Raw genomic sequence first — 144,179 nt, 5'->3', positions numbered from 1 at the left:
AAGTTATGTGATACTCTCATGATGATGTTGATATCATGTTCATGCATTTTATCATGGCTCAACATATTTGCATTCAAGTTAACCGGATTAAATTGAACTTGAACAACTATTGGCTGAGTCATGGTGCCGCTGAATCGATGATGACCAGTGCAACCACGCTTACCGGTATGGGACGGTCCTAACTAGGACTATTGATGTGCCTCTTGCCGGTGCCTCCAACACTGGAAGGTTATGGGCACGCGCTACCCCGATCAGGTAGGCGGACATAAGCCTTGTGTGCCCATTGTTGAGTTAGTTTTTGGATCCTTGTACCAGAATGGGACGGGCCACGACGCTGGTCGTTGTGTCTGGAGGTAGGCACGGGGCCACCCATGAACTAGCTCAGTGAGGAGTGAGTCGGAGTGTCCGGGAGATTGTCATGGTAGTAGGACGGTTTTGTCGGAACGTCGTTGGTCCACCCGAATGGGAGTGCGAGGCCATGGGTTCCGTAGTGTGGGTACAATGTACTAACCTCTGCAGAGTGTATATTAAATCTATCGATAGCCGCGCCCGCAGATAAGGGCCTAGTCGAAAGTAGGTCACACCATGAGTCAACAGTAATAAGAATAATGTTCTTAGTAACAATGAGATGAGTTGGTTGTGATCGCTCTAAGGATCACGGGCCATGTATTGGTCGGGTTGTGATTGCCGTAAGGATCACGGGCCATTTATTGGTCGGGTTGTGATCGCCGTAAGGATCACGGTTTGGGGCCAAGTGTTGGTCGTGGTTGTGATCGCCGTAAGGATCACGATGGTATCGGGGATACGAGTTATTGTATATTCGTGATGTAGTACAAGAATCATGGGTAAAGGTAAAGCTCCTTGTGGTCAGTTAATGATTACTATGGTATTGTTTATACCAAGCTTGATTTGATCCTGAGGTGATCATGTGATGTCCGAGGTTGGTAAGTGATGCATGTGACGGTTACAAGGTAACCCGAGCAGAATAAGTAGTGCATGATATTGTCATCATGTTGCATGCTAGTATTGTTGGATTAATATCTTCATGTTGAGATAGCCGTATCATGTTTATGTTGGTCATGCCATGTTGCTATGATGGTCTCATGTTAATTCATGTTTAACCTGTAATTGCCATGTTGTTGTTTGTCTTGAATGCTTCTGGATTATTGTGAGCTTGCAAGTACATTCAATGTACTGACCTGGCGTGTCATGCCAGTTTGCAGGTCATGCCGTATTTGATTGCTTGCTTGTCATGGTTTCCGTTCGTGCGAGCTAGGATAAGCGTTCCAGCCAGAGTCCCTGCGGAGTGGAGTTCACCATCGTCGTTGTTGTTCCGCTGCTAGAGTTATTCCGCTGCTTCGAGTTGTTCTGCTACTTGCATAGAGCAACTGAGGATGGCGTAGTGTCGCTGTATCGATGTTATTCATTGTAATGTCAGAGACCTTGTATTCATATTCATGTAATAATAGAAAGCTGGTTCATTCTATGCTAAGCAGTGCCGTATTCCAGAAGACTTCTCCACGATCTCTGGGCTGGAATATGGAGCCGGGGTGCCACATCGCTTGGTATCAGAGCAGGTCTGGTTATAGGACGCCCTAGACCGCGCGAACATTAGAAAGCGGTAGTATAAACCCCAGTTGGTTTGTTGCACTTGATTGCTGCATTTGTTTGTCGCATAGCATGCATATAGATTATTATTTAGTCGCTAACGGTTTATCTGGTGAGTGTAGATGGCATCAGTTCGGATCCAGTATAGCTCAACCTTTGCATTTCTCCAGTTCCTTTTTCTTTCGGTGTTTGGTGTCATTTCTGTCCCAGCAGAGTGACGCCAAGTGATCCCGACACTATTTGCAAAAATGGTGCTCAGGTATCGCACCGATGTCTTTCCTTCAGCCCCGCCTATCAATATGGTGATGGACATGCGTCTATCCCGGATCGTTCTTTTATTTTGTCGCGTTGACAACCCTTAATGATCTTAGTTATCAAGAAAGGACAATGTCAGCAACCTCAGTTTTTCCCTGCAATCCTATTTCTTGGACGAGTACGGATCTTTTTTTGTCCGCTTGATAATAATGTGGTTGCGACCTTCGTGTCTCACTACATGATTACCAGTACGTCCTCACCTCCGAGCTAGTTTAGGTTGCCACCTGGCTATGCTAGCACTTGGTGTAGCGCTGTTTATACCAATTCTTCCACACATTTATTCGTCCTCGTGCACATCATCACAGCATGCTAGATTGTAGAACCGGAGATCCCATGAAATTTGTGTGCTTAAGTAGGCATGCATATTATTGTGTGAGTAGCAGTAATATGTGATGATTGCTTGATTAGTTATATTAGTAGAATGCTTGTGTGCTTTTGTTTTAGTTGTTTCTGTTATTCCTTTCTTTGGGCCTTCAGTGTTACAATTTCTTCCCCTATTAAAGTTGCTCGGCAGCCGACACTGGACCCGAAGAGTCAGCAAGAAATGCATATATTTGGAAACTCAGCTAAACAAAACAGAATTATCAGCTGACTGCAGTGAAATTGGGAATATCTTGTCTGGATGCAAAAGAAATCCTGGATGGACTGTCAGTATCAAGTTCGCATTAGCGTGCACTCATCACAACAAAATGATTAAATCAGCAAGAAGGTAAATTGTGTGCAAGGTTGACAGAATATTATCAAAGGTATGGCTCAAATACAAGTTTAATTTTTCATTGAGGATGATTTTGGAACTCAATGTACCTAGAAGCAAGCAAAAATATGGCATATACTCAGAAAGGAGGATAGTCCAGTAAGACCCTGTTTCATACAAGAAATCAACATAAGAAATATTAAGATGGTATGTATATGTGGAAATCGGTCCGCATATCACAATAAGAAGTTTCTGGTGTAAGCAACCCACTTTTCCCTTGCAAGATACCTGAGCAGCTTCCAAGGCAAGATTCATCTATCTTCCTCAGTACGATACGTGGATGATTTCCCGTGCAAGGTACTCTGCCTTCTTCAGTAAGCAACCGCAAAAGCTTCAGGCATAAGGTACCGAGTATTTCCCCAACAAAGTCTTTAAGGGGGTAAGCTTCTGAAGCACGATACCCAGTCTTCTTAAGCAAGCTGTCCGATGAAAGTTTTGAGCTCAAGCTGAGCGATCTTCCTGAGTAAGAAATTGGTACAAGGTAGTACGCTGTGAATTGACAGCATATGGCAGTGAATCCCAAGAATCAGATCCGCATCATTTTGGTCAGAATCAAGAATCAGTCAAAATGCACGTCTGACTCGGAATCAGGTCCTCATATATATGCAATGAGCGTGCCATCAAGATCTTACAAGTCACTCAGATGAGGATCTGATAACCAAGTGAGGATGATTAAGAGAAGAAAGCCAATATACACCGCAGTGTGACAAAGGATTATGAGGATTGACGACATCAATGAGCTCAATACAAGTACCCGTGAACCTGGAAAATGATCCTAATGAGCCCTTGTCCCCTTTTTCGCCAATGACGGCACCAGCCTGTGATCTGAGCTGTTTCTAGCTATCCGGGGTGGATGCTAATTTTTGTTTCTCTCTTCAACAATTGTCACGAGTTTGGGCTGCTTTTGGGCCGTCTCATATAGCTGTTGAGTTTCTTTTTGTGACAGTAGCCCTATAGCTGCTTTTTGGCTATTTTAGGGAGCTGCCACCTTCTTCTTATTGACTCGGTCTCATGCTCTGAGCTCCTTTTTTATCCTGGGCCGTGGTGGAGTTATTTCAGTAATGTCCCAAATCTGAGTTGTAAAGACCGTTCTGGAGGCTACTGATTTATTTGCCGATTTCTTGCAAGGGTTTCGGATGAACATTTCCCAACAATCAGAACTTGAGAGGTGTTGAACCTGCCATTTAATGGGTTACCTTATCAGAAAAATGAGGATAAGCTATGATTGCCGAAAAATTGCACCGACAGTACCTTTGGTCATACGAAGAAACCATATGACCCAGCTCTTTCAGCCAAAGATCCAGACCAAGAAAACAATAATGAAGGAGCAAGACCCATGATGCAGGTATGAAAATTGTACACGACCCCGACCCCATGGTGCAGATACCCCGGACAGTCTAAGTCAGTATTGATCCACATGGATATGCCTACAGCATGAGTAGTCGGCATGAGGAATAACAATCAGGAAGCCTGAGTCCTCACTTCTATGAATCATCATGGATAGCCTGTCGTGAACAAAATTTTTCCGTCAGAACCACCGTCAGCCAAGTCTGCAGATATTATCATATAGGCCAAACCCTTTATGCTGGCCGTTTCAGGAGACAATCAAATATTTGGTACAAATCCGATACTCACGACAATGGAACCAGTGAAGATGATAAAGAAACTTCTGCGATGAGTCAGAATCTGTCAGGAAACGGTTAAGTTTTAACTCACTGTTTGGAACCCAAAGGACCTGCATTTAGTGGAAAAACCCAATGCAATGAGTCAGAGCTTGAGTTTTCATCAGAAAATTTTGATCATCATTACATGAAAGGTTGTCAGTGCCGCGTGGCACATCCAGCGGAAATCACTTTTGGATTTGTGGGACGGACATATATTTTAGTCATGATAATCAAATCACAGTCAACTAGTCAGCAGATCTAAAAAGAAATTGGAGCCTATATAAGCATGAACAAGCAAGTTAAGATCTGTCAGAATATGGATACAGTGAATCAAACCACCCCAGGGCCGGTCAGATAAAGATTTAATGGGAACAACAATAAAGGGAAAAGGATACCCGAGTTGGAAACAATTTCCTTAAGTCAGAATATTCATACTAGTTCCCTGAGCAACCAAATCTCGAGGACGAGATTTCTTTAAGGGGGTAATGTTTGTGATAGCCTGATTTTTGGCCTTTCTATTTCTTTTTGTTTTCCGAGGTTTTTGCCTGAGTTTTCTTTTTATGTGGCTTTGTGGTCTGGAAACTGAAGAAGATGACCTCTTCTTTGCTTCCAGAGTGGCTTGTCATTCCCAAATCTTTCCCTAGACCCAGTCATTTCCATCCTAGCCCAAATCCCAATATTCTTTTTATTGGGAATATTCCTTTTCTATTAAAGGAATAACTCAAATTGCCCTAGGTTGTGAAGCAAACTATATTTCCCTCACTCCTAAAATCCCCAAATAATTCTCAGAAATTGTTTGGGTCATATATTGATAAAATATGGCAAAACGTTTCATTGCCAGTTTCAAAAATAATTCCCCAATATTCCTTTTCCTATTCTGCCCTGAATGGCACTTTGTGAACGAAGTGTCATTTATATTTCTCCTATTGCCTCCCAACCTTTTTGGGCATGTTTACATGTCAAAATAATTTCCTCATGCACAAGTTCAACTTTATTAGCCTAGCCAATCTTCCTCAATGAATTTTCAAAGTTTTTGTCAGACAGAAAGCTTTGTGAAGGAAGTACTAGCTAGGAGTACCCAAATGAGTTGAACTTTTGCACACTCCTTAATGTGCTCATATTAGACCCTTCCACCCATTTGCAGCCCCATCCAATCATCTATGTGAGCACAGGAGCAAATCTTTGATTCTGGCAATATTTTCAGGTTGTGAAGCAAGTATATTTTATATTGCTTCCAAAATCCTGATAAATTACCAGATCATTATTATACCCATAAAACATCTCTCCACCAATTTTGGCATCATTTCATTGATCCATTTGACCACCATAATTATTCCAAATTTCTGGCCAGCAGAGGTGTTTGTGAAGCAAGTGCCATTTTGGTTTGTCCATTTGGCATGAGCTTTTTACATCATCTTCATATGTCCAAGTGACTAAGCTTTGCCCAATTTGAGCTCAAGTGGACACTCCATGTGAGAGCATCATCATGATCTTCATTTCTGGACCATTTTGGCAGTTGCAAAGCAACTATGATTAATCTTTGTCCATTTCCCCTCAAAACTCCCCGGGACTGTAGTCCTTCCTATCCTAAACATCCCAGACAACTTGTTTGACCTCAAGCAATTCCCTGTTGATCACACTGAGCTGGTAAAGTTTACTGCAGTAAACTTCAGAGCTCACTAACTATTTAACCCTAGATGTTTTCACCTAGTTACCACCACAGATCAAACCTACCTTGGAAGGACTATCAGCAAGACAATGTTTTGGGTGGATCATTTAATGCCCATGTTCACGTGGTGACCATGCAGCTGGCATGCCTGTTGGCACGCTCTGTGTGCAGTCGCCGCGTCCAGAGCAATGTTTGTGCTGGACCCCCCCCCCCTCCTCGCGTCATCTTAGAGCCCGTGAGCATGTCCGTTGGCTTCCTTACATCGTCGCCGTTCTTCTGGACCCCTCTCCCCCTCCGTCCTCTTCCTCACCAACGCTCGCCGCCGCGCGAACACGAGAGAACAGTGCACCGACCGTCGTCTTCCTCCTCGGCCGCATCCTCCCTGCATCCCCCGACCGCTTCTACCCCGTGAGCGCCTCCCTGTGCGTTGTCGTCGCCTTCCCCCGAGCCCATGCACGAGCACACACGTCCGCGGTGCCGTCCACGTGTCCGCGGCGGTGCCAGCTCGACCACCTCACCCTGCGGCTATTTAAGCCATCCCCGGCATCGTCCGAGCTCACCTCGAGCCTTGCCTCGCCCCTCTGGTCCCTCCTAGATACTCACCGAGCCGGAGAAGCTCTCTTGCCCTCCCTTTGGCGCCATGGCCGCTGCCTCGGCCAGACAAGATTAGCTGGAAGCCGGCTACTACCTCTTGAGCATTGCGTTGGATTTCCCCGAAGAGGAGAGGGTGATGCGGCAAAGTAGCGTAAGTATTTCCCTTAGTTTTTGAGAACCAAGGTATCAATCCAGTAGGAGACCACGCACAAGTCCCTCGTACCTACACAAAATAATAGCTCCTCGCAACCAACGTGATTAGGGGTTGTCAATCCCTTCACGGTCACTTACGAGAGTGAGATCTGATAGAGATGATAAATAATATTTTTGGTATTTTTGATATATAGATGCAAAGTGAAAAGTAAAAGGCAAAGTAAAAAAAAGCAAGTAAATAGAGTAATGGAGATTGATATGATGAGAATAGACCCGGGGGCCATAGGTTTCACTAGTGGCTTCTCTCAAGAGCATAAGTATTCTACGGTGGGTGAAGAAATTACTGTTGAGCAATTGACAGAATTGAGCATAATTATGAGTATATCTAGAGAATGATCATGTATATAGGCATCACGTCCGAGACAGTATATCAAAATGATTCTGCATCTACTACTATTACTCCACTCATCGACCGCTATCCAGCATGCATCTAGAGTATTAAGTTAAAAACGGAGTAACACCTTAAGCAAGATGACATGATGTAGAGGGATAAATTCATGCAATATGATAAAAACCCCATCTTGTTATCCTCGATGGCAACAATACAATACGTGCCTTGCTGCCCCTGCTGTCACTGGGAAAGGACACCGCAAGATTGAACCCAAAGCTAAGCACTTCTCCCATTGCAAGAACTACCAATCTAGTTGGCCAAACCAAAAGGATAATTTGAAGAGACTTGCAAAGATCACTCAATCATACATAAAAGAATTCAGAGAAGATTCAAATATTGTTTATAGATAATACTGGATCATAAACCCACAATTCATTGGTCTCAACAAACAAACCGCAAAAAGAAGAAGATTACATCGAATAGATCTCCACGAGAGAGGGGGAGAACATTGTATTGAGATCCAAAAAGAGAGAAGAAGCCATCTAGCTACTATCTATGGACCCGAAGGTCTGCAGTAAACTACTCACACATCATCAAAGGTGCTATGGCGTTGATGTAGAAGCCCTCCGTGGTGGATGCCCCCTCCGGCGGAGCTTCGGAACATGCCCCAAGATGGGATCTCGTGGATACAGAAGGTTGCGGCGGTGGAATTAGGTTGTTGGCTCCTGTTCTGATCCTTTGGGGATACATAGGTATATATAGGAGGAAGTAGTATGTCGGTGGAGCAACAGGGGGGCCACGAGGTAGGGGGCGCGCCCAGGGGGGGCGCCCCCCACCCTCGTGACCGCCTCTTTTGTTCCTTGGATCAGGGTCCAAGTCTCCTGGATCACGTTCGGTGAGAAAATCACGTTCCCGAAGGTTTCATTCCGTTTGGACTCCATTTGATATTCTGTTTCTTAGAAACACTGAAATAGGCAAAAAACAACAATTATGGGCTGGGCCTCCGGTTAATAGGTTAGTCGCAAAAATAATATAAAAGTGGAAAATAAAGACCAATATAGTCCAAAACAGTAGATAAAGTAGCATGGAGAAATCAAAAGTTATAGATACGTTGGAGACGTATCAGGCATCCCCAAGCTTAATTCCTGCTCGTCCTCGAGTATGTAAATGATAAAAAAAAGAATTTTTGATGCGCAGTGATACTTTGGCATAATTTCAATGTAAATCTTCTTAATTGTGATATGAATATTCAGATCTGAAAGATTCAAGACAAAAGTTCATATTGACATAAAAATAATAATACTTCAAGCATACTAATCAAAGCAATCATGTCTTCTCAAAATAACATGGCTAAAGAAAGTTATCCCTACAAAATCATATAGTCTGGCTATGCTCCATCTTCCTCACACAAAATATTTAAATCATGCACAACCCCGATGACAAGCCAAGCAATTGTTTCATACTTATGACATTCTCAAAACTTTTTCAATCTTCACGGAATACATGAGCGTGAGCCATGGATATAGCACTATGGGTGGAATAGAGTGGTGGTTGTGGAGAAGACAAAAAGAGGGAAGATAGTCTCACATCAACTAGGCGTATCAAGAGGCTATGGAGATGCCCATCAATAGATATCAATGTGAGTGAGTAGGGATTGCCATGCAACGGATGCAAAGCTATAAGTATATGAAAGCTCTACAAAAGAAACTAAGTGGGTGTGCATCCAACTTGCTTGCTCACGAAGACCTAGGGCATTTTGAGGAAGCCCATCATTGGAATATACAAGCCAAGTTTTATAATGAAAAATTCCCACTAGTATATGAAAGTGACAAAATGAGAGACTCTCTATCATGAAGATCTTGGTGCTACTTTGAAGCACAAGTGTGGTAAAAGTATAGTAGCATTGTCCCTTCTCTCTTTTCCTCTCATTTTTTTACTTGGGCCTTTCTCTTATTTTTTGGCCTCTTTTTTTTTATTTTTCGTCTGGAGTCTCATCCCGACTTGTGGGGGAACCATAGTCTCCATCATCCTTTCCTCACTTGGGACAATGCTCTAATAATGATGATCATCACAATTTTATTTTTCTTACAAATCAACAATTACAACTCGATACTTAGAACAAAGTATGACTCTATATGAATGCCTCCGGTGGTATACCGGGATATGCAATGAATCATGAATGACATGTATGAAAGAATTATGAATGGTGGCTTTGCCACAAATACGATGTCAACTACATGATCATGCTAGCAATATGATAATGATGGAGTGTGTCATAATAAACGGAACGGTGGAAAGTTGCATGGCAATATATCTCGGAATGGCTATGGAAACGCCATGATAGGTAGGTATGGTGGCTGTTTTGAGGAAGGTATATGGTAGGTGTATGATACCGGCGAAAAGTGTGCGGTATTAGAGAGGCTAGCAAAGGTGGAAGAATGGGGAAAAGTGTGTATAATCCATGGACTCAACATTAGTCATAAAGAACTCATATACTTATTGCAAAAATATAGAAGTTATCAAAGCAAAGTATTACCCGCATGCTCCTAGGGGGGTAGATTGGTAGGAAAAGGCCATCGTTCGTCCCCGATCGCCACTCATAAGGAAGACAATCAATAAACAAATCATGCTCCGAGTTCATCACATAATGGTTCACCATACGTGCATTCTACGGGAATCACAAACTTCAACACAAGTATTCTTTAAATTCACAACTACTTAACTAGCATGACTCTAATATCACCATCTTCATATCTCAAAACAATTATCAAGCATCAAACTTATCTTAGTATTCAACGCACTCAAAAGAAAGTTTCACATATCTTGAATACCAAGTATATTATCATTAAGCAAATTACCATGCTATTAATGACTATCAAAATAATCTAAGTGAAGCATGAGAGATCAATAGTTTCTTTAAAACAAATCCACCACCGTGCTCTAAAACATCTAAGTGAAGCACTAGAGCAAAAATTATCACGCTCAAAAGATATAAGTGAAGCACATAGAGTATTCTAACAAATTCCAATTCATGTATGGATCTCTCAAAAGGTGTGTAAAGCAAGGATGATTGTGGTAAACTAACAAGCAAAGACGCAAATGATACAAGACGCTCCAAGCAAAACACATATCATGTGGTGAATAAAAATATAGCTCCAAGTAAATTACCGATGGAAGTGGACGAAAGAGGGGATGCCTTCCGGGGCATCCCCAAGCTTTGAATTTTTGGTGTCCTTGGATTATATGGGGGTGCCATGGGCATCCCCAAGCTTATACTCTTGCCACTCCTTGTTCCATAATCCATCAAAATAATTCACCAAAACTTGAAAACTTCACAACACAAAACTCAACAGAAATCTCGCGAGCTTCGTTAGAGAAAGAAAATAATAGACTAATTCAAAGTACTTTAATGAACCCATTCTTTATTTATATTGGTGCTAAACCTACTGTATTCCAACTACTCTAAGGATTATAAACTATTTTACTAGCCATAGATTCATCAAAATAAGCAAACAACACCCACAAAATAGAATCTATCAAAAACAAAACAGTCTGTAGTAATATGTAACTAACGCAGACTTATGGAACTCTAAAAATTCTACCAAAATAGGAAGTCCTAGACAATTTGATTATTGAACAGTAGCAAGAGGAATCAACGCAAAAACACGTTTCTGTGATTTAACAAAATTATATTCGTGTGTGCAAAGTTTATGTTTTTCAGCAGAATCAAATCAACTATCATCGTAGGTTATCCTATAGGTTCTACTTGGCACAAACACTAATTAAAACACAAAACCACATCCAAATAGAGGCTAGATGGATTATATATTCCTAAACAGAAGCAAAAACAAAAAACACAAAATAAAATTGGGTTGCCTCCCAACAAGCGCTATCATTTAACGCCCCTAGCTAGGCATAAAAGCAATGATAGATCTAGGTATTGCCATCTTTGGTAGGAAATTCTTCGACGAGGTATCTACCCCTTTTAAAATTTTCTTTGTCTCTAGCAATTATCAAATTTTCAGGCAAAAGATCAAAATATTCATTTATAGCAAATGGTTCCTTAATGATGGTAAAAAGTATGGGATGAACACTTATAGATTTAAGATCTGCAGTTTCCTTACGAGATGATTCTCCCTTATTCTTAGGAACATAAATAAGCTTAGTATTTTTATTATAAGAACTTGGAGTGTTTTGAATGGAAGAAAAAGCGGTTCCCAAGTTGGTAATGATACCCTCAAGTTTATCGATTCTTGTGGAATCTAGATTTATTTTCTCATTAACTATCGGTTCTTTTTCTTTAATAATTTTCAAAGTCATTCCTACCTTAGATCCATATTGGGTAATTTGATTGTGGATCTTTTTATCAAGATTTTCAATTGATTCAATGGTAGCAACTTTATTCTCAATAGTTTCAAGCTTTGCATAACATGCTCCAAAGTTAACGTAGTTCCATTAATCAAAAGGGGTGGTGATCCAAATAAATCTATTAAAGAATTATAAGAATCAAAAGTATGGCTACCCAAGAAATTCCCTCTGGTAATGGTATCAAGGATATATCTATACCAAGGATTAGCACCTATGTAAAAATTACGAAGAAGAACTAAAGTAGATTGCTTCCTGGTAGATCTATTTTGAACATTGCAAATTCTATACCAAGCATCTTTTAGATTTTCTCCGTCCCTTTGCTTAAAATTTAGAACTTCATTCTTGGGAGATAACGGAGAAGATATAAGACTAGTCATGATGACAAGCAAGCAAACTAATACACGACCAAACAGAAAGGCAACGGAAAAGGGCAAACGGGAAAGAGAGGAGGAGATTGGGAAAGAGAGGGCGAATAAAACGGCAAGGGTGAAGTGGGGGAGAGGAAAATGAGAGGCAAATGGCAAATAATGTAATGCGGGAGATAGGAATTGTGATGGGTACTTGGTTTTGTTGACTTGCTTGCGTGAGCCTCCCCGGAAACGGCGCCAAAAATTCTTCTTGCTACCTCTTGAGCACTGCGTTGGACTTCCCCGAAGAGGAGAGGATGATGCAGCAAAGTACCGTAAGTATTTCCCTTAGTTTTTGAGAACCAAGGTATCAATCCAGTAGGAGACCACGCACAAGTCCCTCGTACCTACACAAAACGATAGCTCCTTGCAACCAACGCGATTAGGGGTTGTCAATCCCTTCCCGGTCACTTACGAGAGTGAGATCTGATAGAAATGATAAATAATATTTTTGGTATTTTTGATAGATAGATGCAAAGTGAAAAGTAAAAGGCAAAGTAAAAACAAAGCAAGTCAATAGAGTCACGGAGATTGATATGATGAGAATAGACCCCGGGGACATAGGTTTCACTAGTGGCTTCTCTCAAGAGCATATGTATTCTATGGTGGGTGAACAAATTACTGTTGAGCAATTGACAGAATTGAGCATAGTTATGAGTATATCTAGAGAATGATCATGTATAGAGGCATTACGTCCGAGACAAGTAGATCAAAACGATTCAACATCTACTACTATTACTCCACTCATCGACCGCTATCCAACATGCATATAGAGTATTAAGTTAAAAACAGAGTAACGCCTTAAGCAAGATGACATGATGTAGAGGGATAAATTCATGCAATATGATAAAAAACCATCTTGTTATCCTTGATGGCAACAATACAATACATGCCTTGCTACCCCTACTGTCACTGGGAAAGTGCACCGCAAGATTGAACCCAAATCTAAGCACTTCTCCCATTGCAAGAACTACCAATCTAGTTGGCCAAACCAAAAGGATAATTCTAAGAGACTTGCAAAGATAACTCAATCATACATAAAAGAATTCAGAGAAGATTCAAATATTGTTCATAGATAATACTGGATCATAAACCCACAATTCATCGGTCTCAACAAACACACTGCAAAAAGAAGAAGATTACATCGAATAGATCTCCACGAGAGAGGGGGAGAACATTGTATTGAGATCCAAAAAGAGAGAAGAAGCCATCTAGCTACTAGCTATGGACCCGAAGGTCTGAAGTAAACTACTCACACTTCATGGGAGGGGCTATGGTGTTGATGTAGAAGCCCTCCATGGTGGATGCCCCCTCCGGCGGAGCTCCAGAACAGGCCCCAAGATGGGATCTCATGGATACAGAAGGTTGCGGCGGTGGAATTATGTTTTTGTCTCCTGTTCTGATCGTTTGGGGATACGTAGGTATATATAGGAGGAAGGAGTACATCGGTGGAGCAACAGGGGGCCCACGAGGCAGGGGGCGCGCACAGGGGGGGCGCACTCCCCACCCTCGTCACCACCTCTTTTGTTCCTTGGAGCAGGGTCCAAGTCTCCTGGATCACGTTCGGTGAGAAAATCACGTTCCCGAAGGTTTCATTCTGTTTGGACTCCCTTTTGATATTCCGTTTCTTCGAAACACTGAAATAGGCAAAAAACAGCAATTCTGGGCTGGGCCTCCGGTTAATAGGTTAGTACCAAAAATAATATAAAAGTGGAAAATAAAGCCCAATATAGTCCAAAACAGTAGATAAAGTAGCATGGAGCAATCAAAAATTATAGATACATTGGAGACGTATCACCGGCCCACTCCCTCCCTCATTCCTTCACTAGAGAACTCCCCTCGGCCTCCTGATCCTCCCGACCTACCAGCCCCTTGCCGGAGTGCCCCGCAGCCTCGTAGCCAAATCCCACCCGAAGCATCTCCGCCGAAGTCTGCTCCCTCGTTGCTCCGGTCCTTCTCGACGTCCGTGCCCAGGCGGGATGGATGCGGCGCCTCTCCCCGATCTCTCCGGTGCCCGTAGCCTCGCCGAAGGCGGTCTGTGGCGCCGGAGCTCGTCACTGGAGCATGCTAGTCCTCCTCTGCCTCGCGGGCAGGCACGAGGTGGACGACGACCTCGGGCCAGGTGGGCCCCATCTCCATGCAGCCCCACCCGTCGGCGAGCGGGCGTTGACCCGGTTTGCCCACGTGGAAAAGTGTCGGGCCCAACCCGTGGGACCCGCACGCATCAGCCCCGCCACTGTTCCTTTGGATAAGGTGAAAGCGTATTTTCCCAGAATGCATTTTCACTTTTTCTGTTGAGGCCCCTGGCTGAAAATATTTTCATTATAGATGGGTCCCTTGCAGTCAAACCTCCATAACTTTTTATCCATAACTCCAAATGAGGTGAAACCAATGCTCACTTCTTCGTTTCGCCGAGCCCGTTATGTCGGTCGCACTTTAAGTATGGTTTGACACTGTGAAAATGACCTTTATGCCCGTGCCTTATTCAGCCCCTCCGTGTGAGTACGTTCCCCGACGATTCGTTCTGCAGGTTTCTCGCACTTCTCCCAGAGGCGCTCCTGAGATGCGGCACGGTTGAGCCCTGGGACATTGATGCAGACGTGCAGCCCACCATCCTCGCCTGGATGGGGAGCTACACTAGGAATACGGTGGTTGCCGTGTATGACTCTTGCTTCCTGAAGCTCCTGAGTGGCCTTGGTGATGAACTCCTGAGAGTTGGGATTTCCTTGCCCCATGCCTTCATGAGGAAAACGTGCTGCAAAGCACGCCTACAAGTGGTGCCCGAGCGCCTCCCTCATGGAAAAGTATGAGGCCCTCCAGAAGAGAGCCCCTGAGCTTTGCCCGAGGAGGGCGCCGGGCGCGCCTTCCTATGCGATGGAAGGAGGCTCCCCTTGCATGTGCGCGGCTCCTGATGCGACACCTCCTGAGATGTGAACCTCCTGAGGCCTTGAGCTGGAGATGTCTTCTTCTTCTTGGGGACTTCCTGAGGAGGGTTCTCGCCCTTGCCGTCCGGGTCCTCGATTGATGCAGCTTGGAAGGTGCGCTCGAGGGAGCACACCGCATCCTTCTTTTCGCAGGGGACTATGATGATTCCGTCGCTTCCTGGCATCTTGAGGATGTTGTAGCCATGGTGGGTTACTGCCATGAACTTTGCCAAGGCTGGATACCCGAGGATGGCATTGTATGGCAGGCGGATGTGGGCGACATCGAAGTCGATGAGCTCGGTGTGGTAGTTGTTGCGCTGCCCGAAAGTGACAGGGCGGCAGACATGCCCCATCGGGGTAGTGGAGCCATTAGTAACTCCTGAGAATGGCTTGGTAGGCTGAAGTTGATCATATGGAACTTGGAGGTTGTTAAACATCTCAATGGACAGAATTTTGAGCCCTGCGCCGCCATCGATGACGGTCTTGGTGACTTGCACGTTGCTGATGATTGGGAAACAAAGCATTAGGAGGACGTTAGCAGTAGCCGCACACTTGAGTTGATCTACTGAGCTGAAAGTGATGGCGCACTTGGAACACCTGAGCGGGCGCATGGCCTCGAGCTTGGGGAGGACTGCATTCACCTCGCGAGCAAACTGCTTGAACATGCGCTGAGAAGCTGGGGCCTGGGCACCGCCCAAGATGCAAGGGATGGCATGTGGCTCCTGGAAGCCCCCAACCCCCTCATCATGGTGGTGGTCATCATTCCTTCTTGGCGGTGGCGGCAGAGGAGGAAGGCCTGCGTTGCCCTACAGACTGTCCTCGCGAGGCTGATCCCTCCAGGCTCCCTCGCGAGGCTAGTCCTGCCAGGGATCCTCACAAGGTCGGTCACACCACTCCTGGCGACGGCCACGGTCGTCCCATCGTCCTCCGCCTCATTGTCCTCCTCGGCCATAGACCCACTGGTTGCGCTCGGGGCATCGACCGAAGCATCATTCTCGAATGGCCCTGAGCTCCTGGAACTCGTTGGTGTTGTGGGTGTGGAGGTTGTGGTAGGCGCAGAATGGTCGGCTGCCCTTGGACGACTCCGGCTGGTCCTTGCCGCGCTTCGTGTCTGGCTCTGCTGTGAGCACGGCTGCTCCTTTGCGCTTCATGTCCTTGGCCTTGGATTTCTTCTCTTCTGGGTCAGCAGCTGGAAGCTCGAGGAGGGAGAGGTGTCCTTCCTCAGCTCTTGCGCACTTGGTTGCCAGGTTGAACAGCTCTAGAGATGTGCACAGATCCTCATGGATGGCGAGCTCCTCCTTCATCTTGATGTCGCGTATGCCATCAGAGAACGCTGAGATGATGGCCTCGTCCGTCACCTTGGGGATCTTGAGGCGGATGTCGTTGAAGCGCTGGATGTATTTCTGTAGGGTCTCTCCAGGTTGCTGCTTGATGTCGGCAGGTCACTCGTGGCCGGGGGGCGGTCACAAGTGCCCTGAAGTTGGCGATGAAGCGGCTACGCATCTTGTTCGAGGAGATCAACCGGGAGGCAGGTTCAGGAGCCAGGTGCGGGCACCATCCTTGAGCGCCATGGGAAACTAGTTCGCCATGACCTTCTCATCTCCGCTGGCTGCCTCGATGCCCAACTCGTAGAGCTGCAGGAACTCCGCGGGTCGGCTGCACCGTCGTAGTGAGGATGCAGATCCGGCTTGAGCTTGCCTAGCTAGGCGACGCTACGTAGCTCGATGCTGAAGGCACAACAACCTGGTGTGGCTACCGGAGCCCTTTGTTGACGTGTGGCTTGCTATTGACGGTTCCCACGCACCGCCACCAGGGGCAGCACGGGGTCTTGGCGTACTGGCGCAGGGACGCGGTCTTGTCGTGCTGGCGCAGGGAGAATGCGAGTGCCTTCTTGAGGGCGAGGGATTTCTTTGCAGCTTCTTTCTTGCCGTGCGGGCGCTGGACGCGGTTGGTTACGTCCAGGGGCCACGCGCCTTGGAGCCAGGGAGCCGTCTTGGGGCGGAGGTGGCGGAGGCGCTCCCTGGGCCGCGTCGCCCATGCATGACGGAGGGCGAGGCAATGAGAGGGATGACGCGGTAGAGCCCCCTGCGGCTCTAATGAGATCGGTATGCGAGCGAGCCATTCTTCGTAGAGGTCGTCGATGGGGCGGTAATGCAGGAGCTCACGTGCCAGGAGCAATGCGGCATGCGCGTCCACAGGGGCGCGGCGAGCGTGAGACGACGAACCAGCTGGGGTCAGCGACGGAGTGGCGGTGCGGCCTTCCCGCTGCACTGAGGGGTGCCGCGAAGATGCTTGCTGCTTGTTCCCTACCGGGCCGATGGCAGCGTTTGCGGTAGGTGACGGAGAATGATGAGGAGGCCCACCGACGGGAGCCGTCTGGGCAACGTGGGCGGCAAGGGCAGCCTGGCGCTCGGCGAGGGCAGCCTGGCGCTCGGTGCGGGCTCGGCAAGCATCTGCTATGGATGCGACGAAGCGACGAGATGCAGATCAGCGGAAAGAAGATTTCGGTGCACCCTACCCGGCGCGCCAAATGTCAGATATCGGGTACCGGCAAAACCCTTAAGGTTCAAACTCTGGGGTGCACACGAAGATCTTCTCCCTACCGAAACACGCCCTCAGCCTCACCGCGATTTCTAAGCTAGCACGATGAACAACACAAGAGACACGAGGTTTGTACTGGTTCGGGCCACCGTTGTGGTGTAATACCCTAATCCAGTGTGTGGTGTGGTGGATTGCCTCTTGGGCTAATGATGAAAAGTACATAGGAAGAACAACCTCGCGAGGACAGATGTTCTTGTGGTGGTGTGTTTGGAGAGGAGTCGATCCATCTCTCCTGGCTCTAGATGAGATGCTTTCTACTGTGGTGACTAGCCCTATTTATAGAGGCCCTGGTACTCTTCCCAAATATTGAGCGGGAAGGGAGCCATCAACGGCCATTTTGAAAGGGGACAGCTAGTACAAGCTATCCTGACTAAAGGTGGTCTTCGACTGCAAAAGGCACTAGTGATGACACCGTCTTGGGCTCCACAGCGACCTTCGTCCTGCTGTCCTCCTGGCCTTGGTCTCGTAGCACCGATATGGAAACCTTTGCCTGATGCCTCGGTACTCCGCGCCTGCACTTGCCCCCTTTGCACCAAAGAGGAAATGAGGACACAACGCAGGCTGGCGCCTGCCTGGCGCCCGCTTGGTCTTGATCATTAGGGCTTGTGTCATGGGCACCTCGCGAGGTACCCCTTGCCTTGATCTCTCCGCCTCCTCGCGAGCCTCCCTGGTGAGGCTGCTCCTGAGGGGTCCTTGCGTAGTCCGCCCCGCGAGGCTTGGCCCCTCGCGAGGGTCTTGAGCTTGGGTTGATGAAGACAGGTTGTACTAGGCCACTGGTTGAGCCACGCTGCAGGCAGGCAAGTCTGGGGACCCCCGTTCCGAGAACACTGACACCAGCGCCTGTGCCCACCACCTCCTCCTCCGAGCGCATGGGCTCGTCAGAGGTGCCCTTGACGAGGACGCCCTTCTGGTCAGCGTAGTTGATGGGGGCAGCACGTCAGGGGTGGCTCTTTGGGGATCATCCTGCTGCTGCTCCCTTCCTGCAGTCCCGACAAGGTCACCAGTAAGAACACGCGCTCCAACGCCCGCCGACAAGATATAAGTGGCAAACTTACGCTGGGGGCTAGAATGGGGGCTGCACCGAGGGCTGGACTCCGGGCTGATGAAGATCATCCCCGACGCACGAGGAGTGCTTGCCGGGGGCTCAACACTTGTCGAGGCCTTGGCCCTTTTCACCCTCTTGGCCAACATCTCTGAGTCGCTGCAACAATGAAGCCAGATCAAGATAAAGTAATTCAAGTATGGAGTCAGAGAATAGATGGGGGAAACAGAGTGCATACTCATACTCCTCTTCTTCTGCCCTCCTCTTCTTCCTTAGGCTGAACGACCCAAGGTCATATTTGGCCACCGGGACGGAGCCCGCTGGGGAAGGAGACGGAGTACTTACGCGCTCGGCCGTGGGGGAAGCAGCAGCGCGTCTGCTCGAGGAGGAAGAAGCGGCAACACGTTTGGTCGAGGAGGAAGCAGCAGCTGCGGCCCTCTTCGCTATTATGTCCGCCTCCAGCGCCTCAGCGGCTGCGTGCCTCGTCTTCTGCATGGGCTCCTCCTGAGACCCTTGCCTCTGCGTAGCCTTGTCGAGGCGGACTGGCTCGTTGGAGCGGGCCCGCCGCAAGACACGCCTCTTCTTCGGGGCCGAGGGCTCATCCGCCTCGGGCGCCTCCCTGATACGTCTCCAACGTATATATAATTTTTGATTGTTCCATGCTATTATATTACCCCTTTTGGATGTTTATGGGCTTTATTTTACACATTTATATCATTTTGGGGACTAACCTACTAATTGGAGGCCCAGCCCATATTGCTGTTTTTTTGCCTATTTCAGTATTTCGAAGAAAAGGGATATCAAACGGAGTCCAAACGGAATGAAACCTTCGGGAGCGTGATTTTTGGAACTAACGTGATCCAGAGGACTTGGAGTGCAAGTCAAGAAGCAATCGAGGCGGCCAGGAGATAGGAGGGCGCGCCCACCCCTCCTGGGAGCGCCCCTGTCTCTGGGCCCTCAGGCGGCCACTGACGTACTTCTTCCTCCTATATATACCTACGTACCCCGAAAACAACTAGGGAGCCAACGAAAAATAATTTCCACCGCCGTAACCTTCTGTATCCGCGAGATCCCATCTTGGATCCTTCGCCGGTGCTCCGTCAGAGGGGGAATCAACCACGGAGGGCTTCTACATCAACACCATAGCCCCTCCGATGAGTTGTTAGTAGTTTACAACAGACCTTCGGGTCCATAGTTATTAGCTAGATGGTTTCTTCTCCCTTTCTAGATCTCAATACCATGTTCTCCCCCTCTCTTGTGGAGATCTATTTGATGTAAACTCTTTTTGCGGTGTGTTTGTCGAGATCCGATGAATTGTGGGTTTATGATCAAGTTTATCTATGAGAAATATTTGAATCTTCTCTGAATTCTTTTATGTATGATTGAGTTATTTTTGCAAGTCTCTTCGAATTATCAGTTTGTTTGGCCTACTAGATGAATCTTTCTTGCCATGGGAGAAGTGCTTAGCTTTGGGTTCAATCTAGCGGTGTCCTTACCCAGTGACAGAAAGGGTTGCAAGGCACGTATTGTATTGTTGCCATCGAGGATAAAAAGATGGGGTTTATATCATATTGCTTGAGTTTATCCCTCTACATCATGTCATCTTTCTTAATGCGTTACTCCGTTCTTATCAACTTAATACTCTAGATGCATGCTGGATAGAGGTCGATGTGTGGAGTAATAGTAGTAGATGCAGGCAGGAGTCGGTCTACTTGTCACTGACGTGATGCCTATATACATGATCATGCCTAGATAATCTCATAATTATTTGGTTTTCTATCAATTGCTCGACAGTAATTTGTTCACCCACCGTAATACTTATGCTATCCTGAAAGAAGCCACTAGTGAAACTTATGGCCCCCGGGTCGATCTATCTCTTATCATATAAGCATTCAATCTACTTTTATTTGCATCTTTACTTTTTGCATCTATATTATAAAATACCAAAAAGTTATTTATCTTATCATACTATCTCTATCAGATCTCACTTTTGCAAGTGGCCGTGAAGGGATTGACAACCCCTTTATTGCGTTGGTATGTCTTGACTTTTGAGGAGCCTCCTACTAGATTGATACCTTGGTTCTCAAAAACTGAGGGAAATACTTACGCTACTATTGCTGCATCACCCTTTCCTCTTCAAGGAAAACCAACGCAAGATCAAGACGTAGCAAGAAGGATTTCTGGCGTCATTGCGGGGGAGGTCTTCGCTCAAGTCAAGACATACCAAGTACCCATCACAAACTCATCTCCCTCGCATTCACATTATTTGCCATTTGCCTCTCATTTTCTTCTCCCCCACTTCACCCTTGATATTTTATTCGCCCTCTCTTTCCCAATCTCCTCCTCTCTTTTCCGTTTGCCTTCCTATTGCCATGGCCGAATCAAGAAGAACTAAGGGTCCTCTCCTAGGTTCTAGTACCTTGGATAACCCCTCTATCCTCTCTAAGCTCATAAATAATGATGCTACGGAAAGACCCATCGGGGTCACCAATGAGAGCTTAAATAATTTTGATGAAGATGACTACGGAATTTTTCGCTATTTGCTTGATGAGTCTTTAAAAGATGCTTGGGATAGGTTATTAAGGGTTCGGGCTAGCTATGTGCCACAATATCAAATTGAAGTTTACTTAAGAAGTTTCTATGTTGGCTTGCCCGCTTCTTTCAAATAATTTCTAGATTCTATTTTTGAAAAAGGTTTTCTTGAAGGGGATGCATAGATACCTATGAAAAAATAAAACCATATTTGGGCACCCTATGAATGATAAGGTTGAATCAACTACTCTCTTGTGCTTTTTATCAAAATGAAATTATCAAAGAGATGAAGTCTAGCCTAGATGCAAATTTCCGTAACGTGCTTAATCTTACTTCATCCATTAATGGCAATGTGCATACCCTAAACAGAAGAATAAATTCCATAGAAAGGAGATCCTATTTTTCCTCTCGGAGTGCCAAAGATGGCACTATTTAGATCTATCATCGCTTTTATGCCTAGCTAGGGGCGTTAAACGATAGCGCTAGTCAGGAGGCAACCCAATTTTATTTGTGTTTTTTTGTTTTTGTTTCTGTTTAGTAATAAATTTTGCATCTACCTTCTGTTTAGATGTGTTTTTATGTTTTAATTAGTGTTTGTGCCAAGTAGAACCTATAGGATAACCTATGGTGATAGTTAATTTGATTCTGCTGAAAAACAGAAACTTTGCACGCACGAATTTAGTTTTGGTAAATCACAAAAACGTGATTTTGTGTTGATTAGTTTTGCCTCTGATCAATAGATAAATTGTCCAGGACTTCCTATTTTGGTAGGATTTTTAGAGTTCCAGAAGTTTGCGTTAGTTACAGATGGCTACAGACTGTTCTGTTTTTGACAGATTCTGTTTTTCGTGTGTTGTTTGCTTATTTTGATGCATCTATGGCTAGTATTAAGTGGTATGAACCATAGAGAACTTGGAATACAATAGTTTAACACCAAACTAAATAAAGAATGAGTTCATTACAGTACCTTATGTGGTGTTTTTGTTTTCTTTCACCAACGGAGCTTATGAGATTTCCTGTTGAGTTTTGTGTTGTGAAGTTTTCAAGTTTTGGGTAAAGATTTGATGGACTATGGAATAAGGAGTGGAAAAAGCCTAAGCTTGGGGATTCCCATGGCATCCCCTATTTCGTCTATGTTCATTGGTAACTTTACTTGGAGCTATATTTTTATTCGCCACATGATATGTGTTTTGCTTGGAGCGTCGTGTATTATATTAGTCTTTGCTTTTTAGTTTTCCACAGTCATCCTTTCTGTACACACCTTTTGGGAGAAGCCTACTTGAATAGAATTTATTAGAATATGCTATGTTCTTCACTTATATCTTTTGAGCTAGATAGTTTTTGCTCTAGTACTTCACTTATATCTTTTAGAGCACGGCGATGGCTTAATTTTGTAGAAATTGCTAGTATCTCATGCTTCACTTATATTATTTAGAGATTCTTTTAGAACAGCATGGTATTTGCTATGGTTATAAAATTGGTCCTAAAATGGTAGGCATCCAAGTTGGGTATAATAAAAGCTGTCATAGGAAGTGAATTGGATGCTATGATCAATTTGATACATGATAATTGTTTTGAGATATGGACGTAGTGATATTAAAGTCATGCTAGTTGGGTGATTATGAATTTAAAGAATGCTTGTGTTGAAGTTAGCAAGTGTCGTAGCATGCATGTATGGTTAAAGTTGTGTAACAAATTTGAAACATGAAGTGTACTTGGATTGTGCATCCTTATGAGTGGCGGTCGGGGACGAGCGATGGTCTTTTCCTACCAATCTATCCCTCTAGGAGCATGCGCGTAGTGCTTGATTTTTGATGACTTCTAAATTTTTGCAATAAGTATATGAGTTCTTTTGACTAATGTTGAGTCTGTGGATTATACGCACTTTTACCTTTCCATCATTGCTAGCCTCTTCGGTACCGTGCATTGCCCTTTCTCACCTTGAGAGTTGGTGCAAACTTCGCCGGTGCATCCAAACCCCGTGATATGATACACTCTATCACACATAAACCTCCTTATATCTTCCTCAAAACAGCCACCATACCTACCTATTATGGCATTTCCATAGCCATTCCGAGATATATTGCCATGCAACTTTCCACCGTTCCGTTCATCATCATGACATACATTACTTTTGTCATATTGCCATTGCATGATCATGTAGTTGACATCGTATTTGTGGCAAAGCCACCATGCATAATTTTTCATACATGACACTCTTGATTCATTGCACCATCCCGGTACACCGCCGGAGTCATTCATATAGAGTCATATCTTGTTCTACTTTTGAGTTGTAATTCATATGTTGTAATCAATAAAAGTGTGATGATCATCATTATTAGAGCATTGTCCCCAAAAGAAAAAAAAGAAAAAAAGAAAAAAATAGAAAGGCCAAAAGAAAAAAAAGAAAGGCCAAAGAAAAAAGAAAAAAAGAAAAAAAAAGAAAAATGAAGAAAATATACTATCTCTTTTTCCACACTTGTGCTTCAAAGTAGCACCATGTCCTTCATATAGTGAGTCTCATATCTTGTGCTTCAAAGTAGCACCATGTTTTTCATCTAGTGAGTCTCATACGTTGTCACTTTCATATACTAGTGGGAATTTTTCATTATAGAACTTAGCTTGTATATTCCTACGATGGGCTTCCTCAAATGCCCTAGGTCTTCGTGAGCAAGCAAGTTGGATGCACACCCACTACTTTTCTTTTGTTGAGCTTTTCATTCATTTATAGCTCTAGTGCATCCGTTGCATGGCAATCCCTACTCCTCATGTTGACATCAATTGATGGGCATCTCCATAGCCCGTTGATTATCCTCGTCAATGTGAGACTTTCTCTTTTTTGTCTTCTCCACAGAATCCCCATCATCATATTCTATTCCATCCATAGTGCTATATCCATGGCTCACGCTCATGTATTGCATGATAGTGGAAAAAGTTTGAGATTATTTAAGTATGAAACAATTACTTGGCTTGTCATCGGGGGTGTAGAATTTGGGAACATCTTTGTGTAACGAAAATGAAGCATAGCCTAACTATATGATTTTGTAGGGATGAACTTTCTTTAGCCATGTTATTTTGAGAAGACATGGTTGCTTTGATTAGTATGCTTGAAGTGTTACTATTTCTTATGTCAATATGAACTTTTATTTTGAATCATTTCGATATGAACATTCATGCCACAATAAAGAAAATTACATTGAGAATTATGCAAGGTAGCATTCCACATCAAAAATTCTGTTTTTATCATTTACATACTGGAGGACGAGCAGGAATTAAGCTTGGGGATGCTTGATACGTCTCCAACGTATCTATAATTTTTGATTGTTCCATGCTAGTATATTACCCATGTTGGATGTTTATGGGCTTTATTTTACACATTTATATCATTTTTGGGACTAACCTACTAACCGGAGGCCCATCCCGTATTGCTGTTTTTTTGCCTATTTCAGTATTTCTTAGAAAAGGAATATCAAAAGGAGTACAAACGGAATGAAACCTTCGGGAGCGTGATTTTTGGAACGAACGTGATCCAGAGGACTTGGAGTGCAAGTCAAGAAGCAATCGAGGCGGCCAGGAGATAGGAGGGCGCGCTCACCCCTCTTGGGCGTGCCCTTGTCTCCTGGGCCCCTCAGGCGGCCACCGACGTACTTATTCCTGCTATATATACCTACATACCCCAAAAACATGCAGGGAGCCAATGAAAAACAATTTCCACCACCGTAACCTTCTGTATCTGTGAGATCCCATCTTGGAGCCTTCGTCGGTGCTCCGACGGAGGGGGAATAGACCACAGAGGGCTTCTACATCAACACCATAGCCCCTCCGATGTGTTGTGAGTATTTTACCACAGACCTTCGGGTCCATAGTTATTAGCTAGATGGCTTCTTCTCTCTTTTTGGATCTCAATACCATGTTCTCCCCTTCTCTTGTGGAGATCTATTCGAAGTAAACTCTTTTCGCGGTGTGTTTGTCGAGATACGATGAATTGTGGGTTTATGGTCAAGTTTATCTTTGAGAAATATTTGAATCTTCTCTGAATTATTTTTTGTATGACTGAGTTATCTTTGCAAGTCTCTTCGAATTATCCGTTTGTTTGGCCTACTAGATTGATCTTTCTTGCCATGGGAGAAGTGCTTAGCTTTGGGTTCAATCTTGTGGTGTCCTTACCCAGTGACAGAAAGGGTTGCAAGGCACGTATTGTATTGTTGCCATCGAGGATAAAAAGATGGGGTTTATATCATATTGCTTGAGTTTATCCCTCTACATCATGTCATCTTTCTTAATGCGTTACTCTGTTCTTATGAACTTAATACTCTAGATGCATGCTGGATAGTGGTCGATGTGTGGAGTAATAGTAGTAGATGCAGGCAGGAGTCGGTCTACTTGTCACGGACGTGATGCCTATATACATGATCATGCCTAGATAATCTCATAATTATTCGGTTTTCTATCAATTGCTCGACAGGAATTTGTTCACCCACCGTAATACTTATGCTATCTTGAGAGAAGCCACTAGTGAAACCTATGGCCCCCGGGTCTATCTTTTATCATATAAGCTTTCAATCTACTTTTATTTGCATCTTTATTTTTTGCATCTATATTAGAAAATACCAAAAATATATTTATCTTATCATACTATCTCTATCAGATCTCACTTACGCAAGTGGCCGTGAAGGGATTGACAACCCCTTTATTGCATTGGTTGCGAGTTCTTTGTTTGTTTGTGTAGTTGCTTGGGACTTTTGAGGAGCCTCCTACTGGATTGATACCTTGGTTCTCAAAAACTGAGGGAAATACTTACGCTACTATTGCTGCAAAACCCTTTCCTCTTCAAGGAAAACCAACACAAGCTCATGACGTTGCACTCCTCAGCCGATTCTTCGGCCGCCTCCTTGGCAGAAGGAGCCCCGGCACTAGCACCACTGGTCTCCCCGGCACGCTCCACCCACTTGAGGAACCTTTGCTCCTCTTCAGCCGCTTTGGCCTTGTCCTCCATGGTGCCGCAGCTGCCGGCTTCGTGGCAAGATCTGCCTCCTTCGCCCTGGCGGCAATGTACGCCACCTCTTCGTTTGTGGTGGCGCGGATGAGCTCTGGCTCGTCGCGGACGGTGCCCTCCGACAAATTGTCAAAGAACTGCTGCACCAACTGTAACGCCCCGGATTCGTTGCGCCATGTGTCTCCTAGTTATTCGCCGTAGTTTCCATGTCTTTTTCTTGCATGTTGCATGTTGCCATGTCATCATCTGCATTTCATCTGCATGTTTTTCAAAACTTGCATCTGTTCGGGTTCCGCCGGTTCTCTCCGTTGTCCGTTCGGAGTCCAGACCTCTCGCGCGAGCCCATCGCCTCTATCAGAACTTGTTTCGTGAGAGGGAGAAAAACATTCTCTAAATGGACCGAGATTTGCCGAGTGGCCTTGGTATAGCACCCCGTCAAATTTCGTTCCATTTGGAGGTCATTTGATGCCCCAACGTTTAACCGCGTAGGACGAAACCCCTATCTCTTTGCAGCCCAGAACCCCTTCAAACAGCCCACCTAGCCCATCGAAATCCCCTCCATGCTCTCGGTCGTTCAATCACTATCGTGTGGGCGAAAACCGCACCTCATTTGGACTCTCCTAGCTCCCTCTACCTATAAATATGTGCCCCCCTTCTCAAATCGCAGATCAAACCCTAGCCAACATCCCCCGCCACCACTGGACATGTCCGGCCTCACCGGATGGGAATCCGTCGCCGCCCACGGCCAATCGGGGCACGCCACGCGTCATCCCACCGCCGTCCCCACGCCGCGGCCTGCCGGGGTCCGGATTGGGCCCTTCCGGCCCGTGCGCCCGACCCCGCCGCCTGGATCCCACGCCGCCCGTCTCCTTCCTCGTTTGCCGTCGCCGCCGGCCACCGAAGGCCTCGCGGCCCCGGCGGCCGCCGCTCGCCGCCGCCGGCCACCGAAGGCCTCGCGGCCCCGGCGGCCGCCGCTCGCCGCCGCCCGCGCCCAGCGCCTCCGCCGCCGCGGCCGCCGGTGCCCGTCGGTGCCGCCTCCTCCGGCGACCCCGACGTCGCCGCCCCGGTCGCCCCTCGGTCCCGCCGCCGGTGAGCTCCAGTTCGTCCCTCGCCGGAGTCCGCCTCAGATCCGGCGAGATCCGCCGCTGCCTCAGAATCCACGCCCGGAAGCCCTAGATCTGCGAGGTTGACCCCGTTTTTCTTCGAAGTCTCTGATATTTTACATTCTATGCCATGTTCATCATGCCATAATTTCATGTGTGCTGCTCCATTTTGTCCGTGTAATATATCAAAATGTTCGGTGAGGGATGCTCTTCATTTTGTTCCATTGTGCCATGGTTGTTTGGGTTCATCTTGGTTCCTGAATGATCGTTGCAAGAGTGTTATATGATGTTAACTGTTGTCTGTTAACAGAACTTGCTATTTTGTCTTTTTCATTGCATTTTGTTTGTGCATCTTATGAGCTTGATGTCTACATGAGTTTTGAGCTACATCATGCCATCTTTACTATTGTGCAATCCATGTATTTTTGTGAGTCTTGTAGTGAGTGCATCGAGCTCGTTAAATAGGGTACTTGCTGTTACTGTTTTGCTAGGCTGAATCTGCTATATCATGATGCTATGTAAACCTGCTACTACAAGTCATTCTATGAATAATCTGGAGATATTCACTAAGGATGTTCTGTTATACATTTCATTCTATATCCATCCATGCCCCAGGTTTCATTTATAGCGTGCTGTAGCTTGTTGTAATCTTGCTCTCACATTGCAAAATAATGTTGTTGTCAGCCTGTTAACATTAAGTTCAGTTTTGCCATGAGCTTTGCTAGTGATCCATGTACCCTATGAACTTTCTCTTGCAATTCTTAGCTTCGTATATGTGTCTTCTTACTATTGGTCGCCTTTTCATGCCATGTATTGTTCTTTGGTGAGTTTTACAAGCTCACCAACATGCCTAATCGTTGTTCCTGCCATGTCTGAATCTGTCATATCACTTGCCATGTTTGCATGGATGCTACCATCTTTTATGTTGATCTTTGGAATTAGTTCAGTAAGGGAGTTTTGTTCTTTGTCTTTAGTGCTAACATTCCATGCCTTTTTTTGCCATGTTAAGTTCATGTAGCATGTTGTTTGATAGCTCGGAACATTGCAACCTGATGTTATTTCTGCTAAGTCTGAAACTGTTATTATTTGCAATCTTGCCATGTCCCTTTTGAGCATGTTATAGTGTTTTCTGGAGATAGCTCAGTGTTCATGTTTTGTCATGCTTTACCAGTAAATCATGACCATGTATTTTGTTTTCATGTTGAGGTGTTGTAGCATATTGTTTTGGTGCTTGCTAGATGCGTATTTGCTGTTTTGGACAGCTTGTCCTTTAAACTTGTTTCATGTGTATGTGTTGAACCGTTGCTCCCTTTTGAGAGTGCTCTATATGAAACTTGCTTAGAATTGCATCTAGTTTCATATTATCATGTTGCATCCTTGTTTTGAGGTGTTTGCTTGATGTTCGTATCCATTTTGCGTCAAAGCCATGTTTAACTTGTCTTGCTCATATCTTCTAGGCCGTAGCTCCGAATCAAATGAACTTTATATGTAACTTGACTAGAATTTCGTGTAGATCATCTTGGTGCATCTTAACTTGCTGGTTAACAACTTGAACATAAGGTTTATTCAGATCTGGACCAATTTCGAAATATGCATATGGGGATTTTTCCAGAATTGTTGTATGTTGTTTCCGGCCTCATTTAAACTTGCCTTGATGTGTTGCTCTTGTTTGCATCATCTCTTGCCATGAATAGCTTCATGTAGCCTTTGTAATGCATCATACTTGGTTGAGCATCATGTCATGTATATGTGTGGTGTCTTTACCATGTTGTGCGCTTCTTCTCAATAGTTCCTGTTTGGTTGCGATCGGGAGGATTCGTTCGTCTACGCTTGGTTCGTCTTCGTGGCTTTATCTTCTTCATGGACTCGTTCTTCTTCCTAGCGGGATTTCAGGCAAGATGACCATCACCTTAGATCTCACTACTATCAATGCTATGCTAGTTGCTTCGTTCTATCGCTATGCTGCGCTACCTATCACTTGTTCTTCAAGCCTCCTAACTTGCCATGTCAGCCTCTAACCTGTTTCACCCTTCCTAGCAAACCGTTTCTTGGCTATGTTACCGCTTTGCTCAGCCCTATTATAGCATTGTTAGTTGCAGGTGAAGTTGAAAATTGCTCCAAGATGGATAGGATTATGTTGGGATATCACAATATCTCTTATTTAATTAATGCATCTATATACTTGGTAAAGGGTGGAAGGCTCGGCCTTATGCCTAGTGTTTTGTTCCACTCTTGTCGCCCTAGTTTTCGTCATACCGGTGTTATGTTCCTTGATTTTGCGTTCCTTACGCGGTTGGGTGATTTATGGGACCCCCTTGACAGTTCGCTTTGAATAAAACTTCTCCAACAAGGCCAACCTTGGTTTTACCATTTGCCTCACGACCACCTATACCTTTCCCTTGGGTCGGCCAACCCGAGGGTCATCTTTATTTTAGCCCCCCCGGGCCAGGGCTTCTCTAAGTGCTGGTCCGAACCGAGTAGACTGCGGGGCCACCTCGGGGAAACTTGAGGGCTGGTTTTGCTTGTAGGATGTCTCATCTGGTGTTGCCCTAAGAACGAGATATGTGCAGCTCCTATTGGGATTGTCGGCACATCGGGCGGCTTTGCTGGTCTTGTTTTACCATTGTCGAAATGTCTTGTAAACCGGGATTCCGAGACTGATCAGGTCTTCCTGGGAGAAGGAATATCCTTCGTTGACCGCGAGAGCTTATAATGGGCTAAGTTGGGACACCCCTGCAGGGTATAAACTTTCGAGAGCCGTGCCCACGGTTATGTGGCAGATGGGAATTTGTTAACGTCCGGTTGTAGAGAACTTGACACTTGACTTAATTAAAACGCATCAACCACGTGTGTAGCCATGATGGTATCTTTTCGCCGGAGTCTGGGAATTGACCATGGTTTTGGGTTATGTTTGACGTAACTAGGAGTTCAGGATCACTTCTTGACCATTGCTAGCTTCACGACCGTTCCGTTTGCTTCTCTACTCACTCTTATTTGCGTATGTTAGCCACCATATATGCTTAGTCGCTGCTGCAACCTCACCACTTTACCCCTTCCTTACCCTTTAAGCTTTGCTAGTCTTGATACCCATGGTAATGGGATTGCTGAGTCCTCGTGGCTCATAGATTACTACAACACCAGTTGCCGGTGCAGGTTTTGCGATGACATGACGCGAGAGTGATGTTACCTATTTTTGGAGTCCTTCTTCTGCTTCTTCTTCGATCAGGGGATAGGTTCCAGGTCGGCAACTTGGTCTAGCAGGGTGGATGTTGTTCTAGCTTTTGTTTGTGCTTCATCTGTAGTCGGATGTTGCTCTTACGTTTTGTGATGTTGTATTCATGTGGCATTGTATGCCTTTTGTATGTATCCCCACCTATTATGTAATGTTGATGTAATGATATCCACGTTGCAAAAGCGGATCAATATGCGGTTCTATCCTTGCTGGGACCTTTGAGTCTCTTTAGGATAGTATCACATATTGGTCATGACAAGTTGGTATTAGAGCCTCGACCGACCATAGGAGCCCCCTTGATTGATCGTGTAGTTTGGCCGTTGTTGAGTCTAGAAGAAAACTGTTTTCGGAGTCTAGTTATATCAGAGAGTAGGAATTCTTTTTACTCCTCAGCCCCCTTCGTCGCTCTTGTGAGGAATCTTGACGTAGGTGTTTTGAATTACTCCTCTTCCCATTCAAAATTTTCTTTAGGATCACGCAGTTGGTTTCCCGATCGTTGTTCCTCAGCTCTTTTCATCAGGTGCATTTCTCGTCAACTTTACTCGAGCCTCTTCATCTTTGCCAAGTTCAATCCTCAGTTGTTTTCTTTTTCCCACCCGCCCACCCTTTTTCTTCTCGGATCCGGAGTCTATAATCGAGTATCCATTCTACTCGTGCAAAGTCTTTTCTTTCTTTCCTCAATGATTTCAACCGGTGTTTTCTCTTCAAGATATTCGTCGGTTCCCCCTTCCAAGTTGCCTTTGTTTTCCCGCCCTCCCACCCTTTTTCTTCCCAGAGATTGAGTCTCTTTCAACCATCAATTTCATTCGTGTGGAGCCTCTTCAGTATTCCCTCAATTGTTTCAAACAGTGAATTCTCTTTTGTTTGACATTCTTCATCTCTTTTCCGATGGACTCAATTCATGTTTTTTCGGGTTGATTACATTCTTTTCCTTTGATCAAGTGTTCTCCTTGCTTGTTTGCCTCTGGCCATTCAATCATTCCGGAGTTCGGAAGACATCCCAGGACATTTGTCTATGTTCCAATTAATTCGAGGTTGTCACCTCATTCAAATATTTCAATTGTTCCAGTGCATCACCTATCTGTTCAACATCCGTTTCCAATGGTGTTTTTCTCTTTAGTGGGCCCTAACCCACAGCTCTTTTCCCGGGATCTTACCTGACTCTTCTAATTTCCCGGAGCTATTCTCAAATTCTTTTTGGAGTTTGACGTAAGTATGAATTTCATCAGTCAGATCTTTTCCAAGATCAATTTCGAATCATTTTCATTGTTGCCTCAACCTCTCCTCTTTTTTGTTCCCCTGGAGTGCCTTAACAAATTTTGGTGGTGTTTTTCGTCATCATTTGAAAACTGAAGAAGAATTTTTCATCTAATTCTTGGCCGTTCTCTCGAAGATTCGCGGTTCTAGCTGCATGTTATCATCTCGAATTATTCCATTTGTCAGATATTCTTTCCTTACCCATCCGGAGTATGTCAGGAGTTGTTTTTCCAATTCTTTTCACCAGAGGCCAGCATTCCAGAAGAATTCTTTGTCCTCACATTTCAGCTACCGTTATCCAATTATCCCGGTGCTTTGTTCAAGTGTTCTTTAGTCAGCTCATGATCTCTTTGTTCTTTTGCGTCTAAATCCCCTCTATCACATTGGTTCTTCTAATTCTTCCTGGTGATTCATCCTCTTTCATCAGTCATCTTAGAATTCTTACGGTGGTTCATTCAGATTCTTTTTGCTTTGTCATTATATTATCATTCGTTCTTCCCAAATCGCAACGGTGGTTCATTGAAGACCTTCCTAAAGGTGGCACTATGTCACTTCTCAATCCTTTTCAAGAAGAATAAGTAGTATGCAAAATACATTGCTTGTCACCAATTTAATTTGATGAAGGATAAGCATACAATAAATCTTATTCTTATTTTCCTCCAAGTGAGTAATCCCTTCCTTCGGAGTTTTTCATGATGAATAAACTCTAGTTCCAAGTGTTTTCATATTTTCTTTTCCGGAGTTCAATTTCCTTGGCCACTTCGTCGGAACCTCCATCTAAATCACCGCAAGGCTCATCTTATTCTTTCATCCTCCATTCCATCTCATCATTCTTTTTGTCACCAGAGTTCTTCATGGTGGTTCTTCATGATTTAATTCATTCTTCAAGAGTTTATCAAGACTTTGTTGGAGGAATTCAAGTATCTGTTCTTCTTACGTCTCGAAGTGCAATTAATTCTTCGTATTCTTTTCAAGTGGAGTTTTGATTTTCTTCGTTCTTAACAGATATTCAAGCATTTGGTTGTGCTCTAATTTCACCTCAAGTTTTCAGTTGTTTTTGATAAGTCCACAACAAGCTTATTCTTTCGTTGTTGATTTTCTCAACAACTCCCTTCAACCCTTCCTTCTAAGTTCTTGTCATTCCATTCTTTCAATTCTTCCGGAGGCATTATGTTGTTCATCTCGTCAAGGGTCATCCCATCTTGTGAAGTTCAGGTCCCTTTTCCTTCCATTTTCAGCTGGAGTGCTGCCTAAATTATTTCATTCTTATTCCTTTTCTATCTTGTTCTAACCGGAGTGGTTTCAGAGTCTATCTTGTTTCCATGAGCAGTTGATTCTCGTCATATTCGCTGTTCATCTTTTCTAACCGAGTGCTCTTGACTTTGTTCATCCTTTCTCTTGCGTTCTTACTTCACCTCTTCCTCTTTCTCTTCCGTCTCATTCCTAAGATCTCGAGACGAGATCTCTTGTTAGTGGAGGAGAGTTGTAACACCCCCGATTCGTTGCGCCAGGTGTCTCCTAGTTATTTGTCGTAGTTGCCATGTCTTTTGCTTGCGTGTTGCATTTTTCCATGTCATCATGTGCATTTCATCTGCATGTTTTTCAAAACTTCCATCCGTTCGGGTTCCGCCGGTTCTCTCCATTGTTCGTTCGGAGTCCAGACCTCTCGCGCGCGCCCGTCGCCCCTCTCAGACCTTGTTTCGTGAGCGGGAGAAAAACATTCTCGAAATGGACCGAGATTTGCCAAGTGGCCTTGGTATAGCACCGGTAGACCGCCCGTCAAATTTCGTTCCATTTGGAGGTTGTTTGATGCCCCGACGTTTAACCGCGTAACCCGAAACCCCTCTCTCTTTGCAGCCCAGCACCCCTTCACACAACCCACCTAGCATATCCAAACCCCCTCCATGCTCTCGTTCGTTCGATGACGATCGTGTGGGCGAAAACCGCACCTCATTTGGACTCTCCTAGCTCCCTCTACCTATAAATATGTGCCCCCCCTTTTCAAATCGCAGATCAAACCCTAGCCAACATCCCCCACCGCCACCGGACATGCTGGCCTCACCGGACGGGAATCCGTCAGCGCCCGCGGCCAATCGGGGCGTGCCACGCATCCTCCCGCCGCCGTCCCCGCGTCGCGGCCCGCTGGGGCTCGGGTCGGGCCCTCCCGGCCCGCGCGCCCGACCCCGCCGCCTGGATCCCGCGCCGCCCGTCTCCTTCCTCGTTTGCCGTCGCCGCCGGCCATCGAAGGCCTCGTCGCCCCGCCGGCCGCTGCTCGCGCCCAGCACCTCTGCCGCCCCGCTGCCGCGGCCCCGCGCCGGTGCCCGCGTGTGCCGCCTCCTCCGACGACCCCGACCTGACCGCCCCGGTCGCCCCTCGGCTCCGCCGCCGCGCGCCTCCTGCGCCGCCGACGAGCTCCAGCTCGTCCCTCGCCAGAGTCCGCCTCAGATCCTGCGACATCCGCCATGGCCTCGGAATCCGCGCCCGGAAGCCCTAGATCTGCGAGGTTGACCCCGTTTTTCTTCCAAGTCCCTGATATTTTACGTTCTGTGCCATGTTCATCATGCCATAACTTCATCTGTGCTGCTCCATTTTGTTCGTGTAATATATCAAAATGTTTGTTCAGATATGGTCTTCATTTTGTTCCATTGTGCCATGGTTGTTTGACTTCATCTTGATGCCTGAATTATCATTGCAAGAGTGCTATATGATGTTAACTGCTGTCTGTTAACAGAACTAGCTGTTTTGTCTTTTTCATTGCATTTTGTGTGTGCATCTTATGAGCTTGATGTCTACATGAGTTTTAAGCTACATCATGCCATCTTTACTTTTGTGCAATCCGTGTATTTTTGTAAGTCTTGTAGTGAGTGCATCGAGCTTGTGAAGTAGGGTACTTGTTGTTACTGTTTTACAAGGCTGAATTTGCTATATCATGATGCTATGTTAACCTGCTACTACATGTCATTCTATGCATAATCTGGAGATGTTCACTAAGGATGTTCTATTATAAATGTCATTCTATATCCATCCATGACCCTCGTTGAATTTATAGCCTGTTGTAGCTTGTTGTAATCTTGCTCTCAAGTTTCTACATAATGTTGTTGTCAGCCTATTAACATTAAGTTAAGTTTTGCCATGAGCTTTGCTAGTGATCCATGTACCCTATGAACTTGATCTTGCCATTCTTAGCTTCATATATGTGTCTTCTTACTGTTGGTCACCTTTTCATGCCAAGTATTGCTCTGTGATGAGTTGTAAAAGCTCACCAACATGCCTACTTATCGTTGTTCCTGCCATGTCTGAATCTGTCATATCACTTGCCATTATTGCATGGATGCTACCATCTTTTCTGTTGATCTTTGGAATTAGTTAAGTAAGGGCGTTTGGTTCTTTGTATTTAGTACTAACATGCCATGCCTTTGTTTGCCATGTTAAGTTCCTGTAGCATGTTGTTTGATAGCTCTAAACATTGCAACCTGATGTTATTTCTGCTAAGTCAAACTGTTATTATTTGCAATCTTGCCATGTCCCTTTTGAGCATGTTATAGTGTTTTCTGGAGATAGCTCAGTGTTCATGTTTTGTCATGATTTACCTATACATCATGACCATATATTTTGTTTTCATGTTGAGGTGCTGTAGCATATTGTTTTGGTGCTTGCTAGATGCCTAGTTGCTGTTTTGGACAGCTTGTCCTTTAAACTTGTTTCATGTGTATGTGTTGAACCGTTGCTTCGTTTTGAGAGTGCTCTATATGAAACTTGCTTAGAATTGCATGTAGTTTCATATTATCATGTTGCATCCTTGTTTTGAGGTGTTTGCTTGATGTTTGTATGCATTTTGCGTCAAAGCCATGTTTAACTTGTTTTGCTCATATCTTCTAGGTCGTAGCTCCGAATCAAATGAACTTTATATGTAACTTGATTAGAATTTCATGTAGATTATCTTGGTGCATCTTAACTTGCTGGTTAACAACTTGAACATAAGGTTTATTCAGATCTGGACCAATTTCGAAATATGCATATGGGGATTTTCCGGAATTGTTGTATGTTGTTTCCGGCCTCATTTAAACTTGCCTTGATGTGTTGCTCTTGTTTGCATCATCTCTTGCCATGAGTAGCTTCATGTAGCCTTTGTCATGCATCATACTTTGTTGAGCATCATGTCATGTATATGTGTGGTGTGTTTACCATGTTGTGTGCTTCTTCTCGATAGTTCCCGTTTCGTTGCGATCGGGAGGATTCGTTCGTCTACGCTTGGTTCGTCTTCATGGCTTCATCTTCTTCATGGACTCGTTCTTCTTCCTAGCGCGATTTCAAGCAAGATGACCATCACCTTGGATCTCACTACTATCATTGCTATGCTAGTTGCTTCGTTCTATCGCTATTTTGCGCTACCTATCACTTGTTCTTCAAGCCTCCCAATTTGCCATGTCAGCCTCTAACCTTTTTCACCCTTCCTAGCAAACCGTTTCTTGGCTATGTTACCACTTTGCTCAGCCCTCTTATAGCGTTGTTAGTTGTAGGTGAAGTTGAAGATTGCTCCAGGATGGACAGGATTATGTTGGGATATCACAATATCTCTTATTTAATTAATGCATTTATATACTTGGTAAAGGGTGGAAGGCTCGGCCTTATGCCTGGTGTTTTGTTCCACTCTTGCCGCCCTAGTTTCCGTCATACCAGTGTTATGTTCCTTGATTTTGCGTTCCTTACGCGGTTGGGTGATTTATGGACCCCCTTGACAGTTTGCTTTGAATAAAACTTTTCCAGCAAGGCCCAACCTTGGTTTCACCATTTGCCTCACCACCACCTAGACCTTTCCCTTGGGTCGGCCAACCTGAGGGTCATCTTTATTTTAGCCCCCCCCCCCCCTCAGGCCAGTGCTTCTCTAAGTGCTGGTCCGAACCGAGTAGACTGCGGGGCCACCTCGGGGAAACTTGAGGGCTGGTTTTACTCGTAGGATGTCTCATCCGGTGTTGCCCTGAGAATGAGATATGTGTAGCTCCTATCGGCATAGTCGGAATGTCTTGTAAACCGGGATTCCGAGACTGATCGGTTCCTCCTAAGAGAAGGAATATCCTTCATTGACCATGAGAGCTTATAATGGGCTAAGTTGGGACACTCCTGCAGGGTATAAACATTCGAGAGCCGTGCCGCGGTTATGTGGCAGATGGGTATTTGTTAACGTCCATTTGTTGAGAACTTGACACTTGACTTAACTAAAACGCATCAACCGCGTGTGTATCCGTGATGGTCTCTTTTCAGCGGAGTCCAGGATGTGAACACGGTTTTGGGTTATGTTTGACGTAAGTAGGAGTTCAGGATCACTTCTTGATCATTGCTAGATTCACGACCGTTCCATTTGCTTCTCTTCTCGCTCTTATTTGCGTATGTTAGCCACCATATATGCTTAGTCGCCGTTGCAACCTCACCACTTTACCCCTTCCTTAGCCTTTAAGCTTTGCTAGTCTTGATACCCATGGTAATGGGATTGCTGAGTCCTCGTGGCTCATAGATTACTACAACACCAGTTGCAGGTGCAGGTTTTGCGATGACATGACGCGAGAGCGATGTTACCTGTTTTTGGAGTCCTTCTGCCACTTCTTCGATCAGGGGATAGGTTCCAGGTCGGCATCCTAGGCTAGCAGGGTGGATGTCGTTTGAGCTTCTATTTGTGTTTCATCCGTAGTCGGATGTTGCTCTTATGTTTTGTGATGTTGTATTAGTGTGGCATTGTATGCCTTTTGTATGTATCCCCACGTATTATGTAATGTTGATGTAATGATATCCACGTTGCAAAAGTGTATCAATATGCGGTTCTATCCTTGGTGGGACCTTTGAGCCTCTTTAGGATAGTATCGCATATTGGGCGTGACACCAACTCCGCCTCTGGGATCGGCCCAGGTTGGATCTGGGACGTGGGCTTTGAAGGCGAGCATCTTAGCGATAATCTCGGTCTAGCGGGAGTTATTGCTCATTGGATCCACCCCTGCCGGCAACCTAAACGGGTGGCCTGTCTTGCCGGCCTTTGCAGCCTTGCCGATCCACTCAGTGTTGCCGTGCTTATCCATCTTGAGCTGAAAAAGCCTCTGGCAGACGGATGCGTGCTGCATCACCGTGAAGTTGTGCTTCAAGCCAGGGCGGAGCCTCATGATATCCGCCGCATTCCTGAAATCCCAAGCTGGCTTCTCCTTCTGATGCAAGGGAGCAATACGGAGATGGACGAAGTCGGCCTCGACCATCTCCGGCATGAGGCCAGCAGAGACGAGGCAGAGGATCCTGGTGGTGGCAACCATGAGCTTCGCATTGTTGGGGTCGAAAGCGCTCCAGTCATCGCCGCGGACCGGCGGACTCTGACTGACCTCGCATAAGTGTCGTGGCCCCTTCTCCACAATCCAGCACCACCGGCCCCGCCATTCCTCCCACCGCTCCTTTTGGAAGCCTTCCGGGTATGCACCCTTGCACAGCGGCCTCGGGATCCAAGCGACGGAGCCAGAGATGGTGTCCCCTTGCTGAACCTGAGGGAAGAAATAGTGGCGAAAGAGCGCCTGCTGGGGTAGAATCTGACGAAGTCCTCACAAAGATGGGCAAAAAGGGCCATGCATGCAAATGCGTTCGGCATGAAATCCCGGAGATGGAAGTCGTATGTGTGCATGATGTCATTGAAGAAATCAGAGAAGGGGGGGCAGAGGCTGCAGGCGAAATAGTAGACGAATAAAGGATAAATATTTGGGCCGACCTTGGCGAAGGGAGCAAGGATGACCTTGGTGGCGGGATGGCCCATCGTCTCCTTCCCCCACAAGCACAAGAACTGGTCCTTGAGCGTGAGAACGTCAATCACCGGAGGGAAGAGGGCGTGCTCCTTCCGCATCTTCACCAGCTCACTTTCCGGCACCTCCTTCCCCACGACGGCCTTGGCCGCTTTCTTGCCCTTGCTAGCTTTGGGCACCATGGCAGCTACACACGAGCAAGGGATTGAGATAGAATGGAGGCGTGGCGGAGGCGAGCAGAGGCACGGAGCTCTGGTCCGGATTTGGAGAAGAAGAGGGGAACGGCGGTTCCGAGATTGGGAGAAGCAAAGAAGGTTAATGAGCAGTGCCCCGACGTTTTTCCTTTTTATGGGGAAGGCACGGTTCAGCTCTTTACCATTTACTGCGAGGTGACGCATGCGTGCCATGCCCATCCCGTGCATGACCCCCACGTCACGCACTCGAAGGAGGTTGTGGGGAAGCGCAACTGACGGAAAGATTGTGGCGGTTCGCCTCTGCCATGCCCGCCCACGTACTGCTTTGGGCCTGGCCCAACTATGCCTTGCGCTTATGTGTGGCCCAGGCCCGGGGCTCCAGTCGGTGTACAAAAGTGTGGGTACTTCTCTACCCCTTACTTGTGCACGGACGGTCGCAGCCACACCTACAACAGTGCTTGGCAAAGTAGAGGAGGATGGCAGGAGGCAAGGCAGGAACAAGGAATGTCAAAACAGATGCCTAGAGTAGGGAGCAGCAGGAGACTGGCAGGGTGCAAGCCTGGCAACAAGCCTTGCCAAGGTGACCTGGGAGGCAACCGGCAAGCTCCTTGATGCGGCAGCTTGCGAAGAGATCAACAGGGCCACCACCCTTGGGGTTGAGAGCTCTGACACCATCGACAACGTTAAACACCAAGATTTTGGGAGCAAATGCCTGGTGGCATGCAGCTCCTCATGAAGATTGGCGACTCACGAATCCACATGGGATCAGAGATTAAGACCCCCGGCAAGACCCTTTCCGGGGACAACTCCAAAGCTCCCAGCAAGCCTTGCCGGGGACGATCGCTCGGCCACGGCCAGACCCGCGTTCGGCAAGGTTTCACCACTTCACCACCACTCCAACGCGACGATAGGCATGTCGGCTAAGCAGGAACATGCGTGGCGGCATGCAGATCTTCGTGGAAGCCTACCATTTCGCCAACACAGTAGCTGGTTGGCCAGCGTGGCGCTGCATGCCTCGTCAGCCCGGACGCGTGGTGAGGCGAGGAGGAGCGGCGAAGGACAAGATGGGCTCTGTTGCTGTCCCCAATAAAGCGAGAGGACACGTGGGCAACGCATTAAATGCGCTTGTCCTACGTTGATCGAGCGATAAGCTTGTACCACTGTAGCTTGCTGCCTCCTGTGGGGCACTGTGGCAACCCCTTTGTGTACAAAAGGAGTCCCAAGGCGCACAGAGAGAGGATTCAGACTTTTGGACAAAGCTTGCATCATAGCTAGTTCAAAATCTCAAGAACACACATATAACCAGATAAAGCAGGACTAGGGTATTACGCATCCTTGCGGCCCGAACCTAGATAAAAATCCGCTGTGAGCTAATGGCTCGACCTGCTCTTCGTGCAACTAATCCCCCACCGAACGTAAAAGGGATCCTTGTGACCCCATAGGTGATCTGTTTCCCCGACAAGCAGTGGTAGCCTTCCCGGCGCCGGCTACTAGCGCTCCATGTAACTTGACATACACACATCCAATAGAACAAAGCAAAAATAGAGTTTTATGCTTCACAGCGGCCCGAACCTGGGTAAAACCGTTGTGTTGATTGTTAGATCTCCTCTTTTTGCTTTTTGATCTCCGCACTCAAACCGCAAAGGAGCCTTTGCTGGTCCCATAGATTGTTGTACGCATGACATCTTCAGAAGAAAGTAAACAAAGATTATCAGAGCCCATTGATGGAAGCATATGTTGATGAAGTGAGGAAATTGGAACAATACAATTACAGATTACAAACAGAGCACATTCCTTGTGCGGAGAACAACATAGTTGATGATCTGTCAAAGTGTGCCACCCTTAAGTTACCTGTGGAACCAAGAACTTTTGTGCTCCATTTGACTCAGCCATATGTGACACCACCAACAAGTCTGAACAAGAGAAGACAGTTGAACACTGGCAAGTACTTTCCAGCAGATCTCGCAGAAGCTACCGGCCAAGATGTTACCGGAGATAACACCAAGCTTGCAAGTGAGCTGCAAGCTCCGGCAGGACCCCATGTCCTTGCCATTGAGACCAGCGTTCCTGCAGCTGAAGATATGCCATTAGTCCTTGTGGTTAAGCCACAAGCTCCATCATGGGCATAGTAGATTGCTCAATTCCTCCAGATAGAAAACTTCCTGAAGAGGAAGAAGAAGCTAAAAGAATAGCATGTCAATCTTGTATGTACCAAATGGGGTGAAGGTTAAGTGGATTGGCCGGGAAGATGGACAGAAGCTGTTGGCGGAGATACATTGAGGCATATGTGGCTCTCACATAGGATCAAGAGCCCTTGTCGGGAAAGAATTCCGGCAAGGTCTCTATTGGACCACTGCCCTCCAAGATGCAACTGCGTTAGTGACCAAGTGTGAAGCATGCCAGTTTGATTCGAAGAAATCACATAAGCCTGCTAAAGCTCTTCAGGCAATCCCTCTCGCCTGGCCCATCTCGATCTGGGGGCTCGACATATTGGGCCCCTTTCCCCGTGTTGTTGGGGGCTTTGAGTACTTGTACATTGCAGTCGAAAAGTTCACAAAGTGGCCTGAGGTGGAACCAGTGAGGAAGGTGACAACACAGCCAGCCGTCAAGTTCTTCAAAGGACTTGTATACTGCTTTGAGGTTCCCAACAGTTTACAATAGAGTCATCACCGATAACGACACACAGTTCACGTGCTGCACCTTCATTTAGTACATCCAAAACCATGGCATCAAGATTTGTTTTGCATAAGTTGCTCATCCAAGGAGCAATGGACATGAAAAGAGGGCAAATGCTGAAGTGTTGCGAGGCCTCAAAATAATAACTTTCAACAAGATGCACAAATACGAAAGGCGCTGGTTTGATGAGTTGCTGGGATTCTTTTGTCACTCAGGATGACAACAACTTGAGCCACTAGTCAGACGCCCTTCTCCCCAGTTTATGGTGCACCCCACGGAACTCATATACACATAATCTTGAGTGCCCGATTATGATGAGCTTGAGCAAGAGTAGAAGTGTCAAGATGATGCCCCCTCCTTGAGGAAGATGTTCTTCGGGCTACTGTGCCTGCTGGACATTACGAGTAAGCTTTGCATCACTATCGTAGCCACAAAGTTCATGCTTGAAGTCTCGAGGAAGGCGACATTGTTCTTCAGTGAGTTCAGTCCACCATGAATTCAAACAAGTTGACGCCATAGTGGGAAGGCCCTTATCGGGTAGTACGAGTGTCATGCGTACGACCATCTACGGGATCATGGCAATCCCTTTGCGGTTTGACTCGAGGGATCGGCAATCACAGATAGCAGAATTAGCAGAGAACATACGGGGTTTACCCAGGTTCGGGCCACTATGAAGCGTAAAACCCTACTCCTGCTTTATGTATTGTATGTGTACATGACTAGTTACAAGGAGCGTACTTCCAGCAAGGTGCTTAGAAAGTGCTGCTACGCGTCCAAATGGACAGGGTTTCGACCTTTGTTGAGGTAGACATGGGCCTCCTTTTATAGACTAAGGGGTCACCATAGTGGTAAAATGCTAAATAAACTCTGCAAATAGTGGCTAAAATGCCAAATACCAAACTCTGACGGGTTAGGACAAATGCATTAAATGCACCATGCGGTGTCTTGTGGATGGAGCTCCCCGACTAGGTATCTCCTTCTGTACAGTTCACCCATCTACCTTTTATTTCTTTGACACATCATTTGGACGGTTGTCATCAAAGTTGTATCTTCAGAGGCGAGCTGCCACGTGCCCAAACAAAGCTCACCTAGCTACCTGCAAACTCGACACCTAAACAACAAGTGACAACCTAATTGATGAGGTGGAGCGGTGGCAACGTAGTGGGGTTCTCCCCGACAAGGATATTTTTGGGTCCTCGAGTTGTATCTTCAGTATTTTTGATCTCTAGCTTCAGAGATCTTCTTCGTGTGCTTGTAATCTGATCTTGAGCTTTGGCTTTAGTTATCCTCCAACAAATCTTGCCGTCGGGAAGGCCGCCACTGCCTGTGCATAAGTCTGGGGTTATTAAAGACCCAATTCTTAATACACCGACAACGAGTCACCAGGCCTGCCGCAGTCCACCTGGAGACCGTAGATGGCACCCGTATGCATAACTCATGGAATATTGAGCATCTGCACAAGTACTTTGCTTCAAGGGCTAATAAATTTTGGCAATAAGTATGCCAGTTCTTTATTACTAATGTTGAGCCCATGGAATATACACACTCTCACCCTTCCACCTTTGTTAGCCACTCTAGTACCGTGCATCTTTCTCAAGTGCATTAAACAACCTTTATACCTTTCCTCAAAACAGCCACCATACACTGGTACACGTTGGTGCTATACAAACAGTTTTTAACCCCTTCCGGTGACGTTGTTCAGAACCATCACCAAGTGAGTGACTGTGATAGGGGGGGGGGTCCTTCCCACGCGACCCAGAAACCTTCGGGGATAGGGGGGTCCATCCTGGCATAGACGCTCGGCAAAATGAGGTCGTGTGTGACCAGCGAGCGCTCAAATACGGTTATTCATACAGTAGTGCTAAAAAATACAATTATACAGGTGAAATCATTTCCAGTCGTAAGTACATCCCACACAGTCAGGCCCTGCTAAATGTTTCCGTTCGTATGTATATTCCACACAGTCCATCCAGGGAATACTTTTTCATTCGTATGTACATCCCACATAGTTAATTCAAGATGTGCCCATCGCACGCGTTCTTCTATGACCAAACATTTGCGATGCGCACAACATCACAAACAGTCCATAATTTCGAAGTGTGTGTGATAAGGTGACTATCGCAAACATTTAATAAGAAAGAACTGTGTGCAATGCTGTTGTTAATCGCACACGTTTTTTCTTCGCTGATCGTGTGTGCAGTGGAGATTGACCGCAAACGTTTTTTCTTGGCTGATCGTGTGTGCAGTGGATATTGATTGCACACGTAGTGGATCCTAGAAACATGTCTGATCTCCACATCTGTCGCAGACATTTCACTTTCGCAAACCGTGTGCAGTGTAATCCCTAAATAATCTTTAAAAATCACATGTTTTGAATTTCGAAGTAGGCAATCACTTATTTCATATCCAACCATGTTTAGTACAAATATAGGTTCAACCACGAATGCATAATTCGATGCACAGGTACATATACCGAAGAACTACACAAGAAGCAAGTAAAGGATGATGAACCACAGTTGTACTAAAGACTGTAAAGAGAGAGGCGAAAGACATTTTGGTTGCTAGAGAAGGTGAAGCGCAATGCCCATATTGTGCCCTCCTCCATGCATAATGCACGCACGACTCTTGGCCAACCCCTTGTGATGGCTGCCCATCCATACTTCACTGTCTTCATTACGACTTCCCGATGCTCATTGTAGTCTGGATGAAATACTTTAACCTTCATTGCGTGTCCACCAATCATTTACTTTGTGAGGTAATCTTCAGTGAACTTCTTCGGGAAGAACGAAAAATATTCAGATATTGTTGTATCACAACTCATTATGGGTAGTAAAAAGAGAAGGCTGCAGAGTTTGTAGTTACCATCCTACAACTCACTGTTGTGTTGGATAGAGCATAAACAAATAATTTGCTTGCCACCATTCTTATCGTTTTCCTAATAATCCTTATCAGTTTCCTCACTTGATGCTTGTTCATGAATATCTCATTGCCCCATACGCAAAAAGGGTCGATGCATGGATCCTTGCCAAGGGCATATGTACCTACAAGCAACAAGTCAATATTAGAAGCTAACAAGTGTCCAGGTCTAGATCTATATGCCCTACATTATGGAACCATGGGGGGAGTACAACCCGAGGGATGAAGCTAACCTCGGCGGAAAATCGTGGCCACTCCCGTTGTTGTCCTGCATAAGTAGTGGAAAGGTATGATAAGTACAACAACCTTAACATTAAACAAATGTAACGAAGGTAAACAACATCATCTCCAAATGATAGCTTGAATGTGTTGGTTTCATCATGTTGTTAAAGCATATATAAAATGGAAGGCTGTGTTACCGACAGCAGGCTTAACAGCCATCAAATATTGCAATTCAAACTGGTGTTGAAAATGAATAGAACGTAGGTAATGCTTAAACATCACACTGGATAAATCTGTAAAACTGAAATAAAGGGCATGTGTTAACTACACCAGGAATAACTGGAACCAAATATAGCCATTCAAACTGGTATTGATGCAGTCGAGCGGCACAATTCTGACTTGCACATAATGAACAGAATATTGTGAATGACTGAAATAAACAAGGCATAAATGATCAGTATAACAACCAAATATAGCCATTGCAAACTGGACAGAGTCTCACTACAACCAACCTAACAAGCAAATACAGATAAACATGTCATATGCTTGAAAACTGAACAAATGCTCACTGCAACCAACCTAACAAGCAAATACAGATAAACAAGGCATCTGCTTGAAAACTAGACAAATGCTAAAAAATGCAACCTAACAACCAAATACAAATAAATAAGGCATCTGCTTGATAACTGGACAAATCCTCACTTCAACCAAACTAAGAACCAAATACATATAAACAGGGCATCAGCTCGATAACTGGAAAAATGCTAACTGCAACCAATCTAACAACCAAATAAAGATAAACAAGGCATCTACTCACTATAAACAACCAAATATAGCCATTCATGAAACTAAAGTGGAAAAATCATATTTAAACATCCATAGCCCTATTGAACAATACATTTTTGCATAACTGAAATAATTATTCATTACACAGTTATAGCACCACATGAGAAATGCTACTACAAAAAAGTGTACGAGTTGGCAAGCTAGAAAACGTAGGATTTGCTGATAGGATGTTGCCTCACATTTCATGGACGGGATCCTTCCAGTTGGAAGTGCACAGACCCATGGTGCGCTCTCTGATGTCACAGATGGGTTGTTTCACCTTGGAAGAACCTTTTTGGGTGCCCTCCTGATGGTCGATGAGATCTGACTTGGCAATTGAGGATCCTAAGCCGCCGCTGTAGAACGTGTCCTTTGGAAATGACAAAATAGGCTCAATGGCGAATAAGGATCGCAAATCCTTAACCGCTTGGTGGAGGAGATCAGCGGCAAGGCCGTCAAAGAGATCGACGACGGTTGAACTAGAGGGTTTGGCGATGGACCACTTAACCTGTGACATGGCATGCGTGAAGCCGTCGCTGTCGACAAGCTTCATGCCGTAGCCAGCTTTCCTGAGATATAGTAACGTAGTCAGTGTCTTTGGCATGGCAACGTAGTCAGTGTCTTCACCGGCTTCCGCGGCGACATGTTGCTCCGGGATCGACAGGTCGGGGTGAATGGCGGCCACCTCACCAACGTCCGCTGGAGAGGCCATGATAAACCTCTTGATAGAGGCGGAGTGTCCCGATCTTTCGATGAGATGATAACTATCGATTTGGTGGAGACGACTTTGACGATCCGACTACAAACGTGCACGACATTGCGCCTTAGCAATCGCTAAACCAACTCCGAGAGGTTATTGACCACGCCGGAGCACGATCAACCTGACCACGAAGGTCTATTCCTGCAAGCAATCGAAGAACAGGCAAGAATATGATAAAGCAATCTGAATATTGTGAATATATATGCAGTATTGATAATGGTGGGGATCCGTAAGCGGTCTTGGTCTGGTCATTGGACACAAACGAAGTACACGAAGTTGCAATGGCTAACTTTTAACTAAACAAATCCCAAGCAAAAAGCTACTAGATGGATCTACTTATATAGGAGCAAGGGGTGGTGGACAAGGAGGTGGGAGAACGTCCCAAGGCAGCCTGAAACCAACCCTAGGTGGTACAAGGCTCATGGGCCCAAGTGGAGGTGATGCAACCCCTTTGGACTTGTTGTTTGACTCGGATTCTGTTGTAGAGTCTGAATGTTTCGTTGATATCTCAACGCTCCTGATGAATTTGAAGGTGAATCCAATTGGGCTGGAAAGATCACTATATCTACTTTCCAACAAAAAAAGAATCACCCAATTCGGAGTCCATATGAAAAAGTTGGTGGTGTTTTGACTCAGGTATGTCTGTGCAGTCTGAATCTGAATCCAAAACGTGAAAGACTTGGACTCTATCTTCTCTTGGCCCAAAAGTGACGTGAGAAGACTTTTTGAATAGAACCTAAACTTCTCCTTTTCCCTTATATTCATATGTGGATTATACAAATGTCCCATACATCTGCAATTAGAGAAAACACAAAAGTGTCTGAAGTATTTTTGTTCTGGATAACATAAATAGGTTATTGAATAGTTTGCACTAGAAATCACCTGAAAAGTATGCATGTATGCAATATTTTTGGTCGTATCGAAGGTAGTCATGTCCTCATCATCCTCCCCTTCTTGAAAACAAAGCCGTCCTCGGCGTTGCTTAATCTGAAATGTGGCTAAAAAAAGAGACAATGTGTACATGTTGTACATGAATATGTCATCCATTTTTACTTCCGTTTGTTTTTGCACATATGACACATGTATGCATGAGTAACTTTCATAGTTCATAAAATATAAAGCCAAAATATTATCACAAGAAGTAGAAGTCACGAAAATATTGCAACTCAGTTTGCACATACAAGTGAAGCTCTTATTCATTTCAAAAGATTGACAATGTTCATCATTAAACCATCCCAACATTGGTGAATAAACCTTACTTGCATCAAATTTACATGCTACAACATGCTTAAATAAGAAAACATGTAATAAGTCATTTGACACAGAATGATCTCCAATATTAGAGGTCATATCAAAATGATTAAACATTGGCACAATTATTTTAAAATGTATTTGATCCAAATCTAATTTATTTCCTGATTCACATGGTTCTTTGACATCAACAGTTAATTCAACGGGCGCACTCAAAATTGTTGGTATTTCAGTTGTTTGATCACATGATGCATTCATGATAGTAACATGATTCTCTAAACTAGGTGGCGTGCTCAAATCAATAGGTAACTCAACACATGATGTATTCAAGTTAACTAGGGATGCATCATTCTCATGTGAAGTTATTTCATCAATACCTTTACCGTTACCTTGCCACAAAGACATAGCTGATGTAGGTACGGACATTGACAATGCACCATACTCTTGAGATGATGTCGTGCTCACAATCCGAGGTGGGGTTGCTCTAGTAGGTGCAACGGTGGAGGAACCAACCGGCGGTGGTGAGCATGAACTGGAATAATAGTTGTTGTAGTCACCCAATGCATCCTCCTGCAACTGTCTCTCGAAGGTACAAGCACGAACATACATACCAGTAATGCAATGAGGAATATACTGAAATCTTGCCTGAATATCATGGTTCATACCACTAAAAAATCTATTCATTGTATCATCCTCAGATTCTTCGATGTCACAATGATGCATATAAGATTTGAACTCTTGGTAGTAAGCATGAACAGTGTTGTTGCCTTGTTTAAATTGTTCAAATTTGCGAAGCAATTCACGACGATAGTAAGGAGGGAAAAATTGTTGTCTCATTACATCTGTCAAATCTTTCCAAGTTGTGGGTTGGTTATCAATGTTTTTCTTACAATGCACACTCCACCAAACAGAAGCAAAACCAGTACATGCTCTAGTGGCAGCTCGTACTCACTCAAGTTCATAAAAGTCATGGTGACTAAAAACTTGTTCTACTTCAAGCTCCCAAGCTAGATAAATAGCAGGATTAAATCTACCCTCAAATGACGGTAAAGAGATAACCTGACCATGTGCTTGTTTCTGTTGTCCCAACTCTCATGATGGTGAAGATGTGTCCATCATCCAAGAACATCTATCTCCGGAACCTGTCATGATTAGTAGAAAAAAGAAATAAAATTCAAGAATAATGTTCCTATGAACTACTAGGATGTGGTTGTGAAGTGCTCACAGTAAAGCAAATATCAATATCTTACAAGTTCTTACCATGCGGCAGGTGGTGACAGGCAACCAGCGGTGTCAAGTAACTCTGAAGATTGTGTAAAGCGATTGCCAGGGGAACGTATGTATACATAGTGTATAAAAATATGTGGAGCTGGGTTGGCTATATATGGTAGCAAAAAAATTAGCAATAATCAATCAAAGATGCAATGTTGAATAAACGCTCAACGACGATATTGTGCTGGTCCTAGGCTAGACCGGACTAGAGACGCGAGCCTAGAACACTACTGAGGTCACGGCGTAGCACAACTAGCATCAATGAAGGATACTAAGTAGCTCTGGACAGCAAGATATAAGTGAAGATCACAACGGCAGTGAACACAATGATGAAAAACAACTGTCAAGCAGGATATACAACAACTCTCTCCAACTTCCCTCTTGAAAAGTTTGAGCCAATTTTATGATAATGTTTCAAAGAATGCTACTAACTCAAGCTTTCCAATGCAAAAAAATCACTCAATTCCGAATTGATATGAGGAGTCAAAGAATTCTAAAACCGGCCTGAAAAATTGGAACAAGCTGAGTTCACGAACTTCGGAGGGTAAAAAGACCTATTTAGAAGCCGATTTTGAGGTGTCAAATATTAAACTAGCTTGTACAACCATTTATATGCAGCTTGTCGCTAGCTATAATTTGAGTACTCATGGAGCCAAAACGGACTTCGTATGAGGAAGATACACCTGTTTTACTGAACAGTGCGCAAAACAGATTCCAATCTGAATTCAGGTACGAGATTGATTCTAGATAGATCTGAATTTTTTTGCTTCTCTTTTTTTTCTCACACTTTTTTCTTTTTCTTCTCTCCTTTTCTTTTTCTTCTTTCCTTTTCTTTCTTTTTTTTCTCTATCTTTTTTTTCTCCCTCTTTCCAAGACAAACTAGATAAGATGCAGATTGGATCAAGTGAAGATGTGAATGACCTCAACTATGATTATGACAATGAACAGTGCGTGGCACATGGAGAAAATTGATGGATGGGATGGTGGACAGAGAAAGGGATAATGATGCAGCGGTGGTGTGACTAATGTGAATAGAGCTCGAAACTCTAAAGGAACTAGACACTAAGACCAGCAAGTTGACACGACGATGCAACCGATAATTCAATAATGCAAACAATGAAAAGAAAATTGCAAAGACTTGGACTGGCTAGGACAAAGGATGAATAGATCTAACTTTTTTGTGGCTTTTTCTTGGACAATAGGTAAGAAAATAAATCGAATCTAGGGATAACTGGAAAATCTCAACGAGCAACCTGAAAACTGATACCACTTGATAGAGGCGGGGTGTCCCGATCTTTTGATTAGATGATAATTATCGATTTGGTGGAGAAGACTTTGACGATCCAACTACAAACATGCACGACGTTGCGCCTTAGCAATCGCTAAACCAACTCCGAGAGGTTATTGACCATGCCGGAGCACGATCAACCTGACCACGAAGGTCTATTCCTGCAAGCAATCGAAGAACGGGCAAGAATATGATAAAGAAATCTGAATATTGTGAATATATATGAAGTATTGATAATGGTGGGGATCCGTAAGCGGTAATGGTCTGGTCGTTGGACACAAACGAAGTACACAAAGTTGCAATGCTAACTTTTAACTGAACAAATCCCAAGCAAAAAGCTACTAGATGGATCTACTTATATAGGAGCAAGGGGTGGCGGCCAAGGAGGTGGGAGAATGTCCCAAGGCATCCTAAAACCAACCCTAGGTCGTACAAGGCTCATGGGCCCAAGTGGAGGTGATGCAACACCTTTGGACTTGTTGTTTGACTCGGATTCTATTGCAGCGTCTGATTGTTTCGTTGATATCTCAACGCTCCGTACAAATTTAAAGGTGAATCCAATTGGGATGGAAAGAGCACGAAATCTACTTTCCAACAAAAAAAGAATCACCCAATTCGGAGTCCGTATGAAAAAGTTGATGGCGTTTTGACTCAGGTATGTTTGTGCAGTCCGAATCTGAATCCAGAACGTGAAAGACTTGGACTCTATCTTCTCTTGGCCCAAAAGTGATGTGAGAAGACCTTTTGAATAGAACCTAAACTTCTCCTTTTCCCTTATCTTCATATGTGGATTATACAAATGTCCCATACATCTGCAATTAGACAAAACACAAAAGTGTGTTAAGTATTTTTGTTCTGGATAACATAAATAGGTTATTGAATAGTTTGCACTAGAAATCACCTGACAAATATGCATGTATGCAATATTTTTGGTCGTATCCAAGGTAGTCATGTCCTCATCACCTCTTCTTGGCCGAACGCTCCCCGGGATACATAGTCGAGCTCAAGTTGCGCCATTCTGGAGAAAGGGATGTGGATCTGGCGGGGAGGGACACCGCAAGCCTCATCTAGAAACTCAGGGGAGTGGGGCGACAGTATGGGAATCACTGGGTAACCTAAATTTTATTATCTAAGCTAGGAGGAACGGGCAGACCGACATGGGTTGGCGTCGGAGCCGCCGGCGGCCGCGAGCTAGGGTTCGAGGGGGGAGGGGGCCAGGTGAGGGTACTATGGAGGGGGTGGTGGTGTTTGAGGATACGCCATGGCTATTGAAAATTTTAGTAATGGTGGGTGGATATGGTGGTGGACCAGGGAGGGCGAAGGTTCAAATGCCTCAGCTACTGCAATTTTACTATAATGTCAGTGCTAGAGGAGCGTGGGCGACGGTTGAAGTATGGCGGCTACTAAAATTTGGGTAAAGGAATTGATGAGGGGCGGGAGTGCCCAAGATCGCGCACGGTCCAATAAGAATATGCGTGTATGATAATAAGGAAAAGTGGCGGAACCATTGCAATGCTCATGGGGGGTTGTTTATTTTTATATTTCTACTTAGCTGGTCTATCGCATATGGTTCGTCCTAATTTCTAAATAAACTTACTTGCCTTTAGCTTGCACAGTCATGGTGATTTTATAGCACACTTGCATCGCACACGGTGAAGCCAGTACCTCCACCCTTTGCTCGTGCTTGCGCAGTCCTGGTGATTTTACAGCAAAAAATAACCTATAAAAACGTAGTCTACAAATTAGCAAACAAGGATCCCAAGGTTCATATAATCACCATGAAAGTCACTATGGAGATATTTATCTCTTTATCTTTCTAATGACCGTGTCATGGCGATTAAATGAATCTTGAGATATGCAATGTCCCATCGGGTCACCCATCCTTGGACTACTACAACCCGAGCATGCTTAACTTCTGTGTTCTATTTGACAAGGCTAGCGGATGGGAAGCCGCACCTTGCTAATAGGAATTGCCTCTTTGCCTTTAAGGAGTTTCACGCTGGTCACCCTATGGGACCTACTCCCTCCTATCACGCACATTTGTGCTATTGGAAACTGTGTCACCGCATAGCCTTCAATGAGCACTGATACTAGTAGCGGGAAAACTATGGGAGAAGAGGCAGGAAACCGATGAGAGGAGTGGCGGGAAATGGTAGCCTATTTATAAAATGTAGTAGAGAAGGAAGCGTGAGCTAGCATGACGCATGCGCACAGTGCTTACCCATGTACTGCATGTGCTATTGAAAGGGTTGAGGGTTGCCATTCGATCTGGGAGCATCCGACGGTGTAGACGTGTGATCCATGGGGTTTGGGTTCTGGCCAATCAGAAAGCAAGACTCAGATAATGTGCGCAACAGGGGGGAGGGGGCATCAACCACGGTTTGGTACGAACACGACTTTCGTGGGTGAACCGTGTGCTATTTGAAAACATTTCATGAGAAGAATCTTGGTTTTTAAATCTCCGTAAATCCAAAACCCACTCGAAAATCGTGAAACTTGGCATGGTGTCACAACATGGCACATATATGTCGAGGAATTTTTTCGTCCATTTTGGCGCAAGTTTTATTATAAGCCTCTTGCAAATTGGAGCTTCTCTCAAAGAAGCCTTGTGGTTCGGATAGGGAAACACGTCACCCTTGTGGGGGATAAGATAATCACTTCCTCTTTCCGCCTTGTAGTTTCTTCTACGGGCAACCTGGAACGACAGAATATCTGTGCTAAAATTACACATGTGTCCCTCGGTTTGTTTGGCCTTCTTATACACTAATTGAGTTTCCTAGGCATTTAATGTCCATAATTCAAATCTGAACCTCAAATACTTGCTCCAGTTAACCAAAATGGCTAGAAAAATTACACATGTGTCCCTGGGTGCATATTTATGTCACATGCCAGGAATGGGAACGAATTACAACCATACCGGCACCCTCGCTCCTCCTCAAACATTTGGAATCTTGGTTTTTAAATCCCCGTAAATACTAAACTCACTAGAAAGTCATTAAAGTTGGCATGGTGTCACGTCATGCCACATATATGTCATGGTAAAAACATTGTCGGGCCAAGATTTGTTACAAGCCCCTTACAAACTGGAGCTTCTCTCGAAGAAACCTCGTGGTTCCGATAGGGAAGCATGTTCCCCTTGTGGTCCAAACGTAATCACTGCCTCTTTTCGCCTTGTATTTTCTTCTAAGGGCATCATGGAACGAAAGGATATCCGTGCTGAAATTTAAATTTTTTCAGGGTTCGTTTCGCCTTTTTATACACTAATTGAGTTTCTAGGGCATTTAATGTCCAAAATTCAAATCTAAACATCAAATACATGCTCCAGTTCACCAAAATGGATAGAAAAATTATACATGTGTCCTTGGGTGCATGTTTAGGTCCGGTCCCATGCTAGGAACGGGAACGAAGTACAACCGTACCAGCATCATGGCTCGTCCTCAAACATTTGGAATCTTGGTTTTTAAATCCCCGTAAATCCTAAACTCACCAGAAAGTCATGAAAGTTGGCATGGTGTAACGTCATGGCACATATATATCGTGGTAAAAACATTGTCCAATTTGGGCCAAGCTTTATTACAAACCTCTTACAAATCGGAGCTTGTCTCAAAGAAGCCTCGTGGTTCCGATAGGGAAATGTGTTCCCCTTGTGGTCGAAACATAACCACTGCCTCTTTTCGCCTTTATTTTCTTCTACGGGCAACATGGAACGACGGGATATCCATGCTGAAATTTAAACTTATCCAGGGTTCATTTGGCATTTTTATACACTAATTGTGTTTCTAGGGCATTTAATGTCCATAATTCAAATCTGAACTTCAACACGCTCTAGTTCACCAAAATGGATAGAAAAATTATCCAAGTGTCCTTTGGTGCATGTTTAGGTCCCATGCCAGGAATGGGAACGAACTACAACCATACCGGTGTCCTGGCTTGTCCTCAAACATTTGGAATCTTGGTTTTTAAATCCCCGTAAATCCTAAACTCACCAGAAAGTCGTGAAAGCTGGTGTGGTGTCACTTCATCGCACATATATGTCGTGGTAAAAACATTATCCAATTTGGGCCAAGCTTTATTACAAACCTCTTACAAACCAGAGCTGCTTTCAAAGAAGCCTCGTGGTTCCAATTGGGAAACATGTTCCCCTTGTGGTGAAACATAATAACTTCCTCTTTTTTCCTTGTATTTTCTTCTATGGGAAACATGCAATGACAGGATATCTATGCTAAAATTTAAACTTATTCAGGGTTCGTTTGGCCTTTTGGTACACTAATTGAGTTTCCTAGGCATTTAATGTCAATAATTCAAATCTGAACCTCAAGTACATGCTCCAGTTCACCAAAATGGCTCGAATAATTATACATTTGTCCTTGGGTGCATGTTTAGGTCCCATGCCAGGACTGGGAACGTATTACAACCGTACCAGTGTCCTGGCTCGTCCTCAAACATTTGGAATCTCAGCTTTTGAAACCCCATATATCCAAAACTCGCCAGAAAGTCATCAAAGGTGGCATGGTGTCACGTCATGGCACATATATGTCATGGTAAAAACATTGCCAATTTGGGCCAAGCTTTATTACAAACTTCTTACAAACCAGAGATTCTCTCAAAGAAGCCTCGTGGTTCCGATAGGGAAACATGTTCCCCTTGTGGCGAAATGTAATCACTGCCACTTTTCGCCTTGTATTTTCTTTTACGAGCAACATGGAATGACAAGATATCCATGCTGAAATTTAAACTTATTCGGGGGTTAGTTTGGCCTTTTTATACACTAATTGAGTTTCCTAGGTATTTAATGTTCATAATTCAAGTCTGAACTACAAATAGATGCTCCAGTTCACCAAAAAGGCTATAAAAATTATAAATGTGTCCTTGGGTGCATGTTTAGGTCCCATGCCAGTAGTGGGAACGAATTACAACCATACCAGCGTCCTGGCTCGTCCTCAAACATTTGGAATCTTGGTTGTTAAATCCCCATAAATCCAAAACTCACAAGATAGTCATCAAAGGTGGCATGGTGTCATGTCATGGCACATATATGTCCTGGTAAAAACATTGCCAATTTGGGCCAAGCTTTATTACAAACCTCTTACAAACCGGAGCCTATCGCAAGAACCCTCGTGGGTTCGAGAGGGAAACGTGTCCACTTGTGGCCAAATGATAATCGCTCCCTCTTCTAGCCTCGTATTTTCTTCTACACACAACACAGACAAACAGGAGATTGGCGCCGAACTTTGAAATTATTCAGGGTTCGTTTGACCTTTCTTATTCATTAATTGAGTTTTCTAGGCATTTAATGTCCATAATTCAAATCTGAACTACAAATACATGCTCCAATGCACCAAAATGGCTAGAAAAAACATACATGTATCCTTGGGGTGCGTGTTTAGGTCCCATGGAATGAATGGGAATGAATTCAACCGTCTCGCCATCCTGCCTTGGGCACAAACATTGTCAAACTCAGTTTTTAAATCTCTGTAAATCCAAAACTCACCAGGAAATCATGAAACTTGGCAGGGTGTCACTACATGGTACATATAATTGTCCAATTTGGGAAAAACTATATTACAAGCCTCTTACAAACCGAATCTTCTCGCCACCCTCGTGGTTCCGATGGGCGAAACAATAATCGGTGCCTCTTCTCGCCTTGAACTTTGTTTTCTATGGGCAACATAGAATAACAGGAGTGCCGTGCTGAAATTTGAAATTGTTCAGGGTTCGTTTGGCCATTCTATATATTACTAATTAAGTTTTCTACGCATTTAATGTAGTCCATAATTCAAATTTGAACTACAAGCACATGCTCCAGTGAATCCAAATGGGTGGGAAATCATAGATGTGTCATTGGGTGCATGTTTAGGTCTCATTTAAGGAATGGGAATGAATTACAAACTTCTCGTCGTCCTGAAACATTGAAAATCTTGGTTTTAAATCCCAGTAAATCAAAAACTCACCCAAAAAACATGAAACTTGGCATGGTTTAATGACATGGGACATATATGTCGTGGTAAAAAATCGTCCAGATTGAGAAGAGACGCACACATTAGTAGCCAAGGAAGTCCTTTTTGAAACAAAAAGATGACACATTAATATCACAAACGGTTGTATTATATGAACTGTGTCAAAATTTAACCATACTCGGTGGTGTGCGTGCAACTATTTTATTAGATGGGACGAGAGCGTGAAGTCCATCGTGCAGGCTCGACGGGATGCGAGAAAGCAGTCTGCCGCGCAGGCTCGACGGGACGCGTGCATCATGTCCACCTCACAGGCTCGATGGGACACGTGCGAGCAGCAAGGCCACCCATGCTCACCGGGAAGCGAGCTCTTTGACCTACATGCACCAACCGCCGCCCGCCTCGCTCACAACTTGGACGGAGGGTGTTTGCTTGTGATCCCATGGCAACATTTGCTTTGTTCATGTTTTCAACTCGTATTCTGGCCTAATTTAAATTGCCACATAGGGCAACGGATAATACGACGACAAATAAAATGGCAACGGATGGTACGATGACAAATTTGCAATGGCGCAGATAATAATTGTCTTACATATTCCGGATAATTTAAAATGCCACATGCGTCAAAGCCCGGAAGACATGGGGGGAAGAGAAGAAGGAAATCGTAGACAACAATCTGGGTCGCTACTGTGTCTACTCTTTGATGGATCGCCGGGCGATGACATCCTTTAGCTCCTTCTTCAATTCCTCACAACTTTGCTTGAAAGCAGCCACAGATTCCTCCACCTCCTGCTTGCGCTCGATCTGGAGTTTCCTCAAGTCACCCATCAGTTCCTCAACAACCGGTGTCATCATCATCCCCGAGGCACTACTCTACTCATGCAGCATCTTCCAGCTGGTGGCCTCCTCCTTCTTGGTGAGCGCCTTGAGGAGCTTCACATTGTAACCGACGAGTTGCTCGACGAGGCCAGTCGCCTTGTCAACTGAGGCATTGCTGATCTCGAGCAGCTTCATCAAGCCGTCGACCAGCTCCTGCTGCTTAATGAGGCCAGTGAGAATGTCGTTGTCATTGGCCAAGGACTTCAGCAACGCTAGATCATCACAATCGCCGATGCGGCGAGTGCGCTTGTGATAGCTCTCGCGTGCCCGTGAGAGCTTGTTCGAGGGCTCCGTTGCTCGCCGGGACATCTCTGATGTGGCTGCCGCTTCGCGGCGGGACCTCTCTAGTGCTTTCGCGGCCTTGGTCTTTGCTGCCTGCTTATATGTCCAGTCGTAACTCCTCCTCCTGGTCATGGCGGAACGACTTGACAGGAAAGACTAGTTTTGTGGGTGATGAGGAGAGGAACTGTGAAGTAATTTTCTAGTGGGTAGTTTTTATGGCCCGGTGCTAAGTGTGAACACATATTAGTTTGATCCGTGTGAACACATATTAGTTTGATCTGTGTGAACAGATTTGCATTTACTTATTGCGTTGTAATCTGCAATGTGACGAGAAACAAAGTCAAAATTTATTACTGGTTCTGGGCCTACAAAGCCCTATTTCTGTTGTTTTGTCTCATTGCAAACAGTTCTTTTGGATCAACCGTATGCCACGCATCGGAAGCCCCTAATGTGGGCCCTTGTTCTTGGATGTACTTGTACGTGTCTGTCCACTATCACACACGTTCATGATATCACCATCATGTCCTATGCATGCTCCATCGCGTCTCCCACGGGGTTCCAGAAGGTTGACCACGTGGTTGCTCGCCGTTCAGGCGGGCGCGGCGCGCTCTGCTCGCATCCGTCCGCGTGTTCTGCTCTACTTGCCGTTAAGGCAAATTTATAATGGCAACGGTTAATAATTGTCTTACATTTTCAGGATAATTTAAAATGCCAGATGCGGCAAGACACAAAACACTGACGACCTACCTATGCATACAATTATAATAAAATATAGGCTAAAAGGCTAAGCCGGCGGCCTTCCGAAGACGGTCTTCTCGGACTCCATTAGCAACATATCACACATGCGGCCGTTCATTATGTGTAACTTACTAATCGTCGCACACGAGTACTCGCAGAGGCGTCGCGTGCGATACTCCTAGTCACTGAAAGCAACTAGTTTGCATTTTTCTATGTTTTTTGTATGAACATAATCACACACGAACTTACCATAATAACCGTTTGTGTTATAATTTCTCATCGCAAACAGTTCATCCGAGTGGGTTGTTTGCTGCATATAACACACATCTAGTTTACACGAATTGTTTGTATTCTTTTGTCTCATCGCAAATGGCGCATATCACACACATCTTGTTAAGTTGAACCGTTTCCGTTTTCTTGCCTAATCAAAAACAGTTTGTTCGAGTGAACCGCATGCCGTATATCACACACACCTTGATCTGGCTAACCGTTTCTATTGCATTCCCTAATAGCAAACAGTTCATCGGAGTGAACTGTATGCCGTATATCGCACACACATTGATATGGCTGCTCATTTCTGTTGTTCTGCCTCATCGCAAATAGTTCTGCTGGATCAACCATATGCCCAACATCGCACACATAACTAAAATCTGAACCGTGTTTGATGTCTTTGGCATCACAAATGTTTTGCATCTTTTTTGACGGTTTTTTTACATCCTCGTTTGCTATTAATGCATCGCACACAGTTTTGTCAAAGGGTCTCTAATCATAGTGTTGCGTTAGCAACATCCTTCAGTAGTGATACCTACCTATTATGGCATTTCCATAGCCATTCCGAGATAAATTGCCATGCAAATTCCACCGTTCTGTTTATTATGACACATACCATCAGTCATATTGCTTTGCATGATCATATAGGTTACATAGTATTTGTGGCTGGGCCACCATTCATATTTTTCATACATGTCACGCTAGATCATTGCACATCCCGTTACACCGTTGGAGGCATTCATATAGAATCATGCCCTTGTTCTAGTACTAAGTTGTAATTCTTGAGTTGTAAGTAAATAAAAGTGATATGATCATCATTATTAGAGCATTGTGATGGAGGCTATGATGCCCCCACAAGCCGGGATGAGACTCCAGACTCAAAATAAAAAGAGGCCAAAGAGCCAAAAAGAAAAAAAGTAAAAGAAAAGAAATGAGAGGAAAAAAGAGAAGGGGCAATGTTACTATCCTTTCCACACTTGTGCTTCAAAATAGCACCGTGTTCTTCATGATAAAGAGTCTCCTATGTTGTTGGTTGGGGTCCCGATCGAGCCGGTTGGGGCTGGATGAACAGGACGACTCCATGGAGGGCTGGTTGAACAGTAGCCGGTGGAGGGCTAGATGAATAGTAGCCCGTGGAGGGGTGGTTGAATAGGACCCCATGGAGAGGGCTGGTTGAACAGTAGCCGGTGGAGGAGCAGTGGAGGCTGGAGGAGGTCGATAGTGGAGATGAACAGTAGCCCGTGGAGTCCCATTTTTTGGTACGCCACACTCCTACTGATGAAGAGGACCCCCGTTTTGACCGTAGCGCTCCAACACAAGTCTGTTTCCTCCATTTTGCAGTATGCCACACCCCTCCTGATCAACAGGATCCTGTTTCGACCGTAGGCACTCGACCACAAGTCCGTTACCTCTGGTTTGCGGTACACCAGACCCAGACCGATGAACAAGATCCCGTTTCTACCCTAGGCTATCGAACACAAGGCCGTTTCCTCCGTTCTATGGTGCGCCAGGCCTTGTTTCGATTGGTTGTTCCGTCCAAGCCGGTTGCCTCCCGATGAACACGACGACGTACTTTCTCTCTTCCAACCTAACCGGTTGGCTACCCATGAACAGGAGCCCGCCGCTGCGTCTCCATGTACACGAGCCCTAGCCATATGTCTGCGCGAGTAGGCGTTCGAGACCCTGCCCGTATGTACGTACGTGGCCGTATTTACTTTCTTGCACCCTGGTTGTAAGTACGTGTACACGGTACATGCGCGCCTCTACTACAACACGTGTGCGCCTCTACTACAACAGGTGCCCTTCCTTACCCGGCCACGTTTCACCACTGCAGCCTACAGACAGACCGATCGACCAGTATGTACGTACACGTTCACGACCAGAATGACAATGCTACATACGCTTCGACCAGGTGGGTCCCGACTGTCAGGCACTTGCATGTGGAGATGTAGCTGGTGGGTCCCAGCATTCAGGGGGGAAACATTTTTTTCACGAAATATGGTGGCCCGTTCGGTGGGTCCCCGCTGTCAGGTGGAGAAATAATTATTTTCCATGTAATAAGGTTACACTTCCTTGCTGCGACCGTGGACCCAGTTGTCGGCCTCTCCATGTACAGTACTCTTCCGATGGAAGTCGTTCCTTGACCACATTGACCACGCCGCGCCGAGAGCACCAAGGCAGTGGACGACGGTGAGGCCTAGGAAGGGTACAACAAGGAACCGGGGAAGACGCGGCAGTGGATGCCCACACGGAGAGGAGTACGAGGGTTGGCTGGTTCGGCTGTGTTGTGAGCCTGTCGTCGCCACAGAATAACAAGGGTTGTGGGTGAGTATAGGGACTGAATGGCCAGAGGTTGGAGTAGAGTGGGGCGGTGAGGCCTGCGTGGCAGCGAGTCGGCTATGGGAGGCAGGAGCTGGCGACACAATCGGCGCTGGTTTGGGTGGCTAGAGCAAGGAGACCAGAGGTTTAAGAAGCAGAACAACCTTTTGATGGACATCGTATGGTCATGGGAGCTAAATCGTTTATATTGACTAAGTTGACAAAGCCCTCCATTCGCGTCAATTAGTAGACCCACAAGTCAGCCTCCCACTATGGTGGGTCCCAACTAGCAGGGGGAGTACTCATTTTTTGTGCGTAATAACGAGGCACTTCCTTAAGCACGAAGATATAGCAGGTGGGTCCAAGCTGTCAGCAGGAGGAACGTTTTCTCCGCGAAATACAGAGGCCGTTCCGGTGGGTCCCAACTGTCAGGTGGAGGAATAATTATTTTGCGCATAATACGGAGGCACTTCCTTGCGTGCGGCCATGGACCCAGCTGTCAGCCTCTCCACATACAGTCCTCTTCTGATGGATGTCGTTCGTTGACCACGTTGACCACGCCGCACCAAGAGCACCAGGGCGGTGGACGACGGCGAGGCCTAGGAAGGGAACGACCCGGAGTCGGGGAAGACTCGGCAGTGGTTGCCCATGCTGTGGGGAGTACGAAGATTTACTGGTTCGACTGCCATCACCGGAAACTAACATGAGGTCTGGGTGAGTAGAGGAATGGCTTGGCCCGCGGCCGGCGGTCCGCCGCCCCGCCCGCGCCGAAAACACTCCCCACCACCGGTCTGCCACCGCCCCGGCCATCCCTCTAGCCCCCCCCCCCCCCGTGCCGAGCTTTTTCTCTGGCGATCCCCACGCCACCGCCCCGCCAACGCCCCGCTACCACCGATGACCACCGTCCCCATCCTGAACCCTAAGATAGATAGTGGGGTACCTCTCCGGCGAGCCCCCCTTCCCGCTATGGCTGGTTCTTCCTTCAACCCGGCGAGCCCCCCCCCCCCCCCACCCCCTGAAAATCGACTGACCCAAAAGTCGGTTGAGTCAACTGAAGTGTAGCTAAATCAGAGCAGCATTGCAAGCAAGAGCAAGAGCGAGAGCAGCAGCGCGAGCAAGAGCAATAGCAAGAGCAGAACAGGCACGGGGCCGAGAGCAAGAGCAGAGCAACAGCGCGAGCGAGAGCTAAAGCAAGAGCAGCTCCTAGTGATGTGGACGTCACCGCCGAGGGAGCGACAACGTGGAGGAAGTGGCCGGCGATGCCGCCGTGGATGGAGCCGCGCCGTGTCGGCTCGGGATCGAGCGCCGGCAGCACTGTGAGATCGAATCAAGAAGAAAATGCGGCGAGTAGTGTACAACCTCTTTGGTGGCGCCGATTAGGCCGCAGCTTCAGCCGAGGAAACGCTTATGATGATGCTCTTCCGGTGGTGCTAGTGAAGACGGCGGTGTGGGAATGGAGGTGGCACAAAAGACGAGGGGAACATCAGGGCGGCTCCTTGGAGGTGGAGGACGTGGTGGCTGAACAGGCGGGACAATGAGATCGACAACGGATCCTCATCTGGTACGGTGGATGAGGGACATCGAGGTGTTGTTGTGGACGACATCGTCGGGGAAGAGGCTCTGGCTGGGTGGCGGACGGAGCAGGGTGTGGGGTTTCGTCGTGGGTTTTCGCGGCCTCGGTGTACGAATGGGTGGGCGGATGGGATGGCAATGGGGAACCATGGCTTTGAGACGCGCTTGTCCGAAATGTGGGGTAAGTTACGAAAGTACCCCCACCCCACCGATTTGAGGCGGTTCTTTCGGTTCAGGGGTACCACGGGCATTCCGCATGTCGGGATTTCACAGGAGGTGGGAGTTTTCACGCGCGTTGTAATTTCGGAATAGCAAGGTGCGGGTTGAGATGGAGGGATTTGTCGGAGCACAACGAGACAAAGATATATCTTAAATATTTCGGGCTAACAAGGCGCGGGTTGAAGTGGCGGGAGTTTCGCAGCACGATAGGCAGAGACGCTAGCTTGAATTTTTGGCATAACAAGGCGCGGCTTGAAATTTTGGAAGAACAAGCTTAACGTATACCCAAAGAAAGACAATTTGCACCTCAACACGCACAACACACACACAAACACCATTTAGACTAGAGTAAGGTACACGTGCATTGCACGCATGAGATTTGGCAACCAAATTATGAATAAATACCACATTATAGCATGCAAGCTTTGAGTCATATATGCATGATGTAGATGTTCGTTTAATTCTTATAGTTCATTTCATTCAAAATCATCTAGTTTTTATAAGAAATCTAATCTATTTTAAGATTCATGGAATTGTGCATTGTAAGACGTAAAGTAAAAACAAATAATGGAAAATCATGTAGAAAAACATTTGGGCAAGTCTGATACGGAAGATTCTAGAACAAATAAGAAGTGCTTGTGTTTTGATGTGTGTGCATCATGCTTAAGTTCAACCATGGAGTCTTCCAAATTATACATGTGGCGAAATCTGGTGGAATCTAGGTGATATCCAACGGCCAGTAGTTCTCAAATTTGCCATCTTTGGACCATCAGATTCGCCTCATCCAACGACCATCTTTCAAAGTTCAAGTTACCCGCACACAATATAAAAATATATATAATATAATATATATAGGGGTATAGATATAGATTTGTGATGCGAAAGCCGCCCATCATCTCCAATCAGAATAGTGTGTCCACACACAGATGCGACGTGGCCAAATGATGGCTGTCGTCGGTATCTCAAATTCAAATCAGTCTGACCTTGTTCAATATGTATACCATGAAGGTACACTACCAGTCGGCATTATCCATCGCACACATGCAATCTTTTTCTTCAGGTCGGTCTCCCATGAAGACACACACCCACACACATCCCCATCTCCATCATATCAGGCATTCTTTATCTCTCATGCATGCATGCGCAACGATCGATGTTCCTCTATGTATGTGTGTATATAGCTAGGTCTTTCATAGTTTTCCACACAAACCGATCAATCGATATATCCAGTGAGGTCTCACCCTCTTTCCCACATCCACATCGATCAATCTATACCTCTCTATATAGGATTAACATATATAGCTAATACACCCACATTAATTATATACCCAACGTCCCCCTCTCATCATCCATGCCTTCCGCTTCATCTCTCAGAGGCGTGCAGAATTGCGAAGACAGGGGGAAGCAAGGGCCCTGCCCCCCCTAACATCACTATATATCGAGGCTAATATGACTGTGATCATTAGACAATTGCTGCTAAAACTAGTTTAAGTTCATGAATTGACCATCCTTGTAAAGGATTAGCAATGCTTGGACCCCTAGCCCATTTATTATGCATGGCTCCTCCACTGCGTGCAACAGCGCACGTGTTCGCCCCCTCTCTCTAAATATCGATCTCGCACTTGTGCATTCCTTCATAGTCTCCCTCCACTCAGCCCCTTGCACCATCTTCTAGGCCCCACCGGATTTTGCCACATGTACAATCTAGCAGACTCCATGGTTGAACTTAAGCATAACGCACAAACCTCAAAACAACAATGCTTCTCTTTTGTTCTAGAATGTTCCGTATTATAATTGCCCAAACTTTTTTTCTAGTTGAATTGCCATTATTTGTTTTTACTTTATGCTTTACAACGCACAATTCCATGAACCATAACATAGATTAAGGGCTTCTTTTATTCAAAGGATTCTCAAAGTAATTTTGGAGGATTCTAATCATTAGGAATTTTTCCTATCTTGGTTGTTTGATTCGTGGGATTGTAAACCATAGGAATTTTTCCATATGATTCATTTGCACTAGATTTCATAGGAAGCATCCCATCCATTCAAACCTCTTTAAAGGAATTCTGCGTTTTTTCTATGCACAATCAAACACTCGTACAATCATGTAGGATTCAAGACGACATTCCACTATAATCCCATGTTTTTCCTATTCCCGCGTTCTTAGCTTTTTTATAAAAACTAATTGATTTTTTATGAGATGAACTATAAGAATTAAACGAAGGGCTACGTCAGGCATATATGACTCAGAGCTTACATGCTATAGCGTGGTATTTATTCATAATTTGGTTGCAAAATCTGATGCGTGCAATGCACGTGTACCTTACTAGTACTTCCAATACCAATGGCACGCTACACAGTGTCTCTCTTACAGTTCATGAAGCCACGTGGCACATGTGGAGGCGTTGTCGTGACCTCCTTGCGTGGATTGATCACAGTGACATGCTGCTGGTTCCATAAGAATGTACTCGTCCTCCCTGAGCCATACTGGCGGTACATGCACGCAGCAAAGATGTGCACGCACGCCTTGCACGCACTCATTCCCTCGCACGCACATGCGGGTACACGGGCGGATGCAATTTCGTACCAAGATCCACCCCATGTGATAATTTGACACGTGTAAAGTCATTCACTTCATTGATGGTCAATTAACACAGCGCATACAAATTGAGTGGACGTGAGGGCGGAAGGAAGACATTATTACTCCACTGTGCGCATGCGAGTAGTTAAATCGTGGGTTGCTTGTAGTACTACCATTGGTCTCCTTCATATTTTGTGCCAATTTTTGACAGTAACATAATATTTACGCATTTGAGCAGTGTACTACCATCGGGGGCCGTTTCGGGCCTCAAAACCAAAACCATCAATTAATCTTTACCTTGTTCCCATCACATTCGAAAGCCTACTCACACCTACTAGTACGTACCAAACCTGAATGTGTTCCCACTATCCAGGTATTAGTACTAGTGCTAGTACTTAGTTTATAAAAAGGGGAACTACCTAACCAAAAATTACTCTACCTTTCCTCCTCATAAGTGCTTCTTCTTCGTCCGTCGTTGCCATGGCCAGTGAGCAGAGCTCTAGGTCGAGAACTACTCGTAACAAGGGAGAGGCAACCAAGGCTGCGGAAAAAAAAGAGAGGGCTCGCCACCGCGTCGAGACCTCGAAAGATCTCTCATGGGCAGGTGATGGCTCCTAGGAGCGCCCTAGCCGCGGAGGCGAACATGCTGAGCCGGCGGAGCTGGAGTCGTTATCCCTCGACGGCATGCCCGATCAGCTTAATAAGCACATCAATAAGCAGAAGGAGTTCATCCAAGGATTGATGGAGTTGCTGAAGGAGAGCCTCGACGACATGCCTGCTGAGCTCAATCAGCAGGGGGAGTTGACCGCCCGCTTGGTGATGCTGCTGAAGAAGAGCATTGCCTTAGAGAAGAAGGCGACCGTCGAAATCCCGCGACTTCAGGAGGACAAGGCGAAGCTCTGCCACGAGATCGACCTGTTGAAGGAGAAGAACGTCGGCTGGAAGAAGCTGCATGAGAATAGTAGTTCCTCGATGAAGATGCTGCAGGCCCTCGTCATGGAACAGAAGGAGGAGTTGGCAAAGCTCCGCATCAAGCACCCGACTGCTGTCAAGGTATGTAATGCGGCCATGGAACAGATGATGAAGGCTCACGTCAAGAAATCCCACGTCATGGACAAAATAAAGAAGATGGCGGAGAAGAAGCGCAAGGAGATGGAGGTCGTGGAGGCGATGAAGAAGCAGTTACGACTCCGCGGCGAATTAGATCATTTGGGGTGATAATCTTCCTTCTTCTTTTGCTCCTGTGTTTCATCTTTTGCTTCAGGTGTTTCGCTGCACGTGTCATGTTCTCTGCGAGGCTTGAATAGAACAATGTTTTTTTGAGGGAATGAATAGAACAATGCTAACAATGAGACGACTAGGAAAATAGATCATTTTTTATCGCCATATGGCACTGCGCTGCCATGTTTCGTGCTCCTCCGTCGCAGTACTACTCTAGTGGAAAACTTCAGTATACCGCACGGTTCTTTGCTCCTCCTCGATCAGGTCGTCAGCGCATTTATACGAGCAGTCAAATCACAAGGCCCACCCTTAGAGCAGTAATGAGCTATCAAATCACAAAGGCCCTCGCCTCTCGTGAAACCAACCAAGCTACACTGCCCCGCCCTCTAGCCTTTTACAAATGTATACTTTTGTACAATAGTAGTATCGATGGATTGCTCCATGGAGCAAAACTTGAAATTAAAATAAAAAGGTGGTACATATAGAGAGCGCTCGTCGCCAAATTATGCATATAGTACTATTAAAAAGGCTGGTCACAATAATGGTGTCCAGCACAACCCACCCCTCAAATAAAACTAAGCATCCTGGAATTCTTTGACAAAACTAAGCACCCTGAAATTCTTTGACAACTAAACTGCTGGCTATATGATGTTGGCCATATATATTGTACGTATATAATGTGAAGAAACGAGTGGTAGTACTATACCAACTAAAATATTAAATGTAAAAAATACTAGTATGTACATACTGAAGAGTTAAAGTAACGAGAAGAAACATAACATAGTTCTGCTGGGGGCTCAACACAACACACCCCTCAAATTAAACTAAGCACACCTGAAATTAAACTTTGCAACTATTCCGGTAGACACTGCATTAGAACCACCATGAGCAACGACACGGCCACCTTACTCGGAGTCCTCGTCCACGTCCTCGACTTCGTCCTTCTCTCTCTTCCTCTTGGCCGATACGTCTTTGCTTGAACCGCACACTTGGATGTTGCTCTTCATCCAACCCTTGTACATATTGAAGGAAAGGTAGCCATCCATTGCAGCGTAGTGGATGTGGTCTATATCTAGTACATTCTGCTGCCATGCATGATGGTGAAACGTGTATGGAGGTTTCTCCAGTTTACCGTACAAAGGATGAACCATGGCTCCTGCCAGGGTCAGCATTGAAGGCTGACGAGAGAACACCAGCCGATTCTTCTGGAGGTCGAAGGTGTTGCCTACAACGCGGCCTATCCGACGCAGGACTTCTTTGTCGTTACCAAAGTCTATAGTAATGAATTTGACTAGGTTGCTCTCGAGGAAGTCCTTAAAATCCTGGCACTCAACGTCGGCATGGCATATGTGGTAGACCAAGCATAAGTCATGCACGCAAACCTGGATCACGGCGGGCTTCTTCCTCTCTTTGTCCTTTAGATCCTTCTCTCGTCCCAGGACTGTGTGTACTCAACATCTAGCCCAGCGACCCACTCATCATCTGAGTCTTCGAACGTGCGTCTGAAGCGAGAAAGGCATCCTTTCACCGTCGCGGAAGAACGGGTGTAAATGACGTCGAACTCATCACCGGTGATGGTTCTAACCATGTACTCACCGCCGATCGGGGAGATTTGGGACGCCATGGATTTGAGAGGAGGGTTAGGATTAGTGGAACTGCCATAATGTGAATGGACGGGATGACTAGGAGCGAACCGCCGTAGTATTGAAGGACGTGCGGGGACGAGTAGGAGCGAACTGCCAGCGTGCGAATGGCAGGGTAGTGGCTTTCCATTCTCCCATGGTACGGGCTTCCGAGAGCCCTTGGATCTGAGATCGAACGGTTATATGGCATGATTCTAGACCTATGGGTGAATATCCTATCCTGGAGGGTTATTCTTCAAATTTTCAGCAACTTAGCATGCGACCGTTTGATCTCAGATCCAAGGGCTGGCAGCAGCCCATATCATGGTCACGCCTACCACGACCATCGCGTCGCTCGTGCGGTCGCGCCGTTGGAGATTTAACACGGTGTGCTAGGCTATCTGATGTTGGCATGTCATACATAGTCATCACTTAGTCACTCATACTACAACATGGTTTTGGCTATAAGTGTATTTTTTTACTTCTCTCTATCTTTCTTCGTACTCCCTCTGTCCCACAATATAAGAACATTTTTGATACTAGTGTAGTGCCAAAAACGTTCTTATATTATGGGACACAGGGAGTACTAGTATTTATTGCATTTGCCAAGGAGTGACCTCTTCCAATGAAATGCTGTTGCTAAGTTTGCTTCATTTAATTAACTATAGACTCAAAATTGTCTTTTCACCTAGGTTCATGCGCTTAGCACCATTTCTTCCTTGGGTCACCAAACTAGTCTCTCTCTTTTTGATTAACTTGCCCCATCAGACTTTATGCCTATGTGGCAAGCTTAAGCACCTGTAGGAGCAAGTAAGTACAATAGTGCGCTTTACATGACATTTTTGCATATGTGGAGGAAAGAGAGGCAAGGAAAAAGTGCGCCTTACTAGTCTATGTTACTACCTTCATAGTGGGGAGTAACATAAGTGTGATAACATATAAATCTTCATTTATTTCTTTGTAGACTCATTTTGCATTGGAAAGCGCTATGTGATGGTAACATATTATGTTACTCTATTTGCCTCTCTCTTCATTAATTGTGTGACACATCATCTTCTTTGTTTGTGTGGCATGTATGTTACTACCTATGTTACTCCCACTATGACCAGCCTCATGCAAGAGCCAGCCTCTACTACATGGTGGAGCATTGGGAGAGGCACCTATGTGGAGGTGGTCAGGAATCGGGAGACTGACGCCGGTCGTAGCGCCGCAGTTAAAATGATAATGGCAAGTCAAATCACGGGGCCGCACCTGTCTAGCAGTAACTCGCTGTCAAATCACACAACCCTACTTTTGCAGCAGCCTACTCCCTCGTCTTCTCGCGTCTCTGTCGAACCGACTACGCGGAACTGCCCCGCCTACCGCCCAGGAAAAGCCCCGCCTCGACTTTTGAATAGTATATAGTATACTAATTTTGTATCCATGGATTGCACCCGCGCCATGGAGCAAAGCATCTAGAAGACGGCAGTACACATGTACGAAGTATACAGCACGCCCGTTGCATTCGCGTCGCACCCCAGACGGTCGGTCGGTCTGGCATGCTGCTCTCCGAATGGAACGCGCGTCATATTGCGTTTGCCCACACATGTGGGACGGCAATTGAGAACCGACCATAGGCACACTCCCCGGCCCTGCAAGTCGGGTGACTTAATAGAAGAGTGAGACGAGCGATAGTACTAGATAAGTGTTGTACTACATTGGTGCCTGCATGATCCCTGCAAGACACGGAAGATCAATTCATCCATGCATGTGACCAGACTCCAGCAGACACGCCTGGATTGGCTATCATCTACATATCGTGCAGGCTGTGTTGTACATGGCTGTAGTTGTGGTGAGAAATCTAAAAAAAGGTTTCTTGTCATCTCGCAAAATTAGGTGTCATGTGCTTCGGATCACTGCGAGGGTTAAACAGCGACAACCGAGTTGGGCTAGTCATTGGGGGCACATGCACGAACAGTGACTACTCGGCTGCCATCTAGGTCTAGCCGGCTATGTTAATTAGGACATCTATCTACGGACCCCTTTTCTATGTGTTTATCTTTAATTTGAGCTTTGTTCCTCGTCTAGTTTGTCCGTCGGGATTCATGTTGTCTCCTTTGGGCAGTGAGGTTATGATTTCTTGTCATGTGGCATTTTTTCGTGTTATATGTTATAATCCGGCGCTTCAGATCAAAATGATGACAACTGCGCCTCTGGGCCACGTGCATGAAGACTTCTCGACAGTCATTGACGAGGTCAAGTCGGTTCCGGTAGACAAAAGAAAACTAGTACTACTACACTATATAGGCAGGAGCCTCGCGCTTGCTTGCTAGTGTTGCTCTCTTCACACTGTCTCGGCCTCACCAGATCAAAACACGACAGCGGTGGCCACACTCCCTCTCTCTCTACTCACCGCTGGTCACAGATCCAGCTGGATCCTCTCCGCTGGGGAAGGTGAGAAGGTGCAACGTTCACGCGGTCATCCTCAGTGACGGCTCTTACCCACTACTGGGCGCGTCCCAATTAGCCTGCCTTGCCGTTCTCTCCCAAGCACCGTTGGCGAGGGAGGGCCTCCGACCCCTTCTTCCTAGCTGCCATAGTGTGGGACGATCTGGACTCCCGCCGCCCACCTAGCGACATCCCAGCGACCATCAGGTATAACTTCCTTCGAAACCAGCCTTGATCTACTTCCCGAGCTCCTGATGTCACTGCATTTGTATCTTTTACTATTTCTCAGGCCCCCTCGTAGATGGGATCGATTGGCTGTTCGAAAACCACCTAATTTTTTTACGTTTAAGAGGTAAAACTAGTTCATGCACTCGAATCTAGTACTACTTGGTTCAAACAAGGAAGAAAGGGGCTGGGGTTGGGGGAGGATTTGTTACCTGAATCTAGGACTTGGTCGAAAGAGGAAATAATGGGGGCAAAAAGTAGCAGAGACTGGCTATCCAACTGGTCTCTAGGTATAATAGGGAAATAAAGGGAAACGCAGTACAATCTGAATATAAACCTGATCTATTGGTTGAAAAAGGAAAGAAAGTGGGGACTGGGGGACAAGTCAACAAAGTAAGTCCAGCACTAGATTTGCTAGCCTCACACAGTATAAGGTGGCTATACCGAACAGAAATGGGACCAACCCAGATATCCTATTCTGATGTTTGTTGCCCCGAGCCACTCTTATGTAATGCCACTGGTAAATGTAGTAGTCGCACTGTTAAAAGTAAGGACTCGTTAAACCAATGTTGTTTTCAATGTAATTCCTCCAGTAATATAAATCAATGGCACTTGTTTACATGTCCTGCTAAAATTTCCCATTAAGATAAGTTGGTTCTTTTCGTTAGAAATGCAACTGTCCTGGTCCGCCTACTCTCCTGTGCCCAAAGTAATGTCGTATTTAATGGTTGTCATAGTTAATCATAATGCCCACACTAATATCTACCAATGCCACTGCTTTAGAAATTGCTACTGTCCTTGTAGGATTGCCATTCATATAAGGAACATGCTTCTTTTCATTTGATGCATGTTCCATCACTTGTTAGTCACCCTCCTTTCCACCTTTTTTGTGCAAATAGAGATATATATTTCACGCTCGATCTTAGCTGAACTACACAATTGATATCCAAATTATAGTTGAGCATTCCAGGATCTTCACAACCAACCTTGATGTTGCTCAATTTTATTGCAACTAATGAAGAAGAAGCTCTGTGGGTTTCATTTTCTGGTGGAAATGCAACCGGGGCTGGAGCCCTTTTCTTAAATTTTTTTGAAGAAGAAGCTGCTAGCTCATGGGACATTGCTTCATTTTAGGTGAACTGCACCAAAAGGTCCCATGAATTGAATCATCCATGTTGGTGACTGAAAGAGCCAGCTTCAGCATCCCAGTCTAAGCACCCCCGGCCTCCATCCTTGTGACGCACGGTACACCTCATTTACCACCTGCTCGACCCTAGTGTCACTGATAAGATGAAGTAATAATACAGTTAAAATAGAGCGAGTGTCATCTCTATCATTTCATTTCCAATGTAGATAAAGAAAGTGCTTCTCTTTGTTAATGTATGTTTCATCAACTAGTCCCATTGTTAATGTTTAAGCATTTCTGCAAACTGGGGTGCTTAATTTTAGTTGATCTATACAAAAGTAGAGATTTGAATGTCTCAAGGCGCCTCCTTGTACTACCGTTGTACACAGATGTTCATCACTGGCAGAAGGTGTATTTGGGAGACTTGGGATGATGTCCAGTATGAGGCGTACCGTATGAGGCTTCGCAGGGCCCATCTCGCCCTCACAGCATGGCATACTATGATACTATCGCAATATTTTCTTCTATTTATTTTGTGTGTTTCATCAACTAGTGCCACTATAATGTAATCACACTTTTTCATTATTTGTGCAAACAGGGTTATTCAGCTGCATTCTGGAGGAACTGCACAAATGTACGTATGGAACCGGCATATATGCAGAGTGCGAGGTGTGCCAAGTAAATATTACCGACACCAACCATGCTGCATGCACACATTGGCATCCACCACCACCAGTGGGATGTCTGGTGCTCTCTATGGAAGGATCTTTCTCGGCAGCAAATCCTCTAAACAAATACTAGTAGCTTATATTGGCAGTTTTCTAGGGAGTACTCTTTTCTGAAAGAAGCACCAATCTATTTTTCTTTATTTGTACACTGTGTCACAACTTTGACCCAAAGGTCCAGAGCTATTTTAGGGTGATTGGCGTAGTACTCGGAGACTAATTGTAAGCATGATTTTCATTAGCTGTCACACTGATTGTAAGCATGAGCAGGTGGAAGATTAGGTTAGTGCGAAGCTTACCTTAAACCCTACCGCCGCCATTGAAACAAGGCGAGCGTCGAGGGAACCGTGGAGAACGGCGGGGAAGCAATGTCGTGCCATCCGGCCTCCTCTTGGAGTGGGAGAACGAATACTCCTGTGGCTCCGGCTGGCTCTGCACCCTCATGAATGGCACACCATACTCGATCGATTCGTTATCCTCTGGGTGCTCGACCTTCAACCTGTACGCCCACCACCTCCGCCAGACCGACGCCTCAGGCGAATCTGTCAGCTCCATCGCCCAGAGGAGATACTCGATGAACTCGGAGGACTGCGGCGTGACTGCCGCCGAGGAGTACATGTACATCGCCGCCCTCATCGCTGCCGTATCGCTCTTTCGCATACATTGCCACATGGCCCGCACCGTGCTTGAAATCTCCCACTCATTGTCAAACCAACTAAGGATCTCCTTCAAGCTGGCTACCTTTGCCTGGTCGCCGCCGGTGATCTGCCTGATTCGCTGCTGCATCCTCTCCACAGATGTCCTTCTGAGTGGTCCGGTGCTTTCTTTGGAAGATGGGAGGAGAGATGGTGGTCTTGCAATAGAGAAGAGGGAGAGGCGAGACGGTGGTTTTGGAATGGAGATGATGGAGAGGAGAGGAGGTGGTTTTGCAATGGAGAAGATCAGAAGAGGGAGAGGCGAGACGGTGGTTTTGGAATGGAGATGATGGAGAGGAGAGGAGGTGGTTTTGCAATGGAGAAGATCAGAAGAGGGAGAGGTGAGATGGTGGTTTTGGTATGGAGATGATGGAGAGGAGAGGAGGTGGTTTCGCAATGGAGAAGAGGGAGAGGAGCGTGCGGCAGTGATTTAGGATTGGACGAGAGGGCTGGCGCGCTGTGACTGGATCAAAATCAAAATCAGTTTACCCATCAATTAAGAATGCGACCCCACATTAACTAGTCTCCCTTTTATTCTGGGTTATAATTGACCATGATTTTCGCACATAAAATATATGTTATACGTTGCAAAAATAATATAATTTGAAAGTACATTCAGATACGAACCAAACGATACAACTTTTGGTGACATGTAGTCACATTTTGCTTGTCAATTACAGTACGTGGTCAAACTTTGACCCAAAATACGAAAAACAACAAAAAAAATACTTCCAAGACCAGCGCCGCTTTTCTGCTCTTCTCCTCTTAAACCACTGCCGCTCCTCTCTTGTTCCAATCTAAATCCAGCGCCGCTCCTCTCCTCTTCCATTTCAAAACCACCGCCCCTCCTCTCCAGTTCCAGTCCAAAACCAGCGTCGCTCCTCTCCCGTTCTAATCCAAAACCAGCACTGCTCCTCTCCTCTTCCATTCAAAAACCACCGCTGGCGAGTGAAGGTGCTGTGGAGAAGTAGATCGATGGAGGAGTACAACCAATATGTGAGGATCACAGACAGCGACCCTATGAAGCTAGATAGGATGTTGGAGATACAATCTTAGTTTGACAACAACGACCAACTAGCGGCGACGGCGACATCCATGGCCAAATATCTGCAACAGAGCGAAAAGGCGGCGATACTCCCGGAGGGAGTCGCGCGGAGTACATAGAGCCGCTCCTCTGGGCCATGGAGCAAATAGATTCACCGAATCCGATCGTGAGGGAGCAGTGGTGGGAGTATCGATCCTAGATGGAGCATCCACTAGAGATTGAAGGATCGAGCATCTACAGGGTGCCGTTTGTGAGGGTGTCCTACCAGAGCGAGCCGGTGGAGTCTTCGTCGACCGAACCCAACTACAAGAGGAGAAAAGCAGTTGGCCCGACGACGCTTCCCCGCCATTGTCTCCCTCGTCGTTCACATCGTCTCACGGGGCGGCTGTCTGCCGCGAAGGAATAGGAGAGGGCTGCCCCCCCCAGCCCAATAGTAGGGCAGGTTGTGAGTTGTTAGGAGGAGCTTAGGGTTGTCAGTATTTGCAGGTTGTGAATTGTGTTTTGTGCTGTGTATTTTGGGAGTAGTTTCAGATATGAATGTCTTTTGAATTTCAGATTTGCAGTATTGAGCATATGAAGTATTTTATGAATTCTAGAGATCTATTTTTAGCACTTAAAAATGTAGTTTCATAGGAGTATAAAAGTGCAGACAATGTGATTCTCAGAGAAGATACTGCAAGTTTCAGTTTCAGATAAGAAACTGCAAGTTCAGTTTCAGATAAGAAACTGCAACTTTCAGAGGCAGAGCATTTATATTAACACGGCCTTTTCAAACATGGTTAACATCATGTTGGAAGTTTTATTCATGGTCGAAAATGGAACTACCAACCAGTTAACATCATGCTGATCAACATTCATGCATAGCACATTTCATATGATGCACAGTCAAAATGCCCACACAATGTCAAGTGTGCGAAACACAGAGAAAAGGAGGGACGAAGTTTTGGCAAGTGTTGGACGTGGTTTTGGGCTGCCCCGTCTAGGCTTTCATTTTTAACATGCGCAGCCCACGACCTCGGATGGGAGGTCCATAGGCTTGTTTATATTTTCTTAGGGCCGTCATGTATCGACCGGCCTATGGACCTCCCATCCGAGGTTATATTTTTGGCAGCCCAATTTATGTATTTTTTTGAAGAAAACACAGAGGTCTGTTCTATTTTTCTGTATAAGAATAGGAACGCCAGGTCCAACTTATGTTTCCCTTCTAACTATATTATATATATTTACATTATTTTATATGTTATTATATATTATTTTTATTGTCATCATATATTTAACAGATACTTACATATGTAAGAAAACAATATCCCACATCTTATTAACTTTTAAAAATAATTTCTTAACAAATAAAATCCTGGATTGTTTTGGCACGAAAATCCTAGTGATTGTGTACAAAAGCTTGGTAAGATTTAAGGACGAATGTAATAATATCACTTATTATTTCAATATATTTATAACAAAATGCTCAGCCCCTTTTTAGTTTTTGATAACATTGCTGGCCCAACCCAACATTATAATTAGAATCAGCCCAGCAAAATCATGTATTTCGAGAAAGTGCAAATGGCCTATAATTTTTTAGGAAATAAAATAAATGGGCTGTATGGACGCTACATTATTTGTTCACCCAGCCCAGCTAATGGCTGTAATTCAAAAAAAGATCAAATTGACTGTAAGTTCTAGCGCGCAAAAAAGACTGTAAATTCTGAAAAAATGGGTTGAATACGTGTCACATTTTTGGAGGCTGAAATGTGGGCCAATAGGTCGAAGCCAACGCAAGTCGTTGTCAATTTAGTCAACAAATGATTCTGACATGTTAGCCATTTGATTTACATCCAACGACCGGCATCCATCTTCAATCTCTCGTCTTCTTCCTCCAGCGCCACCGGGACCACCTCCCGCCTCCTGCTGCTAGCAGCTCTGCTTAGCACGCTTCACTATGAAGCGCTACTCCACCGTTGGCCAGGCCATCCCTCCACCCCTCCACACCTCCTGTTCTTCTCCACCGAATGCCGAACCACATCGCACTAGAACCAGTTAACCCTCGTACACCTCTCCATCTGCGCTCTACTCCCGCGTCTTCCCATCTTCGGCTCGTTGCTGTCCGGGGCCTCGCTATCGTCCACCACCTTGGATGCGCTCAGCGTGGTCAACATGATCAACGAACGACACCATCGGAAGTAGACTGTGCGTGGAGAGGTTGACAGGTGGGTCCACGTCCGCACACAAGGAAATGCGTCCTTATTACGCGCAAAATAATGGTTGCTCCACCTGACATCTGGGACCCACCGGAAGGGCTATTTCGCGAAAAAAACGTGCCCCCCGTTGACATGTCGGACCCACAATCTATCTTCGCATGCAAGGAAGTGCCTCCTTATTACGCACAAAAAAATGAGTACTCCCCCTGCCAGCTGGAACCTAGCATAGTGGGAGTCTGACTTGTGGGCCTACCAAGTTGACGGGGACGGAGGGCTTTGTCAACTTAGTCAATATGAACGATTCTAGATCCTGTTACCGTATGATGTTCATCCAACGGCTGTAGTGCTTCTTCAACCTCTGGTCTTCTTGCTCCAGCCGCCCAAACCAGCGCTGGTCGTGCCGGATGCTCGTGCCTCCCGTGGCCGGCTGTGATGCCACGGAGGCCTCACCGCCCCCTACTACTCCCACCGCTGGCCAGGCCATCCCTCTACTCACCCACACCCCCAATTATTCTGCGGTGACAACAGCCTCACACCGCAGCCGAACCAGTGAACCCTCGTACTCCTCTTCGCGTGGGAATCCACTGCTGCGTCTTCTCGGGCTCCGAGTCGTCCCCTTCCTAGTCCTCACCGTCGTCCACCGCCGTGGTGCTCTCGGCGCGGCGTGGTCAACATTGTCAAGGAACGACTTCCATCGGGCTTGGACTGTACGTGGAGAGGCAGACAACTGGGTCCACGGCCGTAGCAAGGAAGTGCCTCCTTCTTACGCGCAAAATAATGATTCCTCCACCTGACAGCGGGGACCCACCGGACGGGCCACCATATTTCGCGAAAAAAACATTTCCCCCTGACTGTTGGGACCCACCAGCTACATCTTCGCATGCAAGGAAGTGTGTCCGGGCAAAAAAAATTGATTCGCCCCCCTAACTGCTGGGACCCACCAGCTACATCTTCGCACGCAAGGAAGTGCATCCGGGCAAAAAAAAATTGATTCGCGCCCCTGACTGCTGGGACCCACCAGCTACATCTTTGCGCGCAAGGAAGTGCTTCCGGGCAAAAAAAATGATTCGCCCCCTTGACTGCTAGGACCCACCAGCTATATCTTCGCACGCAAGGAAGTGCCTGACAGTCGGGACCCACCTGGTCGAAGCGTACGTAGTGTTGTCATTCTGGTCGCGAACGTGTACGTACATATATACTGTTCGATGTAGAGGCCCGCACATGTCGTAGTAGAGGTGCGTACGTGTCGTAGTAGAGGCGTGCACATAGCATGTACACGTACGTACAGCGGCCAGGGTTCAAGAAAGAAAATACGGCCACGTACGTACATATGGGAGGGGTCTTGAATGCCTACTCGCGCATACGTACGACCAAGGCTCGTGTACATGGCTGGGTCAAAATGGAGAAACAGCGTCGTCGTCGTGTTCATGGGGAGGCAACGGAATGCGTCGTGTTCATTGGGAGGCAACGGAATGCGTCGTGTTCATGGGGAGGCAACGGAATGTGTCGTGTTCATGGGGAGGCAACGGAATGCATCATGTTCATCGGAAGGCAACAGAACGCGTGGGAGCCAACCGGCTGGGTCGGAACGGAATGCATGATCGTGTTCATCGGGAGGGCTTGGACGGAACAGGCGATGGAAACGAGGCCTGGCATACCGCACAACGGAGGAAACGGCCTTGTGTTCGACCGGCCACGTTCGACGGGATCCTGTTGATCAGGAGGGGTCTGGAGTAACGCAAAACAGAGGAGACGGACCACCTACGGTCAAAATGGGGGTCATGTTGATCGAAATGGGTGTGGCGTACCGCAAAACGGACGAAACGGACTTGTGTTGGAGCGCTACAGTCGAAACAGGGGTCCTTTTCATCGGGAGTGGTGTGGCGTACCGCAAAACGGGACTCTACGGGATACTGTTCATCTCCACCGTCGACCTCCTCTAGCCTCCACGGGCTACCGTCGACCTCCTCCAGCCTCCACGGGCTCCTGTTCATCCAGCCTCCACCGTGCGCTATTGCACCGGCTACTGTTCAACCACCCCTCCATGGGCACCCCTCCACCGTCTACTGTTCATCCATGCCCTCCACACCACAGGGGGCCTGTTTCAACCACCCCTCCACGGCACCCCTCCACCGTCTACTGTTCATCTAGCCCTCCACCACACCACGGGGTCCTGTTCGCAACGCCAGCACTCACTGTTCATCCAATCCCCCCCCCCAATGCTCACTATTCATCCGATAGGCAGCATCGATCGGCTTCAGTTAGCAGCAGTAGCGAAGGAATCGCTCGATCGGGTTCAGTCAACAGCCATCGATCGATCGCTCGGGTTCAGTAACGCGTAGCCTGCAGTGCAATCGCTCGGGTTCAGTTCAAGCCCAACGCCTCGCTCGGGTTCAGATAGAGCCAACGCCTCGCACACACGCGCATACGTGTACGAGAGAAACGTGCATCGCTCGGCCCCCGACCTCCCACCATAACCGGGAACTCCCCGAAATTTTCCTCCCCTCGCTTCTACCATGGTTTTTTCTGTCATGGACGGCCCAAAGAATGTCATGTAGCTGCGTCTCTGGCTTGCCCAGGACGAAAAGCCCATTTTATGTCATGATTTTTGTCATAGAAGTAGGAGCCCACCACATATATGATGATACCGGATTTTGTCACAATTATCGTCATAGAAGTGTCATATGTATGACAGAAAAAAATTTCGTTCACCCCAAAATGTCACGGATGTGTCTTTTTTTTGTAGTGTAGGCAGGCTAGGTAGGTTGACATCTCCGCACGCACCCCAGAGTTCGAACCTATCAAGGGTTTGTGGAACCCAAAATCCGACAGGAGCATCACGGTTTCATGGTTTTGCATTGAACACAACCTACCGTATTTTTAGGACACGGCTTGTCCTTGGCAAGGAAATGACGGTGTCCAATGTAAAAGATTCCTGTCACAGCTAAGTATTGCATATGACAGCGGATTCCTATCACAGCGAGCACATGCATTGTAACCATGTGTCGTTCACCCTAACATAGTGCCCAAAGACGGATAATCATGGATGCACAAATTATAACATCACAAAGAAAGAAGTCAGCTGTGGGCTACTATATAGTCTCGAGTGAGAACACCCTCCATAGTTGTTGAAGTTCTCACAGAGGCCCATGATAAATCAAAATCCTTTCTAGGACTTTTTGGACGTGGGATGAGCAAGGCCATCATGTAGTTTTTTTCTTTGGTGTAAGACATTTGGAGGCATGTTGTAGGGATAACAAGCACTGGCCACATGCTATATGTGGCGCTCTGGTGGCCAAATGGGTTAAATCATCTGAAGCTTAGCCAAGTTCATATTTCCCGAGTGAGCAGCAAATTTTTGGTGTTTTGTGATGTTTTTTCCAGTCACTACATGAGATGGATGGCTCATTACATTCTGATCTCTGTGCTCCTGGTTCTAGAATGCTACAGTAACCTCTTTGTTTCAGCATCATGAAACAACTCTGCAATTGGTATAATTGGAAAACATCTCAGAAACTTATGAGGAATCCTCTTTCACGCATCACCATCTTCCCATCTTGATGATTTGCATTTTGGGCATTCACTTAAGTTGGCATAATCTTCTAGAACAGAACATAATTATTCTTACAAACTGGATCATATCATATCCATTCCAACTGCACAAAGGAAATTCTTCATTTTACTGTAGGTGTGTGGCAGCTCAGATGCTTCTGGGAAAGATTTGTGGAAATCAGTCAACATCACATCGGAATGATTTGTTGGTCATCTGCTCAATCTTCACACTGAAGAAGGTACCATAGCGAGAATCTGATAGCTTATTTCTGGGGTGACAGCCACGTGCATTGTTCCAACATACGGGCCCACCATTTTTTCTTCTACAGGTGAAAGTTACGAAATGCACGAGCATTTCGTAGCATTGTTTCAATGTTGGTTAACTCACTGACTCCGCCACAATCACATCTCCACGTCTTACACCTGAGCATCAGCAGATCAAGATGGTGACTCTACCTTCTGCAAAGTTAGTAACATTGACGTTCAAACTTACCAGATGAACCCACTAGTAAAGTGTGACCTACATCCATAAAGTGTAGATGATTTTGCATAGTTGACTGGGGTCTTGTAACGAATTCATAGAACTACTACACGGGAAGAGCACATCTATTTTGGACCACCGTACTCAGCTCTGATAAATTCATGAGTTTTCAACCCCTCGACATATGAAGGAGAATCTTCAAGCAGAAGTTATCAAGTCATGTCCAGACTCTTAGACATACAAATTAGTTCTTCTACTAGATATTATAGGAAAAAGATATATGCTTTTTTATGAGTCCGGAAAATACCTAGGAGTCTAAGCTATGGCAAATATTTGGACAAGCCGATCTAAGTAACGAAATATATGGTAAAGCTAATTCGCAAACAATTTGAGTTCCAAATTTTGGCAGGTTGTTTCAGCAGTCAATGAGCCGAGCACAACAAGCCCATTGAAGGCATCTCAACAACAAAGAAATCAGTATAGAGACGGTGTAGGCTTTACACCTAACAAATTGGCTACTAGACATGCAATCTATGTCACAATAAATATATGGAAGGATATTTTAGCAACTAATCGGGCGTGGCAGGCCATCTTAGCTAAGCAGATTGGAGTGCAGAACAGGGCGAGGAAGCTTCTTAAGCAGAGCATACTGATTGTAAACCACTAATGGAAACAGTGAGATTAATAGCGTCTATCAGCTAACATTTAGCGCTACTGCGACATGGACGGGGCCTCACTCTAGAATGCGCATACCGTGGGAGAAGCTAACTGCCTTGCGTCTCCACAAGAATGTCGCTAGTGGTGGTGGCGCGGCTAGAGGACGGCAGTCTACGAGAGCGTATTGTGGGAGCGAGAGGATTGCCAAGTGTCCCCTCGACGAACCACGGCGCCGACATATCGGCACGACGGGGAGGGCAGCTTTGGCTGAGAGAATGGAGTGGAGGGGGCTAGGGGGGGTGGAAATATTATCGGCTTGTTCGCCGAAGGGCAGTTGAATTTGGATTTGGGAGAATTTTTTTGGGGGGGAGGTGATTTTCGCATGGTGGGCGGGGGAGATTGGCGCAAGGTCGGTTTCTCCAAGTGCAGTCCCACATGTTAGTGAAGAGCCAAGCCGAAGCGTGTTCCGTTTGCGTAAGCCATGTGTAGGACCGACCGTGTGAGGGGTGCAATGCTATCGCGACCGGCGTGCTATGAGTGTACCTCCTTTTTTCCTTTTTAACTTGGTGCTTCGCCCCCTCAAAAAACAAAAAACTTGGTGCTTCGCACGATCCATCGACACTACTACTAGTAATCTGGTAATCCCAACTAAAACGGCACGGCCGGATCTTTTCCCGCGCTATATGCTGGGAGGTTGGCTTAGTTGGTTTATTTAGGACAAGTAATACTACACCTACATAATCCTAGTTATGTAATTAGCGTAATGTGAAATGCGTGAGCTATTGATTGGAGATTGGGGGGAGGGAGGGGCCCTCCACCATGAAAATTAGGGGGGGTGAGAGGCTATTTACGTTAACGCTTTCATAGATTCCCGTAGATGTAGAAAGATATGAAATGCGTGAATGTGTAGTGGACGTACTATTGGAGTGCCTAAGAGAAATTGTGTATGTAGACCCTATGTGTTTATTTACTTCGCATGTTAGCTTTGTCTCAGGTCAAACCTTCTAAGTTTATACACACAAAAACGAATCATCATTCCATATATTTTCATACTCCTACAATATATCTTACTATTATTGTGAAAGTTCATATACACTGGACGAGATTCATGGAAACAGGACATATTTCCATTACATTTTGAACTTTTATAGGACAGAAAAATAAAAAAACCCCGACCCTTAACCAGTTCTACGGCGGCGATCGACATCCTCCACTGCGATCTCCATGTACGGCGGCGTGGTTCAACACCCGTGAAGTGAAGGTGCGGTCTCCGGCAAGGAAGAGTAGAACACGGGAGACGGACCGGCCAGTTGGCACACCATGCCCTGCCGCCTACCATGCCATACTCATCCTCGGAGGAGTCCCCGACCTCGGTAGTGCCGGTGGATGTGAGGTCGATGATGATGTACGTGGACAGTTCGTCGCTTCACCTTCCACATGCACCACTGAACGTTGGACAGCGGCAAGTAGCACACGTGGCTGACGGTGCTCCCGCCGTCGGCCGCCAGCATGGCCACCGCTTGTGTGGTCGCTTCCGCGTCCGGCTATGCTGCTATTGCGTTTCGAGCATCAAGAGGGCAGCAACATCAAGCTTCATCCCCGAATACAAGCTCTCCCGCAGAGCGTTCGCGCTCGTGGTCATGGCGGACGTGGTACCAGCTAGCAGGACGATGCGCTATGGTGTGGAGTTTAGCTGGGAGTTACCGCTTTGAGTAGCGCATTCCGGTGAGGCCAAGCGTCCGGGTGCGTCATTAAGTCCCCAGAGTTGGTTCCTTGGGCACCGAGCCTCTTAATGATGGCATACGGACGAACGACATGAATACGGGCAGCTGGTGCCGCCTGGGGTAGTCAGCTGCGGCCGTGGCAATATTGGCCTTTGCTCACATGCGATCCCCACAAGTCATTGAAAAGTCAAGATGACCCAGCATGGTCTCAGGTACTGGGGATGTAGTTGGACGCGCTACAACACTCCACGGACGTGTCACGACGCGCGCACACTTCGGCTCCCTGTGCATCCTCAACGAGCCGGGTGTTGATCTGCTGGTCGTGCCACAGAGCTAACACCACCCTCGGCATCCTGAAGCCGATCGTATCCAACAACGATGAGCGTGTCGCTCACCACGGTCACCATGTACAGAGGCAGTGCGGGAGCTGCGCCATGTTGCTAGCCCCCACGACCCAAATGAACGGTTGCCGGTGGCGAGGAGGTCGTGGGCTAGCTCCTCCATTGGACTAGTCTGCACCACGTCGTCCTGATAGGTGTGCCCCACATATCAGTTTCCCTGCTTTCCCAACCAAATTCGAGCATCAGTGCTCCGCGTTGCGCATTAGGCGCGGAACAGGTGGTTTTTGTGCCCTGGTTCAAATGTGGTACAGTACCAAGTTGTCACCCTAGCCACTAGTGTGGTGGTTTTGGGTACGTACCACCCTTTTCCTTTTGAACTAATGAAGCGTAACACTTGATTAGGTAGCCAGATGGTGTGCTATTGTAGGGGTTCAACTTACCATGTTCCAACATTAGTAACTATACTAGTCCCTGGATACTCCCTCTGTTTTTATTTACTTCGCATTTTACCTTTGATCAAAGTCAAACTTTGTAAACTTTGAAAATGTTTATAAACAGAAATAATAACATATAAAATAACAAATCAATACCATTAGATTAATTATGGAATATACTTTCACATAATATAGATTTTCTATTGTAAATGTTCATATTTTTTCTAAAAAAATGGTCAAATTTTATGAAGTTTGACTTCAGTCCAACCTAATATGTTGAGTAAATAAAAAACGGAGGGAGTATCTTTCGCCGTGACCAAGACAGAAGGGAAAACGAGACAACTTATTGTTTATTTGAGCCGTTCAAGTATAATCATGTGGCGTTGCCTATTTCTCATTCCTCTCCAACCCTGTTCTCCATCGATCATGCCGCCCTCCGGTTGAGTCCATCCTCCCGGATGCCTCATTTGAACATTCCGCCGAGTATCATTGGCATATGGGCCCAGATCATGCTTGTATTTCCAATGTTGTAATTTGTCCGACATGCATACAGACAAACAATTGTTTAAAGTTTCACTTTGCCTCCTCTACCTGTCGCTTCCCATCTTAGTTTTGACATCCCATTCGGTTCATGCCCCGACACATCTTCACGACATTGATTGATGATGAGAGATCAAGTGCGTGTCTCGCAAGGAGATAAAGGTTTGGTGAGTTTCTATGATAGAAATGATCCGGGGGGTCTATGGGGATCAGAGGGAGTATATTGTACGTTGAAAAGTGAAACGAACGTACTATACCCACCCTAGTCCTCTTTCAATCGATCTATGGACCCTGAGATGAAACCAAGAGAGAATGAGTGGGTGCATGTGTGATACCTAAGGCGGATTCAAAATTTTGAACCAGTGATCATAGCAGCAGCATATCATATATAAAGGTTATTCAATGTTCGTTTCGCTTTTGAACGTACAATATAGTCCCTCCGATCCTTTCTAGTTTACATATAAGTTTTATGTGTAGTTAAAGTATCTCTACTTTGATCAAACTTATAAAACAAGTATCAACATTCAACAACGCCCAATCAATATTGTTAGATTCGTACGTACTCCTAGATTTGTATTCAAACAGAGATGGTTTTCGATTTGTTTTCAAACACGTGAACGTGCTTGTTCTCGCGCATGCTCTTCCTACTAGGATTTCGCCACGTATAGCCAGTCCAATAGTATCTTTTTTAAGCTCACTGTCCAATAGTACTAGTGGAGTACTGACAATCTAACATCTGCAGTAGAGTATGCGGTGCTCATAGTACTAGTAGTAAACTCCCTCTGTTTTTATTTACGCCGCATAAAACAGAGGGAGTACTAGTAGCACTCAGCCGACCTATCTCTCTTCTACTACCGCCTTCCTGGTTTATTAGTCTCTTTGTAATTTTTGCTAATTTTTTACCAACGATTTAACAAATGGAATGTTAGTGCATGTTAATAAAATTATATTGTCAAATTCATATTTGAACATAATTTTAAATGATATAATTTTTTCTGACATGCATGAATATTTTGTTAGTTAAATTTATGGTTAAACTTTGGCATAGATTACAATGGAGACCAATAAACCACCACAGAGGTAGTAGTAGTAGTATAAATGACGCGGGTGGGGAGGGGGAGGGATGTCGGTTTGCTCTCAACTACGGTCCCACAAGCGAGCGAAAACGCAAGACAAAGCGCGTTCCATTCGGTGAGCGACGTGCTGGATCCAGCACGCCGGGGTGCAACGCGAACGCGACAAGAGCGATGTACAGTCAAAACCAATTGACTGGTCATCACCGGAACCACTATTCACACCAGAACCTTTGCTGCTCGGCCTACGCCAGCCACTGCCCCAAAACCACACCTCCTCTCCAACCCATTCCCCCACCTTTCGATCCCTAGCCCGCATCAAGCATCCCCTAGTTCGCTAGAAAGCCATGGTGTGCCGCAAGATCACGTACTACAAGATGCTGACGCTGGAGCTCCACGCAGAAATCACAGCGGTGATCGGTGCCACAGATCTCTGTTCCCAAGTTCGCTTTTGCGGCAGGCCAATCCCCGCGTTCTCTGGAGCCAAGCTCCAAGGAGGAGGAAGCCAATCCAATGTTCATGGTGGAGGTCACGGTGCAGAAAGCCCCCAATGCGTATGAGATGATGGACGTCGACTTTGTGCCGGTGTCCTGGTCCCCCATGGTGTAGGCCAACCAGCAATTCAACCTTGCTATACTAAAGGAGGACCGGGAGGCGGAGGCTCAACTCGACGTGGAGCATGCGGATGCCGCTGCCATTGAGGCCCTCCTGTAGGCAGAACCGGATATCGTGGATGTGAACCGGGCGACAGAGGGTCAACTTGACATAGAGCATGCGGATGGCGCTGCCATCGAGGCCCTCCTGTAGGCGGAACCGGACGTCCTGGACTTCAACCAGGGGGCAGATGCTCAACTCGACGCGCGGCGCGCGGATGCCGCTGCCATTGAGGCCCTCCTACTGGCGGAACCGAATGTCTTGGACTTTAACCGGCGGTGCTCGCATCCGTGCAGAGCGCCCGCATGCTCCGCGTGAACGAGTAGCTGGAGGCCGAGGACAACCACGATGCGGAGATAAACGTCGGCAGCTATGGTTGGTTCATGCCGACAGCCAAAGACGACGAGGCCGTCTCGTTCCGCGAGCAGTGATATACTTTATTTATGTTGTTGTTTTTAGGGATCTTTTGCTGTGTAAAAACAGATATTTATGCGAGTCACCTGAGTTTCATCATTTGGGTCAGTAGACCATTTCAGGCGGTTCGATGAATATCCTATGTCTCCTAACCCTTCTTCCTCCCCTCTTCTTCTTCCCCAACAGACCACCGCATGGGCCGTACGGATCTTCCCCAACATGCGGTTGGATAAACATACTGTATGAGCGAGAATTATGTGTCAACGGTAGGATGGTTGAGATTGGTTTGATCACATGCGCTAGCACGTGTCAGGGAGGGTGCGCTACCTTGGTTGGGTTTGCGGCATGCAGGAGCGACTGTGTGAGGGTGCAGTGCAACCGCGACAGCCGTGCGCAAGTGTACCTCCTTTTCATTTGGAAAACTTTAGGCAAGCTTGGCAAAAATGCATGGCGAAGTATGGCAATACAAGCCCTAGACCCAAACAGGATACAAGTACGTACATAGGAGTACTACTTGTGTTAAAAAAGAAAGGCTGGGGTTTCCTTCGCGGGATTGATTGATACAAATCCTTGTTCGACGTGTCAATTAATGCGTGTTTTTTCTCCTACGCCCAAAGAGCTAACCATCTCACTCCTCGTCGCTTGATTAATGCAGCGCCATGCAAACCAACCTTCTCACTTCCGCATGCATGCAAAGGTATATTAATTTCCTTGGTTGCTACTACGAGGCAAACCCCAATGATTTTGCCTCGATTAGTGTTAGTGGCCTTCTGCAAATTGTAATTTTGATACATTGGCCATGTGTACAAAAAAATGGAGGTAGTAACTATTTGTCTTCCTTCCCCCTTTTTTCTAAATGACTTCCTTCCCCATCGCGGTGACATCGATGATATCTTGAACGTTGTGATGTGGCGAAGTTTGTTCGACGGAGAACAACATTGAGGGAGACTGTCGGTGTCAAAATCGGCGGATCTCGGGTAGGGGGTCCCGATATGTGCGTCTAAGTCTAATGGTAACAGGAGGCAAGGGACACGATGTTTTACCCAGGTTCGGGCCCTCTCGATGGAGGTAAAGCCCTACTTCCTGCTTGATTGACCTTGATGATATGAGTATTACAAGAGTTGATCTATCACGAGATCGTAGAGGCTAAACCCTAGAAGCTAGCCATTGATGATTATGATTGTCCCTCCATGGACTGAACCCTCCGGTTTATATAGACACCGGAGGGGGCTAGGGTTTATACAAGGTCGGTTACAAAGAAGGAGATCTAATATCTGGATCGCCAAGCTTGTATTCCACGCAAAGGAGAGTCCCATCCGGACATGGGACGAAGTCTTGAGTCTTGTATCTTCATGGTCCAACAGTCCGGCCAAAGTATATAGTCCGGTTGTCCGGATACCCCTAATCCCGGACTCCCTCAGTAGCCCCTGAACCAGGCTTCAATGATGATGAGTCCGGCGCGTAGATTGTCTTCAGCATTGCAAGGCGGGTTCCATCTTCGAATACTCCAAAGTAAACCTCGAACACTTAAATTGTGTCCGGCTCTGCAAGATGACTTTCACATTGCACCGTAGAGAGAATGATATTCCACAAATATAATCTGCTGACAACTTTAGATAACGTGCCACGACACTATGGTCGAGTCATTATTCGAACTGTTTTCCCACAACCAGCCACAATACATATTGCGAGGCGGTTTCCTCGGCACGACTTGTCGAAGTAGAGATCATGCCCCCTTATCACGGGATTCTCATCAGTGCGAGTACAGGTAACCCAACCGCGCCATGAATCGTGGCGCTTGGGAAGTAAGCGATTTTCAATGGGCAAGTGGGGAGGCGCCCCATCTTCGTCGCCTCTATAAAGGGATAAGGATTCCCCATTTTTACCCATGCCTTCTTCCTCCTTCGCTTATCCATTCTCACACCCTCGAGCTCCAGCGCTCTAGTTCACACCTTCTCCGCATAGCCAAACATGTCCGGAGCAGGAGGCAAGTGGGTGGCCTCCACCGTCAAGGAGGAGCACATTACGAAGCTCCGGGCGGCCGGATACTTGTCTCCAGGTATCGCGCACTGGCTGCCAGACGCAGGACAGATCACTCCGACTCTGGGACCCCACGAGAGGGTCGTGTTCCTCTCCCACTTCGTCCACGGACTAGGATTCCCACTTCATCCCTTTGTCCACGGGCTCATGTTTTACTATGGGCTGGACTTCCATGATCTAGCCCCAAATTTCGTCCTCAACATCTTGGCATTTATCGTCGTGTGTGCGGCCTTCCTCCGCATCAAGCCTCACTTCGCCTTGTGGCTACGACTCTTCTGCGTGAAGCAAAAGATCATGAGCGGCCAACAAGCGGAGTGCGGAGGCACCATGGTGGGCAGGATGCCCAATGTTACCTGGCTTGAGGGCTCCTTCGTGGAGACCGTGAAGGGGTGGCAATCAGGGTGGTTCTACATCACCGAGCCGCGCGATGCCAACTGGGCAACGGCCCCTGAATTCTGATCTGGAATTCCCATGCGGCTTACTTCCTGGGATAAGAAGGGCCTGGCCTGGGGCGAACCTGCAGAGCTGACAGGACTTTAGAACTGCATCAAAAATATGATGGACAAGAAGATCAAGCTTATCAACGTGGTCCAGGTCATGCTCGTGCGCCGAATCCTTCTGTGCCAAAGACATGCATTCAATTTGTGGGAGTTCGATCCGACCGAACACCAGACACTTCCAGAGCTTTAATGCACAAGGACGCATGGAAGGTCTCCGAAATACCTCCTCCCACATCCGAGGACCGCGGACTCCACGCCACGCGGCTCCCCCATCCGGTGATTTTTCTGACCATCACCAGATGTAGCTTTCTCAACATACTCATGGGAGGATTTTAAGTCATCAAGTGTATTTAATCAGGATTACATGGTGACGGCGGAGCGGATCGATTGTTCGGCTCCACTGCCAGAAGGTCCAGCAACCACTCTCCTGACGGAGATGCTAGTCCCGGCGCCTTACAAGGTTCCGGAAAAGAAGGCCGAAAAGAAGGCCCCGGGGACCAGGAAGGGTCTCCGGCGTAAGGTCGTATCGGACGCCTCGTCCAAAGATGATGAGGCACACTCCTCCCACAAAGGGGGGGAAGGAGAAAGAAAGGGCCGCCCCATCTCGGGAGGCCGAAGGGCCTGAGAGGGCGGCCCAGGGGACCAGGAAGGGTCCCCGGTGCAAGGCCGTCATAGACTCGTCGTCCAAAGATGACGAGGCAGATTCCTCCCGCGGAGGCGGGGGGAAACATGAGGAAACTACGCCTCCCCGCACTATGGAGGAGAAGAAAAGTAAATCCGCCACAGAGGGGGAAGGTAGGACTCCCAAGAAGGGAAAGGCGTCCCTTCCGGATCACTCCACCACGGCCCCCTACAGCGAGGAGGAGTGGCTGCCTAGGGGAAAGCCCCTAGTAAGATCGTAAGTATCTGCACTCTGTAGTACTTAAGTGTGACTTAGCTTTATAGGTGTTATAACGCCGAACACGTGTATGCAGTCTGGCCAGGGCCCGTCCTGAGGTATCCTCTTCGGATGGGTCTTTGAGAGATTCGGCAATGAATTCGCTCCCGAGGGCCACCTCCCTTCGGCCTGCAGATGACATGCATGTGTGGTCCCAAAGGTCCCAGAGCAGGGGGAGGCGACTCTGGAGACGCCCCAAGGCAAAATTCTAGACGCCGGGCACATGGGGCATAAAATCCCCGCGGATTATGCCGATGGGAGCCGCAGCAAGTTGGGCTCCCAGCCGAACACTGTACCGGAACCTCCAAAGGTTTCGGAATCGGGCAGGCCGCTCCGCGCTAAGGAGGGCGAGCCGGCCGTGCCGATGACTTCCGTTGCACCAGAGGCGTCGGATAGTCTGCTGGAAGTGCTTCGCGGCGCTTCCATGGATGAAGAGCACCTTACTCTTATGAGTGTGGTGATTCAGAAGGTTCAGTCCACCAAAAGCGGACTGACCAAAGCAGGTACCATCCTCCTAACAGGCTCTGAGGTAAGTAACAAAAAGTGTGAGAAATTATCACCTCATAGACAGTAGCCCCTGATACTCTGTTTGGTGTTCGGAAAGAAAAGCCAAACGGAGGGTCAATTCTAAACCACAGGAGTCTAACAGTATGTGTCTAAGTGAATAAGCAGGCGGTGTTGCTTGCCGCTGCTGCCGCACAGCAGAGGTCACCGGACTCAAACGGGACCTCGAGCGGGCCGAAGAGGAGCTCAGCCTCACGAAGAGGCAGCTCGAGGAGAACAAAGGTGAGTGATACCCTGTTCACATATCACATATAGTAGGAAAAATAAGTGATGCTAACAAAAAGTGTCATGATTTTGTAAGAGGGGCCACGAACGAAGTGGCGGCCCTGAAGAAAGCGCTATCCGAGGCTGAAAACAAGGCGTCCATGGAGCGGATTGAGCGTGAAAAGCAAGATGCTAGGGTGGGCGAGGTACAGCAAGAGCTCCAGGAGCTCGGCATGAAGTTTGAGTCCTTGGAGCGTGACTTCAAGACGAAGGAGTCTGAGCTTGCGAAGGCCCTTTTGAGCATGAAAGACGCCAAGGCCAAAGCCCAAAAGGCCCAGAAGGAAATCCAGGCGGCCAAGAAGATAGCGGCGGGTAAGGCATTCATTATGCAAAGCAAGCATGTGGAGGAGACATTTCTTTTACTTACCCGAATTTGGAGCTCTCCAGGGGCATTCACAGATCTACCACGTAGCATATCGGATGCCGCGGAGTTCTACCGTGCCGAAGAGGGGAGCTCAACGGAGAAGCTGTTCTGGTCCCAGTATGCTGGAGCCGAACACCCAATGCATCTGAGTGACCAACTGAAGCAATTGGTTGAACTCCACAGGGCGGCCGAAGTGGCCATGAAGGATTTCATAGTCCAGATGTGGCCTGGTGAGCCCCTGCTCGCCAGCTACTTCGGTCTTATAAAGCAGATGGTGAATGCCTGTCCGTGACTTGAAGTTATCAAGCGATCCGTTTGCATTGAGGGTGCCCGCCGGGCCTTTGCCCGTGCAAAGATGCATTGGGCAAAGCTGGATGCGGAGAAGCTTGTGAAGGAAGGACCGCCGGAGGGCAAGGCGCGTCGCTACCCCGAGAAATATTATGATGGCATGATGAAAGGTGCTCGTCTCGTGGCCGATGAATGTACCAAGGACACAGTCTTTGAATGAATGTACTCATGTCATCTTTTGTAATATGAAAACGAACTGGTTTGCGCTATATAGCATTTTGGTGATTTAAAATATTACCTTCTGTGCGGCTGTTTATAAGATTCTGAAAGTAGGCTAGTCATCAGCTTCCGCCCCCATGTAACTAGTACTGGGGTGTTCGTGGAAAACCCAAAACAATCCAAATTGTTGGTCCGTGAAGGAGGTGTTTGGCGCAGCGAACAAGGCAATCGGACTATGTGGCTTTATAACTCTCACATAGCCATAGAAGTCTACAATTTTAAATTGCGGCGAAGCCCCTAGAATTCGGAAAGCCAAATTGGGTGCTATACACGCCTAAATCGGACGAGGCCGACTGCTCACTTAAAGCGGAAAAAATCTTTAAGGATTTTAAGACCTCTCGAACAACGACCAGCTCTCGCCGCATCATGACAGTCAGTTTTCGGCTTTCTCTACTGAGGTGCTTGTCCGGAAGAACCGGGACACAATCGCAGTAGTTATCCCTGCGCTACCTTAGCCGATATAACGGAACGTAAGGTACCAAAACAAGGGAGCCGGGCAAACCCAACTATTGACCCAAGACATGATTCGGAGCTGATGCATATAATTCTATAAGTTCGGGGTGCCGCACTGTTGAAAGTGTTCGGACTTATCTTGCCGTATTAAGGGGCACCATGAAAAGCCCCTGGCAAACTGACCGTACCCAAGTGTACGGGCTCAATATTAACTAAACATTTTTTAGGGAAAATGTGAAGATAGGAATAATAAGCTGACGCTATATATTATCTCCCATTGATAAATAATACGTCCAAGCGTACGTGTACAATTAATGCGTTGAGCAAAAGCAAATAGGACTATTTAACATGTCCTATCCAAGGGCAGGCCGCATATAGGTATATAAAACAGGTATATTGGTAGATACCACCTGGGTATTCCCTTTGTGCGTAAAACCTTGTTCCTCCTTGGTTTTCCCTCCTGTGATGAGTCCGATGATCTGGCTCTCTGAAGAGGTTGCCCGAAAGTAGGGTCCTAAAAGAGAAAAGGGGGTTATTTAAAGTATGTTGCGACTGAACTGCGCTGTTTACCGCATTACTATTGCGCCTCCGCCTATGCCCATGGTATTTTGAGTGCATAATTGTGTACGCACGGCACGAATGATGCCTGAATGGGGCTAGGGCGGAGGCCGGACTGCTAGTCGCGCTCTTGGCGTGCCTGGCGACCCTGTTGCAGGGTACTCCGGACTCGCTTGACGGTGTTCGGGGTTGTTGTCGCCGGATTGGTGGTTTGCCGGGAAGGCTGCTTTGTATTTGTGCCGCGAGGGCTGCAGTATGCTCTTCTGTACGAAGAGAGCAGTCCGTGTTTCCATTGACTGTTATAACCCCGCGAGGTCCTGGCATCTTGAGCTTGAGGTATGCATAGTGTGGTACCGCATTGAATCGAGCGAATGCGGTTCGTCCAAGCAGTGCATGATAGCCACTACGGAAAGGGACGATTTCGAAGATTAACTCCTCGCTTCGAAAGTTATCCGGAGATCCGAAGACAACTTCCAGTGTTATGGAGCCCGTACAACGGGCCTCTACTCCTAGAATTACACCTTTGAAGGTGGTTTTGGTGGGCTTGATCCTTGAGGGATCGATGCCCATTTTTCCCACTGTGTCCTGATAAAGCAGGTTCAGGCTACTGCCACCGTCCATAACGACTCGCGTAAGGTGGAATCCGTAGATGATTGGGTAGAGGCCCAATGCGGCTGAACCGCCGTAACGGATGCTGGTAGGGTGATCCCTACGATCCAAAGTGATCGGACATGCTGACCATGGGTTGAACTTTGAGGCGAATGGCTCCATCGCATAGACGTCCGTTAGTGGTCGTTTTTGTTCCCGTTTGGGAATGTGGGTGGCACAGATCATATTCACCATTTTCACATGGGAGGAAATTTCTTCTGTCCCCCCATGTTCAGACGCCGGGGCTCCTCATCATTGTCGCTGTGCAGCCCCTTGTCCTTGTTTTCGGCATTTATTTTACCGACCTATTTGAACACCCAGCAGTCTCTGTTAGTGTGGTTTGCTGGCTTATCCGGGGTGCCGTGAATTTGGCACGAGCGATCAAGTATGCGGTCCAGACTGGATGATCCCTGATTGTTTCTTTTGAACGGCTTTTTCCGCTGACCAGATTTTGAGCCACTGAATCCGGCATTGACTGTTGTGTCTTTAGTGTTGTCGCCATTGTTCGGACGCTTATGTCTGTTGCGCCGTGGCTTGCCGTTACTGTCGCGGACATCCGAAGTGCCGGAGTTTATTGGCATGGTGCTACTGCGAGCCAACCAGCTGTCCTCGCCCGCGCAAAAGTGGGTCATGAGTGTCGTGAGGGCCGCCATGGACTTTAACTTTTCCTGGCCGAGGTGTCGGGCGAGCCACTCGTCGCGGATATTATGCTTAAAGGCCGCCAAGACTTCGGCATCTGGATAGTCGACAATTTGATTCTTTTTAGTTAGGAACCGAGTCCAGAATTTCCTGGCTGACTCTCCTGGCTGTTGGGTAATGTGACTCAGGTCATCAACATTCGGTGGTCGCACGTACGTTCCTTGGAAGTTGTCGAGGAACGCGTCCTCCAGGTTCTCCCAACTGCGATGGAATTTTCCGGCAGGCTATTTAGCCAGTGTCGGGCTGGTCTTTTGAGTTTAAGGGGAAGATACTTGATGGCATGTAGATCGTCACTGCGGGCCATGTGAATGTGGAGAAGGAAGTCTTCGATCCATACTGCAGGGTCTGTTGTGCCATCATATGATTCAATGTTTACGGGTTTAAACCTTTCTGGAAATTCGTGATCCATCACTTTGTCAATGAAGCAGAGTGGGTGTGCGGCGCCTCTATGCCGGGCTATGTGGCTACGCAGTTCGAATAAGTTTGGTTGGCTATGTTCGGCCCAGCCAGACATGTTGATAGTGTATCCGGCATGACAATCATCATCACGTGTTGGGGCGCGCCCCCGTGATCCGTAGATCGATCTTGGCTGTCCTGCCTTGTTTTCCAGTATGTCTCGCAGGTCCTGCCTATTGCGCAGGGCCGTGGTGTGTTGGCATGGGGGTGCGGGCTGGTATTCGAGCTGATACACCATTTTATCCCGGCCACGAGGTGGCCGGTCAGCCTCGTCCTGTGCTGGTGGTACAGGCTCCTCCTCGAGTTGAGGTAGCAACTTGTGCTTTGGGTAACCTTTGGTGTGGCACTCGAGTCCATATTCCTCGGCTGCCAGGACTTCAGTCCATCTGTCTGTGAGCAGATCTTGATCAGCTTGAAGCTGTTGCTGCTTCTTTTTCAGGCTCCTCGCAGTGGCCATAAGCCGGCGCTTGAAGTGCTCCTGCTCTATGGGGTCCTCAGGCACGCCAAATTCATCGTCGCTGAGGCTCATCTCATCTTCGGAGGGGGGCATGTAGTTGTCCTCCTCCGGGTATCCGTCCGTCGCCTGTTCGTCTGGGCTGACATGCCCGTCTTCCTATTCGGCCTACTCGAAGGCAGTCTGATCGGGGTTGTATTCATCTTCGGCACCATCCGGATTGTTTTCGTCTCCTGTGCCGGTATTGCTGTGGCGGGGCTTGGAGCGGCGCCGATGATGCCCATGCTTTGCTTTCTTCCTTGAGGGTTTCTCCTCCATTGCCTCATCGCCTTTGGTTTCTTTCGGAGTGTCCACCATATATATATTCATATGTGGAGGTGGCTGTTCAGCGCCCCATGGGCGGTGGTTCCTGTTCTTCTCCTACGTTGGTGTCCACACCGCGATGTCTTCAGAGTCTAAGTCAATCACGTCGGTCAAATCATCGACCGTGGCAATGAAGTGGGTGGTGGGTGGGCAATGAATTCCCCCGTCGCTTGCTTCCCACTTGAGCCGTACATAGTTCGGCCAAGAGTCTCCTGACAAAGAGAGAGACTTTAACGAGTTCAGCATGTCCCCAAAGGGCAAGTGCTGGAAGATATCCGCAGCGGTGATCTCCATTACCAGAGCCCAACCAGATTCGGCAGGCTCGTGGGTGCACGGACTGGAACCTACAGTCGGACATGAGTCCGGGGGTCCGGTGTCACATGCTTCCTTGGGAGTGGAGTCTGTGCTCGGCTCTATCGCTGATGAGTGTGCGGCCTCCGGGGCGGGTTCCATCTACCCGTCCTCGGACGATGCGATCTTCCCCGGATTTAGTTCCGGAGCTCCTGCATGTGCGATATCCCGAGTATTGTCCGATAGCAGGTCTAAGTCGTGCTCGTCGTGACTGTTCGGTGCTCCTAGTGTAGGCCCGAATCCGTCGAAGATCAAGTCTCCACGGATATCGGCCGTGTAGTTCAGGTTTCCGAACCTGACCTGATGGCCAGGGGCGTAGCTGTCGATCTACTCTAGATGGCCAAGCGAATTGACCCGCAGTGCGAAGCCGCCGAACACGAAGATCTGTCCGGGGAGAAAAGTCTCACCCTGGACCACATTGTTGTTGATGATTGAAGGATCCATCAAGCCTTGCAGCAACGACACAGAGTAACTCTCAATGAAAGCACCAATGTAGGTGTCAAAACCGACGGATCCCGGGTAGGGGGTCCCGATCTATGCATCTAAGGCTAATGGTAACAGGAGGCAAGGGACACGATGTTTTACCCAGGTTCAGGCCCTCTCGATGGAGGTAGAACCCTACTACATGCTTGATTGATCTTGATGATATGAGTATTACAAGAGTTGATCTACCACGAGATCGTAGAGGCTAAACCCTAGAAGCTAGCCTATGATTATTATGATTGTCCCTCCATGGACTGAACCCTCCGGTTTATATAGACACTGGAGGGGGCTAGGGTTTACACAAGGTCGGTTATAAAGAAGGAGATCTAATATCCGGATCACCAAGCTTGTCTTCCACGCAAAGGAGAGTCCCATCCGAACACGGGACGAAGTCTTGAGTCTTGTATCTTCACACGGTCCAACAGTCCAGCCAAAGTATATAGTCCGGCTGTCCGGATACCCCTAATCCAGGACTCCCTCAGAGACCACATTAAGTCGTTCACAAGTGCGGCCAGCAAGCCGATAGGACCGCCTTATTTGCATCCAGGAAGTCCGTTCAGCCAAAGGACACATAAATGTACTAGTACTACAGCATAGCATTGTCCGTCCAGCTTAGTGTGGTAAGTGGTTTCTCGAAGAAGAAGATGGAGAAGCGGAGTCAGCGAAGAGTGAAATGATGGTTGCTTTGTCCATGCTTTATGATTTGATGTCTCACTGCTTTGTGATATGTGATAGAAGGGACAGGGGAGTAGACTATGTGCTCTATACTGCACATGCGTCCAAGCATGGGAGATAGAGGAGAGAGGTTGCATTTTTCTATTCCTTCAATCAGTCAATTAGGGAGCTTCGGTTCCATCTTTTTGGCTTTGGCAGCACCGTCCACAATGGTTCCCGTCAATGCCAAAAGCTATTTTCACATTCGGCTACACATTTTGGATGCCCTTAACCGTACCACTTTGGTTTTGCTCATGTGTGCTATCTATTAAAAATTCGACTATATTGATCTAAAAAAGTATAGTATCAAGATTAGTAAAAAGGAGGTGATTTTGCCACGCGGATGGCGGGGGAGGTTTCTTATTTTTAGAGGATGTTGGCCTGGTGGTTTGCTAATTAACATACAGACCCACGTGTCAGTGCCTCACCAAGCTGATCTGCATCCCACATGAGGCAGAACAACGGCAGAAGCAACACGTGGTTAACTTGAGGAAGATGAGGGAGAAGCGGATTCAGCAACGAGTGAAATGATGGTTTCTTCGTCCCTCCAACTTATGTTTTTAGCATTATTACTAGCAAGATGAACATGCATTGCACGAAGTTGATAAGAAAGGTAACCACAACTTATAATTTCACGGATGGAGTACTAGTTACAGTGATGCATATAATTGCCTCCAAATGTGAGCAAAGGGATTGCACATGTCTGTATTGACTCGAATGAGAATGCAATAATGCAATAAGAATTAAGACCACGATGATGCGATCACAGTGGTGGTTACAGGAGGCAATAAGAAAGATGCATCCATCAACGTACGACCTCCTCCTCCTTGACTCAGTGCGTCGGGCCACTGGCCGGCGACTTAGCAGCTGCGGCTTTTGTGGCGAGGTCAAGTTGCTTCTCAACAAAGGCTTGCTATGCTTCCAGCCAGTTGAGGAAGGCCAACATCGTAGCGTCCTCACCGGCCTTGTAGATACCTATGTGCACGACTAACTCGTACACGTGGATGTGCAGATCGACGAATTCCTGCAGGGCGAGGCGCCTCACAGCGAGCGCGACCTCTAGGTGGACTTTCTTTGTTGCATTGGCGGGCAGTCGCAGGGGCACCCGTGCTTGAAAGAGGTTCCGGCCATGGAGGCCGATTAGGGTGGTAGGAAATGAGGATTCCAGGCGCGCGGGCTGGAGGAGTACGGCGATGTTGTCCGCGAGCTTCTTGACGGCGGTGAACTTGTTGATGGTGGCAATGATCATCTGGTCCAATTGAGAGTCATAGCTGGCGTCGGCGCTGGCCATCCACCAGCTGATCGCCAACACCATCTACAGATGATCCTCGGTGCCATGCCGCAGGACGACATCGTGGACCATATGGCACAGCTGCTGGCCGCTCGCGTGCATTGGTGCCATGGGTCTGGAGTGAGTACTTTTGTGCTTAGTGAAGGTTCTTAGGTGCATACGATGTGGTAGATGCATTATAACGGAGGGGCGCCTTTATATGAGTGCAAACTGCATTGCATTCACATCGTGCTGCCTCTTTTCCTGGTCCTCCTCCCATCACTTCCCTCATGCATTCACAATGATAATTGAAGGAGGATGCACCACTGGGCATTCAATATTTCATGAACCGCTACCCTCTCCCTCGTCTGCATTAAAGCCGTATCAGGAACTGTGCCGCCCGCTGTCAAATCGAATAGTACTGTACCGCCCGCTGCACGCCCGGCTGAACACGCCTCATCGCCTCCATCAAATGCCCCCGTTAAACCCGCATGCAAATGGAGAAATCTTGTATTTGAAGTACTCTGTGGGTTCCACTGTCAGTACAATGTGTACATGACTTGCAGGCTGGTTATCGTACAGAAAGTTAAAAAGAAACAAATACATCCTTAATCTTGTATTGTAAGTACTCTGTGGGTTCCACTCTCAATACAGTAGCGAAATAATTATATATTAAAATATATAAAAAAGTAAACTTTAGGACAAAATTCGAACTCAGGTCATCGCGTTGCAAGCATCCGGCCCGGACAAGTACAACAGGTGTTCGTTCTGACGATGCAAGAGAAATATCACTATAGAAATGAGCTCGTCCATTGCAATAGATCGAAAGTAGAATAATACATATTCACAAATTTGAAAGAAAATAGTTTAGTTTTGATATACATATCACTAAAAATATCTTATGTTTCACCCCAAATATATTCTTTTGGCTATTTTGATGAGGTAAGGGAGGTTTCAAGATACTAAGGGGTTTTGTGTAAACTGGAGCAGAGAAGTGGGAGTTGTAGCAAAAAGGCCACGACTTACATCACAACATTAGATGCAGATCTAATGGTAAGAAATGGCGGATGGCAGACACACCATCATCACCAACTGAGTCTTTTATAGGAGTAGAGATTACTTCGTCCCTCGAACTTAACTATGGGAAAGGTGTTGCTTTCTGATTGACGCCTCATTGCTCATTACTATGTCGGTGTCATGACCGGGGTGCTTCACCCCTGCTGCTCTGCATTGTTATATCGGTATGGCACGTGGACCCGGTTGCTTGATGTCCCACATGTCGGCAAAAAGGACTAGAACATTTATAAAAGCGAGCACTCCACTCTTACGACGGAGGAGTACATGACATGGCGGTACTGTAGTACTACTATAGTTTTGCTGTTTCGCATGATCTATCGATGAAACCCGATTAAACGGGCAAGGGCGGGATTGTTCCCGCACGGTAGATGATACTAGCCATATATTTCAAAGGCAATTCTAATGTATGCAAACTGAATAATTTACTGACAATATGAGATCTAGTAAAACTAAAAACACATATGATTTACTGTGTTAGAGTGTAGTAGTAGTGTTGTATTGCATGGTTGTTAGATGTAACATGCGAGAACGTGTAGAGATGTACTTTTGAGGGCCTACAGAGAGAAATTGGGCATAAAGTGGATTCAAATATTTGTATTAATCTTCATAGCATTTGTAACTCATATCTACATTTTCTACAGTAGACGTGAATGCTTGTTCGCTCTTACGAAACAAGTACAACAATAATGGGGTGGCGTGCGCCAATTTAGGCACTGGCATGTTGGTCTACTCGTCTCCATAGAGAGAGTGATAGAAGAGATAAATACACGGGTGGTCAGTGTATTTCAAGCGAAAAGCGTAATACGGTCATCGGACTTCAGAATACGCTCATTGCGGTCACTATATACGTTTTGCGGTGATTATATGGTCACTTGCTCACCGTTCAGCATTGGATTGAACTCTGTTGACCGGCCAAATAGTCTATGTGGCACTATGTTGACTAGTTAAATTAACCATGTTCCTTGTGGGTCCCACCTAATAGTTCGCCTAGGAAAAAGGTCAAATAAACACAAATTTACGCAGGTGCAACAAGACTCCAAACCGTGTGCTGGAACCACCTGGTTGTGTATGTATCTGTCAGGGCCTGATGTGTGTGCATGCATGTGTAGGTTGAGCACTCGAGCGTGAGAGTGTGTGTTAGTCATGTGGTGCATGCATGCGTGCGTGCGTCTGTGCATGTGAGTGTTGCGTGCGTGCGTGGCTGTGTGTGTACATGTGTGAGTGTTGCGTGCGTGCATGGCTGCGTGTGTACTTGTGTGAGTGTTGCGTGCGTGCATGGCTGCGTGTGTTCGTGTGAGTGTTGCGTGCTTGCGTGCGTGTGTGCATAATCACCACACCAGCTCTTGTATGTTAAAACAGATGACTCAGCATACCAATACATGGCCACCTTGTTCGCTGTGCCCGCGGTCTTGACTTCGCACGACCGTCCAATATTTTTTTATCGTTTTTTTCATTCTTATACACGGCGACAGGTGGGCCCAATGGTTGTGAGCTAATGTGATGCAACAGTAGAGGTGCCACGTCGAGCGTTTAACTGGTCAACTAGTCGTGTCTTCAGCAAATACATAGCTATACGGTGATCTCATGATTGTATAATAACCAGAAAATGTAAATGGTGACCGTAATGAGTGGATTCAGAAGTCCAATGTACATATCGTCCTTTCTCTTCAAATACAATGATCGTCGCTGTATATATCGCGAGAGAAAGATGAAACATGTGTGAATATGCTTGGGGCGTACTTTTAGAGGACCTGGAGATAGTTTGTGTGCATATGTGAAAGGGGTCTAGAGGGGGTGTATGCGATGGAGAGAGAGATGCTCTTCGTTTCTCTTTATTATGAATAACTTTATATATAGTATAAAAATATAAAAATTCGTAGTGCGGAATAAATATCATTGGGGGCACCATGCAATGCAAATTAACGTTCGTACTCCTCCATATAATTTTGTATGTTGTATATATGTGGAAATTCTAAAATAATTTTTTGGCCACACTTTGTGTGATTTTATTCAAAAGTAATGTTGTATGCGAAATAAACGTGAAGAGAGGGCTTTTAGATCAATGGAGTATGTAATGTAACATGTGTGAATGTGTAGTTGATGTATTTGGCAGGGCCTAGAGAGGTATGTGTATGTATTACGTATTCGAGAGAGGAATGGATAGAGGGGCCAGCGGCTCAGGGGGGGGCATGGGAGAGATAGAACGAGAAATGAGAGGTCTAGACAGAGAGAGAGACGAATAGGATGTCACGGCGAGAGATGCCCTTGAGTTTGTATATGCAAGGGGGGAGGGGATAGAGGCACGGGGAGAAAATATTTTGTGTTGTGTCTGTGTTGGTACATGTGGGTGTGAGAAGATAACGAGACCTAGGGGATTAGGGTGTGTCATCGCATGAGGTACGGTGGGCCGAGGTGAGGCCATTGGCTCGGTTCCGTCCTGCGCCACATTGGTCGACCCGTGACGCATTTAGGGAGACCCATGGAGGACTAGTCGTACAAGACAAAGATAGCAGAGTCGTGAAGGACTCTGTGTCAACTGACAAAACCGACTAGGATTTATAACCCTAGGTCCTCGGACTAAGGTAACCCCTTATCTCTGCTATTGCTTTTCATCCCACCTAACTTGAAGGGGCACCCTAAAGAATGCTCTGCTAGAATCATACTCGTCAATTAGGAAGAGAGGTGGAGACAATGCGTGAGAGACATGCCTAAAGATAATGTGTGTGCGGGATACACATAGGCAGGTCTATGTATATAGAAAGGGTCGATGGGGATTGTGCGTGTGTATGCTTGTGAGAGGAAGAGTGCTTGTGATAAAGGATACTGAAAACAGTCGTAAATTGTTACAAGAGTGAGCGAAGGTTATATCGAGAGCATTTGTGCGAGAAAGACACCCCGGGAGAGAGTGTATGAGAGACCACCAATGGATATACACCATGTGTGCGTATGTGTGAGAGAGAAAGTCAGTGTGTGTGTGAGGAGGGGCCTATGGAGAGTGAAACTACACATAAAAGACGGATGTACACATTGATTAAAAATATAAACTGTCTCAAAATATTAGGATAGGATCATGATATTTGCAATGCGCATAAGGAACGGTGATTGATCCATCAGACATCTATATTCTATCGAATTTGAGCATGTCTATGTTATTATTCGACATAATTGATCCACGGAGTTAGTATTTTGGACTCCAGACAATGCATAGCTTTAGCAATCGAATAGAAATGTGAGTATAGTTCATGTTCTGTGTGTAAAGCACATTACACATACAAAAGTTACACAATGAACATTATAAATAGCTAGCTAGGAACTAGCATACCTTTGAATTTAACTTAAGGTGGTTTAAAAAATTGAAAATCAACACAAAATCCATTAATTTTTTTTGAATTCGATATCATGGCATTTGTAAATCATACCTAAATTATGAGAGCACCAATCTTTGCTCTGCTTTTGTACATAATAGCATATATAGTCGTGTACAAAATAGATTCAAAATTACCTCCTCCATTCCAAAATAATCGTAGTTATAGGATTTTCAAGTGTCAAAATTTCAAAAAGAAGCGCATCATTTAATGGGATTTTCAAACATACAAGGTCAAATTTAACATTTTCTATTTAGGTCAATCCTCAAAGTTCAAGAGTACTCCCTCCGTTTTTATTTAGTCTGTGTATTAGCTTTGGTAAAAGTCAAGCTTTATAAACTTTGACCAAGTTTATAAAAATATATTAACATAAGCAATAACAAATCAATCAAATTAGATTTATTATTTAATGTACATTTACATCATATAGATTTGTTATGATAAATGTTTATACTATTTTTGATAAACTTGGTTAAACTTTATGAAATTTGACTTCAGTCAACTCTAATATGTAGAGTAAATAAAAACGGAGGGAGTACTCTAAACGTGAATGCTTTTGTTTCAAAATTTCAAACGAAGCACCAAAAGAGCATGTACTCGCCCGAAACCGTGTGAGACCAATGTTTGGTAGAAGGAAATTACTTTTCTAACTCCTCCCCGTGAAACTTGCCGGCCCAACGTCCAATGGTCTAAACCAGGGTAGGTTTGTAGCTTCATCTAGACGCCACACAACCGCCTCCGAAAAACATTCATACACAATGACCGCCTAAGCACATGTGCGCGGCCGAAATCGCTCCCGCCCACTATTTGGAACACTTGGGGTTACCATCCTACCCCCGACCCGCAGTAGGTCCGAAATATAAGAGGGGGGCAAAGTTTGTACTTTCCCCAAATTTGAAACAAGCGCGTCCCATCTATTCGAGAAAAACGAAAACAAGTGCGACCCAGACCGAAACGTGGTTCTCCCTTAGCTCCCCTCGCTCCCCTGTTCGATTCCCCATTCATACTCCATGGGCGCCAAAACTACCTCTCCACCAGCCGCAAAACCCCGGCGTCCTCCGTCCGCCATCCCATCCCACCCATCAACCGCCGTCCTCCTCCATCACGCTGGAGCCGATATACTGATGTCGTCGTCCACCGCAACAGCAACCACAATGCCCTCCTTGACTAGTAGTTGAAGCCGAGGCCGAGCTGCCTCCAGGACGCTGACGTGCGCCGTACTCGAGCCAGTTCAACCACGCCGTCCTATGCCTCACCACTCATGCTCCAACTTTGCCACCGTCCACCGCACCGGAGTTGTTCCCGCTACGCTGTCCTTGCCGCCTCGGATCTGCTTCCCCTCCGCCGACAGACGGCCACCACAACACATTCAACAATTTGGCCATGGGTTCGTCCAAGGGTCCACCCTCCTCCAAAACATCGGTTCCCCGGTAAAAACAAGAAAATTGCCACGACATCTAGAGGACATAGCACTGGCAACCGGAAATGGTACTCCTCGTCCCTTATTCGTGCAAATCTTACGTGTCTACTTGCACGGTATTCATCCCACAGAAGACACTAGTTGACCGCTTCTTCCTGATACTAGATGTTCCTAGTAACTCGCGATGCACAAGGTTTCTCCTCATGTACTATTTCACCTTAGCTTAAGGTTCATCGCCCCCTGGATTTGAATTCCTAGTTAGTTGATTCCCAATTAAAGGAAGCATTCCCCAGTGTAACAGGCGCTAGTCCGCCTATTACGCCGGGGAAGCAACACCTCATTGTTTATCTTAAGGGTGTGTGGGGCCTAGAAGCTGTTGGCGCCTGATCTGGAGGTCGGCCGGGATTAAAGGGATGGTCGGGGGCGCTGCCAAGCACGGCGGTGGTGTGAGGTCAAGGGGAGGGCAGGGCGGCAGAGGCAGAGGTCTTGGACGCTGGTCGCTGGCGGTTCCAGAACGATCGTCAATAGTGACTGGAGGGAGGTATACAAAGTCCATCTGCCAGTTCCTTATAAATCGGACGGTTCATAAAAAATTGACTGGCCAATTTATGTTCAGTCGACTGTTATTTTGATAGGACCACATGTGGTGGTGTATTGGAGGAGTACCTGCATTTACCAGCCATCCATGTGCTCATATATTACAGAATCATACGGAGTAGAATCTAATTTTGTTTGCTATGCAATGTTGTAGAGCTATCATATGACTCCTGTCATTTATTTTTCAGCCACCTGCTATCTACTAATTTTACAGTGCACTTGTTTTGCACACACCTCACCCATACTCTCACTATTGTGTTTTTATGCATGGGTATTTCAGACTCTGCCTTGACAGAAGCATGAAATAAAAGAGAGAAGTCTCTCCTGCTTTCTTCGCCGCAGGCAAGATACGTGTCGGATGTTCAACAGATGGAGATGGTAAACGTAGCTCCGGAGTTGATGATCTCACTCGCCATGAACCACCATCCCAGGTGCTTGCTTTACCTTTACGGTGTCATATGTGATTGCATGTTGCATATGGTGTCTACCTTGTATTGCTTCCAATTTGGTTAAATTGCATCTGCTTAGCTTACACATTATACCTTTGAATATGACATGTCGTCCTGTTTTTGGTACATACTAGTACATCTGTCTATTAACCATGTTCAGATATCAAACTAATGTTCTTGTGTATCCCTCATCAATCACTTATGATGAGGCAGTCAGGCTAGTGGACTACTGCGAGAAAAGATCCTCATTTAAAGAATGCAGCGTCAACCTCCCCACATGATTCTCAAGAACCAACTTGGCAGCGTGATATGTGTTTGCATGTTGCATATGGTGTCTAGATTGTAATTCTTCCAATCTGGTTAAATGCATGTGCTATTCTGCTTAGTTTATACATTATACCTGTTAATGTGACATGCCTTCCTGTTTTTAGTATATAGTACATCTGTATATTAAGCATGTCCTTACATAAAAATGTTGTTTTTTTGTATCCCTCATCAATCACCATGACAAGACACCTTTAGTATATGCAGTGTGATATTAGTTGCATATTTCATATGATTTATAGCATGTGCTTCGTCTAATTTGTTGAAATGCCATTTATGATGGGACGCTTTTAACTGGGCAGAGTCATATTGGTTGCATGTTTCAAGTGGTGTCTAGCTTGCATTGCTTCTTATTTGTTGAAATGTCTTCCGCTTAGTTTACACAGAAAGGACACGTAAGCATCGAAGGCATCAAGAAGAAGATGAAGCAAGGCAAGGCCCCAAGATTCTCAGAAGATGAGAAAGGGATTGCATGGTTTGGGAATTGCATTTGCGTACACAACAAGGTTGAGCTCAAGAATTTTATCTTGCAAGAAGCTCATGAAACCCCGTATTCCATCCACCCCCTGAGGGACAAAGATGTATCAAGACCTGAAGGAGAGATTCGGGTGGCATGGCATGAAGAGAGAGATAGCCACTTTCGTCGCTAAGTGTGACGTATGCCAGAGAGTCAAAGCTGAACATCAGCGACCCACTGGATTGTTACAACCTCTCAAGGTGCCTGAATGGAAGTGGGACAAAGTCGGGATGGACTTCATCACCGGATTACCCAGGTCAAGCAAGGGACATGAGTCCATTTGGGTCATTGTTGACCATTTGACCAAGGTGGGCCACTTCATTCCTGTCAAGACGACCTACAAGGGGAACCAGTTAGCCAGTCTCTACATCAACCGAATCATAAGCCTTCATGGTGTTCCCAAGGAGATTGTGTCAGATAGATGAACCCAATTTACCTCAAGGTTCTGGAAGAAGTTCCAATGTCCTTGGGGACCAAGTTGTCCTTCAGCACTACTTTCCATCCACAGATCGGAGGTCAGACGGAATGAGTGAATCAGATACTCGAAGACATGCTCTGAGCCTGTGTCTTAGCATATGGAGCTAAGTGGGAAGATTGCCGACCCTTTCCTGAGTTTTCCTTCAATAACAGCTACCAGTCCAGTCTTCAGATGGCACCGTTTGAGGTGCTATATGGACGGAAGTGCCGCACCCCCCTCAATTGGTCCGAGACTGGAGAAAGGCTAGTCTTTGGACCCGATATCCTTCGTTAAGCAGAAGAGCAAGTCCAACTTGTCAGAGAACGTTTGAAGACTGCAAAGTCAAGACTAAAGAGCTACGCTGACTCACATCGTCGAGACATGACCTTCTGAGTTGGAGATCATGTCTATCTCTGGGACACACCTCTCAAGGGAACTCAGCGCTTCCATGTCAAAGGAAAGCTCGCACCAAGATACATCGCCCACTTCAAGATTATTGACCGACGAGGAGAAGTTGCTTACCAGTTAGAACTGCCACTTGAACTATCCGACGTGCACAACGTATTCCACGCATCACAACTCCGGAAGTGTATCCAAGTTCCAGACAAGACTGACCTTTACAAGGACGTCGATCACCAAGCCATTGACCTTCGGCCTGATTTGACTTATCGTGAGAGGCCCATCTGCATTTTGGATGAGGCTGAGCGATGCACTCAAAGCCGCACCATTAAGTACTTCAAGGTCCAGTGGAGAAACCACACTGAAGCAGAAGCCACCTAGGAACATGAAGACTACCTTAGATCTGAGTTTCCCGATTTCTTTTAGAGCCTAGTTTAGGAATCTCGGGGACAAGATTCTTGTGAGGGGGGTATGTCTGTCACACCCTGTTTTTGTAACATGTCATTTGCATTAATAAAGCATGAAAATTTGGACCAACAAAAACTTTTGCATCATTTGGCTTTTTATTTGGAGTTCGTTTTTCTCTTTGTGATTTTTAAGTGCCCTTTAAAGTCAACACAACTCCAACTTATATACTTCATATCCTTGCCCCAAACATCTGCCCAATGATCATGCCATGTGTATAGTGCAATATAGTATTTTCTTACAAAAATAATTTTGCCAAATAGTATTTTCAAAAATTAGTTTTCCAAAAACCCCTGAATTGAGGTTTGCACTACAAGTACTTGATTTGGGGTATGAAAAATATTTCAAAGAGTATATTTGAAACCTATTAGATGCAAGACTCCCATAAACCACAAAAATATAATTTTAAAGGTAATTTTCCTATTTTATTTAAAGGCTTTTTCTTTAGGCCAGAAATGGTCTTAAATAGGTTAAAATTACTTAAAAGCTTCAAAAATATTTTAGAAAAATCAGGGAAACTCAGCGGACATATATTTTCCATATATAAGAGTTTCAACACATGGTCATGTTCAAAATATTGGGAAAAACCCTCCAAAACCATTTCTGTCCATTTCAAGTATTTGAAATATTTATACAAGAAATATTTTCCAATAAATCCAAGGAAAATCTAGCAAGTCAAAAAAACATATTTTGATCACCTCGCAAAGCCTCATCTCAATTAATGTCATTTTGGTTCACCAAAATGCCCCAAAACCCACTCTGACCAGAATCAAATTTGAACAACTTTGTACTGCCATAATCTCCTTGATCCCAACTTTTGTGAGCATGATCACATGACCAAATGAGGCCACCACACCAAGTGGTGCATTAAGGAGAAGTTATTTACTCAACTGGATCTGCACAAGTTCATTTCTGCTAATTTCTAGGGTTTACAAAAGTTGCATTGGCAACTTTGCCCAAATGAGCTCAAGATTTGTGGAAGGCCCTAATTATATGTGCCATTTGACCCTGTGGAGTGTCATGACAAATGGAGATCATCTACTTGCCCAAACCAGCATCAAACACCTTCCGCCACTTTACCAAAAACTCTGTTTGGTCCTCTTCCACTAATCTCCGTGAGTCTTACTTTCTACCACAACCCCTCCTAGTCCCCCTTTATCACCTGGATGCTTTTCTGCCCGTGGAAGTAATGATGAAGGGGGGTGGAACCCCATTTTTATTCTCTCGACAGTGGATTCCTCCCTCTCTCTCAGTCTCCTTCTCTCCCCTCAGCTTTCCAGAGCATCCACGGCTCCCCAGGACTTTTGCCCACACCTCCTGCAGCCTCCAGACACAAGTGGGCGTGCGCGGACGCGGGAAAGCTGTGGATGCCGGCCAAAGCACCCGACCGTTGATGCCGTGTCCACCGACCACCTTGAGTCTTCCCTGCGTCTAGTCGATGCCCTCGACGTCCGCTCCATGCCAGCAGGCCGCCCACTTGCTCCCGCGCCCTCCTCTCTCTCCTGCAACTCGCGCCAGAGCGCCGCCTCGCTCGGCCAATGCTCGCGCCGCCCCTATGGCCCGCCCACAGCTCGTCCCGCTCCTCCTCTCTCTCCCTAGCACCCTAGAACACCCCCACGAACACCCCCGAGCCCTCCATTCCCTCTCTAACGGCTACCTGAGCCGATCCCGCGGGCACCCGTAGGCCACGCTTACGGTGGACCTCGGCCAGCCTATATAAGGCGACCCCGAGCCCCTCTCTCACTCCCTGTCGCTCCCCCATACTCCTAATCAACCTCCCACACCCCCCATTCATCTCCAGAACCACCCGAGCTCGAGATCAAGCTCGAGCTCCGCCGCCTTGGCTCATCGGCGTTCGCGCGGTACAGGCCTCCTCCGCCCCCGTTCTCTCGATCTGGAACCACGCGACATCGCTGACCCTTTCCCCTTTCTTCCCCACTCTTCTTGCAGCCGAGAACGGCCGGAACCATCGACGCCCGAAGCACCTCCGCCGTGTGACCTCGTCGCCGGTGAACCAGGCTGCTCCGGCGACCATCTCCACCACCACCCGAACAGCGACATCCCCCCGAGTCCAACGGTACCACCCACGCATCCCCCCGTGCCCTATATCACCGCCGGCGAGCTCGCTGTTGCCTCTGGACGGAGGTAGACGACAACGGCCGTGGGCCCTATCCGTCAGCCTCATGCCCTGACGGGTGGGACCCACCCGTTAGGTTTAAAAACACACAGCGCGCACCGGTTCGCCCGTCGGCTGAAGGAGTACTTCGCCTTTACGCCTTCGACGTGGCAACATCGCGTGGACCGATTTCCCCCTGGGCCTGCTGCACTGTGGCCTTTCTGGCCCAGTGGCACAGTGCCATTTTTCTTTTTTTTCTTTTCTGTCACTTTTCCAAAAATTCCTCGGGATAAAATATTTATCCAAATGCAATAAATCCAACTCCTAAAATCTTAGAATAATCCCACCTACTTATTGATGTAACTTTCACACACATCCATTACACTTTTCTGCACTGTTCAAATTTAAATTCAAATTTGAACAATAAAATCCATGTTTAAAAATCCAGTACTCTGTCCCCCTGACTCCAAATCCAAAACTAAGGATTTTCCCCTTCTTAGTTTTCCTCCTAGTATTTTACAAAAATAAGTTGACATTTTTCTGAGCACTTTGACTTTTCTGTTTTTATTATTGTCTTATTTTTCCGTTGTTTTCTTGCGATGATTAGATCCCATGTTTGACGAAGTAGTTGGAGAAGAAGAAGGAGAAGGGCCTGAGGACTTTGAAGACCAAGCCAATCAAGGCAAGAAACCCTTTGACCATGTCCATGCAACCCTTTTTATGCATGTCATATAGCACTTTATTATTTTTTCATCGGAAACATGATGAGATGGTAAACCATGTTGGTTGGTTGCCTCTGTTACTTCCTCGTTGATACTGACACTGTGCATGATCCTACCTTCTTATGAGGGTTATGCCGATGGGAGTAGATAGGATGCTAAGTAGATGCTACGCAAATGGGTTGGGTATATGCATGGTGATGGAAGCAAGATTGTTTTCAAAAACTTTTCAAAAACCCCATCGGGTGCCACTTATGCCCGAGGGAGATAATGAGTTGGGTAACCACTTGATGACGAAGTGGTGTACCGAGGCAAGTGTGTGTGTTGTTTTCAAAACGGATTGGTTTAAGTTGCGACCGTTATTCCAACCTTACATGCACATCCACTCTACCCTTATATGGGAAAGGGCATTATTGATTACCTATGCCGATACTAGCTTGGAGCCCGCATTACTAGTGACGGGAGAGTTGTTGTTGCGCTCTCTTGGGACGGGGTCGTGCCAGGTAGGGCGGCCAAGAATATTTTTATGGGGCACCGGACACACCATTGGTACCCCGTGCTAGTGGTATGAGACGAATATGGGAGCAAGGCTCCACAAATTTTAAGTTTTGAAATGTTTGGCACGGGGGTTACTACCAATCGAGTGGACTCCATGGTAGTGTTGTCTAGGGAAAGATAGTGATTGGGTGCTTACCCCTGGTACTTGAGGTACCGTGGGGAGTGGATGACACGAAAATTCCCCGGATCTTGTGGGTAAAGTGTGCAACCTCTGCAGAGTGTAAAACTATTCGAATAGCCTAGTCCACGGTCAAGGACAGTTGGGTAACCGCTCTTAGGATACGTCCACATGTTTACAAACCAGTGTATGTGTTTGGATAAGTGGGAAGAACTACTTGGGTCAAGTCAAAGGACTTGACATGATTGAGTTGGGTTGATGCCCACTCTATTTATGTTGATATCTGTAACCTGTTCTCATGAATACTTGAATTCTCTTTATGCATGTCTTACAAGTTGGTTAACATGTCATCGCCCTCAAAACTAGCGTTCCGCAAAAATGTACCTATATCATGCATTGTTGTACCTTGAACCAAAACATGGGTTGCTTGCGAGTACATTCAAAGTACTCACTGGCTTGCCACTGGTTATTTAATTGACCAGCCATGGAAGAGCAGGAGTTCGAGGAAGAGTTCTTTGGTGATGAACACACGAACTAGGACGCTTCCCAGTCAGAATGCCAATAGGGTTAAGGCATATGGCATGGGTTCTACTTATCAACGAAGATTTACGCTTATTAACTTTATTTGGTATTCAGCCCTTGTGGCTTTATCTATGTAATACTTAGCCATAATGGTCATAATTTGTGTAAGACGGTATGTATGGATGTAAGACTCTTGTTATTCAGCTTCTGTGTGTTCAGTGAGCATTGATCTCTGGGATCACTGTACACGTGCATTCGGTGATCACGACTTATGAGTCTGGGTCCCCATAGAGCTGGTATCAGAGCCATCCTGACTGTAGGAAGCCTTAGTTAGCATGGACGTTAGTTAGAGTGAGACTATGCACGAAATAACATATATACCTACGTTTTCTAAAATTATCCCAAACATAGGTCACCTTTCCCCTATTGACCCTTCCCCTTCCACTTTTGTAGATGGCCCGTCATAACCGAGGACTTCCTGACCACCGAATTTCCAGTGCTTCTCGAGGACAGCCTCAGGAAGTGCCAGTTCACTCGAGCCCCCACCTTCTCCTACCACGAGCACTGGATCCACAGCACCAAGAAGGAGTATCACCTGGAGGTAGTCATGAGGGCGAACGACTCCCCGACAAGCTGGTACTTTGAAGGACCCCAGATCGCGACCCTGCTCCTCGTCGTTGAGACTGCAGCACTCAAGGCGCTGACTCACCTTCGAGATCTTCTGCCAGAGATGGCAAGTAAGCCAGCCACTCGTTACCTGCCTTATCGTAAGGAGGGTGATGACGAGAGCAGTGCACCAGCTCCGCCCATGGACGAAGGACTTTCCCTCTGTTTCCAGACCTACTTCAGCTTGTGTGCTTACAACCTGGCACAGCACATGGCCTCGGAGTCGGTGGATCTTCGGAAGGAACTCCACGAGGCCAAGGAACTCCTTCGCCTGGCTCAGACGAAGGCGGACAGGATCAAGAAGGATGGTGCACCCCCTAGAGAGCTCTTTGTAGCCTATCGAGGTGGGCGACCCCCCATAGATCACGAATGCCAAGGGGTCATCTCAGCCACGCCGTATGACGGCGAAGGACTACCGCAACCTCTTCACGGTGCCCTCGGTGAAGCAGCGCCCTATTCAGCTCCTCCACTCCCCCACTCCCTCAAGTGATGAAGAGACTGAGACAGATGAAGATGAGGAGGAAGACCCAGAGGAGCCGGAATACCCGACCGAGCATTCCACCACTTAGACACCGTTCAGGACTAGGATAGGCCAGTTCGTAACCCTTAAGGTAGGATAGGTCATGTACCCCTTATGCGAAAGTCCATGTAATGGTTCAAATGAAACCATGTTGTGTTGTGTTTTCTTTCAACTTGTTTTGATGGAAGTTGTACTTTCCCTTTCGGGAAATTGTAAACAACTACATCACCCATTTGGTTTTAATGCATGAGTTTGGCCCTTCCGGCCTTGGCTTAACTTAAAATTGTATCACACCCACCCCTTACTAGGCATCCCATCTATATTGCTTTCCCTCATTTTTCCCAATCATGAGACCTTCACCGCTCCAACAGGATGCCTGTTGTAACACGTACTGGTACCTCTACCCAGCAGCAAGAAGCCGGAGGTTCTGCTGAAGCAGGAGCCAACCAGGACCAAGCCCGAGGACAGACTCCACCACCGCCACCACCTCCAAACATGTACATGGCTCAGCTTCTCCAAGCCCTCCGGGAGGAACGCCAAGCCAACACTGCAGCCCTCCAGATGATTGCTCAAGCTGTGAACCACCAGCCGGCGGGGAACGGCAATGGGCATTCCATGTTGGCAGAGTTCAAGAAGAATGCACCACCCATCTTCATCGAGACTGCTGAACCCCTTGATGTAGATGACTGGGTCCGCACCATTGAGGACCTATTGGAACTAGTCGGCTGCACTAATGACCGTGAAAGGGTGGCATATGCTGCCCACTATCTCGGGGGAACTGCCAGAGCTTGGTGGGATGGATTCAAGGTCATGCATGCGGGGCAAAACATCACTTGGAATGACTTCAAGGAAAAATTCTGCAGGGCCCACATTCCTTCTGGGATTATGGCCATTAAGAAGGGCGAGTTCCGGGCCCTGAAGCAAGGGAGTAGCACTGTCAAGGAGTACATGCAGAAGTTCAGTGTTCTGTCAAGGTATGCTCCTGAAGATGTTAGCACTGATGCTTCCAAAAGAGAGCGCTTCATGAAAGGCCTCAATCAGACCCTACAGTACTCGCTTGTCGTGTGTGACTGCCCAACCTTTCCTGACCTGGTGAACAAGGCACTCATCCTTGAGGACAAGCGACGTGCTTTGGACGATACTCGTAAGCGCAAGATGATCAACAAGGGTAACTCCAGCAACCAGAAGCCTCGCCCGTGGCAGCCAGCCCCGATCAAGCCAACCTATCAGCAGCCAAGAGCCCCTGTGCCTCGCACCAACTATCAGCCTCAGCAGTATGCCAACCCCAGGCCAGCTTTTAACAACCCCAATAACAGTGGAGGCAACAAGATCAACAACCCAAACCAAGTCACTTGCTTTGGATGTGGTCAGGCAGGACACTACTCCAAGTATTGCCCCAACAAGAAGCCCTATGCCCCGTGCCCCAATGCGTAGAACCCAGGGCAAGGCCACGGAATGCCACCAAGGAACCAAGCTCCCCGCAACCCGCCCAACAATGGCAAGGGTCGGGTTAACCATGTCACTTCAGAAGAAGCCCAGGAAGACCCGGACGTCGTGCTGGGTATGTTCCTTGTCAACTCAGCACCTGCAACTGTTTTGTTTGATTCTGGAGCCACGCATTCCTTTATCACCCAAAAGTTTGCATTAAAAAGTGGCATGACCCCTACATCCCTAAATAACCCTATGGTAGTACAAACCCGTAGAGCAGAGATGAGAGCCAAGATAGGATGTAAAGGAGTCAAGATTGTCATTAATGGGGTGGATTTCCTAGCAGACCTTGTCATCTTAAGATCACAAGGCTTGGATGTGATCTTAGGAATGAATTGGCTCATCAAGCACCAAGGCTTGTTAGATTGCACCAACCGTACTATCACTGTGACCAATGAGCAGGGAGTCAAAGTTAAATTTGCCTCCAACCCCTCCTCTGCTCAAAGCATCCAAGTCAACTGTGTGACTGAAGTTGGATTGGAGCAAGTGCCGGTAGTATGCAAATACCCTGATGTCTTTCCTGATGAGCTACCGGGAATGCCTCCTGACCGAGACATTGAGTTCATTATCGAGCTCATGCCCGGAGCAGGACCCATCTATAAGAAGCCTTATAGAATGGGATCAGAAGAGTTAGCAGAGTTGAAGAAGCAACTGGAATAGCAGTTGAGGAAGGGATTAATTCGCCCTAGTGCCTCCCCTTGGGGATCACCTGTTCTGTTCGTGGCAAAGAAGGACGGTACTATCCGCTTATGCATTGACTATCGTTCCCTCAATGAAGTTACAATCAAGAACAAGTATCCACTTCCCAAGATTGAAGATCTGTTTGATCAACTCAATGGGGCCAAGGTGTTCTCCAAGATCGACCTCAGACCTGGGTACTACATGCTGAAAATCAGACCCCAAGATTTTCCGTAGACGGCATTTGTAACCAGATACAGCTTGTATGAGTGCACGGTCATGTCCTTTGGATTGACTAATGCCCCAACTTACTTCATGTATCTCATGAATAAGGTCTTCATGGAGTATTTGGAGAAGTTTGTTATCGTCTTCATTGATGACATTCTTGTCTTCTTGAAGACGGAAGAAGAGCATGAGCAACACTTGAGGATGGTCCTAGACAATCTTCGAGAGCACCAACTGTACGCCAAATTCAGCAAGTGCGAATTTTGGCTGCACGAGGTTGGATTCTTGGGTCATAAATTGTTTGCCGAAGGATTGTCAGTGGATCCCACCAAGATCCAAGCCGTGACTGAATGGAAAACCCCGAGCAATGTGAAGGAAGTCATAAGCTTCCTCGGATTCGCGGGATATTACCGCAAGTTCGTTAAAGGATTCTCGAGCATTGCCCGACCCATGATCCAACTCTTGAAGAAGGATAAAAAGTTTGAATGGATGCCGAAGTGCGAAGAAAGCTTCCAGGAACTGAAGAAGAGATTGACCTCTGCCCTAGTTCTGGCCACCCCAGATATACACAAGGAATTTGTGATATATTGTGATGCGTGGAGAGCCGGGCTTGGAGGTGTTCTTATGCAAGAAGACAGAGTCGTTGCATATCTATCCAGACAGCTACGTCCTCATGAAGAGAACTATGCTACTCATGATCTTGAGTTAGCAGCAGTGGTCCATGCCCTGAAGACATGGCGACATTACCTCCTAGGGAAGCAGTGTGAGATATACACGGACCACAAGAGTCTGAAGTATATCTTCACTCAGAAAGAATTGAACATGAGGTAGAGAAGATGGCTATAGTTGATTAAGGATTATGACCTCAGTGTTCAATACCACCCTGGGAAGGCTAATGTGGTAGCAGATGCCTTAAGCAGAAATGCTTGTTCCTTGAACGCTATGATTAGGAAAAGGCTACCCGCCTTGTATGAAGAACTAGAAAGCTTCGGGTTGGAACTGGTTGTACCAGGATTCTTGGCCAACCTCGAAGTCAGGCCTACCTTGATGGATGATATTAAGGAAACACAGAAAGGACACGTAAGCATCGAAGGCATCAAGAAGAAGATGAAGCAAGGCAAGGCTCCATGATTCTCAGAAGATGAGCAAGGGATTGTGTGGTTTGGGAATCGCATTTGCGTACCCAACAAGGTTGAGCTCAAGAATTTGATCTTGCAAGAAGCTCATGAAAATCCGTATTCCATCCACCCCGGAGGGACCAAGATGTATCAAGACCTAAAGGAGAGATTCGGGTGCCATGGCATGAAGAGAGAGATAGCCACTTTCGTCGCTAAGTGTGACGTATGCCAGAGAGTCAAAGCTGAACATCAGCGACCCACTGGATTGTTACAACCTCTCAAGGTGCCTGAATGGAAGTGGGACAAAGTCGGGATGGACTTCATCACCGGATTACCTAGGTCAAGAAAGGGACATGACTCCATATGGGTCACTGTTGACCATTTGACCAAGGTGGCCCACTTCATCCCTGTCAAGACGACCTACAAGGGGAACTAGTTAGCCAGTCTCTACATCAACCGAATCATAAGCCTTCATGGTGTTCCCAAGGAGATTGTGTCAGATAGAGGAACCCAATTTACCTCATGGTTCTAGAAGAAGTTCCAAGAGGCCATGGGGACCAAGTTGTCCTTCAGCACTGCTTTCCATCCACAGACCGGAGGTCAGACGGAATGAGTGAATCAGATACTCGAAGACATGCTCCGAGCCTGTGTCTTAGCATATGGAGCTAAGTGGGAAGATTGCCTACCCTTTGCTGAGTTTTCCTACAATAACAACTACCAGTCTAGTCTTCAGATGGCACCGTTTGAGGTGCTGTATGGACGGAAGTGCCGCACCCCCCTCAATTGGTCCGAGACTGGAGAAAGGCTAGTCTTTGGACCCGATATCCTCCGTGAAGCAGAAGAGCAAGTCCAACTTGTCAGAGAACGTTTGAAGACTGCCAAGTCAAGACAAAAGAGCTACGTTGACTCATGTCATCGAGACATGACCTTCCGAGTTGGAGATCATGTCTATCTCTAGGTCACACCTCTCAAGGGAACTCAGCGCTTCCATGTCAAAGGAAAGCTCGCACCAAGATACATCGGCCCCTTCAAGGTTACTGAGCGAGGAGGAGAAGTTGCTTACCAGTTAGACTGCTACTTGAACTATCCGATGTGCACAACGTATTCCACGTATCACAACTTCGGAAGTATCTCCAAGTTCCAGACAAGCCTGAGCTTTACAAGGACGTCGATCACCAAGCCATTGACCTTCAGCCTGATTTGACTTATCGTGATAGGCCCATCTGCATTTTGGATAAGGCTGAGCGATGCACTCGAAGCCGCACCATCAAGTACTTCAAGGTCCAGTGGAGCAACCACACTGAAGCAAAAGGCACCTGGGAACGTGAAGACTACCTTAGGTCCGAGTTTCCCGATCTCTTTTAGAGCCTAGTTTAGGAATCTCGGGGACGAGATTCTTGTAAGGGGGGTAGGTCTGTCACACCCTGTTTTTGTAACATGTCATTTGCATTAATAAAGCATGCAAATTTGGACCAACAAAAACTTTTGCATCATTTGGCTTTTTATTTGGAGTTGGTTTTTCTCTCTGTGATTTTTAAGTGCTCTTTAAAGTCAACTCAACTCCAACTTATATACTTCATCTCCTTGCCCCAAACTTCTGCCCAATGATCATGCCATGTGTATAGTGCAATATAGTATTTTCTTACAAAAATAATTTGGCCAAATAGTATTTTCAAAAATTAGTTTTCCAAAAACACCTGAATTGAGGTTTGCATTACAAGTACTTGATTTGGGGTATGAATTTTTTTTCAAAGAGTATATTTGAAACCTATTAGATGTAGGACTCCCATAAACCACAAAAATATAATTTTAAAGGTAATTTTACTATTTTATTTAAAGGTTTTTTCTTTAGGCTATAAATGGTCTTTAATAGGTTAAAATTACTTAAAAGCTTCAAAAATATTTTAGAAAAATCAGGGAAACTCAGTGGACATATATTTTCCATATATAAGTGTTTCAACACATGGTCATGTTCAAAATATTGGGCAAAACCCTCCAAAACCATTTCTGTCCATTTCAAGTATTTGAAATATTTCTACAAGAAATATTTTTCAATAAATCCAAGGAAAATCCAACAAGTCACAAATGCATATTTTGTTCACCTTGTAAAGCCTCATCTCAATTAAGGTCATTTTGGTTCACCAAAATGCCCCAAAACCCCTCTGACCAAAATCAAATTTGAACAACTTTGTACTGCCAACTTCTCTACTTGATCCCAACTTTTGTGAGCATGATCACATGACAAAATGAGGCCACCACACCAAGTGGTGCATCAAGGAGAAGTGATTTACTCAACTGGATCTGCACAAGTTCATTTCGGCTAATTTCTAGGGTTTACAAAAGTTGCATTGGCAACTTTGCCCAAATGAGCTCAAGATTTGTGGAAGGCCCTAATTAAATGTGCCATTTCACCCTGTGGAGTCTCATGACAAATGGAGATCATATACTTTCCCAAACCAACATCAAACACCTTCTTCCACTTTACCAAAAACCCTGTTTGGTCCTCTTCCACTAATATCCATGAGTTTTACTTTCTACCACAACCCCTCCTAGTCCCCCTCTATCACCTGGATGCTTTCCTGCCCGAGGACGCAATGATGAAGGGGGGTGGAACCCCATTTTTCTTCTCTGGACAGTGGATTCCTCCCTCTCTCTCAGTCTTCTTCTCTCCCCTCAGCTTTCCAGAGCATCCAAGGCTCCCCATGACTTTTGTCCACACCTCCTGCAGCCTCCAGACACAAGTGAGCGTGCGCGGATGCGGGAAAGCCAGGGATGCTAGCTAAAGTCGCCTTTCTGGAGCGCCTAGCAGGGCATCTGACCGTTGACGCCGCGTTCCCCGACCACCTCGAGTCTCCCCCGCGCACCAGTCGATGCCCTCGACGTCTGCTCCATGCCAGCAGGCCGCCCACTTGCTCCCGCGCCCTCCTCTCTCTCCTGCAGCTCACGCTAGAGCGCCGCCCCGCTCCTATGGACCGCCCGCAGCTCATCCCGCTCCTCCTCTCTCTCCCTAGCACCCTAGACCACCCCCACGAACACCCCCGAGCCCTCCATTCCCTCTCTAACGGACACCCGAGCGGATCCCGCGGGCACCCGTAGGCCACGCCTATGGTGGACCTCGGCCAGCCTATATAAGGCATCCCCGAGCCCCTCTCTCACTCCTTGTCGCTCCCCCACACTCCTAATCAGCCTCCCGCACACCCTATTCATCTCCAGAGCAGTCCGAGCTCGAGATCGAGCTCGAGTTCCGCCGCCTCGGGTCGTCGGCGTTCGTGCGGTACAGGCCTCCTCCGCCCCCATTCTCTCTCGATCTGGAACCGCGCAGCATCACTGACCCTTTTGCCCTCTCTTCCCCTCCCTTTTTGCAGCCGGAAACGGCCGTAACCATCAACGCCCGAAGCACCTCCGCCGTGTGACCTCGTCGTCGGCTAACCAGGCTGCTCCAGCGACCATCTCCACCACCACCCGAACGGCGACATGCCCCCAAGTCCAACGGTACCACCCACACATCCCCCCGTGCCCTATATCTCCACCGGCGAGCTCGCCGGCGCCTCCGGACGGAGGTAGACGACAACGGTCGTGGGCCTTGTCCTTCAGCTTCACGTCTTGATGGGTGGGACCCACCCGTTAGGTTTAAAAATGCACGAGCGCGCACCGATTTGCCCGTCGGCTGAAGGCGTACTTCGCATTTACGCCTTCGACGTGGCGGCCTCGCGCGGGCCGATTTCCCCCCTGGGCCTGCTGCACTGTGGCCTTTTTGGCCCAGTGGCACAGTGCCATTTTTCTTTTTTTCTTTTCTATCACTTTTCCAAAAATTCCTTAGGATAAAATATTTATCAAAATGCAATAAATCCAACTCCTAAAATCTTAGAATAATCCCACCTATTTATTGATGTACCTTTCACACACATCCATTACACTTTTCTGCACTGTTCAAATTTAAAGTCAAATTTGAACAATAAAATCCCTATTTAAAAATTCAGTACTCTGTCCCCCTGACTCCAAATTAAAAACTAAGAATTTTCCCCTTCTTAGTTTTCCTCCTAGTATTTTACAAAAAGAAGTTGACATTTTTCTGAGAACTTTGACTTTTCTGTTTTTACTATTGTTTTTCCGTTGTTTTCTTGCGACGATTAGATCCCGTGTTTGACGAAGTAGTTGGAGAAGAAGAAGGAGAAGGGCCAGAAGACTTTTAAGACCAAGCCAATAAAGGCAAGCAGCCCTTTGACCATGTCCATGAAACCCTTTTTATGCATGGCATATAGCACTTTATTGTTGTTGCATCAGAAACATGATGAGATGGTAAACCACGTTGGTTGGTTTCCTCTATTACTTCCTCGTTGATACTGGCATTGTGCATGATCCAACCTTCTTATGAGGGTTATGCCGACGGGAGTAGATAGGATGCTAAGTAGCTGCTACGCAAATGGGTTGGGTATATGCATGGTGATGGAAGCAAGATTGTTTTCAAAAACTTTTCGAAAACCCCATCGGGTGCCACATATGCCTGAGGGAGATACTGAGTTGGGTAACCACTTGATGACGAAGTGGTGTACCGAGGCAAGTGTGTGTGTTGTTTTCAAACGGATTGGTTTAAGTTGCGACCGTTATTCCAGCCTTACATGCACATCCACTCTACCCTTATATGGGAAAGGGCATTATTGATTACCTAGGCCGATACTAGCTTGGAGCCCGCATTACTAGTGACGGGAGATATGTTGTCGCGCTCTCTCGGGACGGGGTCGTGCTAGGTAGGGCGGCCAAGAACATTTTTATGGGGCACCGGACACACCGTTGGTACCCTGTGCCAGTGGTATGTGATGAATATGGGAGCAAGGCTCCACAAATTTTAAGTTGTCAAATGTTGGGCACGGGGGTTACTACCAATCGAGTGGACTCCATGTTAGTGTCGTCTAGGGAAAGATAGTGATCAGGTGCTTACCCCGGGTACTTGCGGTACCGCGGGTCATGGATGACACGAAAGTTCCCTGGATCTTGTGGGTAAAGTGTGCAACCTTTGCAGAGTGTAAAACTATTCGAATAGCCGGGTCCACGGTCAAGAACAGTTGGGTAACCGCTCTTGGGCTACGTCCACATGTTTACAAACCAGTGTATGTGTTTGGATAAGTGGGAAGAACTACTTGGGTCAAGTCAAAGGACTTGACATGATTGAGTTGGGTTGATGCCCACTCTATTTATGTTGATATCTGTAACCTGTTCTCATCGTTACTTGAATTCTCCTGATGCATGTCTTACAAGTTGTTGAACATGTCATTGCCCTCAAAACTAGCGTTCCACAAAAATGTGCCTATATCATGCATTGTTGTACCTTGAACCAAAACATGGGTTGCTCGCGAGTACATTGAAAGTACTCATTGGCTTGCCACTGGTTATTTAATTGACCAGGCATGGAAGAGCAGGAGTTCGAGGAAGAGTTCTTTGGTGAAAAACACGCGAACTATGACGCTTCATAGTCAGAATGCCTGTAGGGTTAAGGCAGATGGCATGGGTTCTACTTATCAACGAAGATTTCCGCTGCTTAAGTTTATTTGGTATTCATACCTTGTGGCTTTATCTATGTAAGACTTGACCATAATGGTCATAATTTGTGTAAGACGGTATGTATGGATGTAAGACTCTTGTTATTCAGCTTTTGTGTGTTCAGTGAGCATTGATCTCTGGGATCACTGTACACGTGCATTCGGTGATCATGACTTATGAGTCGGGGTCCCCACAACATCAAAGTAGTGATTGTCAGTATCATGCATGAATGAGTTCTTAAGAGTGAATTTTATTGCTTTTTCTTGTCGGTTTTACTTGACAATTCAAAATCAATAAAGCGGAAGGAAATTAGCAAGTCAGTGGATAAAGGTTCTCCTTCCAAACAGAGGGCCTCTACAGATTGTACTACGCCACCCCCAAGAAGATTTGGAAGACAATACATGCATAGACACTCAACATAGATGTGTTGATGATGAGAACATCTCCCTAGTGCACCATCACAGGTGCTCCCTCTAACTTGGCACTGCTATATATATGTGGTTGCATGTTATGTATGATGTCTAGCTTGTATTTCTTCTAATTTTGTTGAATTCCATCTGCTTACTTTACACATTATACTAGTGAATCAGACACGTGTTCCTGTTTCTAAAACATACAATATCTGTCTATCACACCATGTTCTTACATCAAAGCACTACTGTTGTGTAACCTGCAACAATCACATATCATAAGACATGTTTGGCTTGGGAGTGTGATATAGGTTACATCTCGCATTCTTTTTACCTTGTACTACTTCTAATTTGTTGAAATGGCACATATGACGAGACAGTTTTAACTTGGTGAGTGATATTCGTTGCATCTTTCATATGGTGTCTATATTTCGTTGCTTCTAATTTGTTGAAATGCCTTTTGCTTAGTTTACACATCATAGCTGCGAATATGCAATGTTGTCCTTTTTCTTACATATTCAATCATCCTATCATGCGGTCGCCTTACTGAAAGTGCTAGTTATCGACTAGAGGGGGGGTGAATAGGTGATTTTTATGAAAGTCTTCAAAACACGGTGGCTTTGAAGACAAACTAGTAAACTAAAATTATATAGTAAGCAGCGGAATGAAAACTACACTAGGCAAGCATTAGTCAACCATACAATGCAGTGAAAGCACGAAGATTAACTGCAACTAGGTAGACAGAATCAGAATGGAAGATAGTACGAAGCCAAACAGATATAAGTCTTCACACAATGAAGTCAAATAAATCAGGCAGGCAAGCAATGACTTCGCGAAGACAAACGGAAAGGTAAGGAGAGTAGGGGATAGAACTAGTTGCTTGGTGAAGACAAGGATTTGGTAGACCAGTTCCGGTTGTTGTGACAACTGTATGTATGATTAGGGAGGCTGAGATTGAACTCAGAAGACTGTGTCTTCACCTCATTCCCCTTGAGCTAAGGACACCTAGTCCTCGCCCAATCAATCTAGTAAGTCTTCCAGGTAGACTTCCAAACCTTCCCAGACTTTGTTCACCGGCAATACACAATGACTCTTGGAAGCTCAGAACGCGACGCTTAACCGGCTAGAGGATTCATAGTCCTCAAGTGCAACAAGTCTTCAGATCACGCAGACAGAAAGACTTCAGTGATGCCTAACACTCTCTGGCTCTAGGTATTTTGGGCTTAGTCCTTGCAAGGATCTCTCTCTCCCTAAAATGCTTCAGAGGTGGGTTGCTCTCAAACGAGAAAAGTCGTGCACTAACTCTCAGCAGCCACCAATTTATGGTGTTGGGGGTGGGCTATTTATAGCCAGGAGGTGACCCAACCTAATATGTCCGAAATGACCCTAGGTCACTAAGGAACCGACACGTGTCCAACGGTCGGATTTCAAACACACGCAGCAGTTTGGCTTGGGCTACAAGCAAAGCTGACTTCAGTCACTCTAACTTTGTTCACTTGGACCCCACTTAATAGTACGGTGGTTCCTATGACTCAATAAAGATGAATGGAAACTACGACACAACTATGTCTTCACACTCCATAGTCTTCAAGTGAATATCTTCGCACGTCATAATCCTCATCGTGAATGTCTTCATGAACTGCCATTGTCTTCAATGTCTTCACACATTTTTAGGGGTCATCTCTGGCAGGTAAACCGAATCAATGAGGGACTACTACCTGTGTTGTCCTGCAATTCTCACAAACACGTTAGTCCCTCAACCACGTTTGTCGACAATAATCCAAAACCAACTAGGGGTGGCACTAGATGCACTTACAATCTCCCCCCTTTTTGGTGATTTATGACAAACTGGTTGAAGTTTTCAACGGGGATAAAAGTATGTGAAAGTTCAGTTTTGTGAGCATTGTCTTCATACATTAAAAGAGGCTCCCCCTGAAGATGTGCATATATGTAGGTTGCTCTTGAATGCAAATGCACATGGCGGGTTTTGCTTTGTGGAGGCCATCTTCAAGGTGTGAAGACAATTCATCATTCATATATGAAAGTAATGAAGATAATGATATGCATAATGAAAAATGGACGTCTGCAGAATGACTTCATGCGGAATTTATCATCGCATCACAAAGTGGCAGCAAGAGTAGCAGACGACCATCAAGTGTAAGCGTTACAACTCAAAAGCCAAATAGTTTCAAAACAACAGTTGTAAGAACATAGCAAAAATAAAGAAATAAAGCAACCACCCATATCGACCCGTTTAAAGACTATCAACTCATATGATTCTCCCCCTTTTGGCACTAATGACCAAAAAGGTTTCAAGACATAGAGTATCTACTCATTCCTAGCTGGAGTAGAAGATGGATCAGGGTCGAGTTGGAGTTTGGTCATGCAGCCGGGCCTGACGCAACATCGTGATGTAGTGAAGCTAATGCTGGTGATGTGGCGTCGTCTTATTCATCGACGACTCTTGCAACAGCAGTTGCAGCCGAAGATGAGTACTCAGAATCCTCAATTGAAGGTGTGCGACACCAACTTGCATTTTGAGGAGGCCTGGAGTCAAATTGGAAGTTCTTAGTGAAGCCATCCTCGTGAAGATAATCTTCAGAGGAGAGCAAGGTGAGGCTCTTCCAGGACCGCTTACAGGCTTCATGTGCAACAAATGAGTTCTTGGTGGCAAGGTTGCGACTTCGATTGACATCCACCTAGAGACTCTGCATCTGACGCTTCAGCCAGTCATGATGCCTATCCTGCTTTTGATGTAAAGCCACTAAAAGCTCACGGTCATTGAGGACACGAGGATGCTTCTGAGGCTGCTGATCTATGGTGCTTGCAGTGGCTTCAGTATTTTCTCGCTGTGGTATGCGCAGTTTGCCAGCTGGAGGATATGTAGGAGTTGCAGCATTGTGCACATGAATATAATCAATGGGTTGTGTGAAGCTCTAGAATTCAATGTTCTGAAGGTGGAGTGGCTCCTTGGCAGGCTCAGGGTAGACGGGTTCAACAGACATATCAACTTCAGGCAGAAAGAGAATATGGTTGCGCGCTAAAGGATGATAGTCAATGGTTGAATGAAGCTTAATCAAGTGCATCACCCATGGAGCATAGAATTTTAGACCAAACAGATCAATCCTAGAAGGAGCAAGTTGTCTGATGAAGAAATCCTAAGTGTTGAATCTGATGCCATTGATGATATAGAATACCAAATTCTTCATGGCGCCTTCAAGTTTGGCTTGAGAAGAATTTCCTTTGATAGGCCAGAGAGTGCGCCTCGGAATATGGTACACCGTGCGTGGCAAGTACTCAAGGTCCTTGTAAAATAACTCCTTTGGGTATTCAGCGTCGTGGGGCAATGGATTCATCATGCTAAGCATTTGGCTTATATTTGGCTCTGGCTTCTGAAAGATGCTCTGCAACTCATTCTGATGAAGTTGACAACCAGGTTCGTATAACTCACCTGGAGTGGGCATGGAAGTAAGCTCGATGATATCCTGAGCTTTGGCTTCGTGATGTATATCACCTGTCATCCACTCAAGGACCCAAGTCTTCGAATCCCTGTTGTACTCTCGAATGTGTAGAGTGGCATAGAACTGCAGCAAAAGCTCTTCATTCCCGTGTTCCTTGTTAGTCACAAAGGCGAGCAGACCAACATCCCAACAGCAGTCAAGGGCCTCTTCAAGACATGGCAGCCCAGCCATAGCATCACAATCCAGACGTTTGTGCAGAAAACTCCGGTCTTGGTTGTACAGGATGCAAGAGTAATAGCTTCACCGCTGATGGCTCCAAAATCTTTCAGAGGTGATCTTGGTCTTCGTGTATGGGTTCTTGGCACTGTCGAAGAAAGTATTGCGCTCTCTGAAGCTGATTACGCTGAATGTGCCATGTGTTGTGAAAGCACCTGGAAGCCTTGGCAGACGTGGCTTTGGCTTCTGAACTTGAGGACTCTGCTCCACATGATAATCGTACTGTGGACCGAGAGCAGTACGTGGAACCATAATTGGCCATTTGACTATGACAAGCTGACCTAAACGATTGAATGTGTCGGGGTACAAAAGTTGGGGCTCTTATTTTGACCCCTTTACTTGTGCGCGGGCAGTCAGAGCCACGCGCTGCGGCCACACATTGCAGGGCAAAGGAGGGAAGCCGGAGAGAAGCCGAAGGCTCAGGACGAACAAGAGAACATCAAGGACCAAGGCCACAAAGTGCGGACGGGAGAAGCAGGTTGCCCCAGCAAGACCCTTGACGGGGCAGCTCACCCACACCAGTGGAACGGGCCACCCTCGAGCCACGGTCTCCAACGCTAGCAACCACATTGGACCAGGGCTCGGGAGGCACCTCCATGGTGGCATGCAGATCTTTGTGAAGACATAGAATGCTCAAGATCAGATGTGGATTGGAAAGCAACCATCCTCGCCAAGATCCTTACCGAAGGAATCCACAAGACCCAGCGCGCCACGGCAAGACCCTTGCCGGGCCACCCAGCAAGACCCTTGCCAGGCCACCCGACAAGACCCTTGCCGGAGGCGATAGCGGGGCCACTGCCAGGCGTGCACCAACCAACTCCCCCGCCGCTGTTCGCATGCAGCTGCCAGCCCAACCAGCTGGGCAGGCACCTGCGTGGCAACATGCAGCTTCCAGGCCAGCTCAACACGCACCTGCGTGGCGGCATGCGATCTTCGTGGAGGCTCCACCACCGCGCCACCTCAGCTACTTGCCTGCCTACATGGCACCGCATGCATCGCTGGCCAGGGCGCGTGTCGAAGCGAGGAGAAGCGGTGACAGACGGGATGGGAGCGAGTAAAGTGAGGGACACCTAAGCCATGCATTAAATGCATCTTGTCCTATAATACGAGCAATAAGCTCGCACCACTATAGGCCTTTTCCACCTCCCGTGTGCCACTGTGGCAGCCACTTTCGCCTATAAAAGGAGACCCATGGCATACAGGAAAAGGATTCGGCTCTTTCGAACCACACAACACCCGTAGCTAGTTTGAGAGCTCAAGAACACTCAATACATCCACCAAGCAGGACTAGGGTTTTACGCATCCTCGTGGCCCGAACCTGGGTAAACGATCCCCGTGTCAACTACTAATCCTCCTCTTCTCACAACCCCGCGCCCCGCACCGTAGTAGGGATTCTTGTGATCCCATAGGTGTCGTTTCCCACCGACATCTTTGGCGCGCCAGGTAGGGGGCGCAGTTGTGAGAATCTGGTCTGGTAGTTGGCCTGGTAGTTCTTCGTCGCCACGACTCCCGCACAGAAGGCGACTAAGAGAGAGGCGCTGCCTGCGAGCGCAACGGATGCCAGGGCGGCAACGAAAAAGCTAAGTCATGCCAACCTTTAAACTCTTCTCCTTAATATGAGGTCTCCAACGTATCTACTTTTCCAAACACTTTTGCCCTTGTTTTGGACTCTAACTTGCATTATTTGAATGAAACTAACCCGGACTGACGCTGTTTTTAGCAGAACTACCATGATGTTGTTTTATGTGTAGAAAAGAAAAGTTCTCCGAATGTCCTGGAAATCCACGGAGGCACTTTTCAGATTTAATAAGAATTTTTGGTGAAAGAATCAGTGCCAAGGGGCCCACGACCTGTCCACGAGACAGGGGGGCGCCCCCCCCCAAGGCGCGGCCCCCTATCTCGTGGGCCCCTAGGACCCCCTCCGACCTCAACTCCAACTCCATATATTCCGTCTCGGGGTGAAAAAAATCAAGGGAGAAAGTTTCATTGCGTTTCACGACACGGAGCCGCCGCCAAGCCCTAATCTCTCTCGGGAGGGCTGATCTGGAGTCCGTTTGGGGATTCGTCGCCGTCGTCATCATCAACCATCCTCCATAACCAATTTCATGATGCTCACCGCCGTGCGTGAGTAATTCCATCGTAGGCTTGGTGGACGGTGATGGGTTGGATGAGATTTACCATGTAATCAAGTTAGTTTTGTTAGGATTTGATCCCTTGTATCCACTATGTTCTGAGATTGATGTTGCTATGACATTGCTATGCTTAATGCTTTTCACTAGGGCCCGAGTGCCATGATTTCAGATCTGAACCTATTATGTTTTAATGAATATATGTGTGTTCTTGATCCTATCTTGCAAGTCTATAGTCACCTATTATGTGTTATGATCCGACAACCCTGAAGTCACAATAATCGGGATACTTCTCGGTGATGACCGTAGTTTGAGGAGTTCATGTATTCACTATGTGTTAATGCTTTGGTCCGGTTCTCTATTAAAAGAGGCCTTAATATCCCTTAGTTTCCACTAGGACCCCACTTCAAAGGGAGGGTAGGAGAAAAGATGTCATACAAGTTCTTTTCCATAAGCACGTATGACTATTTACGGAATACATGCCTACATTACATTGATGAATTGGAGCTAGTTCTATATCACCCTATGTTATAACTATTGCATGAGGAATCGCATCCGGCATAATTATCCATCACTGATCCATTGCCTACGAGATTTTCGTATATTGTTCATCGCTTATTTACTTTTCCGTTGCTACTGTTACAACTACTACAAAAACCCAAAAACATTTATCTTTACTTTTGCTACCGTTACCTTTATTATCATACCACTTTTGCTACTAAACACTTTGCTGCAGATACTAAGTTATCCAGGTGTGGTTGAATTGACAACTCAACTGCTAATACTCAAGAATATTCTTTGGCTCCCCTTGTGTCGAATCAATAAATTTGGGTTGAATACTCTACCCTCGAAAGCTGTTGCGATCCCCTATACTTGTGGGTTATCAAGACTAATTTCTGGCACCGTTGCCGGGGAGCATAGCTCTATTCTCCGAGTCACTTGGGATTTATATCTGTTGATCACTACGAAGAACTTGAAAGACGATCGAACTACTATTTGGCCATCAACTACGAGGGGAGGTAAGGAACTGCCATCTAGCTCTGCAGTAGATTCTCCTTTCGTTATTAGTAGGCTTGCGACACCTAAACCTACTACTGCTATGAATTCTGATATGTCGCATGTTATTGATGATGCCACTTCTGCTATGCATGATGAAACTACTTCTGTGCGTGATACTACTTTGCCATTAGGTGAATTTCTTTATGAACAACTTGCCAGATTTAGGGGGGATGAAATTACTGAAGATCCTATTACTGATGATAGTGATGATGAAGGTCCCCCAATGATTATGTATTACCTGTTGTTCCTAAGGGTTATGTTAGGAATGAAAAAGCTGCTATGGAAATTCTTGCTTGCAATGACAGAAATGATCTTAAGAAATTATTGGCTAAATGGAAGCAACAGTCTCTTAATGCTAGAATGAAACACGATCCTGCTTTTGCTACTTCACCTATCTGTGTTACTAATAAGGATTATGAATTCTCTGTTGATCCTGATATTATTACTTTAGTTGAATCTGATCCTTTTTATGGCCTTGAATCTGAAACTGTTGTGGCACATCTTACCAAGTTGAATGATATAGCCACCCTGTTTACTAATGATGAGAAGTCTCGCTATTTATATATCCTTAAGATAATTCCGTTCTCATTAAAGGGTGATGCTAAGACTTCGTATAATTCCCTTGCTCCTGGTTGTGTGTGTAGTCCCCAGGATATGATTTATTACTTCTCTGCTAAATATTTCCCTGCTCATAAGAAACAAGCTGCCTTGCGGGAAATATATAATTTGGTGCAAATCAAAGAAGAGAGTCTCCCACAAGCTTGGGGGAGGCTTCTCCGGTTAATTAATGTTTTGCCTGATCACCCTCTTAAGAAAAATGAAATACTTGATATCTTTTATAATGGACTAACTGATGCTTCCAAGGATTACTTGGATAGTTGTGCTAGTTGTGTTTTTTCAATGAAAGAACAGTCGACGAAGCTGAAATATTATTGAATAATATGTTGACTAATGAAAATAATTGAACTCTTACCGAGCCAGTTCCTGAAGTAATTCCTGAACCAATGGAGCCAACTCCTGAGCCTATTCCTAAACCCACTCCGAAGAAGAGAGGTGTTTTATTTCTCAGTCCTGAAGATATGCAAGAGGCAAAGAAATCAATGAAAGAAAAAGGCATTAAAGCTGAAGATGTTAAGAATTTACCTCCTATTGAAGAAATACATGGTTTTAATTTACCGCCTAAAGAACCACATTGTCTTGATAACCCGACACAGGTAGTAAAGGTAAATTCTCTCTATAGATATGATAAAGTTGAAATACCCTCTACTAAATTTCATAGCCCATGCTTAGATGAATTTGATGACTTTATGGCTAGACAAGAAAGTTTTAATGCTTATGTTGGTAGAGAGTTAAAGAATAATGCTTTCGAGATAGGACGCGTAGGTGACAATCTGGCTAGAGTTAAAGATGAACTTCACCGCGTTAGTAAATATGCTTCTATGGTTGCTACTCAAGCTGAGCAAGTACTTAAAGCTCAAAATGATTTGCTTGAGGAATTAAATAATAAAAATGACTTTGCTGTTAGAGTGGCTACTAGAACTGGTAGAATGACTCAGAAACCTTTGTATCCTGAAGGCCACCCTAAGAGAATCGAGCAAGATTCTCAGAGAAATAATTTAGAGGCACCTAGTTCTTCCAAAAAGAAGAAGAAGAAAAATGATAGAACTTTGCATGCTTCTAGTGAACCTACTGTAGACACACCTGAGAATCCTAATGATATTTCTATTTCTGATGCTGAAACACAATCAGGTGATGAACATGAATCTAGTGATAATGTTAATGATAATGTTCATGTTGATGCTCAACCTAGCAAAGACAATGATGATGTGGATATTGAACCTGTTGTTGATCTTGATAACCCACAATCAAAGAATCAACGTTATGATAAGAGAGATTTTGTTGCTAGGAAGCACGGTAAAGAAAGAGAACCATGGGTTCATAAACCCATTCCCTTTCCTCCTAAACCATCCAAGTCAAAGGATGATGAGGATTTTGAGCGCTTTTCTAAAATGATTAGACCTATTTTCTTACGTATGCGCTTAACTGATATGCTTAAAGTAAATCCTTATGCTAAGTATATGAAGGATATCATCAAAAATAAAAAAAGATACCGGAAGCTGAAATTTCCACCATGCTTGCTAATTACACTTTTAAGGGTGGAATACCTAAGAAACTTGGAGATCCGGGTGTTCCAACTATACCATGCTCTATTAAAAGAAACTATGTTAGAACAGCTTTATGTGATCTTGGAGCTGGTGTTAGTGTTATGCCTCTCTCTTTATATCGTAGACTTGAGTTGAATAAGTTGACACCAACTGAGATATCTTTGCAAATGGATGATAAATCCACTACTATACCTGTCGGTGTTTGTGAGGATGTGCCTGTTGTGGTTGCAAATGTCACTATCTTAACGGACTTTGTTATTCTTGATATTCCCGAGGACGATAGCATGTCTATTATCCTTGGTAGACGTTTTCTTAATACTGTAGGGGCTGTTATTGATTGCAACAAAGGCAATGTCACTTTTCATGTTAATGGTAATGAGCATACGGTACACTTTCCGAGGAAACAATCTCAAGTTCATAGCATCAATTCTATTGAAAAAATTCCAACTATCATTTTTGCAGGTTTTGAATTTCCTCTCCCTACTGTCAAGAAAAAGTATGATATTATTATTGTTGGGGATTTTCATATCCCCGTTGAGGTAACTTAGTGTTATTCGAAATTTCTCCAGTTCTGTGTTATTCGGAATGAGTTTGTTAACAAGACTTGACCAACCTTGTTAGTGGATTCACTTTGATGAGCACGAGATGGATGAAACTAGAAGGCACAACCTTTTGTACCCTCTTTTTATTTTCTATTATTTAGAATAAATAAAGCAAAAATAGTATTATCTGTCTGTTTTCTGAATTATCCATGCATTAAAAAATAGTCCGAAAATAAAAGTGCTCCAAATGCGCTGCAAATTTAGTAAGATTTTTTGTGGAATATTTGAGGATTTTAGGCACTGAAAACACTACAGGAGGGGCAAGCACCAGGCCACGAGAGAGGAGGGCCCCCCCTGTAGGGCGTATCCCCCTGTCTCGTGGGCCCCTGGTGGCTCCCCTCCACTTATGCCAGCACACACACACTTCATCTTATACCCAAAAAAATCCCCATCCAGCTCAAGCCCGAGTTCTAGCTTGTTTTGCTACGATTTTCGATCTCCTAGCTCAAAGCTCCATTCACAAAACTGCTTTGGGAGATTATTGCTTGGTATGTGACTCCTCCATTGGTCCAATTAGTTTTTGTTCTAGTGCTTTATTCATTGCAAATTTATGCTGCATAGGTGACCATGTTCTTGAGCTTGCATGTTAAATTTTTGAGGTCCCAAGCAATTCCAATGCATGATATAGGACCTAGGCACTTGTAGGAGTAGTTGCTATCAATCTTGTTTAGTTTTATTCACTTTTATTTTTAAGTTACTAAAATTTCAGAAATTTTTAGAAAGAGAAATATGCTTAGAAGAATGTACCAAGGTGGCTCCTCGGCAAAGAAAGGGCCAAGGATTGCTATACGTGAACAAGATGTTAATTTTCCGAGGGACGCAAATGTAGGGGCTTGTGAGTGGACATCCAATGATTTTATGGTCGAAGTAGGCTTCAAGGAGGAATTTGACGCGTATGTGTGTAATGCCGAGCTGGAGGACTTCTTACAAGATAAGTGTCCTCAATATTATCAATTGACTGATTCCTTTGTGCGGAGGTTCGAATATATTTCTACGCGTAATTCTCCTAGTGTTATGTTTGATATTTATGATACATCTTATACCATGGATTTAGAGGATTTCACAACTGCTTGCAAACTCCCGCAGTGGGGTAATATTAATGATCCTCCCAAATCTGAAGTTAGAGATTTTCTCGCTAGCATTACTGTGGGAGAATCTAGAGACGTAACACAAGCTACCATAGGGAGCATTCATTTTCCTTCTATACATTACTTTGCTCTCTTTATTGGTAGATGCATTAATGGTAAGGACGAAGTATGTCACATATCTGCCCCTGATCTTTGTGTCCTCAAGAGTGCTGTGTCAGGTTATAGAGGTTATAACTTGGGGGAAATAGTTGCACGTAGGTTGCATAATAATAATAGAAGGGGAGATTTCTTTGGAGGAATTTATGCAACCCGTGCGGCTAATTTTCTTAATATAGCTCCATGAGAGGGGGATATGATTGTACCTCCTGTTTATTTGGATAAAGAAGCTATGTTTGATCATCATTTTCTTGAGCGGAATGAACGATTCCTCCATTATTGACTAACCTATAACAGACGCAACATCGTCCCTATTACTCTTCCTACTCCCTACATTTTTGATTATCAGGAAAAAGGAAGATATGTTGTCACCAGGGAAGAAGCAACTGAATATGAGAGGGTAATGGAGGCAGCTCACCAACACGCTGCTGCTCAGGAGGCGGTCGCCTCTTCATCTCAGTACTACCCCAGTTTCACTTATGGATATCAGCCAGGCGGTCACTGGTATTAAACCAACTTAGGCCAAAAGCCTAAGCTTGAGGGAGTACGTATTTCTCACCGATTTTACATTCATGTTCACACACTAGTCGTTGGTGCTTATACTCTTTCATTGTATTATCCATGTTAGTTTAAATTTCTTTTTAGAGTTTTCTTCTTGTGTGTTTGATAAACTTTAGGAACAACCAAAACAAATAGTTAGTTTAATTTCCATTTCTTGTAGTACAAATTAAAATGAAAATGCAAAAATATTTCTCGTTCTTCTTTTTACTTCTTGGGAGCTTTCCCGTGTAAATAGTTTTCTTTTCTTTTCTTTCTTTTGGGGGTCGAGAAGACTATATTGAAAATGCTTAGTGGCTCTTATATGCACGATTGTTTACTTAATTTAGAGCCCATATTACTTGTCTTCTCTCTTGAGTTGAATGCTTGTAGATTCCAGCTTAGTCCAATGCATGTGCACTCTTATTATTACACACATCGTTCGGTCGTGCAAGTGAAAGGCAATAATGATGATATATGATGGACTTATTGGGATGAGAAAAGCTGGTATGAACTCGAACTCTCTTGTTTTTGTAAATATGATGAGTTCATCGTTCTTGGGTCAGCTATTATGAAGTAAACATATTTGCAATGACATTTAGAGATTATAGTTGCTTGTGCGATGCTTGATTAGCTATGAGTTATAATGGTTTACCTTGTGTCCCAACATGCTATTAGAATGATTATGATGTGGTATGACGGGATGGTATCCTCCTTTGAATGAATTGAGTGACTCGACTTGGCACATGTTCACACATGTAGTTGAATCAAATCAACATAGCCTTCGTGATATTTATGTTCATGGTGGATTATATCCTACTCATGCTTGTACTTGGTGTGAATTAAATTTAATCCATGTTTATGACTGTTGTCGCTCTCTCAGTTGGTCACTTCCCAGTCTTTTGCTAGCCTTCACCTGTACTAAGCGGGAATACTGCTTGTGCATCCAAACTCCTTAAACCCCAAAGTTGTTCCATATGAGTCCACTATACCTTCCTATATGCGGTATTTACCTGCCGTTCCAAGTAAATTTGTATGTGCCAAACTCCAAACCTTCAAACGAAATTATGTTTTGTATGCTCGAGCAGCTCATGTTTCAACTAGGGCTGCCTATATCTTCCATGCTAGGTGGGTTATTCTCAAGAGGAGTGGACTCCGCTCCTCATTCACGAGAAAGGGCCGGTAACTGGGATGCCCAGTCCCATGATCCAAAAAGATCAAAGAAAATCAAAATAATTAAACAAAACTCCCCCAGGGCTGTTGTATGTTGGAGGCACTCGTTGTTTCAAGCAAACCATGGATTGATGCTTGTTGGTGGTTCAGGGAGTATAAACCTTTACCATTCTGTTTGGGAATTGCCTATAATGCATGTAGTATGGAATATACAGCCATCTCATAGTTGTTGCGTTGACAGCAAAAGTATGCCGCTCCAAATGTTATTCAATCTCTATTTTAAAATCGAGCTCTGGCACCTCTACAAATCCCTGCTTCCCTCTGCGAAGGGCCTGTCTATTTACTTTTATGTTGAGTCATCATCCTTCTTATTAAAAAGCACCCGCTGGAGAGCACACTGTCATTTGCATTCATTATTATTGGTTTATATTGGGTATGACTTGACTGGATCTCTTTTACCATGAATTACAATGTTTAGTCAGTCCTTGATCTTTAAAGGTGCTCTGCATTTATGTTTTGCGGTCTCAGAAAGGGCTAGCGAGATACCATTTTGCTATATCATGTTATGATTATTTTGAGAAAGTGTCGTCATCCGAGTTTTATTATTATGGCTCGCTAGCTGATTATGCTATTGATATGAGTAATTGTGAGACCTATGTGTTATTGTTAGTATGGTTAGTTCATAATATTTGCTGAAACTTGAATGCTGGCTTTTCATGTTACAACAACAAGAGCAAACAGAGTTTGTGAAAGTTTTTCTTTATCACTTTCAGTTTATCAACTGAATTGCTTGAGGACAAGCAAAGGTTTAAGCTTGGGGGAGTTGATACATCTCCAACGTATCTACTTTTCCAAACACTTTTGCCCTTGTTTTGGACTCTAACTTGCATGATTTGAATGAAACTAACCCGGACTGACGCTGTTTTCGGCAGAACTACCATGATGTTGTTTTATGTGTAGAAAAGAGAAGTTCTCGGAATGTCCTGGAAATCCACGGAGGCACTTTTCAGATTTAATAAGAATTTTTGGCGAAAGAATTAGTGCCAGGGGGCCCATGGCCAGTCCATGAGACAGGGGGGCGCCCCCCTAGGGCGCGGCCCCCTATCTCGTGGGTCCCCTGGACCTCCTCCGACCTCAACTCCAACTTCATATATTTCGTCTCGGGGAGAAAAAAATCAAGGGAGAAAGTTTCATCGCGTTTGACGACACGGAGCCGCCGCCAAGCCCTAATCTCTCTTGGGAGGGCTGATCTGGAGTCCGTTCGGGGCTCCGGAGAGGGGGATTCGTCACCGTCGTCATCATCAACCATCCTCCATCACCAATTTCATGATGCTCACCGCCGTGCGTGAGTAATTCTATCGTAGGCATGTATGACTATTTACGAAATACATGCCTACATTACATTGATGAATTGGAGCTAGTTCTATATCACCCTATGTTATAACTATTGCATGAGGAATCGCATCCGGCATAATTATCCATCACTGATCCATTGCCTACGAGCTTTTCATATATTGTTCTTCGCTTATTTACTTTTCTGTTGCTACTGTTACAACTACTACAAAAACCCAAAAACATTTATCTTTACTTTTGCTACCGTTACCTTTATTATCATACCACTTTTGCTACTAAACACTTTGCTGCAGATACTAAGTTATCCAGGTGCAGTTGAATTGACAACTCAATTGCTAATACTCAAGAATATTCTTTGGCTCCCCTTGTGGCGAATCAATAAATTTGGGTTGCATACTCTACCCTCGAAAGCTGTTGCGATCCCCTATACTTGTGGGTTATCACGTGGCGGCAAGCTTCTTCTCGCGCTCGGCAAGATCCTCCTCCTGGGAGTTCAGTGCGGCCTCACACTGGGTCCGGACGGCCGCGGCTTCATCGGCCAATTTCTTCGGCGTCTCCTGGGCCTTCTCGACGTCGGCCAGCTTCAGGGTGAGCTCCACGCTGCGCTTGGCCAGTTCGCCCTGGGCGGCCTTCAGCTCGTCCTGAGCCTGATGAAACCAGTCTTGCGCCTCGGCGATGCTTCCCTCGAAATCCGCCCCGCCTGCCCGTGCTTCTGGGCCCGGCCCAACAAGGTGTCATGCTTATGTATGGCCCAGGCCCGGGGGCTCCTGTCAGTGTACAAAAGTAGGGGCTCTTCTTTTGACCCCTTTACTTGTGTGCGGGTAGTCAGAGCCACGCACTGCGGCCACACATTGCAGGGCAAAGGAGGGAAGCCAGAGAGAAGTCGAAGGCTCAAGACGAACAAGACAACATCAAGGACCAAGGCCACAAAGTGCGGACGGGAGAGGGAGTCCCGGACTAGGGGGTGTCCGGATAGCCGAACTATCATCGTCGGCCGGACTCCAAGACTATGAAGATACAAGATTGAAGACTTCATCCCGTGTCCGGATGGGACTTTCCTTGGCGTGGAAGGCAAGCTTGGCGATACGGATATGTAGATCTCCTACCTTTGTAACCGACTCTGTGTAACCCTAGCCCTCTCCGGTGTCTATATAAACCGGATGGCCTTAGTCCATAGGACGAACAACAATCATACCATAGGCTAGCTTCTAAGGTTTAGCCTCCTTGATCTCGTGGTAGATCTACTCTTGTAACCCACATCATCAAGCAGGATGTAGGGTTTTACCTCCATCAAGAGGGCCCGAACCTGGGTAAAAACATCGTGTCCCTCGTCTCCTATTACCATCCGCCTAGACGCACAGTTCAGGACCCCCTACCCGAGATCCGCCGGTTTTGACACCGACATTGGTGCTTTCATTGAGAATTCCTCTGTGCCATCGCGATCAGGAAGGATGCCTTCTCCCGTCTGTAAAGACGGAACCGTCGTCAAGAGAGCTTTGGCCACCGGCCAAACTGTCCGGCTAGGTGGTTTTCTTATGACCGCCTGTCCGGCCACCGCTCCGACGATGACCTCTCAGGTCATCAAAAGCGATCTTCACGTCAGCCCGGAATTCGCCAAGCAGTTAGATCCGATTGAGCTCTCCTCTGTAAATGAGCTCTTGGATCGCATCGCCGCCCTGGGAGTCGCTACAGACTACGATCAGATTGGGCTTAAACCCGATCTGAGAGAGATTAACTCTCCTCAGGCCACCCACCATGTTGTCGTGGTAGAGGAACAATGCGGCAACCCTTCTTCTACGTTGAAAACCAACTATGTCTGGATTCCCGATCCCTCCAAGCCGGATTCCCGCGAAGGGACGGACGCTAATCAAATACTGAACTGAGAGTCAGGCATCGGACTAGATTTGTTGGAAAGCATCCAGCAAGTCAAGCTTCCAAATCCGGAAACTTCTTGGCCTTTGAGCCTCAGATCGGGCGGGGTTCCGAACTTGATTCCACCCGCCCACCCAAACATAAGCGATCTATCTCAAATACGGCAAGAGCCCGATGAAATAGTACATCATTACTGGGCCAGATTCCTCCTGGTTATGAACAGGATAAAGGACTACTGCGAAGAAAGCGCGATTTCAATTTTCTGCAACAATTGCACGGACAAGGGAATCATGAATGCCATAAGTCGTCGCGAAGTTACACGCTTCATCGACCTAGCGACTATCGTACAAAAATACTGTGTGGTAGAGAGTGCCAGGAACACCGAAACTAGGTTTTGGGACAGTCCGGCCTTGACCACAACCCTAGTCCGAAGTAAAAGGGTGCGCCATACTCAAGCACCTAGGTTAAAAACCAAAAAGCAAAGACCCCCTAAAGGGCATGGAACCGTACTGGAGGGCTGGCTCAACGGACCCTGCAAAATCCACAGTACGGAGGGCGCCACTCCAACACACAGCCTTCGAGCATGTTGGATACTACGGTAGGTGGCCAAAAGTGGCGAAGGCTTTTTAGCCCCGGGCAAACAGCCAGCAGTACCGGTACGGTATTAACAGTCTTCGAGACTTCCGCATCAAATAACATGCGAAAACGAACAATCCGCAGCCTCGCCGAAGTCTACCAAGTAGCAACAGCAAATCCATGGAGTGACATGGCTATCACCTTCAACGCCCGGGACGAACCTAAATTCCGAACAGCTAGAGCACCAGCCGCATTGGTCCTCAGTCCGATAGTGGACGGCTTTCGCCTTACTAAGGTACTCATGGATGGCGACAGCGGATTAAACCTCATCTACGAGGAAACCCTTCAAAAAATGGATATTGACTGGAGCCGCATCGAGCGAAGCAGCACAACCTTCAGAGGGATAATCCCTAGTCGAGAAGTACGCTGCACAGGAAAAATCACACTAGATGTAGGGTTCGGCTCACCGGACCATTACAGGTCCGAGGAGGTCATGTTCCAAGTGGCCCCATTCGACAGCGGATATCACGCTTTGTTAGGGCGAGAGGCATTCACAATCTTTCAAGCTATACCCCACTACGGGTACATGAAGCTCAAAATGCCCGGACCCAATGGGATAATCACTCTTGCCAGTGATCCAGATACAACACTCCACGCTGAAAATAAGACAGGCGCACTAGCCCTAGAGGCATTGTCCGAAGCCCTAGCGACAGAGGAACTAACTACGCTGCGCTCCACAGTGGATAGGGACGATGTGATACTCGATAAGAGGTCCATGTCCACCTCTTTTAAACCAGCAGACGAAATAGTCAAATTTCAGGTCCATCCAACGGACCCCACAAAGACGGCCTCCATTGGGGCACAATTAAGTCCTGATGTCGAAGCCGCACTACGAGAATTCCTTTGGGAAAATTGGGACATTTTTGCCTGGCACCCTTCAGACATGCCAGGAATCCCATGCAGGCTGGCAGAGCATAGCCTAAACATCCTAAAAGGATTCAAGCTGGTCAAACAAGCTCTTCGGCGATTTTCCAAACCCAAAAGACAGGCAATGGGAGAAGAGCTAGCCAAACTCTTAGAAGCCGGATTCATCAGAGATATAAAACATCCGGACTGGCTAGCCAATCTAGTAATGGTACCAAAAAAGGACAAATCCTGGCGCCTCTGCGTCGATTTTAAAGACCTTAAGAAGGCCTGTCCAAAGGACCCTTTCCCCCTCCCTCGCATCGACCAAATCATCGATGCTACCGCAGGGCACGATTCATTGTGCTTCCTCGACGCATACTCCGGATACCATCAAATCAAGATGGCGGAGAAAGACCAGGCCGCAACGGCATTCATTACTCCATATGGGCCATTCTGCTTCAACACAATGCCCTTCGGACTCAAAAACGCCGGTGCAACATATCAGCGCATGATTCAAACATGTCTGGCTACCCAGATAGGCAAAACAGTAGAGGCATACGTAGACGATGTGGTTGTCAAGACCAAACACGTCGAAACTCTAGTAGAAGACTTGAGGGTGACATTCGACAACCTCCGAGCATATGACATTAAGCTCAATCCGGAAAAATGCGTCTTCGGCGTACCAGCCGGAAAGCTCTTGGGCTTCATCGTATCCGGTAGAGGAATTGAAGCAAACCCGGCCAAAATCCGAGCTCTGTCACAATTGGATATTCCAAAAGACCTCAAGCAAATACAAAAACTAACCGGATGCATAGCGGCCTTAAGTCGCTTCATCTCCCGTTTGGGAGAAAAGGCTCTGCCCCTCTACCGCCTCCTCCAGCGCACCGAACATTTCGAATGGACGGATGCTGCCACAGCCGGACTCGAAGAAATAAAGGCCATACTGGCAACAAATCTGGTCCTAGCCGCGCCCAACCTGGGCGAACCTATGTTATTATATATTGCAGCAACACATCAAGTCGTCAGCGTGGTACTCGTCGTCGAGCGAGAGACAGAAGGGCACAGATTCCCTCTTCAAAAACCAGTGTACTACGTATCCACTGTTCTAACTCCATGCAAGTCCTGGTACCCACATTATCAAAAGATAGCATATGCGGTGTTCATGGCATCCTGGAAGCTGCGACACTACTTTCAAGAGTGTTCCATAACGGTGGCCTCCGAAGTACCTCTCAACGATATTATAAACAATCACGATGCAACGGGCAGGATTGCAAAATGGGCTATTGAGCTCTTACCATTTGACATAACCTATAAACCACGGCGAGCTATAAAGTCGCAGGTTCTGGCCGACTTCGTCGCCGAATGGACCGAAGCCGAACTCCCTAAAGAGTACGGCGCATACTCCAATTGGATCATGCATTTCGACGGATCCAAAATGTTGGCTGGCTTGGGGGCTGGCGTCGTCCTGACATCCCCAACTGGAGACACAATCCAATACGTACTTCAAATAACGTACATGGACTCCAATAACGCAGCCGAATACGAGGCCCCTCTACATGGCCTCCGGATGGCAATCTCCATGGGCATTCAACGCCTAGAGGTGCGCGGGGACTCAAACCTTGCAATATCCCAAGTAAATGGAGACTTTGATGCCAAAGATCCAAAAATGGCAGCTTACCGCAATGCCATCCTAAAAATGTCAGCTCAGTTCGAAGGACTCGAATTCCACCATGTAGCCCGGGATAATAACCAGGCAGCAGACGTGTTAGCACGCATCGGCGTGAAACGAGACGCCGTCCCTCCAAACATCTTCCTGGAATGGCTCTTCAAGCCGTCCGTGTTATGGGAAGAGGAGTCCGGAAATAACAATCCGGAGCCAGCTGCATCACCGAACTCAGACCATTCTGACACAATCGGCGGCTCAGCCAACGAAATAACACCTTCAGCTCACGAAATAATGGCAGTAATTGCCCCGTGGACAGAACCATTCCTAGCCTACTTAATTCGGCAGGAACTTCTCGAAGACCAGAATGAGGCCCGCTGCATAGTTCGGCGATCTAAAGCCTACAAGGTCCATGAGGGAGAACTTTATAAGAAAAGCACAACCGGAGTCCTTCAAAGGTGTATCTCCGAAGAGGAGGGGCGGAATCTCCTGGCTGAAATTCACGCCGGACTCGGCGGGCACCACGCTGCAGCCCGGGCACTTGTAGGCAAGGCCTTCCGTACAGGATTTTATTGGCCGACAGCCCGGGCAGATGCTCAGGACTTAGTCCAACGATGCGTCGGTTGCCAGCTCTTTGCTAATTAGAGCCACATGCCACCCACCGCCCTCAAAACTATACCCATTACCTGGCCGTTCGCGGTCTGGGGGCTTGACATGGTTGGACCCCTTAAAGGGGGAACCCACAAGCACAAATACTTATTGGTCATGCTGGACAAATTCACCAAATGGATTGAGGCCAAGCCGGTTAAAACGGCAGAATCCGGACCGGTGATAGACTTCCTATCCGGGGTAGTACACCGTTTTGGCGTCCCCCACAGCATCATCACTGATAACGGCACGAACTTCACTGCCGACGAGGTTAAACTCTGGTGCAAAAACATGGGCATCAAGCTCAATTACGCTTCAGTCTATCACCCCCAAACTAACGGTCAAGTCGAGCAAGCAAATGGTCTAATCATGAGCGGCATCAAACCCGGACTAGTGCGATCCCTCAAGGAATCTAACACGCACTGGGTAGAGGAGCTCGACTCCGTACTCTGGGGGCTGCGGAGCATGCCAAACCGAACTACTGGATTCACACCATTTTTCATGGTGTATGGCGCAGAGGCAGTTCTGCCTTGCGATATAATTCATGACTCACCTCGTGTGTGCATGTACGAAGAAAGAGAAGCCGAGTTGGATTGGCAGGACAGTTTGGACGCTTTAGAGGAGGAGCGGGACGTGGCAAAGGCTCGTTCCGCATTCTATCAGCAACAGGCTCGAAGATATCAAAGCAGAGAAGTACAAGCCAAAAGTTACAATGTCGGCGAACTCGTTCTACACCTGCCGGACAAGAAAAAGGACAAACTTAAGCCCAAGTGGGAAGGTCCCTTCATCATCGACCAAGTCCTGACCGGCGGAGCATACCGTCTACGTAAAGCATCTGACAACCGACTCGAGCCAAACCCATGGAACGCAGCCTGTCTCCAAAGATACTACACCTAAACACCGGACTCAGAGTTCGTCTCACTCCCCCGTCCACCTTTTTATATTTTTTACTGTCTCTTGTCCCCCTCCTTCTTCCCACTTTTTTTTCAATACCTTTTATAGGCTGATTTGCGCTTTGTTCGCACACACTTGATGTGCTCCTAGCACTCATTATACCTAGGGGCTTCTTTACCAGAAGCTTATTAATACGGGCTTCACGCCCAATACATGTGTCATACTTCCGCATGTACCTTTTATTCACCATTATATGCATCGATATGACTTAAGTTTTGGCCAAGCTGGGTTACCTGGCTCCTGTGCTTACCCCTACGTTCCCGATTGTTCGGCTAGGAGGTAAAGGGAGCACCTTTGCGATTGTTACTGTCGGGTCAGCCAGATGTGTACCTCAGACTGGCTGAAGCCGAAAGCTAGTGTTCTTAAGAGAATATTTGGTCGGTGACTTGAAAGATGATTTATTACTTACTTATTTATAAGCCCCCAGATGCTTTTTCTGCTATTTTGGCAGTCCGGCATTGCACCTTAGGGCATGCCTCCCAGGGAAAGGAACCCTTAACGGAACTATTCTCCCTGGAAGATGTTTCTTACTAACCATGTAATATAACATAACTAGTTGGGCACTTGTCTGATAAAGCAATTATGACCCCGACGCCTTGTCTCCATGCATGCCCCGGTTCTTTTATAACCGTAGGGGTATTCGGACACACTCCGGACTGTTGGGTCCCGAGGTTGAAGCGAAACGGTCCGCAAAGACAAACGATCAACAATCCGGCTAGAAGGCATCTTACATGTCATTTCAAATTACATCGTCAAACCGATTGATTCTACTCCTCCTCAATCCCATCTAACAGGCTGTCTAATTTATAGTCCTGTTGGGAATATTTCGCGGCCAGTTCTACTTGGCCATACATCAAGCTCACAGGGATCTCCTTCCCATCAGGCCCCGCAGGTCCGACCTCGGCCATGTGGTTTGGGTCAGCCTTCGGGTAGCGCGTCTGCACCATGGCCCAGGCCTCCCTGGCACCCTGACGGCAGGACGATATCTTCCACAAACGGAGGCGTCGCCGTGCTCCCTGGAGCTTCTCAGCAAGCTCACCAAGGCCCTCGGGTAGGGAGACGGATGGCCATAAATCCTGAACGACGCCACTCATCGCCTGCCGAACACGTTCGAACAATTGCACCAGCTCGGGAAGTTGGTCACCTGTTGACCCAGGCATTTCCTCCGCAGGGCGACCTGTGAGCGCACCTAAAGACATATTTCTGTCAAACGACTTCCTCGCTGAATTCTTCTTTTCAAAGGAATTTGCTCAAGCACTTACTATACATGCCGCGACGAAGTCGCTGATTCTCCTTCAAGGAGCCAGACAGCTGGGCCCAAACACCTTTCAGCTCTTCTCCTAGCTGGGTGTGGGCATCTTGGAGCTTGTTTCTCTCCTGCTACACCTTCATAAGCACCCTCTCGCCAGCCTTTAGCTGACGCAGTAGCTGTTTCTTGTCCGGATCTAGTCCGGCGCCCTCTGCAATATTATTGTCAGATTCACGCCGCACTTTGTTAATTAATTATCTTTTCAAAGTACGTCTTACCAGCGGGGTTCTCTTTGGCTCCCCCTGTGGCGGCCAGTGCAGCCTCAAGTTGGGCCTTGCACTCTTGGAGCTCTTGGGACAGATGGGTATTCTTCTCCGTAAGATCATGCATAAAAATTGATCCTTAAATCAGTTATTTTAACTATTTTAAGTCTCGGGGCTACTGGCATATATAACTATTAAAATTGCTTACACGTATGTCTTTCACATACTGCTCCGTGGCTCTGGTTAATCCATCTTGAGCGGCACGGAGGTGCGCGTTTCCCGCATCAAAGGCATTTAACGCCTCCGGGGAGAAACACGCGTCACGAAGAACTGTCCGGTGACGCCTGTGATTCATGGCGCTCTCCACCTCAGACCGGGTGGCGGACAGCCTGTCGGCATCCTCCGTCGGAGGAGCGTCCGACTCATGCCTTGTATTCGCCTCCCCTTCCGGGCCATGCGTTGGAGCATGGCTGGCGGAGGCTTGATTGGCAACCTCTCCGGACACTATCCGGCGAGCGCTCTTTCTAGAAAAGTTATGAGCATTAATATACCTCCTGGGAATCCTTCACTTAAAAAATAGCGGTGCTCTGTACTGTTGCGGAGACGTTTCAGTTCGCATTGCACTCCTCTTCCGCCTGCTGGGCCGGACTGACCGTTGTTGGCCAGTCGCCGCGGGCTTGACTTCCTGCCGTAAAGGCGCTTCCTGTCGAACACCATTGGTGCAGGGTGGTCAGAACTAAGCATTAAAGAAGTAACGGCGCCAGGACTTCGGTCGTACTCACCGGGGAAGTCGGACACAAACCGGGGTAGTCAGCCATAATGGCGAATAAAGCATTATCTATGCTGAGCTGGTGGTACACCCCGTCGATCAG

Source organism: Triticum aestivum, chromosome 2B (genome assembly GCF_018294505.1).
Source record: "Triticum aestivum cultivar Chinese Spring chromosome 2B, IWGSC CS RefSeq v2.1, whole genome shotgun sequence".
Taxonomy (NCBI): Eukaryota; Viridiplantae; Streptophyta; class Magnoliopsida; order Poales; family Poaceae; genus Triticum; species Triticum aestivum.
Note: the sequence above shows the minus strand (reverse complement) of the source record.